The sequence below is a fragment of the Lutra lutra genome, chromosome 4 (genome assembly GCF_902655055.1).
Source record: "Lutra lutra chromosome 4, mLutLut1.2, whole genome shotgun sequence".
NCBI classification, from domain to species: Eukaryota; Metazoa; Chordata; class Mammalia; order Carnivora; family Mustelidae; genus Lutra; species Lutra lutra.
The window spans coordinates 168,383,857-168,517,935 of NC_062281.1; the positions used below are offsets into that span (position 1 = coordinate 168,383,857).

The 134,079-nt window shown below is 51.3% G+C and overlaps 1 protein-coding gene and 1 long non-coding RNA gene across 2 annotated transcripts; one reads left to right on the forward strand and one right to left on the reverse strand.

The window, feature by feature from the left end:
- Positions 1–50,471: 50,471 nt before the first annotated feature.
- Positions 50,472–115,854, reverse strand: LOC125098689 (uncharacterized). The gene is made up of 3 exons (XR_007126915.1): positions 115,340–115,854; positions 56,069–56,462; positions 50,472–51,187 (listed from the first exon to the last, which is right to left on the reverse strand). It is a non-coding gene; the product is annotated as an uncharacterized LOC125098689 (long non-coding RNA).
- A 332-nt stretch (positions 115,855–116,186) lies between these two features.
- POU3F1 (POU class 3 homeobox 1) lies at positions 116,187–119,106 on the forward strand. Its single transcript, XM_047728802.1, has one exon. It carries the CDS (start codon positions 116,223–116,225, stop codon positions 117,579–117,581), a length of 1,359 nt encoding a protein of 452 aa, XP_047584758.1. The 5' UTR covers positions 116,187–116,222; the 3' UTR covers positions 117,582–119,106.
- The last annotated feature ends 14,973 nt before the right edge of the window (positions 119,107–134,079 follow it).

Here is a 134,079-nt window from a genome sequence, read left to right on the forward strand (position 1 = left end):
TTTTCCTATTTATATGTATTATATATATTTCTATATGTATTTATATAAATATACCTATATGTATGTACACTATGGATAGATGCTTGAGTTAAGCATATAATAACCTGTGTGTGACTCTCATTCCAGAGCAGACTGTGCTGGTCTCAATTAATCCTGGGGTTGACTCTCTACATTACAACCCCCTTCAGATATTGTTTCTCATCACGTGTGTCCAGAGTGAACAGAGCAGGTAAGAGCTTTCATCCAGAACAGGACTTGAACCAGGGAGCATCCTGTCCAGACATACCATATATAATACCTGCTTTGGGGAGTGTGTATGAATTTGGGCAGGGATGGGCCTACAAGCCTGTAAGGGAGGTTATGAAGTCATGCAAGGATCTCTGTATGCCTCCCTCTGTGTGTGTGTGTGTGTGTGTGTGTACATGGGCACACATACATGTGCATGTGTGTGTTGTGTGTGCTTGTGTGTGTGTGTGCGTGTGTGTGAATACGCTGTGTTCTGCCAGCTGGAGAGGAGCACCTCATTTTCCTGGGTCGGCAGTTTCATGGCTCAGTGCCTCTGGGGGTCGGGCGCTCACTGCACGTCCTGGTGTTCCTTACAGCCGTTTTGCCTGCAGCAGTCAACAGTTGAAAAATCTGGGTCCGTGAGCCTGCTCAGAGACTCTGCAAAGGCAAACAAGTAGAATTCGTGGCCATTTTGCAATTCCTGCTCATTAGACATGTCTGGGGCCTTGCGAGTGAGCTCTGAGGATAAATAAGTATAAATATTATATTTGCCTCTAGGTTATCTTTAAAAATGTATTTCCCTCTCCCTCTACCTGCCCCCCAGCCCCCACCAACTGTCAGTACCTTCTGAAAACTCGTGGGTATCAGAAGGGCCATAGTAAGAGTCTAGGGTCTTCCTAAGCTGTTTGTTTCCCTGGGCTGGCCCCTGTCACCCAGTCCATAGGGTGGCCAGAGGCAGCAGGCCACCCTGTGAGCTTCTTAATGCTCCCCTAGCTGGGGAGGAAGGGTGGGAATGTCCCCTATGTGGGGAGAGTCTGAGCCACCAAGCAGCATCACACACAGAGTTTGTTTGGGTTTTCTTCCTCACCAGCTGTGCCTGGTCAATGTGCCCAGGGTCACAAAGGAATTAGGGGCAGAGCCAAGGCCTATGGGTGCCAACCTTCAGCTGGCACGATGCCATCCCCTAGAAGGGACTAAGGCCCCCACATCAGGACAGAGGAAGTCCAGGCATCTCCAATCTGCAGGTCATTTGGTTTTAAGAAAGCAAAACCTACTCTAATAATTCAAGGAAAAGGGGATTTGAAGGAAGCATATGGGGAGTCTATGCTCACCCCCTGAGAGCTCCTGAATCAGTAATCTTTTCGTAGGTGGGATTTGGGAAGGGATATTTTTAGAAAGCCGTCATGTGATTCTGGTGTTCAGCCAGAGTTGAAAGCCACTGGTGTGAAGTGAGAAGAAAACAGAGGGCAGAGCCCCGCTTGTCAAGCTTTGGATGACTGTGAGCATCAGAATCCGCATTGTGGCAGGGAGCCTTCTGTGGCTCCCTACCTCCTTTCCAGCAGTGCAGCAAAGTGTCCACTCTCTGCCCATGACAGCCTTTCAGTGGTCTAAAGAAAAGAAGAGTCCCCGGCATGGACCCTCTCCCAGCCGAGCTGCCTTAGTCCTGCCTCATGGGACAGCATTTCCGGTCATCCCCATGACCCCAGCTCCCAGACAGTGTCCTCCAAGTGAGCCCCATGTGCCACTGTCACCTAAAATATGAGACACCGTGGGGTCTGCTCAGGGTCCAGCCAGAATAGCCCGTCAGGGGCTGCTCCAGCCATCTTGGGAGACGGTCCTCCCTCCCTCCTGCCTGCCCTAGACTCAGGCAAAGAAATCTTCTTGGTCTCTGTATTTGGGAAGGGACTGCACCATCCTAACAATAGAGGAAAATGCCCTCACCCTCGCATAGCCATAACAGCTGTCATTGGTTTAATACTTCTTTTCTTTTTTTTTTTAAGATTTCATTTATTTATTTGACAGACAGAGATCACAAGTAGGCAGAGAGGCAGGCAGAGAGAGAGGAGGAAGCAGGCTCCCTGCTGAGCAGAGAGCTGGATATGGGGCTTGATCCCAGGAGCCTAAGGCAGAGGCTTTAACCCACTGAGCCACCCAGGCGCCCCTGTTTTAATACTTCTTGTGCGGCAAGTATTCAGTTGACTCCTTTACATGCCTGATCTTATTTAATTTCTACTATAACAAAGGTAGCATTACTATCATTTGAAGATGAGGAAACTGAGGCCCAAGGTGGTTGGATAACCATCCTAAGGTCACCTTGCAGGCAAGAAGTAAAGACAGGTTTTTAATCCAGATCCTTCTTCTGACCACAATTCTATATGACCCATAGAATCTTCCAAAACCATCAGTCAGGTGCTATGCGGACCCCATTAAGTGACACTGTGGGGATAGGAGCTTCAGATCTCTACTTGGAGCCCAGGGCTTCTCCAGGATCCTGGGAAGAGACAAAGCACCTCTACTTATAGTAACAGGACTGATCTACACCTTTTGCCTAAATCCAGGGTCATGTCATTTGACAATTTGGACATTGCTGGGCTTCCTAGGGTGTGACCAGAGGCTATAGGCTACACCAAGTCTAAGAAGAGAATTTGGGTAGTAAGATGAGAAGAAGGTCAATGAGGGAAGAGCCCTAGAAATCACCCAGACTTACAGAAGAGGCTTTTCAGGGCCACCAAGTCACTTAGAGGAGCAGTGGTGAAGGGTTTCATCTCATATACCAGCTCTTAGCAGGTGGCTGGCTTTGAGCATTGTGCCAAGAAGAATTCTGAAGCCATATCTGGATTCAGTGGGAACTGATGTTCTAGTTAACTGGCAGTGACCACAATGGTTTCCAAAAGAAGTTACGACAGCAAGTATGTCAGGTAACACCAGCCCTGTGTTAAAGCCATGATTAAGTCTCAGGTCTCCTGACTGCAAGTGCAACACCCATCAGGCACAAACAGGAAATTAGGAAACATTCTAGAAAATTGTGAAACAAGGTGTCTCAAAATGTCTCAGCAGTTGTCTTAGGCATAACACATTTGGGTTGCCAAAACTGGAAACATTCTCAAGTTAGCTTAAGTGAAGGAGAATTGGTTGTCAGGATATGACAGGAGATCTCATAAACCCTCAAGGACAAGAAACGGTGCATCCATCCCACAAGAGCCCCAGAAGTAGAACTATAACCTCAGGGAAAGAGACCATTCTCTTTGCTTCTTAAAGATACATATGGCAGAAACCAATCACTGCCCTATCCAAGAGTTATGCCCCCACCTTCTTCCTTGCCAGCAGAACACAGACCTCGTCCAAAAATCAGGTAGTATTGAATCCAGCCCAAGGAAAGTATCCTGACCAGTCTAAATCAGTCTTTTTTTTTTTCATTTATCTTTATTGTTGAAGTGTACGTGGCATATGATGTTGTATTAGTTTCAGGTGTTCAACATAGTGATTCAATAATCCTGCATGTTACTCAGTGCTCACCATGATAAGTGTGGTCACTGTCTGTCACACACAATATTATTACAATATTATTGACTATATTCCATATGCTGTACTTTTCATTTCTGTTATTTTATTTATTTTTAATTTTTTAATTTTTAATTGAATTATAGCTGATATATAATATTCAAATAGTTTCAGGCATACAGCATAGTGATTCAATAATTATGTACATTGCAAGGTGCTCACCACAATTATTGACTAAATTCTGTATGCTGTACTTCTTCGTTCCTGTGACTTATTTTATAACTACAGGTTTGTCCCTCTAATTCCCTTCACCCACTTCACCCATCCACCTGTTCCCCTCTCCTTCAGCACACACCAGTGTGTTCTCTGAGTTTATGAGTCTGTTTCTCTCTTTCATGGTGTTTCTGGATAACCCTATTCCCTCTTGCCAGTGGTTGGTTTATCTCAGTTCTGGGGAATAACATGGAAGTGTTCAGGGAGCTCAACGAAAAAAAAAAAGACACAAGGATAATCTTATCCTTTCCTTCCTACCTTAGATGTAGCCATGAGAGAATTGCCATATGATTGGTCCAGATTGGTCAGGTCTTTACTTCCGGTCCAATCATTGGTGAATAGGTGTTGACTGCTATAGCCACCTTGCCAACGCTAGAGGAGACATCAATTTCTAGCCAGCACAAATGGTTAGCCAATGAGTGCACCATCTTAGACATCCAGCCCAGCTGAGTTTTGAAATAATACCAGCCCTAGCCACACTCTGACTAGAATATCTTGAGAGACCCCCACAAATAGAATCACCTAGCCATGTATGGCAACCCACAAAACCATGACAGATAATCAATCACTTGTTTTAAGGCACTAAGTTTTGGGCTGCTCTCTTACATTGTGTAACTAAGACATTATTAATATAATTACAATATAATTATTATTCTCTCTTTCTATGTACTTCCTTGGAACTCCAACTTGCATGTGAAGGGAGTGTGTCCCAGGAACAAATGGACAAGCTGGAGTACCCATCTTTGGCCCGGACTCCACATGACTTTTTGGTTCTAGTGCTCAAGTAGTAGCATTTTACTGATTCATTCCCTGTGTCTGTGTCTTGGTTCCAAATGCCTAGGAGAAAGAATCTGATTGGTCAGGTTAAGTTAGGTATTCACCCCTTTTAAAAATCATTTCTGATTAAGAATAAAGGTCGCATGCTATATAATACTGCTGGGAGTAGAGTGCAGAATTCCCTAAGAGAGGTTGTAGGCATCTCTTGCAAAGTATCTTTCAGCAGACTTCTTCTATGTTACTTTTTTCCTCAAGGTCCACATGGTGCCAAGATGGCTGCAGCAGCTCCAGCCACTACATCCTCTTGAATTCAAGTGCAGTGAAAGAGAACCAGGCTCTTCTGATAGCTCCTCCAAAAGTCCTGAGCCAATTTACAACCAAGGGCAAGACATGCTTTAATTGTGTAGGCCTGGATCATAGACTCCATATGAAGAGTTTCCAAAACTGTTTCCAAAAGAATGGATATTGGGGTGTATGTGTGTGTGTGTGTGTGTGTGTGTTTGGAGGTTGGAGGGGATAAATAATAACTCTCCACTAAACTCACCAAATACCAGATTTGGAGATTCCCAGGAGACTCAAGAGGATGAGGGGGGTGTTCTGAGCAATGGATGGTGTGTGCTGGTCACTGGAAGGCACAGCCTGTTTCTAAACAAGAGTAAGTCACCTCCTTCATCTCTTAGGCAGTTTTCACCAGCTTCTCCAGGCTCTAAGTTCTGGCTGCTTCTATCCTCCCTCATGGATCTCTGTCACACCACACCATGATTGCTGGGTTGGCATCCTGCTCCTATAAGAGGCAACCACCAGCAGTACTGCCTGGATACCTCTTCAACACTAATTATGGCAACAATAATAACTTCTCTAGAAATCCACACTGTCCTGTCAGAGTCCCTGGGGTGGGCTGGAAGAGGAAAGGCCAGTCCCTCCTTCCCCAATACCTATCTTATCCTTGGTACTTCTGGCTATTTCTCGTCCCCACAAGATCCCCTTTCTATTTGACATTTCTATTGACAACTGGCTGTAACTGCCCCCCAGTGAGGGTCATTTAGAATACCTGACTTCTGAAGACTGGCAATTATGTTGCATGAAACAAACAGACATCCTCAGCCTGAGGATGGCTCTGGCTTGTGTGGGAAGTAGCCAGTCTGGAGGAAGTGAGGAGAAGTAGGCATCAGAAGCCCAAAATCCTGTATTGGCTTCAGAGCCATTCATCAGAGGCTGATATTTCCTTCATTGCTGGCCCAGGGCCAGGGGAGTGAGTGGCTCATTTCTGTTGCATTTCGATTTGAGTCCACATGCAAACCAGAGGGCTGTGTCTATAAATAAGATATTATAGTTAAATCAATATTGATTATTAGGAGTTAGTGTTATATTTAAGGCCATAAAACTGAATAAATATTATGGTAAAAGTGTCCTAAATCTCATGGGCAAAACCAATGAGACACAGGCCTTGGACTATTGGAGCCATGACCCCATTCCCCCACTCCCTGAAAGGAACTTGCCAAGCAGGTAGCTATCCCTGATGGGGGGCAAGGGAAAGTCAAAGTATGGGACAATGGTCATGTCCTCCAATGCATTTCTCAGCCATCTTCTTAACTTTATTCAGACCTTGCTACATGTCACTCACTATATGCTCAGCTGATTCTCATGACCGGTAGTAAAAAGGTAGCTTGTTCACAATAATCACAATTGTACTCACCAACTTTATTTTTCTAAAAAAAGCATTTTTCTGACTTAAATAGTATTTTGTGTTTATTATAGAAATCATAGGAAAGGCAAGATAAGCAAAAAGAAGATATTAAAATATCTTACCAGAATCTTATTCTCCAGAGATAATCACTATTAACATTTTTGGTCCTTCCAGTCATTTTTCTCTGCATGTGTGCATGCATGTGTGTACATTTTGTAATAGGGTAGGAATATGCAGGCTATTTTGCAATCCGGACAGATTACCTTGTATTGTGTATACTAAAATTTATTTACTGAGCCCCTTATTACTGTATATTTAGATTGTTTCCAATACTAATTAAATTACTTTTCAGTTTTGTTCATTTGTTTATAAGTAGAACTAAAAACTCCTTAACTTTGAGAAAATAAGCCTTTGTTTTTCCAGATGGCTAAGAGGAATGAAGCCTGAGACAAGAACAAAATGCTGTGTCCTGCAGAACACAGGAAGTCACTGTGACCCTGCTCGTCGCCTGGAGCAGAGGCAGAAGCACTCAGTGACTGGCTCTAGTGGACACTGACATCAGTAAGGCCACCCCAGTCAGTCTCTGCCATGCATCGCCTCTCCCGGCAGAACCTGGAGTCCTCTAGAGGGCTTGATCTGCCCCATCACAGAACTGCTCAGCCTGAAGAATTTGGGGCTGTCTTCCTCCCAGTGAGCACGGGTTGGAAATAGTCATTATTGCATACAGTCATGACAGAAGGTAACTGCCCATGTCCACTGCCCACTGCTCTTCACTAGCTAAGCACGTAAAGACCATCATACCCTTCATCCATCATCCACGGAGGAGATGTGACCTAAAGTCTGCCAGTAGTCACTGTCTCTCAGGACACTCGATCTCAAGCAATTGCCACAAGGATCATAGGGCCCTTTGGAGGTGAATTCCAGCAGTATCAGAAAAAAACATGTCACCAGAAGTCCTTTCCTCTCCCACCTGCTTTAGCTGAGGACCAGTTTCTCAGCTCCCAGCTTCCAGAATCCCAGGCTTCCAGAGCCTCCCTGGTTCCTGCCTTTCCCAGGCCTGGTCTCCCAGCTCCCTGTTGGTTAGTTATGCTGAGTTAATTCTGCTGCTTGCACACAAGAATCCTAACCTACCTCATCCCCACTCACTCATCCTTCCAGAGTCAGGTCAGATGTCATCGCCTCACTGAAGTCTTCCCAGGTGCTCTAAACATAATCAATAGTATATTTCTGCTTTACTCTCACACCCACAGCTTATAACTTCTACACCTGGTATTTACCTATATTATAGGTAATTTTTAACAGACACAGAGCCAGGTCATGTCTTCCACCATGATCATGGGCGCTTGTTGAATGAATAAATATATAACAAACATGCATTTCAGTGAGACTGGGAATAACATATTTTGTGTTCAACCATCAACTGATTAACCAATGTTAACAGAGACACTCGCTGTTGTTCAGTATTTAATTCAAATGAAAAGTCACAAGTGTTTCTATCATCTGCAGCTGTGAACAGTGAAGTAGTCCTGGTCAGTTGGGAAAATATGGACATTAAATTGTAGGTATTTCCTAGTGCTTTTATACTTGCATTCAGCATTAGTTGGTGCACCTGGCTATTATTAGACCCAAGTATGCCTCAGGTGCCTCTGTGATTCTATATCAAGCATCATGAACTGGCCATCCACAGGCCAAATGCCTCCCAAAAGCCTCCAAAAGCTGCCTGTAGCTTTGTTGGGTCCACACTGGTATTTTTTTAATTGATTAGTTACCAACATTTAAAAATCAGATTATATATACACACACACACACACACAATCCAGATTTCTGACTTTTCTTGAGAACGTAGAGGATCTGGCAACACCAATTTCCATTCCCTGCATGTCAACCATCTGCTGGAGCTAAGCCTGGCTACCCACCCCCAACCCGGACTCAAGCCTTTTATGGAACATAAATTCTCCCCCACAAAGCCAACTTCACACATCCCCTGCCTGGCCCGTGAACACATTGCTACTCTTGGTCTCTGCTCACTGTGGCTTTACGGATGGAAAGATGGCTGGATGGGGGTATTACAGAAGGGCAATGTCCTCCTACTGAGTAGAAGTTTCCAGAGTATCATAGTCAGTCATAGGAAAAGGCATATACAGATTTTCTCCTTTCCATCCCTACCTTCCACATTGGAGAATTCACCTGCTTCTGTGAAACTAAAACCAAGGGGCACATGGGTGGCTCAGTCAGTTAAGCATCTGACTCTTGATTTTGACTCACCTCATGACCTCAGTGTCATGAGACTGAGCCCCATGTTGAGCTCTACACTCAGCATGGAGTCTGCTTGTTATTGTCCCTCTCCATCTCCCTCTGCCCCTCCACCATGTGCTCCCTCTCTCACTCTCTCTCTTTCTCCCTCCCTCTCTCTCTTTCAAATAAATAAGTAAAATCTTTTAAAAATAACAAAATAAAATCAAGCTCTTCTTTTCTCTGTTAGCTTCCAGAGGCACAGGTCTGTCCTTCCCAATAGGCCAGGGAGGGGTATTCTGACACCAAGAGTCTCCAAAGTCTAAATAGAACCAGTTCAGGACAGACCTTCCCATTCTGCCTCATAGTGATGTAAACCACAGCCCAGTGGGCACCACTGGACTCTTCAGCCTTAAGGTCATGTAAGGAACACCTCCTATCACTTGTCTGGATAAGACAGGGCAACAGGGATGAGGGCTGATGGCTTTCCAGCCTGCTTACTCTCAGGACAAAGCACAGTTTGAGGGGGCAGTGGAAGTATGGGAAAAAGACCAGCTGGGTCCCACCCCTCTCCATGGCTCAGTCATGATGAGTTCACCCAGTTGGCTCAACCCTAGGCCAGGCTGCCTCCACACAAAACAAGTTTGATCCTCAGCCCCTCTCTGAGCTGACATTGTCAGGCCCAGGAAGGAGAGGGGTTGGTAGTCAGAACTCTGGGGTGACCCTGAGTGGAATAGGAAGAGGACCTAGGATGCAACCCCAAGCAACTCAAAATCTAACAAAGCAGACAAAGCAGAAGTGGTGAAGGACCCTGAGAAGGAGTGTCTGAAGAGACAGGGGAAGAGCTGGGAGAGTGTTGCTAGGAAGAAATATGTCAAGGAGAAGAGAGTGGTCAACAGTTTCAAAGGCAAGAGAAAGCCTCAAGATACAGAGTGGGAATACTGCCCTTGTAATTTGAGGTTTATTGGGGGCCCCCTTAGAGTAGTGGTGGGCTCTGGATCACACCAGACTAGAGTGTGTTGAAGAGTGATTAAGAGGGAAATATCAGGGACACTTGGGTGGCTCAGTTGGTTAAGCGACAGCCTTCAGCTCAGGTCATTATCCTGGAGTCCCAGGATTGAGTCCCACATCAGACTCCCTGCTCAGCAGGGAGTCTCCTTCTTCCTCTGACCTTCCCCCCACCCCCTCATTCTCTCTCTCTCTCTCTCATTCTTTCTCAAATAAGTAAATAAAATCTTTAAAAAAAAAAAAAGGGAAATAATCCAGAGACAATGATGGAGTAGAAATTCTTCCAATCAATCTGGCTTCAAATAGAAGGTCAAAGATACAGTAATAACCAGGGAAGACAAAGGTCAAAGAATGACTTTTAATTGGAGGGCACCTGGGTGGCTCAGTCATTGGGTATCCAACTCTTGATCTCAGTTCAGATCTTGATCTCAGGGTCATGAGCTCAAGCCCCATGTTGAACATGGAGACTACTTAAAAAAAAAACAAAAAAGGAATGACTTTTTATTGGAAAAGACTGGCATAAATGTGGCCCAACCTTTGATTGTATATGACTCTATAACATGGCTTAAGTTCTTTCCCAAATTCTAGGTACCAAGTTCCTCCACCAACATGGGAGAGTAAAAGGAGAAAATGACTGTGAAAAAGAAGTGTTGAGTGATGTTGTAGATAACATAACCTCTTGGAGGGGTGGAGGGTGGGTGCTGCATGCTCCAGGGCTCTGCTGTAATGGTCTTTGAGTTTCCCTCCCTGGCTCTGATAAACAGAAGATGAGCATAACAATGTAATAATAATAATAAGACATGACAACTGTTATTCAGAATCTACTTCCGGCTTTATCACCAACTACATGACTCCACTTCAGGCCTCGGTTTCTCCGTCTGAACTTTAAGGACATTGACCTAGAACTTTTCTGAGACTCCACCCCCTTTGACACTCTTTCTGAAGTTAGTCTGCCTGGATTTAACCCCAGCCCTGCTATCTTCTACTTGTGTGACTTGGCTGAGTTATTTAAATTTTCTGTGCCTTGCGGCGCTTGGGTGGCTCAGTCTTGGGCATCTGCCTTCAGCTCAGGTCAGGATCCCAGGGTCCTGGGATTGAGCCCCACATCAGGCTCACTGCTCAACAGGAAGCCTGCTTCTTCCTCTCCCACTCCCCCTGGTTGTGTGCCCTCTCTCACTGTGTCTCTCTCTGTCAAATAAATATAATCTTTTAAAAAAGAATTTCTGTGCCTTATTTCCTCATTATTAAAACAGGGCTAATAATTGTCCTACCTCCTGGGTTTGTTGTGAGAATGAAATGAAGATTAACACATATAACATCCTTTGGATAGTATCCAGGACCTAAAAGAACACTGTACAGGCATTGACTAATGTTACCATTATGGTAGCCACTTGGCCCAAGAAAGACACCCAATGAATAAATGAAGTATTCTGGTCTCATTTAAAAGGGCAAGAGAATTTGCAATGGTATAGATAGAGCCAGAGAGTATAATGCTAAGTGATATGAGTGAGTCAGAGAAAGACAAATACTGCATGATCTCATTCATAGGTGGAATTTAAGAAACAAAATAAATGAGCAAAGGAAAAAAGAGAGAGAGAAACAAACCAAGTAACAGACTCTTAACTATAGAGAACAAGCTGATGGTTACCAGAGGGGAAATGAGTGGGGGGCATGGGTGAAATAGGTGACAGGGATTAAGGAGTGCACTTGTGATGAGCACAGCATGATTAAAGTAAAACCTCAAAGGGGGGGGGGGGAGACAGGAGAAAGGAGAATCTAAAACAGGGGTGGACAAACTTTCTGTAAAGGACCAGATGGTAAGTATTTCAAGTTTTGTGGGGTATCTGGTCTATTGCTACAACTCAACTCTACTGTTATGGTAGAAAATAGCTACACACATGTTAACAAATAGGTATGACTATCTTCTAATAAAACTTTATTTATAAAAATAAGCAGTGGGCCCAATTTGCAGACCCCTATTCTCAAACAATGGACCCTGGGAAGAAAGATGGTGAGTTTTTCCTCTATGGTGAGAAAATTTCAGGCCTCCAAACCCAGACCAGAGGTCTGACCACTCCTGGCTATAAACTCACTAAGAAAGTAAAGCTCCCAACTCACAGAACAAGCAAATAATAAACGAGTTTTGAAAATAATTAAGATTGAAAATTGATTGTCTAGGCCAGAGCAGATTTATGCAAAGGGCCCCTGCTCCATGGGGAGTGAAAGAAGGGTTTCTAAGCTCTGTGTTGAACAAGCTAAGCATTTTTTCAGATTATTCCCAGCATAATATGCCAAAGGGAATAGGCTCCATTTATTATTTCCTTAAAAAAAATCAATGGACTGAAACATTCCCTCTAGACCTATAATATTTATTTCAATGTTCTGTCAATAAATATAACAAGGTTAGCTTTCTATCAGTTTAGTTGGAAGAATCATTTGAGGGAAGTTCTATTTGTTAAGCTCGATTACAGAAAGCAATCAATAGGGGAAAATTCCCTGGTCACTATAGGCAAGAAATATAGAGCTCAGAGGAGCCATCCCAGAAAGGAGATTGATGCCACTGCCCCATAATCTCTCCTCCTTCCCCCAGAAGTAGGAGATGTGGGTGCAACATTGAGTTATGGAGTGTCAGCCTAGAGCAGTCCCATTTGGCACTGATAAGGAAACTGAGACCCAGAGAGAGAAAAGAAATACTCAGAGTCACCGAGTAATAAAACCTAAACTAAAATCTAGATATTCTGATCTCAGATTTCTCCCAGATCTTGAGTCGTTCAGTTTACTTGGGTTGAACAGTGGGATACAGAGACCCATAGAGAGAGAAAGTTTTTCCCTTTCATTTGAATTTGGCTTCACTGAATAGAACTTTCCAAACACAGTAAAGGTAGAAGGTTTCAGAAGGGTATTGAAAGGACAAAGGAGGGGTGCCTGGGTGGTGCAATCAGTTAAGCATCTGTCTCTTGGTTTCAGCTCAGGTCATGATCTCAGGGTCATAGGATTGACCCCCATGTAGGGCTCTGCACTAGTGTGGAGTCTGCTTAAGATTCTCTTCTTCCTCTCCCTCTGCTCATGCTCGTTCTCTCTCTTAAATAAATAAATAAGAAAGGACAGAGGAGAAATATGCCCTCTGTGAGGTGGGGATTTCTGGAGATGTAGAGATTTAGGGGAGATGTTTCACCATTTTACCCTCGCCCTCTAATGCACACCCACACACACATAGGCACACACATATATGCACTCCTGGTTGGGTCAGGCAGTATGTCCTCTCTCCTAGAACTTGAGTCTTACCTTTAGGCATTATTGCAGGAATGTGCTGGATGAACTCACTCAACTATACCTAAGCCTTTCATAAAATGAGTCATGAGGTACATGGGATTTGGGATCAGAAGACTTGACAAGATGGCTCAACTGCACCATATTCTTGGTTAGGTGAAGTCATTCACCTCTCTAAGATTCTCTGTCCAATGTGTAAAGTGGGAATAACAATGATGACATCTTACTCATAAGGTAGAAGGAGTATAAGGAATATATGATATTGCTGGACAGATTAAAATAATTATGAGTATGACTGATTGTTTATTATTAATAGAATTTACTGAATGTTTTCTGTGTACCACACATTGAGCTGATGCATGTTTTATCACATTTAATTTTTACAACAACATGATAAAGAAGATGACATGAATATCTCCATGCTACAAGTATGGGAAATAAGGTTTGGAAGTTAAATAACTTTCCCAAGGTCACAAAGCTAGGAAATGGGGGAGTGATGTGAACCCAAGTTAACCAACTCCAAACCTATCCTATAACCACTACAATTAGGACTATAGTAGGTCCTGATCCAGAGGAGGAAGTTGCCTTTTTTATCCTTCCCCTACCTTTTTTATCCTTCCCCACAGACACCACCTCATTCAGAAGAGCTGTGTCCTGCAAAAGCAGTCTTGAGAGGAAAGTATATAGAGATACAAGCCTTTCTCAAGAAATAAAAAAGGTCTCAAGTACACAACCTAACCCTACACCAAAAGGAGCTGGAGAAAGAACAGCAAAGAAAGCCTAAACCCAGGAGGAGAAGAGAAATAATAAAGATCAGAGCAGAAATCAATGAAATAGAAACCAAAAGAACAGTAGAACAAATCAACTAAACTAGGAGCTGGTTCTTTGAAAGAATTAAGATTGATAAACCCCTGGCCAGACTTATCAAAAAGAAAAGAGAAAGGACCCAAATTAATAAAATCATGAATGAAAGAGGAGAGATCACAACCAACACCAAAGAAATACAAACAATTATAAGAACATATTATGAGCAACTATACGCCAGCAAAGTTGACAATCTGGAAGAAATAGATGCATTCCTAGAATCATATAAACTACCAAAGCTGAACCAGGAAGAAATAGAAAACCTGAACAGACCCATAACCAGTAAGGAGATTGAAGCAGTCATCAAAAATCTCCCAACAAATAAGAGCCCAGGGCCAGATGGCTTCCCAGGGGAATTCTACCAAACCTTTAAAGAATTAATACCTATTCTGAAACTGTTCCAAAAAACAGAAATGGAAGGAAAAAAATCCAAACTCATTTTATGAGGCCAGCACTACCTTGTTCCCAAAACCAGACAAAGACCCTATCAAAAAGGAGAATTACAGACCAATATCCTTGAAGAACACAGATGCAAAAATTGTCACCAAAATACTAGCCAATACAATCCAACAGTACATTAAAAGGATTATTCACCACGACCAAATGGGATTTATTCCAGGGCTGCAAGGTTGGTTCAACATTCACAAATCAATCAATGTAGTACAATACATTAATAAAAGAAAGAACAAGAACCATATGATACTCTCATTAGATGCTGAAAAAGCATTTGACAAAGTACAGCATCCTTTCTTGATCAAAACTCTTCAAAGTGTAGGGATAGAGGGTACATACCTCAATATCATCAAAGCCATCTATGAAAAACCCACAGCAAATATCATTCTCAATGGGGGAAAACGGAGAGCTTTTCTTCCAAGGTCAGGAACAGAGCAGGGATGTCCACTATCACCACTGCTATTCAACACAGTACTAGAAGTCCTAGCCTCAGCAATCAGACAACAAAAAGAAATAAAAAGCATCCAAATCGGCAAAGAAGAAGTCAAACTCTCACTCTTTGCAGATGATATGATACTTTATGTGGAAACCCAAAAGACTCCACCCCAAAACTGCTAGAACTCATACAGGAAGTCAGTCAAGTGTCAGGATATAAAACAATGCACAGAAATCAGGTGCATTTCTATATACCAACAGCAAGACAGAAGAAAGAGAAATTAAGGAGTCGATTCCACTTACAATTGCACCCAAAACCACAAAATACCTAGGAATAAACCTAACCTAGGAGGCAAAGAATCTGTATTCAGAAAACTATAAAGTACTCATGAAAGAAATTGAGGAAGGCACAAAGGAATGGAAAAATGTTCCATGCTCATGTATTGGAAGAACAAATATTGTGAAAATGTCTATGCTACATAAAGCAATCTACACATTTAATGCAATCCCTATCAAAATACCATCAATTTTTTTCAAAGAAAGGGAACAAATAATCCTAAAATTTATATGGAACCAGAAAAGACCCCGAATAGCCAGAGGAATGATGAAAAAGAAAGCCAAAGTTGGTGGCATCACAATTCCAGACTTCAAGCTCTATTACAAAGCTGTCGTCATCAAGACAGTATGGTACTGGCATAAAAACAGACACATAGATCAATGGAACAAAATAGAGAGCCCAGAAATAGACTTTCAATCCTATGATCAACTAATCTTCGACAAAGCAGGAAAGAATGTCCAATGGAAAAAAGACAGTCTCTTCAACAAATGGTGCTGGGAAAATTGGACAGCCACATGCAGAAAAATAAAACTGGACCATTTCCTTACACCACACACAAAAATAGACTCAAAATGGATGAAAGACCTCAATATGAGACAAGAATCCATCAAAATCCTTGAGGAGAACACAGGCAGCAACCTCTTCAACCTCAACAGCCGCTATTTCTTCCTAGAAACATTGCCAAAGGCAAGGGAAGCAAGGGCAAAAATGAACTATTGGGACTTCATCAAGATCAAAAGCTTTTGCACAGCAAAGGAAACAGTCAACAAAACCAAAAGACAACTGACAGAAGGGGAGAAGATATTTGCAAATGACATATCAGATAAAGGGCTAGTATCCAAAATCTATAAAGAACTTATCAAACTCAACATCCAAAGAACAAATAATCCAGTCACAATAGGGCAGAACGTGAACAGACATTTCTGCAAAAAAGACATCCAGATGGCCAACAGACACTTGAAAAAGTGCTCCACATCACTCAGCATCAGGGAAATATAAATCAAAACCACAATGAAATACCACTTCACACCAGTCAGAATGGCTAAAATTAACAAGTTAGGAAACAACAGATGTTGGTGAGGATGCAGAGAAAGGGGAACCCTCCTACACTGTTGGTGGGAATGCAAGCTGGTGCCGCCACTCTGGAAAACAGCATGGAGGTTCCTTTAAAGGTTGAAAATTGAGCTACCCTATGACCCAGTAATCATGCTACTGGGTATTTACCCTAAAGACAAAAATGTGGTGATCTGAAGGGGCATGTGCACCCAAATGTTTATAGCAGCAATGTCCACAATAGCCAAACTATGGAAAGATCCTAGATGTCTATCAACAGATGAATGGATAAGGAAGATGAATGGATAAAGAAGAAGATATAGATAGATATAGATATAGATATAGATATAGATATAGATATAGATATAGATATAGATATAGATAGATATAGATATAACGGAATACTATGCAGCCATCCAAAGAAATGAAATCTTGCTATTGGCAATGATGTGGATGGAACTAGAGGGTATTATGCTGAGCAAAATAAGTCAATCTGAGAAAGACAGTTATCATATGATGGCTCTGATATGAGGAATTTGTGAGGCAGGGCGGGAGGTTGTGAGGGGTAGGGAAGGAAAAAAATGAAATAAGGTGGGATCAGGAGGGAGACAAACCATAAGAGACTCTTAATCTCCCAAAACAAACTGAAGGTTCCTGGGGGATGGGGGTAGGGATAGGGTAGTTGGGTTATGGACATTGGGGAGAGTATGTGCTATGGTGAGTACTGTGAAATGTGTAAGCCTGATGATTCACAAACCTGTACCCCTGAGGCAAATAATATAATAGAAATAATTTTTTAAAAAAGAAGAAGAGAAGTTGTGTCCTAGATACATGTGGGTCTTCATTTCCTACCTCTAGGTCATCTCCATGGCCTTGAATATCCAATAAGGCTTTAGTGAGTCAATTGCTCTGTGGACACTGTCTAAAGCCATACCCCTTCTGTAGGAGACTTAGCATTTTAGCTAACCAGTCCTTCACCTAGAGACTAAATGGTCCCAAACAGAAAGTAACAATGACTGTCCTGATTATCACTGAGGTTGGGTGTTGCTGTTGGAATTTGGGGGAAAGGTAGACAATAGAAATACAAATACACCCAACAGACTGCTAACATTACTACTTTGGTGTTCCTCCAAATATCTAAAACTAAATTGAATGTCCCACCAAGCAGTCACCCAAGCCAGAAACCTGGGAATCATCAGACTACCTCTCAGCAGGTCTAGCATACACTTCTTCCCCTTGGTACAAATACAGTCACCCTACTTTGTTAACTTGAACCCCTCAGCTGACTGATAGCAAGAAATCTGGTCTTGTGAAGAGTTGTCTTCCACTCTACTTCCTTGTACTTCCCCTACCAAGTATTTCCAGGAATCTTAAGGGCTGCCATCATCTTCCCACAAATCTGTCCTGACTCCTGTTCATTGCAGTGATAATCAGCTAAATACCACCACCTTGGGAGTTTTGCAGAGCCATTTGAACAGAACTAGAACTCAGAGCCTTTGTACCACTAAAGAGAACAGTCTGTGTTAGGTTGAGCTAGAAGGTCCCACCACAGAGTTCTTCTTGAGCATCACATTGCTAATACTCAATGACAAATGTCTTTGACTTACACATGCAGCCTTTTCCTCCCAGAAGATAACTGCCAAAAAGATCTCAGCAGGACTTGTCCTACAGCCACTGGCCAGCCTTAGAGAGAACAAGGAGTACACAGACAAGCATGTGCATGCACTAAGACTAACAAAGTGATCTGAAACAAATAATAGAACATTTCCTGTCCTATTGATTCTTTTCCCTAAATATCTCAAGTCCATCTACTGATCTCTCCATCTCCACCACCACCATCATATGAGTTCAAACCACCACCATCTCTTTTGGGACTCTCAAAATTGCCTCCTAACTAGATTTCCCAGTCCACTCTGGCCCCTCCAATCCATTCTCTGGGCAGCCACCAGAGTCATCTTTGTAAAATGCAAATCTGATTATGTACTATCCTTGCTTAAAACTCTGCAATGGATTTCATTGCACTTAGGACAAAATTTAAAATCCTACTGTCTTGGGGTGCCAGGGTGGCTCAGTCAGTTAAATGTCTGCCTTGGCTCAGGTCATGATCCCAGGGTCCTGGGATCAAGTCCTGAATCAGGCTCCCTATTTAGCTGGGCATCTGCTTTTTCATCTCCCTCTGCCTGTTATTCCCCCTGCTTGTGCTCTCTCTATCTCTTTTTCTCTCACTCTTTGACAAATAAATAAAATCTTTTTTATAAAATAAAATAATAAGATAAAATAAAATCCTACTGTATTATTCTGTTCCCCCAAAAGCAGACCGTGAGACATAGATGTGGGTGCAGAAGACAGTCTCAAGAAGCACAAGTAAAGTAGGGAATGAGGACAATTCATAGGAAGTAGAAGTTTTAGACTTGTTCCCTGTTGACTCCATTATGTAGCAGCAATCCTAGCTCCTTTCCTCATAGGCTGGTCTACCACCTATGGTAGGTGAGGAATCCAAAACATGAGGAATCCAAAACAACTAGCTAGAAATCTTTGTTCTAGGTTCAGTGAAACCCTTACTATTTTCCGTGGTGGAGGTAATTCACCCTGAGGGACCAGAACCTCTAGTCCCACAGAGCCTTAAGATCCTAGAACAGAAAGCACAAGTTTCCCCAGGTTGGGCCCTGGTGAGAGGGCCCAATCCCACTTTCACCCCTTAATTTTCAAATCCATATATTTTAGCTATTGGAACACAACACCCCTTAATAGCCATTGGTGTAATGTATATGCTGCATCCTGGAAGACAATGCCAGGGTACCACTTCTCAAGATGCCCCCTTACTGGGTTTTAAGAGTCCATTACAGCATTCTATCAGGCTGACAGATTCCTGGTGATATGATAGGACCAGTGAATTCCAATTTCATGTGTCCATTGTCATACCTCCTTTGTTGAAAGGGTGTTCCTTGACATGGTGTGGAATCCCATGTCAGTAAGCCGAACACTGTAAGCCTTTGGATAGTGGTGCTAGAATAAATAGTTCAGGCAGGGAAGACATATCCATATCTAGAGTGTCATTCTCAGTAAGGACAAAATGCTGCCCCTTGCAAGGGCACTTGCCACCAAGTAAGCAGTCATCCTCCACAAGGATCAGTATTATACTGAGAGTTCAGTGTTAGTTTCTGGGGCTGACAGGTCATACATAGAGCAGCCACAATAGCTGGAGACACCTTGGGGAGAGGCAGCCCATGCTATTGGGCTTATGTACGGGCTCCACGCCTACCTTGATTCTACTCTTTACATGGGCCCATAATGTATGTATGGAATGGCTGAGGACAGAGACTGACTGACACCCAATGGAGAAGTCTCCTTGTCCCCAAGTTATCTAATGCCTTTTCTACACTGGATACTCTCTGGTGAGCATTAATGTGAGATACAAAAATCTGAAAATCTTGTGTCCATTCCTATAGGGCCATCCACACCTCTTATCTCCAAGACTTCTAATCTCTGAATATTCAATCTTGCTTCTTGTCCTTGATCAATTAGCCAGCCAATTCACCTTTGCCCAGTACTCTGTGTATATGGTCACCTGAGACCACAGGATCCTTCAAAAAAGTTAACAACCAAATATACTACCTGAAGCTTTACCCAGTTGAAGATTTCCGCTCAGCACTGTCCTTTAGGGCCACCAACATATAGTTGACTTACCTGTGAACTAACCCAGGATTTCCCCTTCTCCAACACCTAGTCATGGAAGGTGATAGATATGAGCTGAGAGGAAGGTGTTGGTTCAGCAAAGATGGATGACATAGGAGGCTAAGCCACCTGACCTGTTCTTACTTGTGCCCTCCTGACTTGTTCAGATCTGACTCTATCATATAATGGATTACTGATGCATCTACCCTACATTATGACTCAGATTTGATAATACCTAGCTCATGATATGCAGCTCTGGCTGTAGAGTTACTTGATAGTCCATGATCAGGTGCTCTGTCTCTGCTAGGATGCAGTAACAACCCAGGAGTTGGAGTAGTTTTCTACAACAGGAGGCATAGCCTAGCTCCCTTAATCTAGTGCTCCTCCTAATTGGGCTTGCCAGAATCCACCATAGATACCTCTAACACTAGTTCCCAGGTCACATGAACCAAGTACTGGGACAGTTTACACTGCAGCACAGACTTGTTATTGAACCCTCTTTTGATCTAGGACCCATTCAAAACTGGCAATCTCCTGACCCCGTGAATAAATGGATTATAATACTATTTCCAAGTGTGGCATGCACTGCCCCAAAACTCTGAAGAGTCCCACCAAGCACTATGTGTCTTTCTTAGTGGCAGAACATTCAAGGAACAACACCTCTGTAAGATTTACCAATGTGTCAAGCTATAAATCTTCTTAGGACTTATCTCCCACCTCCTGACATGCTTTTCTCTTAGTAGGCTATCCCGAGTACTTGCCACTTCCTATTCATTGTGTTCGATGAAAACAATGCCACCAACATAGTGGATTCACATGGTGGTTTTGGACTATCAAGACAATTAGGGTCCCTTTAGACTATACTATGGCAGAAAGCAAGAAAACGAACATAGCCTTGGGGGAAGACGGTGACTACATATTGCGGTCCTTCCCATATGAATACAAACTGCTTCTACTCCTTCTTCCTGATGTGAATTGAAAAGATCAAATGTTGCATATTAAATGATGGAGGCTATGTTGATCTGTTCTAGTAAAGATACCATATTCAGCATAGCAGCTACAACTGGGGTCCATTTGATTTAGCAGTCCACTGTAACCATCCATGAGCAATCTGTATTTTTCAGAGGCCATACCAATGAATTGAGTGGGAATCTGATGGGGAAAATTAACCCTGAATCCTTAAGTGTTTGTTACTGATACTAATTTCTACAATGCCACCTAAGATATGGAATTGCTTCAGATTTAACATCTTGGCCAAGAAGCAAGAACATTTTTAAAGGCCTCCTCTTGGGCTTCTTGCCATAATGGTTAGGGAACCAATGTAAAGGTTTTGGCAACTACTAAGTGTACCTATTCTAATTATATACTCAGAAACCAGGAAATGAACAGAGTCTATGTGGGTTTAAGAGTCTAAGCTAGGGCTCTCAATATCCCCTGACTAAAAAATGGGAGCCATTGAGGCATTTGGGTTCCCAGCTCAGACCTTAAATTCCATGACCCTCAAAAGAGCTTCAAGTTCTTCTTTCCCCTAATATTACTCTAAAGCATAGCCATAGGTTCCTTTGGAGGAAGATTGGGGAAATGTTTATTGCATATACTTGAAGGGATATTGCAGTGTCCTTTCTCAAGGGGACTTGGTCTCTTCTTAAATCAATGGGCTCCGTTTGAAAACTGGCTCTGATCTAAAAACTGAGTAAAGATTAATTATTTTCTATTGCAGAGGTTGCCATAAGCCTTTTACTCATCCGCAAGCCAAGCAATACCCTTGTTGGCTGCCAATATATCTAGCCCTTAAGAACATGATCTATTAGCTATCATCAAGATCCCTTTGGGTCAAAGCCCCTAGCAGCTACTGCAACCTTCACGGCTTAATGTGATATTGACCCTTTCCACTGCTAGTTACCTGCTAGCACCTGACCTCTGCAATTCCAAAATTCTATCCTGCTCATTGTAATCAGGGAGCCCAGTCCCATGGTAGCATCTCTTACCATCAACCCTCACCTTCAGAAGATAGCCACCACTGAGCCCCTCAGTGATGCCATATGCTCTAAACTGCACATTCCTTGTTGCCTTAGTGAAGGGAATATCCTCTGAACCCTTTCAGAGAACACAGTCAGCGGGTCTTATAATCTCATACCACATATCTGAATCCTCTGACCATTTCCTTAATACTCCACCAGCACATCCCAGAATCTCCAATTTACTGCTGTCAACCTTTATGTCCAAGCTTCACAGAGACAATCTGTCAGTATATTAGCACTGACTCTAATGCCTTTGCCAGACATGAAATTCTGATTCCCAGGAAAGCATTCTTACATTAATAAACACTCCCTGATCTAGATATAGTCCCACTCTCCCCGACCCTATTCCAAAACCTTCACGATCTACCTCTGTGTGTATTCCCCTGGAACATACTGAGAGTTCACGCAGCTCTTCTGATAAATAAGCTATTTCCTTCTAGCTCAGAATCTGTACTCCCCTACTCAAGCTATGCTGAGAGCTGACCCCAGTTAGTTTTTCTACTTCCATGGTGACCTTGGGAGTCACATATTAAAGATGGGGGAGCCATAAGTTGGAAGGAGCCTGGGCTCCTAACTGCCACTTGGTAGAAAGTCACCAGTGAGCAGAAACACCTATTTTGGAAGCAAGAAATAATCTTTTATTCTGTTAAGATACTGAGATCTTAAGATTTATCTGTTATAGCAGCTGGATAAAACTAATATAAGATTAGTTACCTTGGCTTATATAACCTTAACTCTAGTTACCCCACCCCCCATGCTTTAAAACCCAGAACAAACTGACTCAAGGCTCCAAAGATAGAAGGAAATTTTTCCTCAAAGCTAAATTCTACTTTAGACCTCTTCATTTTTTTGCTCCAGGATTAGCCTCCTCACAGGATAATTGAAATTGGGAATGTCAGCCCCTTCCAAAAGAAATCTCACCTTACACACACACACACACCCACAAAGATACGATCAGGCCTTAAGCCCCAACTATATAATTGAATAATAAACTAACAATATATTTCCCAAAATCTGAGCTTTCAGTTTTAATATGGGTCATCACTGGCCCACAAGTCGGGCTAGGCTGTGCTCACCCAGTTTCTTGTTATTCTCCCATCGTTTCAAAAAGTCTTACTGTGCTCCTCTTATTTTAAAAAAAAAAAATTTTTTTTTAATCAAAAGAAAAGGAGGGGCGCCTGCATGGCTCAGTGGGTTAAAGCCTCTGCCTTTGGCTCAGGTCATAATCCCAGGGTCCTGGGATCAAGACCCACATCGGCTCTCTGCTCAGCAGGGAACCTGCTTCCTCCTCTCTCTCTGCCTGTTTCTCTGTCTACTTGTGATCTCTGTCTGTCAAATAAATAAATAAAATCTTTAAAAAAATAAAAATTAAAAAAAAAGATTTTTGATCAAAAGAAAAGGAAGGAAGAAGAAAAAGATGAAAAGGAAAAAAGGAGGAGAGCTAAGGGAATGTTTGTAAAGGATGCTACTGCACCCTCTCCATCCCACAAATTACCCACACTGGACACTTCAGAAGGCATCTCTTGTTTTGTCATAGTCAGGCCTGAGAGGTAGTGTCATGGTTGAGAAAGGTCTCAATATCCGGAGTCCACAGGACGAATTCTGGACCTGAATCAGCTGCTTGCTGGCTCTTCATTTTGTCAACTCACTGGGTTTTGGGTTTCACATCTGGAGTTAATTCTTATTTCCCAGGCCACACAAGCCAGAGGTAAAAATTAGATCAAATAATAACCCAAAAGATACAGAAATGGATGTGCCATCACCTATGCCAATGTCCCTGCCATTATTGCTGTCATGGAACCACTGTCAACACTCTTCAGTCATTCATGCAGTAAGCATATATACATGTGCAGGGGTACAAGAATAACAAGGAACTCACAGCCTTTGCTCTAGTGGAAGAAACAAGTTCTCGTCAGATAATCAAATAAATTAGTGCATAATTACAAACTGATGTAAATATTCTGAAGGAAAGCAAAACCATTCTATGAGAGCAAATAAAGAATAAGTTGGTTTAAATGCTTCTCTGAGGACCTAACACTTGAACTGACATCTGAAGCATGAGGAGGAGCTAACTAGGCAAGAGAGAGGGGGTGGAGGAAGAACACCCCAAGCAGATGGTATAACAGGTGCCCGGGCTCTGCAGTGGAGGGACAGGGACATGCAGTGGAGGGACAGGGACATAAAAGGCCAGCATGGAGAGATCACAGAGGCCAAGGGAAAGACAGCCATGAAATGAGGCTGGGAGGCAGGCAACGGCCAGGTCCTGCGGACCTTAAAACCCATTAAAGAGTTCGGTCTTCCTGGTAAAACCAATGAGAGGACCGTGAAGGATTTAGACAGGGGGAAGTAACATGACCAGATTGCTATTTGGAAAGGATCACTTTGGCTTGCAGTGTAGACAATGGATTGGAAGCAGCAGGAATAGAATCAGAGGTAAGTGAGGAGCCCTTCATAGTAATCCAGGCAAGAGATGATGAAGGCTTAGACCATGGGTATAAAATCAACAGGACCTGGGCAGTGGGTGGATAATGGGTGAAGAGCAGCTGCTGCTGACATCTTGTGCTCTCAGCGTCTCATGAAATTTTCAAGGTTCTTTTGGTTTTGAACAATGGAATCTCATTTTACATCGGGGTGAGATTTTTAAGTCTGTGCCTACGACAAGAATTGCATATAGTCAAAAGTATCATTGAAAAACTCTTAAACCACTCATAAAGTCCCATATCCATGGGTTCATTTACACAGCCATGAAGAGGAATTTTTAGGCATGCTAAAGGTAGAGAGGCATTGAACTAGAATAAAGAAAGCCACAGAAGGAAAGCCCATATGCAAATGTCTGCGCATTCATTTCTCTCTGTGCTTAAGACAACTATTCAAATCCCTAGCAGTGAATGGTGGGATGGGGGGAAAGGTTGGTTGGGGCTATGGTTGGGGGAGTAATTAATATATAGGGAGAAAGGGTAGGAATCTTTAAAATGCTCCTACTTCCCTGAATATTTATTTCATCCAGTTTTAATAGCAAGCCTTTATAACTCTAACACATACTAACAGACTAGTTTCTTATACTAGGGGCCTGTGTGTAGGACTTCCACCTCAATCCACTCCGCACTATACTCCTCCTTCCCCAAAGGTGAGTTCTTTCCCAAGAGCCCTGTCCCTATCCCACTCCAGATCTACCTGAATGCTAAGATGAACTCAGCTTGGGTCAAGCCAGGACCCTGGTATCAGTCAGGATACAAAGTCATGCTACTCTAACAAACGACACCTGAATCTTAGTAGTTTCAGACAAAAAGATGGTTTCTTATTCAAGCCATTTGCATTTCATGGGTTGGTTGGGGCTCTGTTCTATGTCTCCTCACTCAACTAATGAAGCAGACATCATTTCCAATATTTCCAATCACCAAGGCAGAGAGAAGGAGCTCTGGAGAGGCCTTAACACAGCAATTAAATATCCAGACATGGCACGAGTCACTTCCACTTACAACTCATTGGCCAGAATTAATAACCAGGCTTCACCCAACCACAAGAGGGCCAAGAAGTACAATTCTTCCATGTGTTCAGCAGGTGCATAGCCAGAAATATTTGACAAACAACACTAATGACTTCCACATGCTCTAAATGTACAATAACAAGAGAGAGGAAATACGAGCTTTAATTATTAAGTCTGTGTTTGGATCCCAGGCCCTGTGCAACCATGTGGCTGAATAAAATGTGCCCCACTCATGCCCCAGGGGGTGGAGTCTATGCCCAGAAATAGACTTCCAAACAGCATTTGAATCATCTATCTTGGAAATTAAAGAGATGTTCCAATAGAGGCAGCTGACAGCCTGGGGCTTGGCTGCACTACCTCTCTACCCCCTCCCCAGACTCTATGGGGAGCAACCCAGCATGAGATTTATTGGGGCTGGAGCTCACTCTGTCACCAAAAATCTCTGACAGCTCTTGGAAGTGCCTGGGCTTAGGGGCAATGGATATGCAGTTGAATCCCTGCCCTTGAGGAGCTCCCAACATAATGACTGTTATGTACTATGGTAGATAGTTTCCAAATATGGTCATCAACCACTCCCTTTCATTCCCAGACACAAATGATGCTCTTCCCTTCAACAGGTGGAGCATATTTCCCCTCTCCTTGAGTCTGGCAGGCCTGGTGACTTGCTTTGACCAATGGAATGCAACAGAAGTGAGGTTCCAAACTTTATAAACCCAAGACTTAAAAGGAATGGCCATTTCCAGTTCTTCCCCCCTTGAAACCCAGCCACCATACTGGAAGGAGGCCAAAGCTAGACTACTGAATGATTGGAAGCCGGAGGAGAGAGTTCATTTGGACAGTCTAGTCACAGCAGGGCTCCCAGCTGAATACAGCCAGACAGGTGACCTCTTCTACACCAGATGGGGCAGAACTGTCCAGTTGAGGATGAACAACTCATAAACTCATAAGCAAAAGTCAATCATTACTTATAAACACTAAAGTTTTGTGAAGGTTTGTTTCATAACAGCAGATAAGTGCAAAACATACAATTACCAGATGCATATGCACAGTTCTGGGGGATCCCAGAGAAAGAGGATTTTAAGAGGTGTTTTAGATTGGGTTCTTTGGAAACAGACGTTGAAAAAGAGTTGCACAAGATTTATTGGGTCATGCAGGTCGCCCTGGAGAAATATACTTATAGAAGTGAGGAAATTAGAATTGGATTACCAATGTGGTTGCATCTGAGGCCTCAGCCAATCCTCTCAGATGCCCTAGAGGTGGAAAGAAATCAGAGTTGTCCCAAATTCAGGCAAAGGGGGCTGGGTCTTGTATCCCCTCCTCAGCGAGCACCCACTGTGGGCTGGCTCTGGCAAGGAGGCATAACCTTAGTCAAGACATCTCTCTGCAGCTGAGAACAGTCCCAATGAAGGGAAGCAACTGTCAGCCCTAAGAGCCAGTATTCTCAGTAGCTGAGGATAGAGGTGCTAGCCCGCAAGAGGAGAGCTGGGAGGATAACACAGTTTCTTCCATGAGGAGTGGTTCTGTGGCAGTCAAAAGGGGACAGGGAAGTGCCTGGTGAAATGAGGGAGGGGAGCAAGTTTGCAGGTAAAGGAAACAGCAAAAATGAAGGCTCAGATGTGGGAATATGCATGGCGAGTACAAAGAGAAGAATCTATAGAATAGAGAGTAAGGGATGAAGCAACACCAAGCACAAAAATGTGGACTTTGTCCAGGGGCAGGTTTTGTTGTTGGGTTGCCAGAAGGCGAGGGGGAGTAGACCCTGGAGACTTGGTTGGGGGTGGCTCGGCCATGATGTGATGATGCAGGGCACCTTGCGAGGCAGAAGATTCTACCTTACCTTCAAGCATGGGGAACACATGGGATACCCTGTTGCCTGAGAGGGCTCCGTGTGACCTGGAATTTCAAGGCATTCAAGTGCATCAACCCAACTGTTAGATCCCCACTCCTTCCCAATCAAGGCCCTGACCAATTAAGGCATAACCTTGCTATGTTAAGAATTCCATTTTCTCTGGAAATCTGCAGCTCTTATAATTAATTCCTGGGCCAAACCTTAGTTTTTTTCTGCCCTCCAGCTGCAGAAGAAAGTCTCTTTATCTGATGGCAAGGAAGCCCTCTGGCTTTCACACTGCACCTTAAACTGGTGATTAATCACCCTCCGACTTTAGTTGTCTTTTTCTAATGCACCGACAGCCCCCAGAAACAACCGTCTGATTCCATAGTCTTTATAATTATTACTTCCTCTGAGCCTCTTAGATGCCTGTGATAATACTCCCACCCATATTTTCTCATCCCAGTTCACCACTGGTAAAAAGTTTTAACAATTGTGCTGCTAGAGCATGTCAGGGGCCATTAGTACGTCCGCCCACCCCCAGTGAGAGAGTTCCCATTACCAACTGGCCAGTGGGCAATACAATTCCATCCCATTTGAGAGTCTGTTTCCTAGGAACCATTCCCAACTCCAACTGTAGTAAGTCAGGTTCTCTAGAAACAGATGGAAGATGGAGATTGGCACGCAAAGGGCTTATTGGGATCTCGGTAACAATATCTGTGGAAGAGGGAGGACAGCAGGACTGGGCAGAGGGGGAAGTTGAACTCTTATGCATTTGCAAACAGAAATCTGTCCTATGGAAATCTCTAGAACAAGTATGGCCCTTTAGAGATGTCCCCAAAATGAAGGGAGAATAATTCATTCAGTCATTGAATTTGAACTGCCTCTAGAGAGGGACATAACCTTGGGAGGGGACATTCCCTTTGGCCAAAGATCATTCTTAAGGAGAGGTCAGCTGAACACTGTTGGCCACCAGTGCTCCCATCAGCTGGAAGAATGAGTATGTCAATCCCAAGAGAGGAAATTGAAGGCATATACCACAGCATCCACTATACCCAGAAAGTGATCTTAGACAACACAAGATGGACAGTGGTGGTCAGTATCAGTTATTGAGGTCAAGTAAGTGTCCACTGGATTTGACCACAGGGAGGTCCCTGGAGACCAGGAAGCACGCTTATTCAGGGGAACAAGGAGGGAGAATCCAAGCAGAAGGCACAGAGTAAACAGAAGTGGGGAAGGGGAGATGACTCTTAACCTCTTTAGACCCCGCTAATGACTACCTTCCTACATGGACCCAATGCCTAGAATAAGTTATCATTTAGGATGTGTGGCTCTGAGTATAGACTGCATGATCTCCATACAAACGTACGCAGATGCATGTCCACACCCAGGTACGCGTTGAGACTTCCTGAGGTGGGGATTTCAGCCATCAGCTTGTGAGCAAGTCTCTATCTTCATTAGCGCTGCACATCAGACTTGCAGAAGCAGAGCTCACCTTTCCTGAACACCTGGAAGGTCAAGGTACCCCAGCTAGTGTCCCAGCTTTGTCGTTAAGCCTGGTCCGAATCCTGGCAGCAACCCAAAGCAAGCAGACCCTGAGACACTGAACAGCACCAACAACAGTAATGTTTAGTGATTACCAGCTTTGCCCGGTACCTGCTAAGTACTTTAGAAGCATTAGCTCATCTCACCCTCTCCAAACCCTGTGAGGTGGGTATTTCTAGTATTCCATCTTACAGATGAAGAAGCAAAGGCTCCCAGAAGTAAGACAACTTGCCCAGGGTTGCAGAACAGGGGATTTGATTCCAAAAGAGCCTGCTTACCTTGAGACAAGCAGGACATTGAGGATGGACGGGCTCATTCACTCATTCAGCAAATATTTAGGGCCAAAACTGTTGTAGTTTAGGAAATATCAGGGAGCTATGCCCACAGAGAACCCTTCCCTCCTGGGGCTCATTTTCTAGCAGGAGAGACAACCATAAGCAGAATACTGTAACATCTACTCATTTACATATGTTAAAAGGTTCTGTGTGTGCTTTAAATGTCTCCCAGTTTCCCCACTGAGGCACTCACTCCCCAGCTGCTAGGAGTGCTGGTTGCCCACAGCAGTCAGCTGAGTGTCTCTCCTTCAGAACTGACTTCGGAGAAGACAGCTGTCCCACACAAGACCCTTCCCCTCCCTGGGGAGCCCATGGCCAATGTCTGGTCCAAAGGGGGTCAAAAAAACCCCAGTGCTCCCTCCTGGGTGTGGAAAAGTCATCCCATCCCTAATCCTTCCCTCTGCTTGGTTCTGCTTCCTCCACTCCCATGGGTCTTGGTCTGAGAGCCTTCCCCAGCAACCTTCCTGCAAGCAAGGCTAAATCAGAGTCTGTTTCCTGTGCACCCAACCCTTGACAGAAGGTCTACATTCTGTGGGGAAAAAAGAAAAAAAAACCAGAGCCCAGCAAGGGGCCTTGGGAGAGTGGGGGCTGAAGGCGCAGCAGATTGTAGAGTTCAGTGAAATAGTTAAGGTGATGGCATGAAGAAGTAATAATCAGGCAAAGACTTGAAGAAGGAAAGGGAGTGAGGTCCTCAACTCTTTCCCTGAAAGGAGCAGAGAGCTGACATGACCGGACTTGATACTTCCTGGGGCTGCTACATAGAAAGGGCTGGAAGCAGGCGGGCCAATTGGGAGGTCCTTTCAGTAAAACAGGGAGAAGGGTTAAGTGGATTTAGAGAGGGCGGTGGCTGCTGAGGCAGTGAGAATCGCTCAGAGTAGGGATGTACCTCTCAAATCCAGCCAGCTTAATCTGCCGATGGACTGGAGGTAGGAAGTGAGACACAGAGAAGAATGGAGAACGATGCCAAGGGGTTTAAGATATTGCGATTTATAATAAGAAATATATATTTGGTCTCGTACACATTCTTGGCACAGAACTCCTAAAACCCTTGGCATTTCCTAAGTGTTGACAGCGATTAAGCTGTCCTTTATTATGTCAATGAGGTGACTTTTGGAAAGCCCCTAGGTAACCCCGGGATGGGGGCTGGTTGCCAGGGGACCCAACCGCAGGATTAGAAGATGGAACTTTCAATTCCATTCCCTACCCCCACCCCCTGGGAGGGGAGAGAGGCTAGAGATTAAATTCAATCACCAATGGCCAATGATTTCATCAATCGGTCCTAGGTAATGAAGCCTCCATTAAAAAAAAAAAAAGATGAGGTTCAGAGAGCTTCTGAGTTGGTGAACAGGTGGGATGCAGGGAGAGAGGGTGTGGAAGTTCCCCATCCTTTCCCCATACCTTTGCCCTCTGCATCTCTTCCATCTGGCTGTTGCTGAATTATACCCTTTTATAATAAACTGGTGATCTAGTAAATAAATCCATTTCCCAAGTTCTGGGAGCTGCTCTAGTAAATTAATCAAAGGAGCCTAGTGGGGTGGGAACCTCTGATTTGTAGCTGATGGCTCAGAAGACAGGTGACAGCCTGGGCTAGCAATGGGAATCTGAAATGGGGGACTGGGCCCTTAACCTGTAGGATCTGGCGCTATCTCCAGGTAGATTGTGTTGGAAATGGGTTGAACTGTAGGACAGCAGCTAGTATCAGAGACTTGCTTGGTGGGGCGGAGAAAACACGAGTTGTAATTGGTATGAGAATGACAGTATGTCCTGAGCAACAAACAGAAGGAAAGACTTGCCAAGTGCCGACATGGGAAAGACTGCAGGTGAGGCAGGTCTCGGGAGACCAGAAGGTCCACTCTGGACAAGTTGACTCTAAGATTTGTAGAGTACCAACCCCGGACCAAGTAGCCAGCTGAGCTCCGTGACACAGTCCAGTCCCATTGGGTCTAACAGGTGGTGTTCAGGGACAGAGCAGGAGTGGACAACATGGAGGGCTCCATGGCACGGGGCCTGACTCTGTAATCCTGTCACCTGCTATTTCACAATCCATTCCAAGCTATGATGGCAGCCTGATTCTGGGGGTGCCAGACAGAAACCCTGACAAGAAGTCTCCGAGTGACAAAGAGTCAGAGGGCACCTGCGTGGGACTGAGTGGAGAGTATATCTGGAGGTAAGAGACGGGGTCTGAGCAAATAATGCATCCCTGTATATGGAGTGATGATTGTGAGTATGTGTAAGTGCTTGTGTGTGTGCTTTTGTGTGTGTGCATGCTTCTATGGTCTGTGTATATGTGTCTCTATACGCATGCTTCTAGGAGCGTGTGGCATGTGACAGAGCAGTCCAGGGGCTGGACACACCCTGGAGTGTGCAAGTTTGTATGTGAAAGTCACACACGGATATGGGCAAGCAAACATTGCCAGCTCCAGGCCTGGCACATCGTAGACACAGAGAGTTGTGGAACAGCTTCTATCAGCATTCAGAACAGAGCACCTGGGTCACCCAGATGGTGGGGGTGGAAGGCCCCTTAGCCACCTTGTGCCATCGGGGTCCCCTCAAAGTTCCTGCAGTTACCCCATTCTGTGCCCTCCTGCTCCCCTATGCTGCGATCGGCTGGGCTGGGAAAACTGCGGCACAGCTCGGGGGAGGGAGGGTGGTTAACTCTCCAATTGCCATTAAACATAATCAGGAAGAAATCTGTGCAGAGCCCACTGCTCTGGCCGATAAGTGATTCCCCAGAACAACAGATAAAAGCCTGGCACTAAAGTGCAGCCAGAAACGATGTGTAATTGGGATGAAAGAACCCTTAAATCTGCATGCTGCTTTTAACTTAGGAGGTTTAAATTACAATTAATAGTTCCCTTGAAGAAGGCAGGAGGGAAAACAGAGGAATTCCAAGGCTGTGAGCTCAGAGCCCTGGTCTCCATCCTCGCTCTTGCTCTTCTGTGTCTGGGGGGTGCTAGAAGGGTTCAGAAGGAAGGAGAAAGGGGGAGATTTTCAGGGTCTCGGGCCCCCTGATGGGTTGCATCCTTTACAATTCCCAAACTTGCCAGTTCCCAAAGAAGCTCATCCAAACCCCTGGTCATTTGTCCGTCCCCCCTCACAGCATTCCTTGGATAATGCCAATGGCAAAAATTATCATCCCCATTCCACAGAGGGGAAAACCATGCAGAAACGCCTGTCCTAGAGGTCTGAGGTACAGATAATTCACCTGCATCTCCAAAACTGGGAGGGGTCTGAAAGCTCATCCCTCCTTACAATTCCCTGGGGTACAGAGACCCAGAGATGAGAAGGTATTTGTCCCACATCACACAAGGCAACCATATGGAGTCAGCACTAGAACCCAGGCCTCCTGACTCCAGCAGCCCTTCCCTCCTATGTAGCTCTGACCAATGAACTCCGTGTTCTCCGAGGAGAGCACAGTTCTCTGCACCAACCACGCAGACCCTTCCTTCCCCCACCTGCTCCCAAGAGGTAGTGATGGAGCCCTGACTGTACTGACCTGAGGAAGGTTGGCAGTCCCCCCTGCCCCCCTCCATCTTTGCCAGCCATGGTCTGGGCTATCCCCCTTCACTCCAGCACACAAACTTGCCAAGTTTCCCTCTGCCCGGGACTTCCTGCTTTCTGCTCCCATGTCACGCCCTGGGCTCTTCCTCTGGGTTCTGGCCCTAAGGGCAAACAGTGGGCAATAGCGCTGCAGACAGGTGTTCAGGTGGGTGACACCAGGGCATAAATCAGAATCATGAAGCCGGCTGGCTACTCTCCAGGAACGAGACTTTGGGTCCTTAGACGACACCACTGGAGAGTCAGAGAGAGCCCCAAGAGCTGCCTGGGCACTCACAGTGCTGGCTGAGGGGCTGCCCCTGGCCCTCAGCTGGGCGCACAGACTCCTGTCTTGGTGGGAATTCAAAAGCTCCCTCCCATGAGCCCATGAGAGGCTGGGTGCCTAACACCACAGTCCATGGCTTCGGAATGTGTTCTCTGGGCTAGCCTTCTTCAGTCCCCCCATCTCGCCGTAGCAAGTGCTGCTTGCTGCCTGCTCTTGGCCCTTCAAAGTCAGGCAAATTCCAAAAGAGCTTTTTTCTAAGACTGCCAAATTGTGTAAGCACATACATGCACGTGTGAGAGAGAGAGAGGGAGAGCAAGCACCATGCATAGGGGCATCTGTGCTTATGGGACACCTGTCTGTGCATGAGTGGGCATATGTGTGCATATATGTGTGCATGTGTGTACTGTGTGCGTGCGTGTGTGTTTTCTGTGCATGAGTCCTTTTAAAAGAACACAGTGGGATCCGCTTGGGGCCCTGTGTAGCTGAGCCTTATTTATAGCTCTCCTCTGTCTGGTTCGTTTCCTCTAACTTCCCTGCAGAATGATATGAATGAAAATGACACTATTGACTATCTTGGTAACCATAAAAGACCTTATAGAAATAAGATTTTTATAGTTGGTGGACTGGGAGAATCAAAAGACTAAGAGTTATGGACCCGGAGGATCGGGGAGAAGCAAGCGGAGACGGTAGGAGAGGTCCCCACGGTGGGTCGTCTGCGGGTTTTTTAAAACAAACTCATATAAATAAAGTGATTGTCTTGAAAGAGTTATGAGAGCCCTGAAGCTAGTGGGCAATATCTCCGTGGCCTCTGCGAAGGCGGGAGGGCGGGAGGGCGGGCGAGCGGGCTGCCTGAAAGGAAGCCCCCTCTCAGCTGAGCTTCTACTCCCGGCCTCCCAGAGGCGAGAAGGATGCCCGGCAGGACCAGCGCCACCCTTGTTTTTCCCAGGGGAGAATATAAACCCCCACATGGGAACAGGCGCCTGCAGTGTCCGGCTGGGCAGCCCCTCCAGGCTGGAATGGGAAGACCACGCCCCTTCCAACGAAGGCTGAACGTGTAAGCCCCGCCCAGCGGCCCTCCCCCCACACTGTTTGCGGCGTGCCTCCGCAGCGTCCCAGGCTGAGCCCGCCCTCCTCCACTGTGGCAAAATTCAAAGCCACTGGCACCACGTTTTACTGGGGCCCGTTTTACATTTGTCCTTCAGAGATGAGCAAGACTCCATCCGACCCTCAAGGAGCTCCCCCTCTCGGATTGGGAGCAGGGAGAGGGGAAAGGTAGGCAGGAAGAGGCAGACCGGAAGTTTAGGAGGCAAGTGAAGTGCTCACACAGGCACACAGGTGCACACGCATACAGGTAGGTACACACGCACACGGGTACGCACGCACACGGGTGCACACACACGGCTATACAGGTTCACGCACGGGTACACACGCACATAGATACACATGCACACAGGGACACAGGAATGCAACTACAGACAGCAGTGTTGAAACTTGGCAATGAAACTTCTGCTGTTGTTCATCCCAACAAACCAGGTGCTGGGCCCTGGGCACACTGAGCGGTATTAAACCCAGCCCCCTTCCCAGAGGAGACGCACACGCCCAGTGGGGAAGAGAGCGTGATGGGCACACAGCCACAGCACAAATGGGAAGGGCTGAATGGCACAAATTGCCCAGGGAGCAAGGACTACCTCTGCCTGGGGGATCAAATGTCAAAAGACATTTCTGCGGATGGGAGGGGCAAGGGAGGTCCCTAAGAAGAGAAGGAAAGGCATGTCTGGCCGGGGGGATGGTGAATACAAGGGCCTGGACATGAGCAAGTACAAAGCAGCTTGGGAAATGGCTCAGGTTTCCAGAAAGATCACCAACAGGAGGCTTCGGGCCGGCGGGAGGGGGCGTTTGGAGGGAATATAGGGGCTGGGTCTTGATTGTTTACCATAGATCTTTTTCTGGGGAAAGTAGGGCCACGTGGAATCACCTTGTGGGGAGCGGGGGTGGGAGGGATGTTATGGTCACAGTCATGTCTTGGAAAGGTCACAGTGGACACAGGGACGTCAGAGAGAAGGGGTGACCTGGCCCAGGCACTCAGGCAGTGGCAGTGACATTGGAGAGAGTCACGTCAGAGGTAGAAAGTCAAGGAAAGGTGGGAAGGGCTCCTCCCAGCTTTGCATCGGAGGACTGCTCCAATCTGGCTAATGGATTTTCAGACAAAGAGCAGGACTACGCACTTAGCTGTCAAGCAGTCCGCTGCCCAGCTCCCCTGGTGCTTCTCCTTCACTCTCCTCTCTCCCTCCGGTCCCTCCACCCCGCCCCCACTTGTTCCCAGCCCTCTGGAGCAACACCATGTCCCTGCCCTCTTCCACTTTTCAATTCTGAAAACCAGACAGAAGCCCCTCCATCTGGTCGGGGGGGCCTTGGAAATAACAACCTGGCCCAAGAGGCCACCTTGCCTCTGCATTCCTCTCCCTAGGGACCTGGGGACATGGGGTAAAGGCCAAGGAGTGTCCGTGGCATTGCCAACACCCTGACTCCTTGTCTGCCGGCATCGATCGCTCTGTTTCCTGACCTTTCAGGAGAGGTGCCCTGAATTCCGTGCCAGAACAGAGCCTAGAGCCGGTGGTGATGACTCCAGGAGTCCAGCCCCCTTGCCGCAGCCCCTCCGGGATGGGGTGCATTTGGGGGAGCAGTCTGGCCGCTGTCAGCCGGCCTGAGCATGTCTGAATCGAGGCTAGAGGAGCGGGGCTCGATTCACACCGACTCAAGCCGTAGGCGAGTTTATGGTTCTTGATTACACCCAGCAGGGAGGCCTTCTTAGTGATGAGAGAGAAAATATTCCACAACCTGTCTTTGCAATGTGCTGATCTCTTGGAGAGAGGGAGAGCGGGAGGGAGTGGGGGAGGGGTTGAGAGAGAGAGATTTATGAAATATGAGTGAGGAGATGAGTTTTTTTTAATTCAGGGTTCCCCAAAACCGCCTCAACATTTCTTTCCCATCATTTGTTTTTGCCTCCATGTAACTTGGAGGCAAAATGACCCCTATGGGCCTCCAGAGGCAGGTGGAAATCTTTGAAGTATGGCAGGGGGGCCATTCTCAGGGCTCCAAGCTGCTTCAGAGGGGACCAGAGCAGCACTGCCTCTCCCGAAGGCCCCTTCTCTCCCCCACGGGTTCCTCACATTCTGCTTTATACTCAAACTGCCCCCGCTGCACACACTCAGTGCCCAAACACGGTGCCTGGCTAAGGAACACAGTCCCAGCTAAGCCACGGACAAAGGGAAGAATGGCTGTGTATCTGCTCTCCCTCCCTGGGCGGAGACCTCCTGTGTCTCCCACAGCCCAGGGCCAGTGCCTTGTACGAAGTCAGCCCGGATTATGTGTTCTGAAGAAATGAGGAAGCCCAGGAGAGAGTCCACACCCTGTCCGGCTTCCTCGTGCTGGCTAAGCTGTCCTTCACTCTGCATGCTATTTCTGAAGTTCATTCTGGTTTTCAGTGATGTATCATATGCCCCCAAAAAACTGGGATACCAGGGGAAGAGAGGGGGCTCTGTGCTTTTGTTTCTTAAGAATTCGTGGGAACTATAATTTTAAATCATTGGATCTGAAAGCACTTCCCAGGGGATGGCCATGGTGGGGTGATCCCTCAGCGTCTGCAAGAATGCCGAGGTCTTCCCTCCCAAGCCATCAGAAAGGAGTCTGGGGGCTGATGCTGTGCCCTTTCCTCTTTTCTTACCTGTCAATCCCAGCCAGCTCCCCTACGGCCCATTAAAGACCCCTGCCACTTCCCTCTGCCTGGTTCAGCTTGCTGGAGGGATGGAGGGGGCCCGCTCAGAAGGAAACATAAACAACAGAACTGGAACCTCCAAGACAAGACCCAGGATCCTCTCTGAGGGGACAGAGAGCCCCCTGCGAAGGGTGGGTAGATGGCACACTGGCCACAATGTCAAGAGGGGAGGCTCTCCCCAGGACCAACACTTCAAGGAAACTACAAGACCTTCAAAGCTTCCAAGTTCAGTGTCTGCTGGGAACGTTAGGCATTGGGCATCTGGTGGACCCCGAAGCGCCCTGGGTCAGTAATCAGGGCTCTCCACAGCTGCCAGCATCCCCAGCCGGGCCAGTGCCCACCTGCCGCCTTCTGCCCTGGGCTGCGCCCCGACGCTGCCAAGGACCCGCGTCAGCCAGCCCCTCGCCTCTGGTTCTGTAAACCGTGGGACCCACCGAAGGGGGGGCAGCGCCACGGGGACGGTGCCCCAGCTCCGAAACTTTACACTGAAAGTTAATCCACTGAAGCGTAGCCCAAAATAAGCGCTCTGCCTAATGTGCCGGGAACTGGCGGTCGCAAGGCCAGGCTGGAGCGGATGTCTGTGCATCTCCGCCCGGAGCCTGCATTTAACGCCAGCGAGGGAGTCTGGGCTGGAGCGCTGCTTTCACACCGACTCGAGCCGTGAGTTTATGGATCTTGATTGCACCCAGCAGGGAATCCTTTTTAGTGATGAGAGAAAAAATATTCAACAACCTGTCTTTGCATTGGGTGTGTTGGACACACTTCCCTGCTTCGGAATCAGACATATGCCCGTGGTGGGAGTAAAACGGCTGTCAGCAGGCCAGAAACACTCCTCTCCTCTCCCGTCCCGTCCCCGCGGTGGGGGCTGCGGCCGGCCCAGCTCCTTGGGGAGGGGAGAGGCAACCCCCCCCACCCAGCGCGGCCCTCCCCACCCCGCCTGGGCCGCCGCCCCCCCCCCTCCGGGCCTCGGGGAGCGTGCCTGGGCAGTCCTCAGAGAGCCGGCTCCCGCGTGGGGCCCGCTGACAGCGAGCCCGGTAGAATATTGTATTAGTTGGTTGTGAGCTGTGTTCTCGTCAGGGTATCTGAGTTTCACAGAACAGACGGGGTGAGAGTTTTTGTGCTATATCCAGATTGGCTTAAAATAATGCCGTTTTTGTAGCTTATTAAACCACAGAAACTACACCAAAGTCATCTACGCTGCTGCCAGCAAACTCTCGGAGTTGGGGTTGGGGTAAGAGCTGCTGAGCTCAGCCTGGGGCTCAGGCCCTGCTGCCCAATTGGGGGACCTGGGGGTGCAGAGGGGAGGAGAAGGGAAGTGGCCATCTTTTCCTGACACTTCCTTTGGAAGCCAGGTTGGGGGGGGCTGGTCTGTGGCAACACTGGGGCAGAACCCCAGAACCCCTCTGGGACATCTGAGAGAGCATGGGGGTGGGGGCCTGTAGGCACAGGGGCCCCTGGGGGCTGAGACACTGCGCTGAGACAAGAGAAGGTAGATGGAGGAATGGCAGGTCCCAGACCCTATCTGGGCAGGGTGATTGGCACCTGAGTTTCAGCCTCTGTCCCAGGACTGCAGGAGACAGGTGGGACCTGGGACACCAGGAAGGGGAAGGGTAAAGCCAAGCAGTAAATGTTCATCAGCACCCCTCCTTGGCCAGGAAGACCTCCCCTTTCTTGTCCCCTCTCCCAGTCCCCAAAGAAAGCTGTATCCTCTCCCTATGGAGAAGGTGGAAATAAGGGGGGAAAGGGGTCCTACAAGAAATGCCAAAATAGCCTTGTTCTAGATCATCCTGCCCCAATCTGGGCAATCATAACCAGGACTTAACTACTGTGAGCTTCACAACAAGCCTATAAGATATATGTCGTCATCATCCTTGATCCTCAGAAGAGGAAACTAAGGCTCAGAGAGGTGGAGTGATTTGCCCACAAACACACAGCTACAGAGTGGTCCCATCACAACTTGAATCCCCGAACGACCGCGGAAGGAGAGCTCTAACCACTGTGCCCCAGTCCCTGAGCACTTGAGACTTAAAGATGAATCAAGATCAGCTCTAGTTCTTGTACACTCCCATGTGACATGTTTAGAAACGAGCACACCTAAAGACAATGAGAAGTATTTGAGGTGAAACCAATACTCCCCATTTCCCGATGGATGTGTCTGCTGGCCATGCCTCTGACCTCCTGGCTCCCCAGCCTAAAGTGTCAGTTAGGAGAGAAAACGGGGCCCACCTGTATCTCTCCAGGGCCCAGTGATGCCCTGGCTACTTCTAACAGGCACCTTGTCTCGGACCCCTGGGCCACAGGCTTCCCTGCCCTCCGGAGGGGACCCATGGGTGTGGCAGGGGCTGCTCTCCTCCCATGCTCTCCCCCATCCCAGATGCCTGCAAACCTTTGAGCCGATTCTCAGCAACTCCCCGCCCTCCCCGACCAGATAGCCAGGCTACCACCAGATAGGACAGCTTTGACCTCCCAGAGTGCATCCCCTTGACGACCCCCCGCCCACCCTATCCCGGCCTAGGCCTCACCGCCCTTTTAGTGGATGGTCACCCCCACTCAGCTCACCGGCGCCCCCCCCGCCCGGCTCCAGTCTCTCTCTCTTCTACGTGGTTGCCAGCGTGAGCCATGTAACCACACTGCCCTCCCAACATAATGCCCTTCTTGAGGGCTCCCACACCCACGCTAGAGGCCGGAGGTCTTACCCCTCAGCCTGGCCTGCCGAGACCCTTCACAAACCACACTACTCACCCCTGTACCTCAGTCCTGTGCACCCCCTACACCAACCATGCAGAGTAACCAGCCCCCCAAACCCGAGCTCCTTTGACACCTCCCTACTGTGGCTCAGTTACAACCCCCTGCCTGATACTCAGGCTTTATAGGGTTAACTTCGTATCCACCCCCACCCCCAAAAAAGTCCTGCAAAGAACAAGGAACCTGACACAGAGATAGAGAATCAAAATAGCGGTCCAGAGGCTCCCCGTGTGAATCAGAGGCCACACCCTCCAAGTCCAGCAGGCAGTGCCTCTCAGGGGTTCAGATTTGGACGCAAATCCCAGCCCTAGTATTTGGGCATATCATTTTTTTAAAGTGCCTCAGTTTCCCTATCTGTAAAATGGGGAGGATAATAATACCTAACTCCTCAATTGCTTGTGAAGATTAAAATAGGTGATCTATATAAAGGGCTTGAAACAGGCTTCGCATACAGTAAGCTTTATGGAAGTGTAGGCTGCCATGATTATTATTATTATTCCCATCATCATCATCACCATCACCTCACATGGCCTATCCAAGCCCCGCTCCTTTTGACTTTGATCTCTGATGACCCTAACAAATTCTCCCTCCCTCTCCTCTCCTCTTCCCTCTCTCTCCCTCCCTCTCCATCTCTCTCACATGCCCACCTTCACACATGTATGTACCCAGATTCATATATTCAGATGCGCACGGGCACACACATGCATGCGTAGAAGCACCCACATGCTCACACACCACCTCCTCACCCTTCGAACTCATCTTGCACGTTGAGGTCCTCTGCAGCCCCAGCCTCAGGGCCCTGGGCTCTACCTCTCTACGCCTTTGCCACATCTGAATCCAAAGTCAGGAGCTCCCCAAGAGCCCTGCCCAGGCTCTCACTGTGACCCAGAGAATTAGGCACAGCCTATCCCCGACCAGAACCCAGCTAGCTGCACTGCTCAGCAGCTGGGGTGCAGGTGCCTGGTGGACAGGGGAGTGGGGCTGGGGCAGCATGATCAGCAGGCACGTGGGCAGAGGGGATCCCCAGGGGAATGTGGTTGCCTCCTTTTTCAGCTCCTGCTCCGGCACATCCCAGCCAGTCCTGCACGTCAAACCCTGGGGCAGGAGGTCCCACTGGAATCAGAAGTGTCTGTTTCCTGGGCAGTTCACTGTGGTCTGCTCTACAAAGTGCTAAGGGCTTTGGAGGCCTTCATTCATTAGTGGTAGGCAGGACTTCCCTCCCGACCTCACAGCAGCTTCTAGACGAGGTCCTTTCCCACCAGGAACCTTTCATCACACCCAGCTAAGGCTCACTTTTATGCATCTAAGCCTCTCTTTTGGGGTAAAGGGCGGGGGATGGAGGACTTGGAGTGGGGCAGAACTGAGTTCAAACCATAACCTCCCTACTGTGTGATTTCCAGGACATCACTCCATCTCTCTGAGCCTGTTTCCTCCTGGAGACAAGAATCTGTACGAGGTCTGTTGTGGGGAGTGACAAGGAAAATGAGTAAGAACGTGCCAGAGAATTCTGAAGCACCAGACCATAAAGGTTGTTTACCGTCACCTTGGGCGCTGCACTCGCATCCTCCGTTTGCTCCCGGCACGCAGATCCGTCTTCTGCCCTGCTCTGCGCCCCAGGAGCCTCACCAATATGAACGGTGTCACCCAGGATCCCCACCCACTGGCTTCCAGTCCAGACCAGCTAATATTCAGCACCAGCAGGAGATGGGAGGGTAGGAAAAGAGAGAGATAGGGAATGCATCTCTGTTTCTCCCCGGTCTCTCCGTATCCCGGCACTGGCTATGATGGTCCATGGCCACGGCTCTGTCAAGTGGTCCCTCTCTCTGTCCCTCCTTCTCTTGCCTCACCCCTAAAGGTAGCCACAGCTTCCTCTCCCAATTACTAATATGCAGATGGTTCACTATCTTTTGTTCTTTCTCTTATACCTGCTCTCCCTCTCAAATCAAGCCATCCTCCGCTAAGCCACTTGGTGTGCCAATTGTCCCATACTGCTCCCAGTGCTGATTGTAACTGGACCTACCAGCATCTTCCTTGCTCACTCCAGCTGTTCTATGTCTTAAAGACACCCTGGGCTCACAGTTCTGCCATCCCTGCTTGCTGAGTCTCTGTGGCTTTGGGTCACTGAGGACTCACAGGATAGAGTTAGAGAAGACAGGAAGGGACTGGAAAAATTCTAGGGTGGCCCCCCCACTATTCTCTGCAGGGGAAGGAGCTTCCACCATGCCCTTGCTGCCAATGCTGCCTCCAGGCAGAGTGGACAGCCTCTCTGGGTGAAGACCTGCCCAGACCCTGCAGCTCAAGGACAGCCTCTGGGAGACCTGTCCAGGAGAGGCCTTTGTCCCCAACACCTGGAGCTAAGCGTCTGCTTTGCCTGTGCAGGGGAAGCTCTGGTTTAATTAAGGATCTTAGGAGAGAATTCTTTCTTGTTATTTTCTGAATAAATTAAGGAAGTAACTTTGATGCAATATCATTTTCATCTAATCAGGAACATTCCGAAATTACCATATTGTTTTCCATTAGAAACCCCATCAGCCCCCAAATCAGATAACCAGCCTGGAGGTTGCCAAGGCCCCTCTGTCCTGGGGCTGTTGAGTGCTGTGGGGACAAAACGGGACTCGCAGCTCCTGACATAAGCCCTTGCTGGGAGTCTGAGACTGCTCAGGGCTCCTGGCAAGGCTGCTCAGCCCCAGCCAGGGCTGGGGAGGGGTCCGCCAGGACGAGGGCAAAGGGGGAGGGGCCTGGGAGCCCTGCAGAGCAGGTTGAGTTGGATCAGAATCTGCCTCTGAGCTTCCTGGCAGTTGGGCTGGGAAGGAGAAGAGGTCAGGCTGCTAATCTCGGGCCCCCAGTCTCAGCCTGGGCAGCCTCACAGGGACGAGAGGAAGGGAACTTACTGAGTCCCAGCTGGCTGGCACCAAGGGCCAAGAGAAGGGGGACCTGGGATACAACTGCTAAGAAAAGACTGAAGACCGCCCACATGAGGTGGGGCCAGAGGCTGCTGGGGATTTGCGAAATCTCCCCTGCAAAGCTGATTTCCCATCTCTGACATAGCTTCCTGAAGGCTCAAGCTGAGGGTGTTGAGACCACAGCCAGCCAGGGGCCCATGGAGGGGAGATGGGAAGGTCCCAGGCTGGACTGCTGTCCACAGAGCCTTTGCCCTTCACAGCAGGGTGGCAGCTGAGGCCGGCAGGAATCCGGGGCTGACCCCACCCACCTTTCAGAAGCTCCATGCGGTGTGGACAACATCCCAGCATGCACCGAGAAAGACCCAAGTCCACCCTTAAGAGAAGAGGGTGGTTTTGTTAGACGTGCCTGGTGACCAGGTCAGAATCTCTTTCTGTTGGTCTGTTCCTACCTGTGGCTCTTCTCAGTCTCTGTGACTTTCTTGAACTCCTGCGTGTCTCTCCCTCCTCTCTCCCTTCCCCTCCCTTCTGTCCCTCTCCCCTCTCTCATTCTTTCCTGTGTCCCTTCCCGTGGTGCCCTGGGCCTCCCAGAAGCCAAGAGCCTTACCCAGAATGCAGTGGGGACACCCCACCGTCTCCCCCATCCCACCCCTGCGACCGGCCCGCGGGTTCTGCCTGGCTCTTCATCGCCCCGGGGCATTTTCCAAAGCTGGAAAGCGAAGGAGGGGAGAAGCTAGGGAGAGATGGGAGCCTCTCCACAACCCTCCTGATGCTGCCCCAGAACCAAAAAATGATGTCATGCCAGTGTGAAGGAGGAAGACAAGGGGGTGCTAGAGAATGACAGGGAGGAGGAGGGTGGCTGTCATGTGGCGGAGAAAAGTGTGTGTGAGGGCAGATGGGGGTGAACAGGTTGGGGAGGGTCCGGGGAGGATGTAACCCTGGGGCAGACTGGGAGCCCTCCTGAGGGTCTGGCTAAGCCCCAGATGCTCTTTGAAAGTGGTGAGCTATTCTCCTTGCCTCTGGGCCCCGGAGCTCAGCAGAGGGCCAGGCACATGGAAAGCCCAGGAAACACTTGCTGAGATGAATCAGTAATTCAGAGAATAATACGAACTGCAACACACCATCCCTCATCAGCACATGGAGGAAGGGGGCTCTGGACTCTGGACGGCAGCTCTCATCCACGAGGCTGGGGAAGGCAGCCACCAGGAGGCACTGTGGGGAGCAAGGTTGTGGCCTTTGGCGCAGGGACAACCATGGTCTGCCCTGCTGGGTTTGGGACTCCGAGCCCTCAAAACCCAGCATGCCCAGAAAAGGCTAGCCCCTAACAGGTGGATCCATTCATTCGTTGTGCAAAGCTATCTCAAGGTGGCTGTTTGTGCAATGCTCTTGGGTGAGGTCCGCTTGCCTCCCTGTGAGTGTGGGCGTGGGTTTGGGGTGTGCATGGAGGTAGTGGGCACAAGTGTAGGTCAGTCGGGAGTGGGTATGGCTGTAGACCAAGTGGGACGAGTAGCATGTGTGGGAAGGACCTGCATGGGAAGGCTTAAATGGAAATAGCCAAGGGACAGGACAGAGCGGGGACAGTGGAAGGGGTCTGAGGGCAGCCCGCAGCCCCACGACTCAGGGCCAGTTCCCACGGCTGCTGTTTGGCTCACTTTCTGCTTTAGGCCTTCAGAGGTGGGGGCATTTTCTCCTAGAGACCCCCACCAAGGATCTTGCTTGGCCCCCACCGCTCCTGGCGGGGAGGGGCCCCTCCCATCCGAGCCCACAGTTAACCACTTGGCACAAACTGCCCGCCTTACCACATGGCCTCCATCCAGAGTTACCAAGAGGTGTTTTAATACATCTGGTTCTGTGAATACTTCCCACAGTCTCTTCTGGGCTTCTTCGGCTTTGATTTCCAAATCAGCTCCCGCTAGCCAGCTGCCCGGCTGTCCCGCACTGCCAGGAACCATCTTCCTGTTCTTTACCTCCTGCCCAGAGTTGAGCCAGGTCTCTAAGCATCTGGGCCCCTGGGTAGTAACAACCTTCCTTCTTTCTTGACCGCACTCCCCAGCCTCAAGCCTCCCTCCCTGCTTCTCCAAATGCCCCAGCCCCAGGGAGCCGAAGAAGGTCCCCGGATCCCCTAAGAGACCACAGCGTTGGCCCCCAGACAGCCTAGAGGAAGTGCCCAGAGAGGTACCTGGCCTGAGTCCTGGCTGGGACCCAGCCCGGTGCGTAGGGACGCCCTTGCTGTGGCTGGCTGAAGCTTGTTGGCGAAGCCGGCCTGGGGGTGCCTGGGAGCGGGCGGGGAGGGTGGCCTGACAAGGCTCAGAGAGCGGGCACACCCTGGGTGAGGTCATGCCTGCCTCACACCTCTGGTATTCTGGCTGATCACTATCTCCTCCCCCAGCCCTCAGGGTTACTCTGCTGCCTCTGCCTAGATGGGGCTCCGAAGAGGTGCTGATAGGGCAGAGCCCCACTGGAAGCCAGGGGGAGCCGCCACAAGCCCTGGCTGCTGGTCTGTGGTTCCCACCGCCACCCCCGCCATTCCTCCCGCCCCGGCAGATGGACAGAGTCAGGGCTGCCAGCCCGTGGGAGAGATGTCTGCTCCCCAGCACACCACCTCCACTAGGGTAAACCCCGTCCCCTGGCTGGCTGTTCTCCCTCCCACCGCTCCCCTGAAGCCAGGCTGGGAGGAGGGAGCTCCGGGGGCCAGGTTGCAGAGGGCTTCCCCCTTGGGAACACACCTAGTCACCTCCCACCCCGCCCTTGAGGCCCCGCTCACCTCTACCTCAACCAAACTGGAGCCATTCCAACAGCCTTTATCAATAGGGGAACCGTACGGTTTATCACGTAAACTCTGGAGAGTGAGAGGGTGAGAATCACCCGCTGAGATCACACGCTGAGCTCAGTCCCAGGCAAACTAGGTCTGACCCACTGTGGGCCAGAGCCCCAAGAAGATATGTGGGCATTCCAGTGAGCTTTGGCTCCAAGCAAACCTGACTCTTTGGCCTGGGGTTCTCGGGAACAAAAACATGTCCAGCTCTGGATCCTTTTTCTTTTAAATTCTTTTATTTTTCTTAAAAATTTTTTTTTAAGTATTCCCTATACCCAACATGGGGCTCAAATTCATGACTCTGAGGGGAAGAATTGCAGGTTCTACCGACTAAATCATCCAGGTGCCCCTTCTTAATTATTTCTTTTTCAGCCCTGGGCCCTTTTTCTTAACAGAATGGTGGGGTCGGGAGGGGCCTCCTTAGGGAACAGAAAGGGAGGACAAATGCCAGCCGCTCTCAGGAAACTCGCTTATGTTTCCTGTTCTCTTTACGTTCCTCATCCCTGGACTCATCCCTGAACCAGGGAAACTGAGGACGTAAAATGAAGGCAGACCACATTTTTTCAGGGGGACATGATCCTCCTGGGTGACTGATGACTTCCCCCTTCCTTCCCATCCTCATACCCCCAACACACACACCCCTCTACTCAGTCTCCTCCTATCTGCCTCCCTCATACACAACGGGGAAGCCAATGGGTCTCCAAGTGTGGTTCCCGATCAGTTGCGTTTGCATCGCCTGGGAACTCCCTAGAAAACCAGATTCTTGGGCCCCACCCAGACCTTCTAAGTCAGAAGCCTTTCATTCTGCATCAGTTGAGAAGCTCTGCTCTATTCCTCTCAAACTTTAATGGATGTACAGATCACCTGCGGATCCCACTATACTAGAGATTCTGGAGCGGAGGCAGAATGTGGCTCAGAAGGTCTGGGAGGGACCCAATATTCTGCATTTCTTAGAAACTCCCGGGTGAGGCAGGTGTTAGCCCACAGATCCCCCCCCCCCCCACCTCACCTCATCCCGGCTTGGAATAGTAAAGTTCTGGACACCCTAATTCTCAACCCTGGCTGCACTTTCAAACCACCTGGGGCGCCTTTAAAACTTCCGCTGCCTGAGCCTTGTCTCCAGAGATTCTGGTTTAATTGATCTGAGGTGAGACTGGGGCACGGGTAAGTCTTTAAATCTCCACAGGTGATTCTAGTACAATCCGAAGTTCTTAGCCAAGGGTGGTAAGAAGTACTCAGCGCACAGACACCCCCCCACCCACCCACCGCCCTCCCCCTCTGGGTTCCTCCTTCTCTCTTCGGTCTTCTGGATCCCCTTCCACCTCTGCCTGCCCATGTCTGGCAGACATTGGACACACAGAAGCATGAGCACGTGGACACACAGAGGGGTGTGAGGACAGACAGACTCTGCAGCAGAAGCAGCAGGCAGGAGAAGGCTGCAGGCACGAGTCTGCACACGCAAGCACCGCAGACACAGGTAATCCATCTGTACGGTCTATGTGTTGTAAACCCCTGCAGGTGTGTAGAGAGAGACAGACACACACAGGCGAGCACACACCAGCCGCAGGAGAGTCAGAGACCTCCTCCGTCTGTCTCCAGTGCTGTGACTCTTGGTCCTGTCATTGCTCCAGAGGAGGGGGCCTGGGTCTGTCCCTAACTATCAGCAAACAGGGAGCCCAGGCTTAGGCCTCCTCCTCTCTCTCGATACCACGGAAGTACTGTGGCGCCACCAGAGGCCTCCCAGGGAACCCGTTAGCGGCCAGCTGACTCAGCCTCAGGATCTCCTAGGGGGCTCAGGGGGGCTGATGCATCCTAGAGGACGTGGGTGCCCTCCGCCCCTCAGCCCAGTGCAGTGCTGCTGTGTTGAGGCCTCCTTTGAGTTTCCAGTCGTGCGTCCTGCCCCCCGCCCTGTGTGCTGGGGGCCCCCCGCAGACAGGCCTGATTGATGACTCAGGGGGACTGTGGCTGCCGCAGGCCTATTTTATGATGTCATTAGGCAGCTCCGGCCGAGGGAAGGAATCCCTCCTGACATCATAAAGGACTTGATATTTCGCTAATGTTATCTTGGCGGCGTGTCGCCCTGACATTTTCTCTCTGCAGCGCTCCCCCCAGGACCGGGACTTGTCTAACTACAGCCTGGAAAAAATGCAAAACAGACAAATGCACCCTCGGGGGACAGCGGGAGAAAGCTAATAGACCAGTCCCCGGCTCCCCACCCACGGAGGTGGTTTAGGTGGGAAGCATGATGTGTTTGTCAAGGGGGACCCGAGGCTACCTTCCTACAGCGGCGCTCCCGCCTTGGGCCCTGCCTGCTCAGCAGCCGGCGGAAGGCAGGTGCCAGTAGTGCTCCAGGACCATCTCGGTGGCCCAGAGGCTGTAGGACTTGGGCTAAGCTCTCACCCTCCTGCACTGCAGTGACCCCTTTCAAACCACAGGGGCTTGACCATTTCAGACCATCTTAGAAGGCTCTGGGGAGGGCAGCAGTGCCACACAGTTACGGAAGGACGATGCCCTAGGCTCTGAGCTGAAACACTAGACACCTGCGGAGAGGCTGGATGGTTTGGTTTGCAAGCTCCCCCCACCCCCGGGAATAGCAAGAGGTTTGGGGAACAGACTCAATAGAAAGTGCCATCTTCTCCTTCCCAGGGTGGCACAGGTGGGTCAGGGCTTGGAAAAGGAGAAAGATCCAACAGCCACAGGTACACTACCTAGATCTACCTCCAAAAGGACCCCAGGCTAAATCAACCAAAAATCTTCTCCTACCTGAGCAGCAATCGCCCACAGCACCCAGAATCCCCGGCAGATGGGCCTCCAGCTGACCATCCCTGGGGGCAGGGAGCTCATTCCTTTCCCCAGGCAGCCCAGCCATCTCCCTCCCTGTGGCTTCCCCCAAAAGGGTCCAGGTTCTGTTTTGTGGGCATGGTGGGAGAGGGCTGCTCCCTCCATCTCAGGACAGCCCACCAAGACAGGCACAAACACCGTGCCCTGGCCCCACCCTCCAAGCGTGCCGGAGGAGAAGCCTGGCTTTGTGCTCTTTTCAAAGATTGGAGTATCTTCAAAGAGCATAACCGACCATTTTAACCTGGGGTCCAGGGTTGGGACTGCAGTTCAATGGAATGAGTTTCCTCTGTAATCCTGTGTATCTTTTGTGTTTAAAACACTGTTTGAGAAGGTTCTACAGGCTCCACCAGACTGCTAAAGAAGTCCATGGCATTTGGGGGGGGGGGATGTTAAGTCTGTTCCAGACTGCAGACAAAGCCACTTTTAGCCATGAATGCGTTCTTTGGAGAGCTCGCTCTGGCCTGGGTGTGTGTCTCACCTCTGGAGAAGCCCCCCCACCACCACCCATCTTTGAAGAAACTACTTTAAAGTAAAGATGGATAAGACCAAGACCCACTTCCAGGTGTGACCTTGACGATGGTGCTTTTTCTGTGCCCTGGGGTGATTATGCACCGCCAGATTCCTAGGCTCCTGGATCTAAGCAGGAATCGATGGCACCACTGAGCACTGTTCAAGACAGGCAGGCAAAGAGGGACTGGACCCAATCCCAGCTTCAGAAAGTTCCCACCGGGTAAGTAGGCTTACTCCAGCCGCACCCCACTGCCCACCCTTCCCTAGCACACCAAAGGCTCCCTGCATGCTCAGCTCTGCGTGCGCTGCCGTTCTCTGAGCCTGAGTGCCCATCCCATGCCCTTCTAGTAGCTAACCCTCCCTCAGCCTCCCAGTGCCTGGCTGGATTACTCACTTGAGCCTGAGTGCCCATGTCCCAGGGAGAGACCCAGCTGAGCGTGAGCCTCCAAGAAGGACCACCTTGGCCTTGGATGCACTTGTAGCTGTGGTGCATGGAGATAGAAGATAGCCAATGCCAGTGTTGACTCACCCATATCCAGATGAGGCTGCCTGGGAATGGACTGCGGCAACTGGGCAGGGAGGTCCAGTCAGGGAAGCCTGGAATCCAAACCCAAATGGGTGGGGGTGGGGGAGGGCTGGGTCAGGAATCAGCACTTGGGCACTTCCTCCTGAGCTGGTGGCCCCCAAACAGGACTGCTGCGGGGCAGAGGAGAGGGGCTTTTCCTCCCAAGGGCCCCACTGCCTTGCTAAGGGAGTCATTCTGAAGCCATACCCTTCCAGAGCCGCCAAACAAGGATAACCCCTAATTGCCCAAGCCAGTAGATGGCCACTCGACACTCTCCAAAATGATGAGCAGTTCATTCATTCAGCAAAAATTTATTGAGTGCCCATTATTTGCCAGATGATGGAAATGAAGACAAAAATTCCTGCTCTCAAAGAGTTTACATTCTCAGGGTGCCTGGGAAGTCCATCAGTTAAGCATCGACTCTTGATTTTGGCTCAGGTCATGATCTCAGGGTCTGTGTTCAGTGGGGAATCAGCTTGAGATTCTCTCTCTCCCTCTCCCCCCAACTTACATGCTCTCTCTCAAATAAATAAATCTTAAAAAAAAAAAAAAAGCTTACATTCTCTTGGGAAGACAAGCAACATGGAAAATAAATAGGTAAAAAGTATAGTATGGTATTCCTAGAATGTTATAAGAGCTGTAAATAAAACTAAAAGAGGGACGCCTGGGTGGCTCAGTTGGTTGGACGACTGCCTTCGGCTCAGGTCATGATCCTGGAGTCCTGGGATCGAGTCCCACATCGGGCTCCCAGCTCCAGGGGAGTCTGCTTCTCACTCTGACCTTCTCCTCGCTCATGCTCTCTCTCACTGTCTCTCTCTCAAATAAATAAAATAAAAATCTTTAAAAAAATAAAAAATAAAACTAAAAGAGCAGGGTGTTTGTCACAGAGAAGGTAACATTTGAATAAAGACCTAAACAGGGTGACAGAGGGAGCCAGGAAGAGATCTGGGGGAAGAGCATTCCAGCAAAGGACACAGCGCATACAAAGGTCCTGAGGCAGGGACATGGCTGGCACATTTGGGGAACAGGGATGGTAAAGCAGTTAGAGAGAAGTGAAAGGGAGGAAACAGAGACCCTCACACGTAGGGAGATTGAGCATGTGGGGCTGAAAAAGCTACTGTGATGACTTTGACTTTCCTCCACAGGAGGTAGGAAGGAGTGAAGGTCCTGAGCAGGCAAGTGATGTGCTAGGACTTGAATGTTAACAGGATCAGCATGGCTGCTGTGTAGGGACCAGACCACTGAGGAGCAGGGAGGATACTGAGGCAGCCTTCTGCTGGGACAGTGGCAGTGGAGGTGGTGGCTGGGTTCTGGGCGTGTTCTAAAGGGGGAATACTGAATGCAGGCACTGCTGATGGCTCTGGCGTTATTTCCGCACAACCGACCTATGAAGCAGGTCATTTGTCCCCATCATAGAAAAGGACAGAAAAGGAAACTCGGGTCCAGAAAGGTCACACAGCCAGTGAGTGAGTCAACATGGTCTTATCCCAGTCTGAAGCCCGAGTTCTTCACACTCCGCTTTGGCGCCTGCCTGGGCAGGCTTCCAGCAAGGAGGACATCTAGCCAAAAGACCCCAAGAGAGGGGAACAAAGTCAGGATACTTACCAGCAGAGAAGTGTCCCTAAAATGTCATCTTACCCGGCTTTCTCTATACATTAAAGCTCAAATGATACTTATTGGTCTTAAGCGCTTTTATTTTCACTTACACAGTTTCCAACTTTTAATCAATCTTTTTTATTTTAAATTCCATCCAAAACCATCGGTGAAGGGAGAGGACTGTAAGGGGAGGGGAGGCATTTGATGACGGCAAGATAAGAGCTGAGGCACCGGAATGATCCATCACACTCCTGTTCCAGCACAGCTGTGAGCTGGGGCTTGGGAGCCTGGGGCAGGTAGGGAAGACAGTCCCTGTCCCTGCAGGGCAGCCACACGTGCAGGGAACCATATCCAGGTGAGGCTGCCTGGGAATGGACTGAGGCAACTGGGCAGGGAGGTCTAGTCGGGGAAGCCTGGAATCCAAACCCAGACAGGGGTCAGGGAGCCCCAATTCACATCCCAGAAGAGTTCCAGTGATGGCAGAGGGACCAACAGCAAACAGTTGAGCTGGGGCACACGTGCTCCAAAGTCCAAGCCAACAGATCTTCCAGCAGGTGGTCAGGTCTCCCTTTAGCAGGAAGGAGGGCTGGGAGGGACGCCGAAAAGGAAAGGAGAAAAAGTCATCTGATCTCGCTCTCACTGCTGCTGGGGGTGAGGATTAATATGCAGTGGGCGAGATGATAACTTTAAAAGGCCAGGAGCTTGTGTGGCTCTGGGGCTGAGTCCACATGGGAGATGGACGTAGGGAGCCCCTCTCCAGAGGCTGAAGTGGGCTTCCAAGTCTCATCTGTTATCGCCACAGCAGCCTGGGCCAGATCTACAAGAGGGAGCTGCACGAAGGGAAGGAGAGAGGAAAGGAGAGAAAAGTGGAGAAAGGGAGCTATGGCAGCTACATCCAAGAGTCCATCCTGCTCACCTTGATGCAGCCATGCCTGCATTCAGAAGTAGATACCAACACCCTCACAGGTAGATGTCCATACCCAGAAATGCACCAGCCGAGGGGCACGGCCAAGGAAGCACTCACTAATGCATGCACAGGGCAGACTTCTAGATACTGACGATGCACACAGAAGTACATGGGTCCCGGAGAGGACACACATGCTGAACAGCGATGCTTACATTGATACCAACAGAAAGGTGTGGAGTCATGTCCACAGATACTGGCAGGGGGGGCAGCCATGCATCAGGACGGACGCACTGGCATGCGCACAGCTGCACATGCAGTGAAAGATGCATACACACGGACACCCGTTCATGCAAGTGGATATGTGTAGACACACATACACAGAAACTGACAGATGTGTACATGCAAACTGTTCACGTACACACAGATGTGCAGACACACACACACCCAGACACACAGATGTGCACAAACCTAGATCTATCTATTCTTATATTGATATGTGATGCATATATGCACATTATTAAGAACACATGTTCCCGGATGTACTCTGGGCTGCGTGCGCACACACAAAGGCACGCACGAGGACATAGTCAATATGCAGGCACATGCATACAGCTCAGCATCCCTGAGCTGACCAGCTTCGAACCAGGTGCTCCCCTGACCCACCCCTGCCAGCCGCCAAGCCCTGGTTGGCTCCCCCAGGTACTCAGGCCCTGCCACATCTCCTGTCCGCCTGCTGGCCCCCGGCCAGGCCCCAGGCTCCTGGAAGGCAATTGCCCCACTCTCCCAGGTGCCGACTCAGCCGCATTTCACACCCAGCTGTGGAGCCAGGCCAGTGAAGCTTGCTGGAGCCTGCTTGGGGCAGCAGCGCGGGGGTGGCGGGAGGGAGCCAAGATCCTGTAGTGGCAGAGAGAAGAGCAGCCTCAGCTTCCGTGCAGGCCTGCCTGGCAAGGCTTGCTCCCTCAACTCCAAGTCATCCACCCTCTGTAGGCCTCGGCCTCCCCACCTCTGAAATGGGACAATGTGCCTGTCCTGCTGACGGTGTCAAGTGTCCATATCACGTCCCGGATGAAAGAGAGGTTTTGCCTCACCTTCTCTTGTCTTTGTCTTAAAGTAACTTGGAGACACAGGGCGAACTGCCCCTGTGTTACACTAGGGAGCAGAGCCCTGGAAGGGGAACTGCAGGGAGCAGACAGGACGGTAACCCCGGTGCCTGCTGCAAACTCCAGGTCATTCCCAGTCAGGAAATACGCATCACAGAAGCTGCAGGTCCCTTCACTTGCCCACAGCAGACATCATTAATCGATCACAGTCTCTTCGGGGGAACCCAGACTTGGCCTGGACATCCTTCTCCATGCACCGCTCCAGGCAGACATTCATAATTGGCCAGAGTTGGCAGCTAGGATGACACTTGCTGCCATGCTGTCACTACCTCTAATTCATCTAATGCCGAGGGCGGATGGGGCAACTGAACGCTTTGGAAGAACATGGGCGGTGTGCCTATCAGAGGCATTTTAGCACTATTTCCAAAGGCTATTGACATCCTAGGTTCCCCCCACCCCCACAATCTCATGACCTACACTGGGGTGCAGGTTTAGGGACAGGTCCCTGCCATTGCTCTGTTTCACAGAGGGAGACACTGAAGTTCCAGCGAGTGCATCCAGGGTCACACAGCTAAGAGCCAGAGTGGGAGTGGGATTCAAGCCTCGACTCCTGTCTCAGTGCTCTTGGACCATCCCTGGCCCCCTGCCAGCCAGGCCAGGCCAGAGTGTGTGGGCCTGAGGGAGCCAGCGAAGCAGTGGGGGCAAGAGGGGCCAGTCTCCTCCCACCAGAGAGGAATCGACCCTCCAACTAATTGGTTCAGAGTGCTTCTTTTGACCCTAATTAGCTATTTGTCATGTCCCCATTTGCATACCAGAAAAGATGCAAATTTGCATATTTGTAAATGAGGCTGAGCCTGGATGTGGGTTCTGGAAGAGCTCCGCGGTTGCTGGCAGGCAGGGAGGCAGCTGGCTCTTGCCACTGAAGCATGGGCCGTGGAATGAGGAGATCTGGAAGACAGCTCCTTGGCTTGGGGCTGCAAGGTGCTCTCAGAGGAGGTCAGACAAGATGGCCCGCTTCGCTCCCTCCCCTGGGGCCAAGTGGTGGGCAGGGAGAATGGGTGAGCCCAACGCTGCTATTTTGATTAGATGAAGCAAGGAGGGGGGAATATAAAGTAATTTCAGGACGCTCTGTGCTGGGAAGCCTTCTGTTCCCGTCCTTGGATAGAATCTGTAACACTTGCAAAGAGGGGGATGTCTCCCTCCACCTCGCTAGAGAGGATGAGGTTTAGAAGGGAATGGAGGTCAGGGGGAATCACACCCTTTCTCTCTCTCTCTCTCTCTCTCTCTCACACACACACACACACATACACACACACACTCTCCCACACTCTCAGAGGCACACATACACTTGTACACACATCTACAATTCACTTGGACATGCAAGCACACACACCACACCCACAGGCCTCTGACCTCCAGGAGCACCCTTACACACAACACCCCAGACCCACAGAGATACACACACAACTCTAACTAGAGAGGCACATTCGCACATGCAGACATTCCCAGACTTCCCGCCACATACACATTCACGCCCTTACACATACAGACACACACTCAAACACTTGAACATAGATGTAGGCATACAGACTCACTTAAGCTGTGCATAAATATTTACATACACACACACACACACACACACACACACACACACACACACACACAAGATATACACGAGAACATCCTTGCTAAGACCAAATTCCCTGGCAAATTCTGGAAATTCGGAGCCCTTTGCCAGAGTTTCTGGTGCCTCGATGGGAGGAGACCAGAGAAGTGAGATGGACATCCTTCCTAGAAAGGGAGCAGGTGTAGCCCCAGGGAATCAGACCCCGAGGAGTGACTGGTTCTTTCTCTAGGAAAGCAATGACTAGCAAACACCCTGGTGCCTTCTGGGTTTTTGTCTAGGGCTCAGAGCAGGGTCTGGGTGGGCCTTGACAAGCAAGAGAGCATGGCAGGGGACTCGGGGGGAGCAATGCTACAGTGTTGGGGCCTGCCGTGCTTTGAGAAGGAAAGGATCATGCTTCCTCTGATTTCCATGCTGACCTCAGCGGCCAGTGCGGAACAAGGCGGCACAGAGCTGCCACCCTTTCGGGCACGTGGGCACCAAGAGGCCAAGCTCGAAGGGAGCCTCAGACCCATAAGGCTTCCCAGGATTTGGGGCCCGGGTGCTGGACACAGGGACCCAGAAGCCCAGGGTCAGGTACGGAAGGCTTCCACCACTGCTCCTGTCCCCAGCATCTCCTCCCCAGTGCCCGCACCCCAAAAGGCAAGCTAAATAGCTCCGTATTTGTAAATTAAATATAGCTGTACTCCAGCTTTCCGAAGAGCTGGGAAGGAGAGAAGGAGAAAGAAAGAGAGAGAGAGGAAGAGAAGAGAAGCTGCCGCCCTCAGGAAAGTCTGGCTGGTACAGATTGCCTGAGTCATGAATATTCATCTGGCGAATGAGGAGAGCGGGAGTCTGCATAACAGCTCCACCCACCCAACTGAAAGAAATGTCACCGCCTTTGCCAATAAAGTGCCAAAGGAAGCCGGTGGAGGCTGCCAGCCAGACGGTGCCAAACTGCTGACTTCCACTCCCAGGCGTGGAGAAAGCACATTGTTTCCGGCCCAAGGAGCCGCCACTCGGGGCTGGGGGAACGGAGCTGGCTGCTCCGAGAGAACCAGGAAGAAAAGTGACACCCGCCACCCACGGGAAGCCTGGTGGGCAGCGCGCCTGGGACCCGGCCCTCCCCAGCGCCCCTCCAAAGAGAGGCTCGAGCCAACCGTTCAAGGGTGACCACTCTGGCCGACCACCAAGGACCCAGCTCCCAGCCGAGAGCTCCGGGAAGGAATCTCAAGAGGGTCTCCTGGATGGTGACCAGAGCCCAGAGGCTGGGGGACAAAATGGGTGTCACTTTGGGGCCTAGAAGTCCACGGTCACCTTGGCCCCATTTTGCAGAAGGGCACACCCCAAATGCAGGTGACTCTCCCCTCTTGGGGTCAATCCTATTGTCTCTTCTTTCAGGAGCTCTTCTCTGACCCCTTTCTCTAGGACAGAGTCTGGCTCTCCGTCTCCACCCTCCCCCCGTCCTGAAAGCTTGCCTGGATGCCAGTCCTTTGCCTGCCCAGGGTTGCTTCCCCGCGTCCCTCCCCAGGGCTGTGAGCTTGGGGGTCCAGGCCGTGGCTGACGAGACAGGCCAGTGTTCCAACCCAGCACAAGATTCAGAGATGGCCTCTTGAGCAGTTTGGCCAACAGAGGCATTTTCCTCCATCCATTCCCCTCCCAGGCCTTTTCCATGTCTTTGGGTCCTTTCTGTTGCCCCGACCTTGCTCATCAAGTCCCCAGGAGGTCAGGCCTCCTGTTCCAGCAGCTCAGTCTGGGCCCACTAGGATGGGGACAGGTGCTGAGTGGCTGGCCTCCTATCCCTAGGCCCCGCTCCCCATGAAGAGAGCAGAGATGTTTCAGCCCCCTCGGCACCCCATCCTCATGTAGGCACCCACTCCGTGGTGTTACAAACCGGCCTCACCTGCCCACCAGTTGGCCACAGCTGGCTCCGTCCCGTAATTGCCTAAATGAATGGAATAAACGGAGCTGGAGAGAGGACGTTCTCTTTGTACAGAAAAGCAATTAGGGTTGTGGGCGTCTCCAGCTGCTGCTCCGATTATGTAAAGTTTGGGATGTGTATTTGGGACTTAATGAGAATATTTATGTGTTCGCTTCTTACCTTTACAGAACTGCTCATTTTAAGCACCACAAGTACTCTCGGGCTGAGTATGTAGCAAAACGAGCCAGGGGACAGGCTCCAAGGGAGCAGCACCACCTCTGGGGAGCCGCGCTCTTGGGGTTCGCGGACCCCCAGAAATCAACGAGGACACCCATCTGGAGCCTGGCTCCCTTCTACAGCTTTCCTTGGCAAGTCCGTGTTCTGCTCAAGGTCTCCGGGGACTGAAACTCCTTTTTCGCCTCCTTCATGGTTAAAGCATCAGCAACTGTTGGAAAGTTCTTCCTGGAACTGAACCAAAATCTGCCTCTTCGCCACATGCCTGAATTGGCCCAAACCTCGTCTCTGGGAGTGCGCAGGACAGGTCACTCCATCTGTCCCAGGTCAGCCATGAGTCCTGCAAAAGGTAAATGGGTGTTGAATTGAAAAAATTGCTGTGGTTAAGTAAGTTTGGGGAAATTCTACATCAGTTCCTTTGCTGCAGGACTTCTCTGAGCCATGGGGCACCAGGGGTGCCTGGGCATCTGCCTTGGGCTCAGGTCACGATCCCAGGGTTCTAGGATCGAGCCCCGCTTCGGGCTCCCTGCTCGTCAGGGAGTCTGTTTCTCCTTCTGCCCCATCCCCCTGTTTGTGCTCCCCCCTGCCTCTCTCTCTCAAATAAATAAATAAAATATTTTTTTTAAAAAGGACATGCCTGAGCCTTTACTGTGCTCACACTCATGAAGCTGAGGGTTAATGTCTTTGCTCACAGAAGCCTTTTCTGCAGAACAACCTCATCTAAAAAGCACATTTTAGGAAACATGGCTTCAGCACGTTAAGAGCAAACATTTAATTCCTTGGCCTGAGCTCCTTCAACATTTCTCCTCCACTGGGCATAATGCCTGGGCCTCTCCCCACTCTGGTCCCCCGCTACAAGTGAGCTCTGCCATGTGCCCGCGTCCCTCCACAACTCCAGACAAGCTCTGGCCACCAACCATCCAGAAGAGCCTTTACCTTCACTATCGAAGATTCCGTTTTCCCACTGATGTGATCAAAACACCACTGGGAGGATAGGCCGCTGAATCCCACTGAGCGTCTCCCCTGAAAGTCCCCCCACAAGCCACAATTGAACCTCAATTCCTTATTCTGCTCTCGGACCCTGCTCTCAGACTCCCTCTATCCCAGCTGTTCCTGCCATGCCTTCCCTGGACAGCAAGATGGTAAGTCATGGTGTGCCCCCAAAATATCTGGGCACCAACTAGTAATTCCCACGCAGTCGGGCTTTTTCACAGCATCACCCAAAGAATACACTTGTCCCAGCATCTAGTCCCCACAGACCCACAGACAGAGCACCCCAGTCATGCTGGGCTCCAGACCCGGAAGTCTTGCAGGGCCCAGGCCATAGCCCACACCTGCACCAGGGGACCCTGGCTCCACCAGGCCTCCCCTATCCTGTACCTTTAATCACTCCCTCCGTGCCTGCCTTCTCATCATCCCTCAAGTATGTGTTCAAGCCCAGGCATGGAGAAGAGGCTCATCTTATTAGCCCAGTCCAATAGATTCTAGAGGTTCCCTGGCCTGGCTCTTGGGAAAAAGGCATCGTCGAAACTTCCTCAGGTTCTATAGGCTGGTTAGTGATGCCCGTTAGGGTTGGGGAACGGGCACGGCGGCGCCCACGCCGGTTCGTGTCATTCCCCCAACAAAGCTCAGTCCCTTTCCCTCCAATCTACTTTCCCCAGCTATCACGCTCCTTTCTCCCATAACAAACACCCACACATAATACACTCACGCATGGCCCCATTCCCCCACCCAAAGTGCTCCCTCCAAGGTCACCAACAGACTCCTTTTTGTCAAGTCCTGTACTATTGCCCTGTTGCCAAGTGCCTCCACAGCATTAGCTATGGTGGACCTTTCTCTGGAAATTCACACCCCACCCCGCCCGCCCCATGGAATTCCAAGGCAATCTGTGTCCCGGGTGGTTCCTCACCTTCCCGACCATTCATACGGCTCTTCTCCCATCTCATCAATGCGGCCATGTTCTGGGGCCCGATTTTCCAGCCTTCTTCTGCTCCTACCGAGGCACGCCCTCCCTCTGAGATCTCATCCACAGCTTGGTCCTTGGTAAAAGCCCCCTGGGCCCCTCACATGTCCTCCTAGGATCAGTCCTGCTGCCTACAGGCAACCGCCAAGAGCCAAAGGTCTGAAAACCCAGCACCTTCTCTCTCCTCCGGAATGGGCTCCCACGCTGGGGTGTCCACAATGCATAATCGGGCTCAAGGATTACATTCCTGGCCTGCGTCTTGACTCCTTATCTGCATCCACAAAAACACCACGTACCAAGTCCTCTTATTTAACATTTATCTAATTTCCAAAATAAAAACATAGCTTTATTATTTATTCTGACTGAAGAACATGATATATCATCAGTATATAAAAAAAAAAAATCAAACCAATACTTAAAAGTATGAAAAAGAAAGTAAAAATCACTCAAAATCCTACCACCCAGATATAACCACTCCAGCATTTTGGTGAACAGCCTTCCAGACATATCTCTATGCATATATACACACAGAGATCTATGTATATAATTTATAGATGAGGGATTGTATTATACATACTGTTCTCACTGACACCTGCTTTTCTCTCTCAACAATATGTCATAGACATCTTTCTATGTCAATAAATAGAGCTCTACAAAATTATTTTAATTACTTCATAGTATTCCATTGTATGTATGTATCAGACTTTATTTAGCTGGGTCTCTATTGATCCTTTAGAATGTTGTCAAGACTTTATTGTCATAAACAATATTGTGGTAAATATCCATGTGCTTATCTCTTTGCTTATCTTGTGCAATTACCTCCTTAGGATAAAGTCCTACAAATGAAATTGCTGCGATAAGAGTATGCTATTTCCAGGGTTCCTGGCTGGCTGTTGTTGAGCATCTGCCTTCAGCTCAGGTCATGATCCCAGGGTCCTGGAATCGAGTCCTACATCAGGCTCCCTGCTCAGTGGGAAGCCTGCTTTTCCCTCTCCCACTCTCCCTGCTTATGTTCCTCTCTTAATGTATCTCTGTCAAATAATTTTTTTTTTTTAAAGAGTATGCTATTTCCAATTGTGCCGCTCTGCCCTTTCGGCAAATGTACAACAATGTACTTCTCGTTAACACCAGCATGTCTGCCCACACCCTCTCCAGCCCCGGGTTTCAATGTTTGGCCAAATCAGACAGCAAAAGACACTCATTCTTACTGTCTTACCTTAAATTTTTAGTGAAAGTAAATGAGTATCTTTTCATGGGTTTGGTTTTTTGTTTTTTGTTTTTTTTGGTAATTTGTAATTATTTTCTTTGTGAATTGCCTGTTCGTGTCTTTTGCCCATTTTTCTAATTAGATAGTTATCTTTTTCTTAATGAGTGGTAAGAGTTCTTCACATATTTGAGATCAGATTAAACAATTATCTCTTATATAGGCTTTCCCTTTCTTCACTTTTCTTTTAATAGTCTTTCTGGCACTTAAATTTTTAATCTTCATATATTCAAATTTATCAATCTTTTCTTTTATGATTTCTGAGTATCCCAGCATGTTTAGAAGGAAAGTCCCTAACTTAAGATGACCAAAATAGTCATTCGTATTTATTCATTTGTATTCATGAAAACTCAGTAGTCTTCATTGCTTGGTCTTATTGGAGTAAGACAGAAAACCAGCTTGCGTTGTAATGGCTGGCCCATGCCAACACCATTTATAAAATAGCCTATATTAGGGATGCCTGGGCGGCTTCGCTGGTTAAAATAGCCCATATTTTCCCAACTCAATAGAAATACCATTTTATCATTCACAAAATTCCCTTAAATACTTGTATCCTTTCCAAGCTCTGTATTCTGTCCCAGTGATCTGTCTATGCTTACATAAGAAGTTTAATTATTGTCCCTTTATAAAACATTTTAATACCTGAAAGGGTAAATATTCATCATTTTTCTTTTCAAGAATTTCCCTTAACTACTCTACTTTTTTACTCTTTCAGGTTAGCTTTATATTATTTTTGCTAAATTTTAAAAAATCCTGTTGGAGTATTGATTGGATTATCTTAATTTTGTACATTCACTTAAGGAGCATGGACAGACTTACAGCATTAAATCTTTTCACCCAAGAACTAGGGATAATTATCCAAGTCTCTTTTCTATACGTCAGGAGATCTTTCTGCTTTTCCTCATGCAAATTCTACATGTTTTTTATAAAGTTTATTTCCAGACATTTTGTGTTATTATTTTCTTCTTCACGGTATGGACAAGGCCTTTTATTTTACCTTCTAGTCATTCTGTAAATAGAAAAGCTATTAGTTTTTGTATATTGTTTTGTTACTGGCCATTTTACTAAACTTTATTTTTTCTGTCTATTTTCAGGAAATTGTCTTGGGTTTTCCAGATAAATAATCATCTTATCTGCAAACTAGAATTATTTTCTCTCCTCTTCCAATATGTATCTTTTTTGTTTCTTGTCTAATTATAATGCCTAGCAGTTTAGGGAAAGTGTTTTTTAAAATACTGATAACAACAGCTGCTATGGTCTAGTTTCTAACTTTAATAAGAATATATCTAGGGTGGGGTGCCTGGGTGGCTCGGTGGGTTAAAGCCTCTGCCTTCAGCTCAGGTCATGATCCCAGGGTCCTGGGATAGAGCCCCACATCAGGCTCTCTGCTCAGCAGGGAGCCTGTTTCCTACTCTCTTGCTCTGCCTGCTTCTCTGCCTACTTCTGATCTCTGTCTGTCAAATAAATAAATAAAATCTTTAAAAAAAAAAAAAGAATACATCTAGGGTTTCACCAACCTAATGTCTCCTGTAATCCTTTCTACTCCTGTGACCACTATCCTGGTCCAGCCCGTATTAATTTGTCATCTGTGTCATCACAAACAGGATGAACAAGGGTACAGGCTTTGAAGTCAGATGACCTGGGTTCAGGTCCTGACTGTCATTTAGCAACCAGACAGTCTTGTTAAGTTATTCAAGATCATTGAAATTCCAAAAAAAGGAGGGGGGGCGGTTGTAAGGACTAAGTGAGAGAATCCACACGCTATGTGCAATATCTGTAAATGATGATGTTTTTAGGTCTTAGCCCCCAACTCCTCCTTCCAATCCTACCCTTATTCCATTCTTAGGTTGGCCTGCCCCAATACCACTGAGCTCACAGCACTCTACCACACCCTCCCCTGCTCACAAGACTGCAATTATCCCTCACTGCCTACAGAATGAAGGCCCAAATTCTAAACTTGTGTCTGAGATCTTCCATTATTCAACTCCAACTTTCTTCCAGCCTGACTTCCTATAGCCCCATACCACCCCCTCATCACACATCCCTCCCAAACCTTTACTCCAGCCTAGATGTTCTCCTCACTAACGGCTGCCTGATACCACACAGGTCCTCACTCTACACTCAGATCCCTATATCAGCATTTATATGTATCACAAGTAATACAAAATTAAAATCTAAATGGGTTTAATAAAGTAGATTTAGCAGCTCACTTAATAGAATCGTCCAGATGCAACAGCCTTCAGGCACAGTTTGATCAGGGCTGGAGCAACATTTTTCTGTGATGTTTCAGGCTCTTCCCACCTCCATATGTTTATAATAGTCTCCTGTTGTGTTCCCAGTCACCAGATGCCTGCCAGGAATTAGATCCACAAGCTACCTCATTCAAATCCAGATAGAGAGATTGGATGTCTTTCTCTAGTCATCTAACAAAAATTCTGGCCTTTGTCTCACTGGGCCAATATAAACCAATCCTTGTGACTGTGTGTTGACTGGTGTAGAACCAACCTGTGTGCCAAAAATGGGTCTGGGGGAGAAGGATTATCTTGATTGCCACCCAGGACTCCCCTCCAGAGCCACACAACCATTGGAGATGGGTCAAGGGTCAAGGACCTCAACTGCATTACAACCTCTTCTGCCTCACTCTCCTGGGACTCAGGCTTCCTTTAAAGCCCCAGAGTTCTGATAATGTGCCCACTCCCTTTTAGTTCCCAGACTCTCTGCTCAACACATGGTAAGCACGGCCATCTAGTATTTATTTAGTCATTTGTCTGTTCCTCCCAATTAGTAATCACAGAACTGATTAATAAAGTCTACGAAACACTTTATACAAAGTAGCCCTTTCGACCTTCACAACAATCCTCTGAGACTCAGAGAGGTTAAGTGACTTGCCCTGTGTCACACAGCCAGAGCTGATGTTGCCCCAAACGCAACTGCAGTGAGCTTGCGCTCCCTCTCTCTCTCACAGACATGCACCCCACACACTCCGTCCTCCAACCACCCACTCAGGCCCGACCCAAAGATGCAAAAACCCACCCCCCCAGCACCACCTCCTTTTTCCCACTTCACCTCAATTTCTAGAGCTCTTAGACTTCCTCCAAAAAGTACAAAGAAAGTTTTCTTGCCAGACAGCAGTTTCGAAGATTTGTGTGACAAGGCCGGGTACAATTCAAATGACTCTGGGTGATTTAATCTGCTTGGGGCTGGGGTGGTAAATCAGTGCAGCCCAGGCTGCCACAGCCGTCCCAGAAACCCACGAGCCGAGCTGCTGGTAGGCGTTTATCTGCAGATCTGCAGGTGAGGGGCCTGGAAGCGTGAACTGCAGCCCAGGGAGTTCCCCTCTGCTGCACTCGGAATACCTCTGGAGGGTCCTACAACCCACAGCCTCTTCCCGGCCTACATGTTCCACCAGGAAATAGCTTTCCCAAGGATGCGGCCCCAACTCCTCTTCTCACCTCCCCGCCGCTCCCCTCCCCCCGCTGTCAGAACAGCCCCCCCCCCGGCACCCCCGGGTCCAAGCTCCCACTGGGCTTCTCAGGGAAGGAGAGCAGCGTCGTAGGTCAAGCTCCCACTGAAACTGCAGCCTGGCTGCCAGGTCCTCGCGCCCCCACACACACCCATTACCTCATTTCATCTCCACAACAACTTAATGAGCGAGGCATGTCCGTCCTCAGTTTACAGGTGACTTAATTGGGGTTCAGGGCGATTAAATAACTCGCCCAGGGTTATTACACACCGGGTAAGGGGGCAGAGCCAAGATTCAAATCCAGATGCCTCAGACTCCCAAATCCTCCTCCTGGGGCAGGCCAAGGGGAAAGGAGACAGCAGTGTTCCCTGGAACCGTGTCCTTTGAGAAAAGAGGGGACAGTCCCCGACTGAAGGGGAGTTTTTTCTTGGAGTGAATGAAACGAGAGTTTTTCCCATACACGAGAGATGTCAAAGGAGAAGGTAGGCACACTTAAGAGGCTCCTGCTGTATGCTGAGCAAGTGTGACCACATGGGAGCCCTGTGCCAGGCGCTCAACACCCAGCATCTTCCCCAGGAGTCCGGCAGCTGTAGGAGACTGATAAACATTCTCCAACCCACAGGCTGGAAGACACAAAGAGTCCCCGTTTGTAGCATTTGCCCACTTCTGGGATGTAAGTACTCCCTCCATGGCCAGCTTGGAGCCACCCATGGGACGTCCCTGACCACAATGCTGAGAAGAGATCCCTTTGGTCGGTTCTGGAGCCAGCAGGAATGCACACCAGCACACCACTGCTGTAAGTGAGGTTTATTAAACCTGCTCAACAGATGAGACCCTACAAAAAGGCACTCGGGCCTGAAATCCATTTCTTGGCAACTTTCTAAACCCACGTCTGTCCACAGCCTCATGCTCCCTGAACCAGGGGCAGCACAAAGGGCAGAAGGAGACCAGAGGGCCGAAGTCCAGCAGACTGAGGTTCAGCATCAGGAAGAACTTCCTGAATCACCCTCCAGGCTGCCATGCCCCCACCATTCCTGGCACGCACTGAATGCTCCAGAAAGAATGAATGAAGAAATGAGTAATCGAATAAATGACAAAGCCATTACATTGACGCTTCAAACTCACCAAATCCAAAACTGAATTCATTCATTTTCTTTCCCCAGAAACCTAATCCCCTCCTCCCCCAGTGTTTCCTGTCTCGGTGAGGACCACCAAGCCAGAAACCCTGGGGGCCCTTGACTCTCCTTCTTCCTTGCTCCTTACACGTAAGCAATCAACAAATCCTATCTCCTCCATGTCCTGGTTCCTCCTGAACAGATACTGTCCGTAACATATCCGCTCTGTCCCATGATTCAGACTGTTACCATCTCTCTCTGAGCAAACGCAGTATGCCCTAACTGCCCTCCTGGCACTCCCCCAGGCCTGTACCCACTCCCAGCCCTTGTCAATTGCATCATCAAAGTTGTCCATGTGATCTGTCAAAGTTGGCCCTCTGAGCATGTCCCCCCCAACCCTTCCATGGCTCCTCATTACCCAGAGCATGGAATGGAAGTCCCTGGTCCTCCAAGGTCTGACCTCATCTCCCACTCCCATCTGATCCCTTTCCTCTTTGTCTACTACATATTGATGCTGATTCTGGAACAACACCAGACTACACAGTGTCCTCTACATATCCTTCTAGCCCTGTTCATTTTACACTCCCTCCCCCTCCCACCTCCTTTCTCTTCACCTCGAAAACTCCTTTAAGACTGAAATAAGATGATCTCGAAAATGATTCCTGGGGGCCTTTCAGACTAATATTTCATGATGACTCTAATGCCAAGTCCTCACAGTCAAAGCCTTCCGGATTTTACAGTCACCACCTCTCTTCATGGGACCCTAGAAGTGTCTTTAGGGGACTTCTAGTTCAAGTCCATCATTTTATAGAAAGAAAATCTCAGGCCCAGAGAGGGAAAGGCATTTGCCCAAGACCACACAGCAAGTCAGCAGTGGCAGAGCCAGGGCAAGGAGCAGGCACCTGCATTTCAGCTCAGGACTCTTTCAGCAACACACTCTCCACCCTGATCCTCTGATTCCAGCACAACCGTCCTGACTGCCCCACCCCGACTCACCTCTGCACACCCAAACTAGATTAGCATCTTTCCTGCCTCTGCTCACACAGCAACAAGGCCATTTCCTCACCTCCATTCAGCTCCCAGGGCATTCCACCTCCAGGAAGCCCACCCTGGTTATCAAGCCAAACCCATCGACCTCCCACATCCTTCCCCAAGCCCCCAGTATTGGTCAGAACCCAGCAACTACAGTTTGATTCACTCAACAGTGGTGAGTATCTTGCTCCATCTTGCCAGGTAGGACACACCAATGTCTCATCTTCTTATTTTCCTTCTCCTCCTTCTCCTTCTACATCCTCCAGCTGATTCCCAACTGTTCAAGGTAACAGAGGATAGTGAAAAGAACATCTGAGGTCAGGCCCATGCAGGGTCAGATCCCAGTTTGGTAGATCCCTGACTGCTCAATCTTTATCCATCTGTGCCTCGACCTTCCTTATCTCTAAAATGGGTCCTACCTCCCAGGGTTGCTCTGCGGACTGAATGACGTCACCCATGTTACAGGCCTAGTACTCAGTGGGCTCTCAATAAATGACAGCTCCCTTCCCCACTGCCTTGCTCAGTGAATCCCCAAGACACCTGGAGAGAAAAGATCCTCTGGGCTGGGAGGTGGGCAGACTTGTGGACATTTTCTCTCCCTCCCATTTCCAACAGGCGATGAGCAGCCTGTGTGCAGAAACGTGGGGCGTATCCAACCCCCTTCCCCACCCCCAACAATCTGCTTTAACCCTCCTATCTCAAATGCCTTGTTTATTTTAATAGCACCCGTTTCACTTTTTTGTGCATGCAAAAAAAGAAAAAAAAAAACCTTATAAAAACAGATTTAAGAGGAAAAGAAGTATTTCATGTCTGCAGCCCTGTTTCTTTCTCAGGAAAAAGTGGCTGTGATTCTGGCAGGAGAGAGGGAAGCTCAACAGCTTCACTTCACCGCAGCTGCCAGAAGAAATGCATTTCAGAGTGGAACAGAACCTCCAAGTTAAACAGTATGTCTCCCAGCCAGGCGCTTCCTGCGCCCGATTCAGCTTGGCAGGTGACACCCCAGCTCGAGCAGGGATCCAGCCCCAACATGAGCAACTCGCGAGGCTCTCTGTTCCTGCCCACCTCCAGCGCAGAAGATCTGGCCCGGCCCGGCCCTGGCAGAATGCTGACCTCCAGGATGAGGCTCCAAGAGGGGAAGGAGACAGCTGGAAAGGGAGTGGACATGCCTGGCCAGTGGCCAAGGGGACCAGGACCCCTCCCAGTCCCTGAACATTCAGGGACCGGCCCTTTTCTCCCCCCAGATGAGGGAGGTTTAGCATAAAGATCAGACCCAAGTTCAGGAAATCTGCGGCTATTTCCCCTCCTTCAAAGCTGTCATTTCAGAGGGCTACTCTGGATGGAATCCAAGGGTCAAACTCCAGAAGGGCTCTGCTCCACCCCCCACAAACTCCCCCTCAAAAAGATGAAGAACTGAGAAAGCAGAAAATAGCACTCGACCTTCAAATATGCACAATAGAGACTGCTCCAGGGCAGAAAGCTGGCTGGGCCAGGACAGTGGTCCCCCTCCCTTGTCCCAAACCCCATACCTTTATTAACGTAGCCTAGCGATTCATACTGAACTTACTGTCCTTTGAACTCCTAAATTGCTTTCTCATTTTTTTCCAGTAGACAAGATGGGCCCCACATTTATCCCTATGACATTTCATCATGCTAAATTCGCCTTATCACTCTCCATTGTTGAGATCTTCCAGGATCCTGTCTGTGCTCTCTGAGTTTTGCTCTGTCCTTTTTCTCTGTTCTGTCACCTCCTGCTGTTACAGGTCTACACCCTTTTTATCTCCTTCTGGGTCCTTGGCCTATACTGGTCAGAACAGGGTGATGGCAGAGCCCCACAGCTGCCTCTAAAGGCCTTCACAGACTGACCCAGTGCTCCCTCTCTAAACATCCCCGGGCCGCCATTCAGCCAGATGGGAGCCCCCTCCATGCCCTTACAGCTATCCACTGTGTCCTCAAGAGCTGGAGAGACCCTACCTAGCATCTCAGGAGGCAATGCAATGCTACAGAAAGATCCAGGCTGGAATTGCAGCCCAGTCAGTCTTGGGAAAGTCATTTAACTTCCTGGATGCTCCATGTCTCAACTGTACAATGGAGACCATCACCTCTAGCACAGGACTTGTGAGATAAAGATCATGTATGACAAGTATCCAGCTCACAAAAGGTGCTCAATAAATAACCTGTCCCTCTCCACTCCACACGAGCTCGTTTCCTCACCCACCAGTCATGCAGCTGTCAAGAACCTGAAAGATTTGCCCGGTCTTAGTGAACCCAAGCTGGCTCTAGCCTTCTTCTGGCTCTGGCCTTCTTCTCTAAGCATCACAGATGCCACCATTCATACAAGGCCCTCATGCTAATCTGAGATCAGCCAAAGCCCTGGATCTGTTTTACGTGAACTCCTATCAAGGCAGGCTTCCCTTCCTGGACCTGTGTAATTGTTTATTCTTTTTAAAGATTTGTTTATTTGAGAAAGAGAGTTCAAGGGTGCACCCACGATCAGGGGGAGGGGCAGAGCGAGAGGAACACAGAGACTCTCAAGCAGACTCCCCATCCAGCACGGAGCCCCATGCTGGGCTTGATCTTACAACCCTGAGATCGTGATCTGAGCCAAAATCAAGAGTCAGACACATAACTGACTGAGCCACCCTGGAGCCCCTGTGCCATGGTTAAAATAAACCAGTAACAGTACTGATAACAGTCTAATCCTTCCAATCCCACTATGAAATAAAAAGGATCTCCATCTTAAGGTGCAGAGACCTTCGAAAGATCATGCAGCAGGCAAGTGTGAAAGCTAAGCCCAGCTCTGTTTGACCCCAAACACCATCCTCTCAATATTAGATCATTTTTCCTAAATGCCAGCCTAAGGGGGTGGGGGGCAGACTTTGTCTCTAACCCTCTTGCATTTGTCTTTTTTGGCCTTGGCCCTGAGTTGGTTGAGCACCTTTGGGTCCTGATATCGTCAGCCACAGGGGTGGGCACGCGTCATCCCCACCTCCCGGCAGCTCTGTGCCCACCACTTTCACATAATAAAAGGGACTGGACTGAGGCACCAAGCCTATTGCTCCCTGAGACAGGGACCAGTGGGTTCCTTGTCTTGCCCACTGGAGCTGATCTCCACATGTACATCCTAAGCACCTTGACTCCTTGCCCTTAACTCCCCTACAGCCTAAGTACGGAGCCAGGCTGGCCCCTCTTCCCCAGCCCTTCACCAGGACCCAACCACCTGCTGCCCAGCCCTGACATCTCTGAACTGACCACTGAACCCTCAGCGGCCAGCATTCCCTCTGTCCAAGAGGCACCCCAAGGCCCCTCTTCCAAGCCATGTGTCCACACTAGCCTTCACCCCCTGACTCCTCCTAGCCCAGGGGACAGACTCGTTGCAGGGCGAGGGAATTCCCTGTTTGGGGCCCGGTATGCCTATGGGAAAAGGAGGGAATGGACCCAGGAAGCTGCTAGGGCTGGGGCTCAAGCCTATGGCCACCAAAAGGGCAACCAGTCAAGGAAAGGACTCCTGGAGATCCCAGGGGAAACTCTAGTGGGTTTGTGGGCAGACCCTTGATCATGTCCGGTCTGGATGCCCAGAATCTGGAGCCTCTATCAGAAAACTGCCCGACAGTCCTCAGAGGATGGAGCTTTGGAGCAAACCCACCTGCCTCCCAAACACAGTCACCCCACAGTCAAAAACGCAGCCCTTCTTCACGCACATCCCGCAAACACTTGTTTTACAAACCCATTCACAAAATACACTGTGAAAATCCACTCAAACAGAAGCCCATCAAGTCATTGAGTACACAGGGACCAAGCACATGCCGCCTGCCAGGCACTGTACTGGGCATGGGGGACACATCAGTAGCCAAACCAGACAAAGGTCCTACCCTTTGAGAGGTCTCTCATTCTCACCAGGACACCAACAGTAAAAAATAAACTTAAATAAGTAAATCACATAGTGTACTGGAAGGTGACAAGGACAGGAGAGAAATTAAAACCAGGCAAGGGGAAAACGGGGGGCCCCGGAGAGGGCAGACAGCAGTTTTAAGTAGGGTGGTCAGGGCCTCATTACGAAAGGGACACCTGAGAGTTCTTAGCCACGTCTGCACGGCCCGAGGCTTCTGGGTCGACAGCACAGTTCTAGACATTTCCATTCACGTTACCTCCCACAGTCAGGTAGATGTCCCCAGCCACAAACACCAGAAACCCTACTTAGGGAACCAAACACCACAAACCTGGGCCACTCCCGGCAAGAAGGTTGATAAACGCCACCAAGTCCGTGGGGACGACCACAAGACCCACCTCTTCCAGCTCATGTCTTCTCTTTCTTCATCTGCCTAAACCCACTGTCTTCACCTCGTCTTCTCCATCTCCCTCCCGGACACCCTGAAGTCTGTTCCTCCGTCCTCGGAGCTCCCTCAAAACCGCTCCTGGAAAGGGAGGCAATGCTCTCTTTCCTAAGAAGTACCCTCCCCTCCTGCCTGGCTTTCCACACTTGATCTGCTCCTTGCTGATGGCACCTGCTACTGGCCCATGCATGGGACTTTATGATTAACAGCATTTTCAGACAAGGAAAGAAAGGGACACATAGGAGAACGCTTGAAGGAGACGATAGAGTCATTCATTCATTTGTGCATTTGTTGCACGAGTATGTATTGAACATTCACAAGGTCACCTGCGCCAGAGATGGTTCTAATGGGGTGGGGGGATGGAGACACCTGTGAGCAGAGGAGCTGAACGTCCTGCCCTCGTAGAGATTATGCTCTGGCAGGGAGAGAGAAACCGTCAACAAAATAAACACATAAACAAAGAGTGACGTTCAATGGTGATCAGCATTATGGAGAAGATTCAAGTGGAAAAGGGTAGGGAGGGGGTGCAATTTAAAATAAGGATGTCCTCTGATCCCAGGGTCCTAGCATCGGGATCTCTGCTCAGCAGGGAGCCTGATTCCCTTCCTCTCTCTGCCTGCCTCTCTGCCTACTTGTGACCCCTGTCTGTCAAATGAATAAATAAAATCTTAAAAATAAGTAAATAAATAAAATAAAATAAGGATGTCTTCACTCTCGCGAACACTTCCATTAAGCAAAACATACCCACAGATCACTTCTCAAACTCACTGTCTCTCTCTCTCACACACACACACACGGACGCACACACACAAACACACATATAACACACCTCCCCCTGAACATACACACCAACACACTCAGCACGCACACACAACCCCAAGCCCAGTTTACTCAGAAACACACCCTCAAGGTCACACAGAGACTAGAAAGTCAGAACAGGACCCTCGGTGGCCTGAAGGAAAGGCAGGCCAGAGAGAGACACCTACTTGCCCAGGGCTAGCAGCGGGCCAGTGACAGGCCAGGTATGACTCCGGCTCCAAGTTCTTTCCAATGCACCACACTCTCCCTTGTCCATTGGTCACCACCCTCAGCATGCGACAGAGGTTCCCACACTTGTCAAGACCCACAGGGAGTCACACAGGCTTGCATGGGGACACACGCATGCGCACTGACATGCACATTCACACCCAAAAGCAAGCCTCATCCTCCTCTTCCAGGCAACAAGGTGGGGCAAGATTTGGACAGCTTCTCACAGTCTTAGCTCATCCCCTTCACGCTCAGCCTCTCCCACTGACCCCGCACATGCCAAATGTCCCAGCCACCACTGCATTTTCCTCCAGCCCGAACCCAAGGCCTTGGGTGCCCCAGATGGCATGTGTGTCATACAAAGGCATCATATGTGAACGTGTACATGTGTGGTTTGCCAATGCAGTGGACACATTTTTTTTTAATTTTTTTTTATTTTTTCAGCATAACAGTATTCATTATTTTTGCACCACACCCAGTGCTCCATGCAATCTGTGCCCTCTACAATACCCACCACCTGGTGCCCCCAACCTCCCACCCCCCACCCCTTCAAAATTCTCAGATCGTTTTTCAGAGTCCATAGTCTCTCATGTTTCACCTCCCCTTCCAATTTCCCTCAACTCCCTTCTCTCCATCTCCCCTTGTCCTCCATGCTATTTGTTATGCTTGCAGTGGACACATTTGTAACTATACATGCACCGGGGTGGGGGGAGGTTGCAATGTGTGAGCATTGTATACGTATGTATATGTGTGTGCAGGTGCACGTCTGTGCACGTGTGGGCACGCTCTCAGGAAGACAGAGAAATTTATCATCTAAGTCTTGCTTCTCCGGGGGATGAAAGCGAAGCAAAGTTCGGGTTTAAATCACACCACTACGGGCAGGAGGGGTTCCCTTGCCTTACATGATTATCTGCATGCAGTGTGCAGCGGAATGGGCTGGCAGGCAGGAGGCAGCGAGCGACCCGTCAGCAGGGAGTCATTTGTTGTCTCCAGGCCCTTGGGACCTGCCGTGGCTGCTCCAGGAGCGGGAGACCCAGAGTGCAGTGGCAAGGAGCCCCTGCCTGTCCCAGGTGCAGGGAGATGGGATAGGAAGGGGCTGACATCCAACTTGGGCTTCCCTGTGCTACAGAAAAGCAGAGACCAGGAAAGAACCTCCAGGCCAGAGAGAAGCCCAGGTGCTTCTTGGCCTAGAAGGAGAAGGGGTCCCGGCAAAGGGTAGACCGGGCCCCAGGGAAGCCCTCACTCCAGCCAACCTCTCTAGGAAGTCAGATCCAGAGGCGGTTTACCTGACTTGCCTCCCTGGGTCGACACCTCTGCCCCATCTCTATCTCCATCCCTCTTTGTCTTGGTGGGATTGCTCTTTGTCTCTCCCTATCTCTCAGTCTCTGGGATTCTTTTATCTCCTTGTGTCTGACCGGCCAGGCTTCTCCCTCCATCTGCCTGGCTGGCCCACTTCAAGTTCCTCCATCAGCTCTAACTTCAAGGCTTCCTCCTGTTGACCCCTGTCCCCTGTGGTCATGCTGGAGACACATCACACATCTCCCAGAGCATGTCATCCCCCTCGAGCCTCTCATCATTTGGGGAGACAGGCTGAGAGAGCCAGGACTAGAAATCCCATTGTACAGATGAGGAAACTGAGCCCCCCAAAACTAGGAAGCTTGCCCAACACCACGCAGAAGGCATGGAATTAAAAATCCAAGTGTGTTTCCTGGGCACCCAGCCTCCCCCAACTCCACACTGCCTGGAAGCATGAGCAGGTCTCCCCAGTACCCCCGCCCCTAAAATGAAGAGAATTTAAGAACTTGGTGCCAAAACAAAACCAAGACCAAAAACAAAAACAAAAACAACTCATCGCCAGACCAAGCCTTGAAACTGCCTCCAACTCACTGGAAATTGTAGAAAACATAAGTGCCGAGATGGGAGGCACGGGGTGTCTGCCTGTCCTTCCACAGACACCGCATCACCACCTGGCTCTACCCCCGAGTCCAAAGTGTCCGTATGTCCCATATTCCCTGGGCCCACCTGGAACAGATGGGCTTCCCGCTTCTTGAGAAGGTGCCTCCCGAGGTCTCAGTGTCCCCATCTGTACAATGGGAACCGTGGGTCTTGCTCTCACTGCTGAGCCAGGACCCTGCACCTGAAACACAGCAGCTCCTCTTCCTCTCCGGGACCCTGGTCCCTAAAAGACCTCTGACTTCAGCCACCTCCGAAGGATCCCTGTGCTCCCGGGGGCTCACACGGGCTTTGACCACGCGTGGCAGCCCAGCAGCGACCGCGAGGCTACGGGCCCGGAAACCGAGCCCCATCTGCCGCAAGGTCCACCAGCCTCCCGAAGCCTCCACCGCCGCCTCCAGCCCCCACCCGAGAGGCGTCAGCACCAACGACCCGCCAGGGCCTGCCCATTTTCCTTTCTTTTCATTGCTGGCTCCGCACACAGTTATAGAAGCAGGTCTCCACAGAGTAATTTACTGGCAGAATCTCTCCCAGAATCCAGCTTGAAACCAAGCTGTAAAAACAGCTTCGAGTGTAAATAATTCATGCAGACAATATGACTTTTTTATGTAAATTCGGTGCATTAACCCTCTATTATAATGATGGACGACAGATAGGGGCGACGTTGCCTTGGTAAGAGCTAATGGATGGCCGCCATAAATTCACAGCACATTTTATTGTGTTGCTGGAAATTGTGCCTTCAGGCAATGCTGTTTACTTTTATGTAAAACTCTAGGTTCCCTAAATATTACAAATATTTTACATCTAGCTCCTCAGCATTTGGGCTCTGCCCACAAATCAAGCTTTCTCCATGTGAGTTGTAATTAAAGGTTTGTTGTTTTTTTTTTCCTGGGACAATTATCTCCAACTATAAAGAGAAATATTTTTCCCCTTTAGATGTTCCGTCATTGACTTATTAACAAATCCTTTGAAGAAGGAGGTGGGAAGCCACTCGCTGTGGTACTTGGCACGAGTGGATCGGCACAAGGAGGGGCGCTGGTGGGTCCAAGAGCTTGGTGGCTGGCTTTTATGTCTGCCTGCCACTCTGGTTTATTTACACATATGATATTCTGGGCCTTCCTCCCACCCCCCCCCTTTCCTTTCTATAATTCATGACCACTTTAGCAGGGTAATTCCTCCAGCCACCTTTGCAAGAGATTGGCCCCTTGCAGGCCCCCTGCCCACGCTCCTCTGAGGGTGTAGACGGCGGGACCTCACACCTGTAAGGGTCAAAAGCAGAGTCTTCACAGTTGGCTGCCTGTACACAAGCTGATTCACCCCTTTCTTGCCCCATCCCCACCCCGACCCGTCACAGGGCCCAGAGCGACTGGGACGGAAGCTCGGGTTGCCTGCCTTGATTCTCGTCCAGTCCAAAGTGCTGGAGATACCTTTTTGGCTCAGTCCCTGCCCAGGCAGAAGTCATGAGGATGCCCTGGAGTCTTGCAGAGGTCTGAGAAGAGGAAGGCCGAGAACCTCAGGAGCTTCCTAATGAAGGGAGGCAACAGCTGGAGCAGCAGCCCTCTTAAAAAATCACCCTCACCCCTGTTTGTTATCGTCATCAATATTAATAGCCACTCTGTTAATATTCATATAGCCACATTAACATCATCCAGAAGCTCCTGGGATCTCGAAGCCCTTCTAATGGCACGTGGATTCTGCCTCCAGGGCCCCCACCCTCTCTGCCCATCCCTCCCCACGGTCGTAACACCCATCCAACACCCATCCCAAATCACCCTCCTCTCTGAGTAGCACCTGCCTTCGGAAAGCCAGAGCCACGCGGGATTTGGAGTGATCTCAAAGTCCCAGGGGCTCTGCTCTCCCAGGGGGCACAGGAAGGTTCTGACAAAGGTGGCTCAAGAAAGAAAGATAGTTCATTTCCTCCTAAGGGCTCATTTCCTGCAGAGTCAAAAAAAAAAAAGAGACACGTTGGTTAAAAACAAAGATGAGATATCATTTTTCATCCATTAGATTGGCAAAGGATAATTATAATAATAATGGAAACAGCAGTGACCAGCTTGCTTCTTGTACATGGGCGCTGTGCTTAACCCTCCGTGCCTGCTCTTAACTGAATCTCGTCACACCTTTACCGACAGCAGGATGTAGTGTGAGATGAAACGGAGACTCTGCTTGCCCTCTGACCAGCAAGTCGTTTTAGGAATCACCTGCGTGTTCACAGTTGAAACCACCACTCCCTCTAAGCGAAACCCTCTTGCCGTTCTCTTCCGCGTCCTTCCCCTCTTTCTCCCCTGACCCTGTCTCTTGCCCATTCATCTTTGGACCTCATTGTCACCGCCTCAGAGAAGCCCTCCCTGACTCCCGAGTCTAGGTTACCTTCTCTTGTTTTTGTACTCCATATCACGTGCTTATTGGATCATGATTTGTGTGTAAGCGCTCAAGCCATAAGCTCATTGCACAAAACCACTGTCTCCCCTGCCGGCAGGGGCTGGATGTCCCGTCTCCTCACTACATCACAAACTCTGTAAAAGCAAGGACTGACTGTGTTGTTTTACTCACCCTTTCGATCCCTAGCCTGGCACTGGGTTGGCATGTAGGATGCACTGGATAACATCTGTGGTGTGAATGAACGAACAAATGAATGAGTGAATGAATGAATGAACGAATGAATGAGTGATTGAATGAGTGAATGAATGAATGAATGAATGAGTGATTGAACGAGTGAATGAAATTCACAAAGATACATGCACATGGAAGTTCATTGCAGGGATATTTGTAAAAGTCAAACAATTGGAGGAACACACACCACTATTAGCTGGGGACTGGTCAGTAAAGTGAGGTCCCTCCATGCATACACGCAGGCATTCAAACTGAGAGGTGGGTCTCCGTGTATTGATATGAACGGTGTCCATGACATATTGCTGAGTGGGGGAAAAAAAAACAGGTGACAGAACAGCATGTGTCGTCTGATCTCACTCGGGGTAGAGCTGCATACGTAGAATCTATTTGTGTATATTTATGCACAGAGAGAAGTCTGGAAGGACGTTCACCAAAATGTTATGTGGTTATCTCTGGATGGTGAAATCTGAGGTGATTTTTACATTTTTCTTTGAACTTTTCCATATTGTCTGAATTTTTTGCAAGGAGCATATGTATCCTTTTTTACCAAATGATAAAGCTGCTTTCAAAAGAAAAAGTATAGGTACATTGGGCAAGGATGGGGGGGTGCCCTGGGAGGGGCTCCATCGGAGGCCGGGGGGACCAGAGAGAAGCCGGGGCGAGGGGCTGTCTGCCCTCTGGCATGGGCTGGACACACACCCCACCCCCGAGGCCCCAACGGGGGTGTGGGGGGAGACATTTCAGGCCAGAGCCCACCCCCACCACCCCAGCCCTTCTCCAGGCACACCATGCCTGTCCAGAGCGGAGTTTCTAAATAGGGATTTCCACATTTGATTCTTCTGACATGCTTTACCGCCTCAGAGCTGTTTTGCAAAATTCATAGCGGTTTTCACAGGCTCCGAGCTTCCTGGGACCAATTCCATTTTGAACAATAGCAGAGTGTCTGCTTACGGGCGGGGTTGGCCCACCCCAGAGCAGCCTCCCAGCCTCTGTGAGCTGGGACTATGGGGCTGAGTGTCGAGGCCACGGCATGAAAATACATGAGCTTGCCCTTGTCCTCGTCCTCACCCTCCTCCTGTGGAGGAGAGAGAAGGAGGAAAGCAGCTGCCCCCCTCCCTGCCCTCTGGTGCCGGAGGGGACTCTCCCCCCAGGAGGTGAACGGAACAAAGCCCTTCCCAGCATCCCTCCCTTCTTACGTGGATCACCTCCTGTGGGGGTTTCTTGACCTAAGAACCACCTAAAGCCCTCAGAAGCTAATTGACTTGGCCAAGTCAAGGTCACAGGGCAAGAAAATGGCAGGGTGCAGGACGGAAACCAGAGCTCCTGCTGTTTGCCCAGTGCATGCATGCCTTAATTTTGAAAAGGCTTGGTGCCCCATTCCTAAGATCAATCCATGAGGTATAGCAGCATAGTCATTACCCCCAAACGAAGCCATAAAAGACCCATTACTGGGCTTCCTGTCCTTAGCCCTGCCTTCCCTCACTCAGTACCCAGGATGATTTCTACACAATGTACTCACCAGCTATTCCTCTGCTTAAAAGGTTTCTATGGCTTCACACTGCCTATTGGTGGTGGTGGAGCGGGGGGCTCCTAAGTTTCTTAGCCTGACGCTTAAAGTCTTTTGTGATATGGCCCCAATAGCACTGCAACCACACCCATCCCCACTCCTCCCCCTGCACCCTTCTGCTCCGAATGACTTCAAATTCCCCCAGCCTTCCCTGCTGTCCTACCTCCACACCTTAGCCGGTGTTGCTCCCTCCCTGCTTCCCCCAGAAAACTCCTACTCATCCTCTAGGACCTGGGAGTCACCTCATCTGGGAAGTCTTCCCTAATTCACTCCTGCTCCCAAGCAGATCCCATCCATCTGTGCCTCCTTCGGCTCCCCAGCCCCCTGTTACTATTCATTCAATTGAGACTTCATTCAACAAGATTTATTGACTACCTATTATGCACTGGCCCTTCTCACGGCATCCACTACACATAGTGTGTGTTTCTGGAAGTTTCTTAAGGGCAAGAACGCATTACCAAGGTCCAGCCCCGTCCTATTTCCTACTATGTGGCAAAGGCACAGAGCATCAGTCCCATTTCACAAATCCAAAAATCAGGGATCCCTTGGCAGGCCACAGGCATGGGCAAGAAAAGAAAGGGTTTTCTAAAATGCAAACCTCACATGGCAACCCCCCACTGTCAGTGACCCCCCGCTCCACTGCTATCCCCAAACATGTCACCTGCTCAGCCCACCTCCAGGCCCCTGTAAGGGCAGGCCTGGCTCTCTCCCCTCTCCTACATTCTCCCACCTTCCTAAGCTTTTCCTCATTCTACCCAGACTCCCCCTCTCTTCCCACTGGGCCTCTGCACCTGATTTTATCCCCATCTACGACAATCTTCCGCCTTGCTCATCTTGGTCTCTCAAATGCTTGATACATATAGTGAATGCGTGAATAAATGAATTAATGAATGATATCTTATACGTGTTGCAGCCTCAAGATGTCTAAAACTCACCATCTTCCCTCCAAAGAGAACACCTTCCTTCCTCCTTCTGTGTCCACAACCGTCCAATAACTGGGGCCACAGATCCGGTGGCACCCCAGATCTTCCCCTCCCCCCACCCATTATCTAATCAATTTCTGCCTACTATTGATGCTGATTCAGCAATTGTCTCTGAACCTCTCTCCTCCCCTTCATTCCCACTGCCTGGGCTCAGGGTTATCCCCCAGCAGCCCAGCCCCCATGTTTCCCTTCCAGAACTGCCTCCCACTCTAGTTCCCCCTCTCTGCAGAAGCTACAGCCACGCTCCACCCTGCCCCTCTCCTTAAAGGCCTTCACTGGCTCCCTATTGCCCTAGGATGTGCCCCCCGGGTGATCTGCTCCAGGTACCCCAACTCCTGCCAGCTCACTCCTGCGGGATCTCCCACCCATCAGAATGGACCAGACTACTTCGTGTCTGCCCTCCCTCAGCCTGGCTCCTCCTCTGGGCATCAGCTAACCCCTCCTCATCTTCCAACATGTGCTCAACGATTGTCTCCCCAGAGCAGCTTTTCCTAACCCCACCTCCGACCCCACAGCATCTCCTTCTCAGGGCTGAGGGCCCTCCTCTGCGGCCCCCATGAGCCATCGCCTATTCATGGGCTCATCTCCCCCCCCGTGCTGGGAGCTCCCCATGGGCGGGACATCTAGTGCCCGGGGGACATGGATCATTGTGGTTTGGGGCACGGGAGGTTTCGTTTCCCAGCTGACAGACGAGGAACTAGAGGGGCACAGTTGGCACCACTTTCCCAGGGCCTCAGAGCTGGCCAGCGGTGGTGTCCCAGCTTGACCCCAGCCGTCACTGTTTGCAGTGGGCTGTTCTTTCCACTGCATTTCAACTCCCTCTCTGAGCTGCCCTAGCAAATCACACATGCACACGTGCTCACACACACCTGTGCGCGCACACACACACGTCTACGTGTATAGGCATGCACACGGGCACATCCAAACACACACAGATAGCAAACCCGACGGGCACGCCTGAAGACCCGCACACGGGCGCCTACGTGCAAGCGCCCCCTGATGTCTGCATATGGACGTGAACATACAGATGTGTGCACACAGTACGTGCATGCAGAACCCCCACAGAAGCACCCGGACACACACACAGACACGCACACCTGCCCGCTCACAAACACTGAAATGCCTGCAGGCACAGCCTGCGGAGATGCATACACGCGCGCGTTCAGAGGTGCACGTGTATAAACCCACCAGCCTGAGACCGGCACCCCGGCACACACAGACATGGAGACGCCCTCACTTACCCCAAGTGGGCCTTCGTCCGCGCACAGGCCACACGTGCACACGCACGCACACACAAGGACAGATAGGCATACCCACGGGCCCCCTGACAAGGCGGCACGCACAAGGGCTGGCGTGCACAAACAGCGGTTAGTGAACGCTAGTGAACGCTAGTGAAGGGCACGGGTCAGTGGAGCTGTCTGCCAGGGGCGGGGGGCCTGTCTGAGGTACCTTGGGGCGCTCTCATTTTTGCAACTCAGGAAGGCAGCTGACATACCAGCCCGGCTGTGATGGTATTTTGCATAAATGCTAATGTATTAATTACCATGTACAGTACACAGAGCTGCCATTTAAAAGAAAAAGTTAAGACTTTTTAATTCAAAAGCCCCATGCGGGGTGGTGGGGGTGGGGGGCCTGCCCCACATGGTGAGTGGAAACAGGCAGGGCAGCCTAGCCCACCCCCACTGTCCCTGCACTCAGGTCCCCACCTGGGGGCTTCTCGCCAGACCTCTGCCTCAGGGGCCTTGGTGCTCTTGGGGGGGGCACAACGGTGCCCCTGGAGCCCAGGGTCTGGAAGAGGGGTGGGGGGTGTGGAGGGCAGGTAATGCCTGAGCTGGCAGAGGTGTGGTCCTGGGGGGGAGGCTATTTCCTCCATTCAGTTCATTCTCTGCAAGATAACTGGAGGAACCTTTTAAGCCAATGCAACAGTTTATGTCTTGGCCAGGCTTTAATCCTTTCAAAGGCTTCCCCTGGTTCCTGGAGTCAAGTTCACACTCCCTAGAAGGGACCGTTTCTCTCCTACCTCCTGAGCCCACTGCCACCACACCCCTCCTTCCTCCCCAGACACCTAAGCCGCCAGCTCCCCCCATCAGCACCCCCAGGCTTCCCTCTTGGGCCACCATCCTGGGGATGCCCCTGGACCACCCCCCCCCCCCAGGAGCCCCCTCTCTTCAGTCACTCTCCTTACATCACTAGGGATTCTTGGGACCCGCTTTGTTGGTTTTCCTTGCTCAGCACTACCCAGTGCCCCCACCGCAGAGGGAGTCCTGGGAAGCTGGGTCTCGGCTGTGCTCCCCTCATCTCTATACTGCAGCCCCTTGGACAGGGGTTGGCACTTGGTAGATGTTCCATTAACCACTTGTTAAATGAGGGAAGGAGCTGGAAGGAGAGGGCTGCCCTTTTCAGCCAGCCCCCCTTGAGATGAGAGCTCAGGCAGGAGTATTGTCTCCACCTGCCTGGCAGGACAGTCCTGGCTCTTCCACCTCCCACAGTGGGCTCATGTCCCAGAGCGGCAGGCATGTCCAGCATCCTGTGACACCTTGGACACCAGGGTCGAGGCCCCTCGACAGTCCCGTGAAGGGAGCCTTGAGTGGTACTTTAAGCAGCGACAATAAGTCGCTCCTCAGCCTCTCCCTCTCCCTTCATAGCCACCGTCTCTCATGAGCCCTGCCAGGGAGGCACCGTTTCCCCAATTTCGAAAGAAATTCGGGCTCCGAGATGTAGGCGATTCACCCAGAGTCCCACAGCTGGCCGAAGGAGGCAGAACTGAAATCCACGTTCGACGCCCAGCGTGGGGTTCCTCCACTATACCGCTGACCTCTTCCCCTGCACCCTGCGGCCTCCTGGCAGCTGGGGCACAACAGCGACAGAAGACCCTAAACAGTCCCCACACACACCACGCCTCCTCCCCACTGGAGCAGGGGGGCCAAAGTGGTCCTGCCAGGCAGGCCAGGAAGGTACCTGGGACCAAGCCGGCTCCCCGGCCAACACAGATTGGAGCCCTCCTTCCCATACCCACTCAGCTGCCAGGATAGCAGCACACTAGCTGCTCCCTCCCTCCCAACCTGACCTCTCTCCCCTCCATCCATCATCTCTCATTTATACTTCCATGATAGCCTCCGATCCAGACCCTCAGATCTGTCCACCGCCCAAAGCCATCTTCCCTCAGTTCAACTCCTATTTCCCTCTCCGATGACTTCCCCACTCACCACACCAGCTCCCCCAGTCACTGCCCTTAAAGCGGTTTATAAATGTGCATCATTGTTTAAGAATGCACACTGGCTCTGCCATGTCCTAGCTGTGCCACCTTGAGTGAGTCACCCAACCTCTCTGTGCCTCAACTACCTGATCAAAACAATGGACATGATCATCATCTTGTCCTCAGAGGGCTGTTGTAAGGCTAAATGAGTTAAAATGTATAGAGCACCAAAAGCAGTGCCTAGAATCTGAAAAACACAGATGTAAGAGTTTGTTGTTATTTATAATTGGTTTTCATGGTATCTGGATTCCCGTCTTTCCCCTCCGTGAAATTATAAACTCCATGAGGGTGGGGCGGCTGTGCAGAATCTTCTTGGAAGCAACTCCAGCCCCTCGCTGCCTGCGGCCTTTGTGCTACTCTCCCCCTTCTGGCTGGGTGTGGGCCCAGGGGAAGAAGAGGAGCATGCCCTCAGCAGGAAATGCTGTCAGCCTCAAGTTCCAGCCCTGATGGAAATGACAGGCGGCAGCCAGAGAGGATGGCTCCCCGTGGAGGGCTGCGTGGAGGACTGCATAGGGGCTATACCCTGCAGAGCCCCAAGTTCCCGGGGAGCCCCCACAGGGCCCCAGCTCCCTTTGTCCGGAGGTCAGGAGCAGCTGGCCAGCTGCGGGGGAGTTCCGCTGCCCTACTCCAGCCAGCGGCCCAGATGTGCGTGTTTGCACAGCCGAGTCCGGGCTCTGAAGGAGCCTTGTTGGGCATCATGAAAGGGGGTTTGTGTGAGGCAGACGGCCTCCGCACCCCAGCCTGCCTGCCTCCAAGACAGCGAGCAGGAATGCAGCCCTCAGGAAGCCCTTCCTACCAGGCGTGCCAAGTGCCTTTCTCATGCCTGAGAGGTCAGGGCCACAGCCAGGATCGGGTGTAAGGATCGGGTGCCAAGTGCAGACTAGATGCCTGGGTTCCTGTCCTTCCTCAGTTTCCTCTCCTGTAACCTCTTCTTCCACTCAGGGGCGGTGGGGGATAGAGGGAGCATATGGGGAGGATGGGAAGCCTACGGCCTTATAGGCAGAATAGCAGCGTGACTAAGAGCTCTGGAGTCAGGAAGTCCGGCAAAGAATTTTCCCATCCGTGAACGTCGGTTTTTCACCTGTAAATGAGGATCATAGCTACTACCTCCCCAGTGTTGTCCTGGGGATGAAATGACATAACAGGAAGGGAGGACGGAGCATGTGCTGATGCATAATAGGTCCTCAATAGCTCTGTGTTCTCGCTCCTTCTCTCTTCACTGGGCTCCAAAAGGGGGGATTTGAGGTTGTTGAGCGCACTGAGGATGTGGGCTCCTTCCTCCCACTGTTCCAGAAGAAAAGCCGTGGCCGGAGGCCCCCACACCAGGCATGGTGCCCAGCATCTGGGCAGACTGTATGCCAGGCGTAGGACTATTTCCAGGTAGAAAAGTTTCTGCTCCCTAGAGTAGTCCCTGGACACAGGGAGTCCTGGATGCCCAGATACAGCCCATCCTTGTGGCCAGTCCAGCCTTGGGCAGGGCCAGTCCCGTGTTCAGCTGGTTTGCCGGGCAGTGCTGTCCTTGAACACAGTTGGTCACTGGGCAGTATTAGTCTCTGGACATAGATGGCCCCTGGAAAAAGTCTTTGAGCACAGTCAGACGACATACAGTCAGTCCCTGGGCACAGACGTTCTCTGGTATAGTCAGTGCCCGGGTATCAGTGGCTCATAGGTCCAGCCAGCCCTCAGGAAGGCAGGGAAGACAGAGTCCCAGGGCAAAGATGAGCTGCAGGCACTGTAAATCTTCCAAGGGTCTCTGAGAGCAGTCGTTCCCCTGAGAACAGTTGTTTCTGGAACAACTGTTCCAGAACATTTGTTTCAGTTGGTCCTTGGGCATGGTGGGTCCCTATGCCTCATCATTCCATAGGCACGGTCAGTCCCTGGAGATGGCTGCTTCCTGGGCCCAGTCGCCCCCCCACCCCACCGCAGGGCACAGCAATCACTAGGCATGGGCAGTGGTCAGTCTCTGGACACCATTGCTTCTGGGTTCAGTTGGTCGGAGACAGGCTTTGACCTTAGGACAAACTGGATCCCAACACAGTCCCTTGAGATCCTCCCCCTTGATTAACATGCTTAGACCCACCACCCCTCTCCTTTGGGGCCCAATCCCTCTTCTGAGGGCCTGAAGAACTGAGACCCACCGTGGGGAGAGGAAGGATCCTCTGGGGTCCCAAGAGCCCTGGCATGGTCTGCCTCATGGCAGGTGGAGGTGGCAGGATAGGAGAGTGGTGGAAAGAGAACCAGGCTGGGAGAAGCAGAGAACTAGATCTCTCAAGCAGTTTGCCTCAATGCAGGGGAGGGGATAGAACACATGGTAGAAAAGGCCCTGGCCTGGAGCTGGAAACCCTCCTTCTCTCTACCCTGCCCTCTCTGTGTTCTCTAGACATACAGGATGGATCCCACAGGCCTATGGAAGGAGCACGGTGGACTGCTACTGGATGTCGGCCTGCCCTTGGGGACAGGTGCTGGACAAGTTCCTTCTAGTTCTGAGGAATTCATTCCCAACCAGGTGGCCATCGCTGTTCAGTCCCCAGCATCTTCACAGCCTTGGGCATGGTACAGAAGGGGAGCGGGAGGTGGCCAGACCTGGGTACTGTCAGCTCTGGGCAACTGCCCGTTCTAGCTTTCTGACTCTTCCTGGGTCTGATCAGTCCCGCAGCTCCATCACTACCCACTCCGGCTGGGAACAGAGCAGCAAGCTCCCGGGGTGGGGCTCTAGCCCACATGGAGGCCCTGTCCCCAGGCCTGTGTGGTCCTCTTTCCCTTCAGCCCCCATTATTCTCTGAAGGGGGCATGGTTTCTGCACAATGATAATGTGATGTGGCATCCCATTAGCCAGCACCTGCCTCTTTCTGCCCACCTTCCTCCCCCAGCCCCCACGCACATCAATGTTTAATTGAATTGCCAGCATAGTGGTGCAAGTCACATCTGTTTCGGGGTCAGGGAATAGAGTGAATGACACTTGCCAGTCCCCCATTACGGGGGGGGCAGCACCCCCACACACGAACCCTGCCATCCCAGACAAGCCAGTGCTCGGGGACCATTCTAGATCAGCACACTGGGATCCCAGGGGTTTGCACCCTCAACAAGGAACTGAAGGCAAAGCTGACCTCTAGTACAGGAATGGGCGAGGGAAGAGCACGTGGCAAGGGGATTCTATGCCAACGGAGAAGGGAAATTGACGACAGGTTGCTCTGGGGGAGTTGGCCCAGCCAGACCTCCCCAGGAGGTCTTCCTGCTGCAGACCCCCAGGGGTGCAAGGGCTGGCCTCTGTAAGGTTAATAATAATCTACTTACACTTTCTCTCTCCCTGGCATCCCAACCAAAGCCATTTGACCAGGAGTCCGGGAGAAGAACCTCCACCAAGAGCCAAAACTCTAAGGCTGAAGAGACAAACAGACCTAAACTAGGTCAATCCAGTTCAGGCTGGTCCCAACTAACTGCAACTAGCTCTGACTGATCCAAGCTGGCTCAAGTCAAACCAGACCTGTCGGGGCCAATTCCAAACGCATGGAGCTGGCCAAGACTCGATGAAGTTGAATCAAACTGGTTGTGACCTGCTTGCACCACCTGGAGCCATGGGAAGACCGGCGATTCAACACCCACTTCTTTTGTGCTGTCTTCTGCATCCTAGAGTTTTACGTGTCCCTTCCTCGGAAAACCACTTGAATCCTTCTGTGTTTGGTATGATTTGTTTTTATTTTAATTCCAGTATCGCTAACATACAGTGCTGTAATGAATGTTTTAATCCAAGCATCGCATCACAGTCGGAGGATGTAACACGTTTATCTTCCCTGCTATTAAGGTGATTACTTGGTTAAATGCAAGAGTTGTCCACAACTTGGGTTGAAGTCCCCACTGCAGTTCCCCAGTGGGGAGATCTTGAGCAAGTTACCTACTCCTGCTTACTCGGTCTCTCATGTAAAAAACTCAGCTCATTATAGGACTTGCCTCAGAGAGGACAGTTTTGAAAATTAAGATTATATATAGGGACGCTGTGCCTGGCATGTAATAACCAGTCAATACATAGAAGTTATTCGTATCTTATTATTCCTTGGCTCTGACCTCACACGGCACAGCCTCGGATGACCATGATTCAGAGTCCTACATGGCCACTGCCTCAGTATGTGAACTTGAATAATTCACTTGAGTTCTCTAAAGCCTCAGTTCCTCAGCTGAAAATGAGAGCACTGGGGCACCTGGGTGGCTCAGTGGGTTAAAGCCTCCGCCTTCAGCCCAGGTCATGATCTCAGGGTCCTAGGATCGAGCCCCACATCAGGCTCTCTGCTCACCAGGGACCCTGCTTCCCCCTCTCTCTCTGCCTGCCTCTCTGCCTACTTGTGATCTCTCTGTCAAATAAATAAATAAAATCTTAAAAAAAAAAAAAAGAAAAGAAAATGAGAGCACTAACACCTGCCCCCCAAGGGTCATTTTGAGAATTAAATAAAATGAACAAAGCACTTAGCACCGTGTCTGGGACATGGTAAACACAGTACTCCATATATATTAGCTATTACTATATGAATGAGCAACACTTAAATAATGTTAATTCCACACTAAATGTTCTATGTATGTTCATTCGATTAATCCTTAGAACAACCCTAAGAGGTAGGAACAATATGATCCCCAATTTCAGCAGAGGAAGCTAAGGCTCAAAACATATCACCATGCCTCATGACTCTGAAATATTTTAGGAAGGAGAGGAAATTGTGCATTTGTCAAGGTGGAGGGCAGTGAGAGATTGAGCAGAGGACAAGTACAAGTCTTGGGAGTCAGACGGTGATCAAAAAGCAGGCAGGCTTTGAAGTCACATCTTCAGCTCAGATAGTTTCTAGGCTCCTCATCTCTCCATGGGAATAATAATCCTTATCGCAGAGAATCATGAGAATCAAATTAGATACCATTCATAGCTTGCACAGAGTAGGTGCTCTTCTTTCCTTCCACAACAACATTGGGCATTCAAAATGGTGTGCGTGTGCACAGTGACATTTGTCTGGGGTGACCCCTAGCTAGCACACCATCTTCACAGGACATCTGCCCATGTAAGCTACCCATCTCTAAGGTGGCATCTGACCCAAGCTGCCTGTGTCTTACAGCAATAGCATCTGGAACACATGGCACCCAAGTCACCATGGCAAGGAAAAAGAGCTGGAATGTTACTCACCAGCTCTCCAGTGTTTCCTTCCAGAATGTCACATATAACTTCAGCTCACAGACCACTGACCAGATCAGTCACATGGTTCTGCCGGGACACGAGGAAGCTGGGAAATATGAGGATCACATGAATTCAATAAGAAGTACATGTCTCTGCCATAGGATGAAGCTATCCATCCCAGCTGGGCTGCACCATTAAAGGTCTAATATCCAACCTGAAGGAGCTGATGGTTCTGAGAGTTCTACCAGTCTTAAGCCATATCTAGAGTGCTATATCCAGTTCTAGGTATTGACTTTTCAGAGACTCCCACATGCATGAGATTCCCCCCAAAAAAGAGGATACCAAATCAAAGATGGGCCTTGAAATCTAGCCTTGTGAAGAAGAGTTGGGAAGATGCTTGGCCTGGAAGAGAAGAGGCCTCAGATATCTAGTTTCAGATTCTTTAAAAAGCTGTCATGGAATATAAAGGAATGAAACTACTCCATGGGTCTCCATAGGGCAGAGCCCAGACCAGTGGAAGTTACATATACATGTCCATGAGGGAAAGTCAGGGCTGAGCACTTTTAAAAGATTAGCACAGAAGAGAGTGAATTCCCTGCCCCAAGAACATGCATAATATGCAAACAGAGACCAGAAACCATTTGGTTTGGATGCTATGGAAGAATTCAGGTATCTGAAGGAGTTGGAATAGACATCCTGTAAGAGTCTTTACAGATAGACTTTAGATGGCAGGGGTAGGGATCACAGTTCATTCAGACTCTAAGCTTAGTCTCACAAGGAACCAGGAAGGATGCCAGACCTCAGAGCCCCTGTTAGTTTAGGCTAGGCTTTGCTACAGGAACAGCACCAAAAACAAAAAACAAAAGTTCTGTGGTTTAACAAATACAGGTTCATTTCTCTGGGGCAGGATGGACTGTCCAGATGCATTGTCCCTGGACTCTTCTCCCATGCCTCTCTGGTGAGAAGCCCTGACGTCTGGGTGCCTCCCACTCTCAGGGACACTTATGAAGGACACCCAACGTGAAAACAAATAAAAGTAAATCACCCCATCAGAGCTATAAGTAATAATCAATAATTCAAAGCCTTGATAAAGTCTTGCTGGAGAGCGCTTCAGAGAGAAGGCACGGGCTGAGTTTCATGGTTAATTCAATGTCAATTAGCTGATTGCTAACTTCCCTCCAGCGAAATCGCATGCAGTGCAGGGGAGAGAAATCAAACGTGCTCTCGCTTTAACAAGCCTGGTGTTTGAATCATTCATCTCTGACCGCGGGCTCAGAACCAATGCCAACAGACGTTCCTTCACAGTTTTATCAACCATTTCTGTGTGTCACTGTGTTTTCAGCTGCCCTTAATTGTCCCAGGACCATCTCTGGGAACCAGGGCTTCTTGAAATCCAAAGTCAGGAGAGGAGCTTTCTGCTTTCTGGAAGGTGTGGGACCCCACAACTCCCGAAACTCACTTTCCCCAAGATAATCTCTTCCTCCGAGGGATACTGGGATCAGTCCGTGTGACAATACAGGCAAAGTAAAGAGCAGACAGACTGCACATAATAGGTGCTCAGTTAGGGTAGTTTTCGTCTGCACTGACAAATCCTGGCGTGGGTACTTCGCTCACCTCCATACCTCCAAGCCCTTGTAGAGGCCGTGGCCGCCTTCAGCACCATGGCCAGAGTCTCTGTCCAGAGGCTGGAGAAGAGAGGGGAGAAGCAGGATGAGAAGATGCTGCCTGGCTCAGAGCTGGAGGACCAGGGTAAAAATCAGTGTGATGGGATCCTGGGAATCACTGAGGCATACTGCTTCCCTTTGCATAGGAGAAAACAGGCCAGAGAGGGTGAGGAACTCGCCCAGGTCTCCTGGCTCAGCATTTCCACATCTCATGCTGTCCTACAGATGGAAAGGTCAGGATTCTGAGTCCCCTTCTCCTTCCTAGAAATCCCTAGACAGTAGAACCCAGGAGGAGAGTTATTGATGTACAGGGAGACCTAGGAAAGGGCTGCCTGGGGAACAGATGGCTGCAGGAGACCTGGGCTCTCCCCGGGGGTTCTGCCCTGGTCTGGAATTCCTGGAAAGTGCCCTTTGCTTATCTCTTCTCCCCACAGTTCTGAGCTGGAGATTTAATTGGTCATTCCCATGCCTAGCACTGTGCACAACACTGCAAAGTGGGTAGGAAGGCTCCTGACACACAGTCAGCACCTTCTCTTGGAAGGCAGACATAGATCTCTCACAAGTGTATAGCATGCTGTGATGGTTAGTTTTATGTGTCAACTTGACTGGGCTAAGGGATGCCCAGATAGCTGGTGAGATATTATTTCTAGATGTGTCTCCCAGAAGAGATTAGCATTTGAATTGACAGAGTAGAGAAGATCATCCTCACCTAGAAGGGGGCGGGGGGGGGAGACATCACCCAACCCACTGAGGGCCTGAATAGAACAAAAAGGCAGAAGAAGGGCAAATTTGCTCTCTGGTGAGCTCAGATATCCATCTTCTCCCGCCCTCGGACATCCGTGCTTCTGACTCTCAGGCCTTCAGACTTGGACTGGGACTTGGCTCTCCCGCTTCTCAGGCCTCTAGGTTTGGACCACAACTACTCCACCAGCTTTCCTGGGCCTCCAGTCTCCGGACTGCAGGCAGGGCATTGGACTCAGCCTCCATAACTGCATGAGCCAACCCTCCTAATGAATCTCTTTCTGTACATCTATATCTATCAACCTATCTATCTATCTATCCTACTGTTCAGTATCTCCAAAGACCCCGACCAGTACACATGTCCAGACCTTGTGGACTGTGCCCAAGTGTGTAACGACTACAGATATTTTGTCCTGGACAAGACTGAAATGTTCCTTCTGTGACACACAGGTCCTCGGGACCCCCGTCCTTCCCCAAGGGGTGCAGGAAGGCCACCCTCCCCAATCTCCTCTCTCCCAGGCTGCCCTTGGGTTTGGATCCTAGCTCCACCATGTACTTGCTGAAGGATGCTGAAAAGCTACGGAATCTTTCAGAGTTCCAGATTCTTCATGTAAAAAGTGCGGATCGTGACAGTACCAAAATCATCAGTTGTTGAGGGGATTAAATGAGATAACTCATGCAACATGCTTACCACGGTGCCCAGTAGAGAATATGTGTTTCATAAATAGTAGTGGCCTTTTTTTAAATGAAAGTTTCTCTTGGAAAAATTCCAAGCCTTCAGCATATCCCAGGAGTCTGTCCACAGCAAAATTAGTGTGAAAACACTCAAGGGGCCCCTGGGTCCCTGTACCCACAGGTTAGTACTGGGCCATGTTCAGGGGTTAGTGCTGGGCCTAACCTGCACTGTTAGGCTGAACCTGCTGGGCCAGGTTCAGGGCCAGTCCGGGCCTGGGCTAGGGCTCCATGTGAGGTCAGAGTTCAGGCTCAGTCGGGGCCTAATCAGGAGTCCACCGCTGACTCATAACACAGCCTTGGGAAAGTGTCTTCCCTATTGGCCTCGGTTCCCTTGCCGATAAAATGGAACAACGATCCCGGCCCAGCGTGCCTCACGGAGGTGTCAGGAGGGTGCCGTCAGATCACGCATGCGAAGCTTCACGTGCCCTCCGAGATCAGCTTCACTGCTCCGCGTTACCTGTATTTCTCTGGACCCCAGACCTGCCGGGCAGGAGAGTGCGCTCCTTGTCTCCATGCATCCCTGGTGGAAGCCATTCCCAGGATCAGAGCGAGAAGGCAGAGGACTGGGGTGCAGGGCGGGGAGGCCCCCCAAGGCTCTGCTGCTCTTCCCGGGAGCTGGGAACAGAAGGCTTAGAATTCACTGCACACATATTTGCTGACTTCTCTGCACTCTGCCAGCTTCAGGCATTCACTTCCCAGAAGTTTATTTGAGGAGACGCAGATGAGCCGGATTTGGGCTCAGCAGACCTGCCCAGACAAACAGACTGAGCCCTTTCTCACTCCCTCTCTCACACATATTATGCCTGGCTCAGTTTCTCTTTGTCTGTCTGTCCCTCCATGACGACCTGATCCGCCGTCTCTCTTGCTCCTGCCGCTCTTCATTCTCCATTTGATCCCCTGCTCCAGAGTCAATCCCTGCCCTTCCCAGCCCCGCGTTGTGCCCTGGGAGGCTGACCCCGGCAGACTGCGTGGCCCGGGTGCCCCTTGGTGGGGTTCAGCTAGCGGGAGGCACTGGCAGAGATTACCGGGAGGGGGAGGAGGTCAGGGATTCCGTCCCCACCCCCTCTCTCCGGAGCAACGTTTCTAGCAGTAGCTACATTTCTCCATGACTACACTCTGCACGAGGCGTCTGTCCTCCACAGCACCCCCCCTTGTTGGGCTGTGATAGTGCCCTCTCCCCCACCTCATCCCATCAGTCCTAAAGGTGGCTAGGGATTCCCACTATTGCCAGCCTCTGGGGCCTCAGCTGCTCCCTAAACTCCGTCCACGCCTAGTCAATAACCCATCTATTAGTCTCTACATGTGAACCATTTGAGGTGAAATCTGCTTCCTGCCAGGACCCTAACCAAACACCCTTCAACCCCATCCACAGTCTTCAGCACCCTCAATATTCCTTGCCTTATCTCCGCTCAAGTTCTCCTGAACCCAGGGTGGGAAATATTAAGATTGCTTCTGTCACATGCCTTAGTGGAGGCCACTCCAGGGTGGTCCCTGCCTTAACGAACCTGCGCACGCACACACACACACAAACACACAGAACCAAGAGCCCCTTCTCTTCTTCCCAGCAGGTCAGGGAGAACTAAGGACAGCTTGGAACTCAGAGTCAGAAGTATTGAGCTCTAGCACCCCCTTTGCCATGAACCAGCTAAAGTATTTAATAACCTCCATCTCCGCCCATAGAACATAAAGAAACGCACACTTCTCAAGCTGTTCAAAGATCTGGTAGGCTGATGAATGTGTATGTGGTTTGCAAACTGTAACCATGACACAGCAATGAGAAATTATTACCGAGTCACCACAAGGAGCCAACAGGACCACGGCTTCAGGAAGTGGGGCAAAGGATGGCAGACCTACAGGACAGCCACCACCTGGGGACCATGGCTGCTCCCCACCCTAAGGGTAAAAAGGAACCACGGCTCTCCCAAGGCTAGCGATCTTGGGGTTAAGGTTTGAGCTGGACTAAGCTGAAATGGGGGGTGAGGTTGTGCTTGAAATTCAGGCTGGGATCAGATTTAGGATGGGGCTGAGGTCTGGTTAGTGAGGCTGAGGTCAGGGCTGGATGTGTATTCTAACTGGGGCTGAGATCTGAGTTGGAGCTGGGTTAAGGGCTGTAGCTGGGACTGGACATTGAGCCAAGTCTGGGGATGAAGCAGCTGAGACCGGCACTGAGCTGGGGCCTGGGCACAAGCTGCCGGAACCCTCCCTACCCATGCAGACCTCCACTGGGCTGTGGGATTCTAACTGACCTGCACAGTGGAGATGTTGGAATACCGACAGCTCCTCCTTCCCCACCCTGGGGTGACTACTTCATTCATTTATTATTTCATTCATCCATTCAATGAAAAATGTATTATTTGTCACCCATTACATGCCAAGTACTGTACCAGATGCTGGAAATGCACCGGTAAAGCCAAGCAGACATGGCCACTACCCTCGGAGAGCTTACATTTTAAAAAGGAAGAAAGAAGAAAGACAATAACCTGACAACCACAGAACCAGATGTGTAATTACAGGTGAGCAAAGGGCTATGAAGCAAAAGCCCAGGGATCCATGTGTGAGATCACAGCAGAAGAACAACCATGGAAGGCCACTGAATATTGATACGCCCAACATCTTTCAAAGTTCATACAGGGGAACAGATGACAGAGGGATTGACTCCACTGGTATCTAAGGAAGGCTTCCTGGAAGAGGCAGCATTGTGTTGGGTTCTCCACAGTCTCCTCCATCCATGAAGTTAGGAGGTGTTGGATGCAGTGTCTCTGTAGTCAGTAACCCTGGGCTCAAAGCCAGACTATCTAGGTACAAACCAGTTGAGCTGGGGAGCCTTCGACAAGGAACTTGCCCTCTCTGAGCCTCCATCCTATCCCCTACGGTGGAGACAGTAGTTCCCACTTTGTGGGCTTGTGTGAGGATTCAAGATGATATGTGTGAAGTTCCCAGCACATATGAGTTGCTCAGTTAATGTTACCTCCTTCCCCCTTTCCAAGGCTAAGAGGCTAGCAGGAGCTCAGTGCAAGCAGCAGACCCCCCATAGGCAACCACAAGGGGTCCAGATCTTCAGGCTCCAGCCATCACCCCGACAGGCCCAGGCATGATTTCTCTCCAGAGTTCATGCTCCCCAGAGTGCAGGCATGATTTACACAGCCATCAGGACAACTCCAAATTGGACTAAAACCTAATGACTGGAAACGAGACGAGTAATGAAATTCTACGCAGAAAATTTACAGGGGAGATTTATTAGGTAGGTTTTATTTACGATGCTGAGCACTTAGGGCTCAGGGTGGGGTGTTGCATCAGAAGAATAAATCCAGTCCACCTATCCCCAGCCTGCATCACCTCTGCTCAGCTGTCCTAGACTCTTGATAGGTAGGAGACCTCACAGCATCCCCTGTACCTACTGAATTCACAACCTCCCCTTGCTGGCCAGGTTCTTTCCTGCTTTACTGCCTCATCTCTGTCCTGCCAGTCTCCCCAGACCCCAGAATTCTCACTATCTTTGGGAAGACACCTGTATCGTTCTGGGGCAGGCTGGACCTCAGAAGCATAGAGGGGAGTGGCTGGAAGGCAGAGTTTCAGTGCTTAGTCCCTAATGAGCCTGATCTTGGAACAAGTCCTTCCTGAGGGGCGAGGGGGCAGGCAGAGCAGGCAGCAGAAACCCAAGGAGAAGAATGGTGCCCTTCCAGACTGGCAGTGGGCAGGGCTTTCTTATGGTCGGGATGGGGGAAGAGCTTGTAGGAGTCTAGAGGGGAAACAGGCAATTCTGGGCTGCATCTGGGTCTACAAGTTGCCAAAACACCCAGTCAAGACTGCAAGACTGTTTTTAGCTACAGAAAGTAGAGTCCTCTCCTGCTGCCTCCCCTCACATCTGTCCCTCTCCTAAGTAGAGGGCAAAGTCACTGCCCCTCTTCACCCTCTCTGTGCCTTCTCCTCAAAAACTCCCACCAGCCTTTTCTTTCTCCCACCTGCTTCTCCAGGGTCCAATAACTCTAACCTATTTTCCCCTCCATTCACCTTACTCCAAGCACAGTGGCCTCCTTGTTGCTCAAACATGCCCAGTAAAGTTCCTGCCTCAGGACCTTTGCACTGCCCAGAATGCTCTCACTTCTTTCCCAAGAAACAACGTAGCTTGCTCCCTCATTTCCCTAAACATCACTTTCTCAGAGAAGGCTGACAGGCTCTTGACTTATCAAAATTTCAACCTCCTCCTGGACACTCCCCATCCTCCTTCCCTGCTTTATTTTTTTCTCCTTAAGACGTATCACTAAATGCTTTATATTTCTTTATCTTGTTCACTGTATGCCTCCCCCACGAGAACACAAGCTCCAAAAGGACAAAGATTTTTGTCTGTTGTGCTTGCCACCGTCGTCATCCGCAGCTCCTAATGCAGAGCAGGGCTTATGGAAGGCACCGGTACAAACTTTGCTCGCTGATCACGCCTTGCCTCTAACAACAGTAAGTGCCCCTTAGGGAGTATACCAACGAGTCTGTGGTGTGCTAAGCACGGTGCCAAGGGGTGCCTGTGACAACTTCCATGAGTGGCTGCTCCAGGGCCGGTACTGGGGGCACCAGATGAATCAGACCCAGGCACGGTGTCCATGGAGTTCCTAGTCTGGGTGGGAGCAGTAGAAACCCAGACTGGAGAACACCACTTCCACGTGCTTAAAGCCCAGCCCCTGGGAGACAACAGCAGAAGCACAGAGCCAGGGAGGGGGGTCAGCTCTGCCATCTGCCAGCCGTGGGACTTCAGAGGCCCCTCCACCTTTCTGTAGCTCATCTGTAAAATGGAAATAATACAGGCCAATCGTTGCATGGCTGTGAAGATAAATGGAGGGAGGAAAGCTCTTTGAACAGACCTAGAACATAGGAAGTGCACAATAAATACTAGCCATCATTATTACTACTTTTATTATTGTTAATAAAAATGGACAAAGTGGAAGAGAAAAGAGTTCTAGGGAGCAACGTGGGCAGAGGTTAAAGGCAGAAGTACAGGCACGTTCAAGGTGAGAAGAGCCCTTCCATGCCAGCCTCAGGACTGCACTGGTCAAAGTCTACCCATGCACTTGGGGGGTGGCGGGGGGACCTGATTGGCAACAGGGGTCCATTACTGTGGGGTAAATACTCCCACCAAGACCATTTTCAAACTACCAAATGTCATCATGGAACAGGAAGTTAGGAAGAGATGCACAGTGGGACCCTGCAGGCCCACACAGTGACCTCAGCCTGCAGGAGGCTCAGAATGACAGCCTCCGTCCACCCCACCCCACGCCGATCCCTGACAGGGCCAGCACCATCTGTACCCGGCCCTTGGCCCTCGAGTTAGGCTCTAGAAGGGAAAATGATGAGGCTCTGGGGTGGGGGTTGGGGAGAGACCAGCTTGGATGCAGCTTGAGGTCCATGTGTGGCCGGACCTGAGAGGGCCCTGCTCCAGGGAATCTTGGGAACCAGTACCTGCGTGTGTGTGTGTGCGCGCGCGCGCGCGCGCACGCGCGCCCACGTGCATGTCCTCTCTCTGGGTCACACACACGCATGCGCACACCACCCCTGAAGCCTCAGCCCTGAGCCCCATGCCACCTGGATATGAGCACATCTGCCTCGGGGGAGGCCCAGGCCACAGGAGCCCTTGGAATCCTAGAGGAATCAGGGAGGGGTCTTCCCAGAGGCCCACCTCCCACACAAATTCCCCGCAGAGAGCCCTAGTCTCCCCCTGTGGGCTCAGATGGGGGAAGCTCTGGAAAGCAACTTCAGAGGCTTGGGCTGGGCCAGCCCCCGCAGAGCAGCTCTACTGACTGGGGAGGGGCCCTGGAGCTCCGGCTTTGCCACCTTGCTCCCTCCCTCCCACCCACCCTCCCCAGCAGGTTATCAGCGTGAAAACAGGAAGGCTGGCAGTGCTATTAATAATACATGAAGCCAGCTCTGCCCCCGATTAGGCGGGCAGGCAGAGGCGGGAGGCAGCTCCACAGCCCCCAGGGAGGGAGAGTGCCAGGCTGCTGGGGGCCTGCCTGGCTGGGCCCCAGGGGGCAGGGGTGGGAAGGGGCCGGGGTAGGGGGAGCTGCTCTCTTCCTTCCCCCATTTGCTTTGTGCCTGTCCAACACCCAAGACCAGGCAGGGGCGCTCCCTCCATTTTATTGACTGTCATTTCCCCTCCTCAGAAACACTGCCTGGGTCCTGCGGAAGCTGAGAATAGTGGGGAAAATCTTTCGGCCTGGGATACAGGAGAGGGTCAGAGGAATAACACAAGATTTGGTGTCAAACTGATCAGGATCTGAATCTTGGCCCAAGCCCACCTACTGTGTGACTTCAGAGAAATACTTCTCTGAACCCTGGATTCTTCATCTACAAAACCAGAGACTACTAAGAAACTGATGAGAATAAACAAAAGGATAAGTGTAAAACCACAGTCTCCTGGTAGTTTTTCAGTACGTGGCAGATGGGAAGTATTATTTCTGCGACCATGAACTTGGGCAAGTTTCTTTCTTCCCTGAGCCGAGCTCTTCACATCTATAAAATGAGGAGGCTGAACCAGGTGATCTCCAAGAGCCCTCCAAGTGCCGGTGGTATTTCCATGACTATAGGGTGAGAAAACCCTGGCCAGAGATGGGGTTCAGAAGCCCCAGAGACACCACAGCCCTCTGGTAGCTCCCTCTCTGAAAATGCTACCCCCGCCCCAGAATGCATCTGCACTAAGACTCAGGATGTCTGGTGTCTGGTCCACTCTGGCCTCCGTTTCCCTAGCTGTGATATAGGGACAGCAATCCTGTCTCAGCTCCCTGAGGAAGGGGTGAGCAGAGGGCAGATCCAGGAGGGGAGAGGAAAGAGCCAGAGTGTCCTGGGAAGACTGAGGCAGCCTTGATTCTGAGTCATCCGCAGAGAATCACGGTGAGCTCAGGGCTTAGGGGATCACCAACCCTTTCCACCAGAACTCGCTCATTCATTCCCCAAATACTTCCGGGGCCCCTGAAGGTTTTGGTAGCAGCTCTCTGCCCTGATTCTGCCTCTACCTTCTGTTTACTCTGTGAGACTCCTTCACAAGCTCCCTTTCCTCTAACAGCCCTTTAAAGGAAGGGGTCCCCCGAGTTCTGTTCTTGACCCTTTCCTCTTCCATGCCCACTCTCACCAGACCTTCCTCTTCCCCCACAGGTTCATCTCCCCCAACAACTCAGACCTCTTTCCCCAGAGTGGATTTCCCTCCAGCTCCAGACCCGTGGAAGCAACGGCCCCAGGGACTTTCCATGCTCATACTTGACCGGCATCTCAAACTGGGCAAGACCTGAGTCCAGCTCACCCTCGGCCCCAGCCCCTCCCTAATCTGGTCTCTGGGACCATTCCTCCCGCACCTGCTCTGAGCCCTACATACACCTTGGGCTTCAGCCTGAGGACTCCCTTCTGCGCCACCCAGCTCCCCGCAGCTGCCTGCAGACTCACCCGAAATACTGCCCAGAGAGAAGCAAAGGTCATTTCCGCCCTTGGTCCCGTAACACCAAGGGAACCCAGGCCTTGGAATCAGAAGATAAAGGTTCCAGCCCCAGCTGTGTGCTTACTAGCACCTCCCCCCCAGAGAGCCTCGAAGAGCCTCCACTTCTGCACATAGGGTGACAACACGCCTGCCTTGTGCTGTGGGGTTCTCGTGAGGATTAAGGGATCAGCTGCGGAGGATGCATTTAGCGCACCCCAAAAACACATCAACAAGCATCAGGTCTGATGATGATGGCGGGGGGGAGTTGGAGTCTACTCACGACCAAGCCTCAGGCTGGAAACAAAGAAGTAAACGCAGACCTAGCCCTTAAGGAGCCTGCAGCCAAGCAGGAGAGGTTGTCATACAAAATAATAATAACTATAAAGCAAGTAATGAATGCTTACACTTACCTGTTGGAACAATGAGCCATATGGTTGCTCAGAGGAGGGTGGGACTAACTCTGCCTGAGAGTCAGGGGCTCTGTACTGGGAGAGGGCATTTGAGCTGGGATCGCAGGGATAAGGTAAGAGTTCCGCAAGCAGAGAAAAGGCAGACCAGCATCCCGGACTCCAAAGTCCCACTTATTCTGAACAAGGTGTCCCTTCTAAGGAATACAGAGGATAGAGAAACTAGTCAGAGCCCAGAGAGCACTCTTACCCCCACCCGATGTGGTGGGCAGGCGGGTGGGCAGGTGGGCATAGCCTGACCTTCCCCAGGTGCCAAAGTAGCAGAGACCCTTACAGGTGGCTCAGGCAGCAGAGGATTCTGCAATTTGCTCCAAACCCATGTCAAGTTTCTAGGGTTCCTCTCTCCCTTCTGCTGTATTCCCAAATCCAAGGTCTGTCATGGCCACGACCTGCTCCCTGTGCCACTTGCTCAGCCCCAGGCACCATGTGAGTGGTGTCCTAGCCTAGCAGCACCATGCTCCTGCCTGAGCCCTAGGAAGACCACCCCTCCTTCCCCTCCAGTCTCATCTCCCCCTGCCCCCATCCCAGGGTTTCCTAGGGGCCTGAGAGTCTGGATGCACAGGGGAGGTAACAACCAACGGACAGCGAGTCCCTGTGCATGGAACTCTCGAGCACTCAGAAAATCAGATGCCTGTGCTGCCTCCCCACAGCCAGGCCCCCTCTCCCCAACCTGACAACTACATTTCCTGTGACCTTGGGCACAGTTTTATCTTTCTGAATCTCAGTGGTGTCATCGGTAACTCAGTCACTCGACCAAGATTCGTTGACCATCTATTCTATTCTGGGTCTAATTCTAGGAACAGGGACTATTTTGGTGAGTAAGACAGACCAAGTTCCAGATTCATAAGGCTTACATTCTTTTTTTTTTTCTTTTTTTCTTTTTTTCTTTTTTTCTTTTTTTTTTTAACAGGCAGAGGGAAAAGGAGAAGCAGGTTCCCAGCTGAGCAGGAACCCTAAAGTGGGACCCAATCCCAAGACCCCAGGATCACGACCTGAGCCCAAGGCAGAAGCTTAACCAACTGAGCCACCCAGGTGCCCTGACAAGGCTTACATTCTAACTGGGAAAACAAACAATCAAAATGTAACCAATTGAATAGGTAATATAATATTACATGAAGGTAAATGCTCTGCCCAGGGGATTAGAGAGGAACTGGGAGGCATGTGTTTTCGCCAGGGTGGACAGAAAAGGTCCCCCTGAGAAGGAGACACTAGAGAAGAAATCTGAATCAAATGAGGGAGTGAACATGTGAAGAGCTGGGGAAATCACTCTTGGCAGAGGGGATAGCAAGTGCAAAGGCCCTGAGGTAGGAATGAGCTTAGCCAGTTTAAGGAGTTCCAGGGTGGCCAGTGGGGCAGGAACAAGGGAACAAGGGAGAGGACAGTACGAATGAAGATCTGCAGGGAAGCAAGAGATGGCTCATCCAGGGCCCCGAAAGCCACGGCAAGCACTTACATTTCACATTGTGAGATGGGAGCATTCAAAGGTTGCAAGCAGAGGGAGAACATCACCCACCCAAGATTTTAAAGGATCCTTCTGACTATTTTTTCTTTTTAAGATTTTATTTATTTATTTGACAGAGAGAGACACAGCAAGAGAGGAAACACAAGCAGGGGGAGTGGGAGAAGGAGAAGCAGGTTCCCTGCTCATGTGGGGCTCAATCCCAGGACCCCGGGACCATGACCTGAGCCAAAGGCAGATGCTTAACAACTGAGCCCTCCAGGCGCCCCAGGATCTTTCCGGCAATTATGGCAACAACAGACCCTGGGGCAGCATTGTCCAATGGAAATACTATGCAAGCACACATGTAATTTATAATTTTCTAACTGCCACTAACCAAAAAAAAAAAAAAAAGAAGAAGAAGAAGAAGAAAGAAAGAAAGAAACAAGTGAAATTAATCTCAATAATATATTTTATTTTATCCAAAATATTATCATCTTAATATATCACCTATATTAAAAAATTATTAGAGATATTTTAAATTCTTCTTTTTCCTACCAAGTGTCTGACATCCAGTGAGTACTTTGTACTTGCAGCATATCTCCATTTGGACTAGTCACATTCCAAATCACACCAGCGACATGGGGACACTATGAGGGACAGCGGAGTTCTAGAGGGTCAGGAGTGAAAACAGGATGGCCAGGTAAAAGGCAACTGCCAGGTGCAGAAAGACGGGGCTTAGAACTGAGCACCAACAGGGGAAGGAGCTAGATTCCTGGGTTCAGAGCCAGGGGCTCCTCCTTAGAACCTCATTGACCTCTCCTCTGATCTCTTTGAGACCCAAAGAGGCTAGCCCTGGCCCCCAACGACAAGACTGGGGTCAAGGGTATGATCTTGGAGCAGATGTCACCTCTGATATAGTCCCACCCTGAGCGAGCACAGCCCCATTGGCTGCAGATGCCACCAAGACAGCTGGGACCTGTCTGATCCCCTGGCCCTGGCCCCCAAGATGGGGGAGAAAAGAGACTTGAGCTCAGCCGAGGAACTGGACACCAGAGCCTAGGGACTCCCTCAGCGTAGAAGCACTGTGTGGCTGTGGGCACCCCCCCCCCTTGGCCTTGTCTGCAAAGTGAGGGGCTTGCCCAGCGCGAGGCATACAGGGCAACACATGAGACCCCTTGCCAACCCAAGGAAGTAAAGGCTCGCCTCATGTGTGTTCACCTCTTAGATGCGGGCCGTGCCATCTCACCAACCTGCAGGGGCAAGTGTTCTTCTATGGATAACAAAGTAATACTTAACAACAGCGAACATTCACAGGCTACCGAGTGTCAAACAGCCTTTCCAAACCCGCTGAGCTCCTCCCCTGCGGCACGCTGGGGCCCCAGCCCTTTTGAGCTTACCCTCAAGAAACAGGTTCCCCGTGAGTGCTCTCCTGGGGTGGGGAGTGTTTCTGCCTGGGATGGAAGTGGCTGGACGGACAGCCCCTCCTGTTCCTTCTTCTCCCAGATCTACACGGACACCCATGTGCAGAATCCAGCCCAGTCGGAGGGCGATGAAGGGTCAGATGAAAACAAGGCTGTTGGGGAGTGGGGCTGAGCGGCGCCCGGGCTGGGGCCCAATGGTTAGACTTAGTGCCACCACTGAGAGTCCCTGGAAATGCTCAGAGACTGTGAGCTTTGCACGAAGGAGATTTACTGTCCCACACTCTTGGGAACAACAGTAAGACAGGGAAGCAACACTAGGCAAAGGAAGAAATGCCCATGCAATGCACTCACACCCCAGGACCCGGGCTCATGGGCAGCTCTAGACCTGCGACAGCCCTTCCCAAGTGTCCCAGGCTGAAGCCAAAGGACCTGACCTTTGCATACCCCTCACCAACTGACCAGCTGCTCAATGCAGGCTGCCCCCGGGAGAGGACATAAGTCTGGGTGATGTGCCCCCTTCCACCAAGTCACCAAAAGCAATTCTTGGAGACAGCAGTCAACAGCTCACATGACTACAGTCAGGCAGCCTGGGGACAGGAGACAGAGGAAAAGAGAGAAGCCTCCCGATCTGGATGGTGTCCTGCTTCTTAGACGAGGAGCCCTAATGTCATGGCAGCAGGAGCCTCAAGCATCAGCCGGCCAAGCCCATAAACGGCCACTGAGCACACCAGGAAAGCCTCTGTCCCCAGAGGGACGCAGGCCCAGCCATCCCAGCCGGGAGCTCTGTCTCTAAGTCACTCACCACCACCCCCAGCCCACGGGGCCCCTCGTGCAGGTCCCAGCCCTGATCCCAGCTTTGCAGCTCCCCTCCCCCACTGCTCCCCACAACAGAACGCGTCCCTGCCCCCATCCAAGTCCGTCTCAGCAGGCTATTGTGGGGCTTGAATGAGCTTAAGCAAGTGGAAAAGTTTTGTTCCTTGTCGGCCGCTGCTATCCACATGGGAGGGGCCGTTATTAAGCTCCACACTTCCTGCCTTTGGAAGAGCAGCTCTCCCAGGGCCCACAGCTTTCCTTCTTTGCCCTGGCCGTCCTCTCCACCCTTCAAATCTTCCTTCTCCCACCTGATTCTGTCTGTGTCTTTCTGACTCTCTCTGCATCTCAATCACTATATCCCTCTGCCTCTCCGCGTCACACTGTCCTCCTTCGGATCTTTGTATGTGGCCCCTCCTGCCCCCGTTTCACCTCCAACCACAGCAGCTCAGAGCCAGCCCCAGATGTCTGCACGGGTCTGGCAGGATTGGGGGTGAGGGGATTGGCCTCAACTCCTGGTTCCACAGCAGCTCCCCAGCTTACAGCTCAGCGGGCCACCTCTCCTGTGTCCCTGCTGCCCCTCTCGGCTCCTGCTCTGCCCCTGGTTTCCCAGCCTGTTTGTTTAACTACAGTAGTGTGGAGAGGCTCCACAGCGACACAACTTTCCCACTCCCAACGCTTCAGGGGCTGGCAAGGGGCCAGCAGCTCCTGCAGCAGCCCAGGCAGGCTGCCAAGCAGCAAGACCCCGCCCTGGAGCAGTGCAGCCTCCTCTAGGCGGGGCCACAGCGAGGGTCCCAAGACTGGCCCCGGCAGGGCAGGGGTAGGAGCAGCTTGCGAGATCCCCCTTCCCCGGGGCCCCAGGGTGCCCACACCTGGCAGCTGCTGACAACCCCACCACCAAGACAGAGCATTTCCTTTGTGGCTCAATAGAAATGGGAGCCCCACTTCTCAAGGAGCTTTTCTAAGAACCTGGTGGGGAGCGGAATTAACATAAACAGAAGGGTCACGAATGTATAAACACTGAAAAGCTCTCCAACAACATGCACTCAATAAGCATAGCTGAACTAGTGACTATGATAGGCATTCGGTCGGCAGTGTGCCAGGTAGATGGGGAGGGATGGGCGGATGGGTGGGTGGATGAGGGGACGGATGGGAGGATGGGTGGATGGGTGGATGGATGGATGGGTGGGTGGATGGGTGGGTAGATGAATGGGTAAGTGCCTGGGTAGGTGGATGGATGGAGATAGGTAAGTGGGTGGGTGAGTGGGTGGGTGGATGGATGGATGGATGGATGGACAGGTGGATGGGTGGATGGACAGACGGATGAGTGAATGGGGGAATAGGTGGGTGGGTGGGTGGATGGATGGATGGATGGATGGACGGACAGGTGGGTGGGTGGATGGATGGATGGACAGGTGGGTGGGTGGATGGATGGATGAACAGACAAATGGGTGAATGGGGGAATAGGTGGATGGATGGATGGATGGATGGTTTTGTGGATGGGTGGATGGATGGATGGATGGATGGGTAGGTGCCTAGGTAGGTGGACAGATGGATAGGTGGGTGGGTGGGTGGGTGGATGGATGGACAGACAGTTGGGTGAATGGGGGAATAGGTGGTTGGATGGATGGGTGGGTGGGTGGGTAGATAGATGGATGGGTAGGTGCCTGGGTAGGTGGATGGGTGGGTGGGCGGGTAGATAGTGGATAGGTAAATGGTTTGCCGGTTAGCAAGCCAATCAGTATCAGACCTCCCTTTTCCTTCGACCCACCCAGAAAACCCCCTTTGCCAGATTTCTTTATTCACTATTCACCAAAGACTGATTAAAGCACCAGACTCCCCCCCTTGGCCTCTGAATTTCAAGCAAATTTTCTAATTCCTCTTCTCTGTCCCTTTTCCAATGGGAGAGAGTGAGGAGCCCAGATCACAGACACGGGGGTGGGGGGTGGTCAGGAACTAAGAGGCCCACAACAGCCGAGGCCTGTACTGTACCCTGACTATCTTAAGGAAAGGACAGAGGGAGCCACGTAGGGTAAGCACCACCCATGCTGCCTCCAGCAGAGTTAGCAAAGCACAGGGAGTGTTTTGGGACAGGGCCATCAGACAGCAGGAATGAAACCTTGTCTTCTCCCTGCCAGGAGGCTCACCCCAAGCTGAGACTGGGCTTACTGAGCAGAGCCCAGAGGATGGGGTTTGAGCTATGCAGGGGGCTGGAGGGCACCAGGACTGAGCAGTGGAGGCTTGAGAAGGGGGGCAGTGTACCAGGAAGGTGTGGCTGAGAGTCCCAGGGAGAGGAAATTCTGAGGCAGGCCAGGCTGGATGGGATTAACAAAGGCACCTCACCCTCTCTAGCTGCGGTCTGCTGGGAACCTTCCAGAAAGCTCAGGGCCTGACCCTGAGCAAGACCCAACCAGAACCCAAAATAACTGTGGAGCAGAGATGTTCTCAGGACCACCCTACCTCACCCATTGTGGGGATCCTGGTCTTTCTGGGTGGCAGAGGCTAGGGGCCCCCATATGGCTGGGAGATGGGAAGAGACTAGAGGAATCAAATGGAGCCCAACTCTCTCCCAGGCTTCCTCACCACCACCACCACCCCCCGTGTTTTGCAGAGATTTTAAAAAGTAAAATACGGAAAATGCTTAGGAACAGGGTCTTCACCCAGTAAGTGTTCAGCCATCAGTACCTAACTAAGGATGGTACCTGGCACAGCGCAAGCACTAAATATTTGTTGACTTAATGTATAAATGAATGTAGACCTGGAGGGCATTATGCTAAATAAAATAAATCAGACAGGGAAAAAATATATATATGGTTTTGCTTATACATGCAATCTAAAAAACAAAGCAAACGGGAGTGCCTGGGTGGCTCAGTCGGTTAAGTGTCTGCCTTCAGTTCAGGTCATGATCCCAGGGTCCTGGGATTGAGCCCCGCATTGGGCTCCCTGCTCAGTGGGGAGTCTGCTTCTCTTTCTCCCTCTGCCTGCCTCTCTGCCTACTTGTGATCTCTGTCTGTCAAATAAATAAATAAAATCTTTAAGGGGGCGCCTGAGTGGCTCAGTGGGTTAAAGCCTCAGCCTTCGGCTCAGGTCATGATCCCAGGGTCCGGGATCAAGCCCCGCATCAGGCTCTCTGCTCAGCAGGCAGCCTGCTCCCCCCTCTCTCTCTGCCTGCCTCTCTGCCTACTTGTGATCTCTGTCAAATAAATAAATAAAATCTTTAAAAAAATAAATAAATAAAATAAAATATTTAAGAATAACTAATTAATTAATTTAAAAATGGAAAACAAAGCAAATGAACAAACAAAACTCAAACACAGAGAACAAAATAGCGGTTGCCGGGGGTGGCAGGGTGGGGGGCAGATGAGGTGGGTGACAGGGGTCAAGAGGTATAAGCTCCCAGCTGTAAAATAAGTAAGTCACGGGGATGTCATGTACAGCAGGATGACTACAGTCGATAATATTGGAGTGCATATTTCTACGTTGCCAAGAGAGTAAAAGTTCTCATCACGAGAAAAAAAAATTGTGACTTTGCATGATAAAGAATGTTAACTGGCTTATTGTGGTGATCATGGCCCAGTGTATGCAAATATTGAATCATTATGCTCTCTGAAATTAATATGATCTATTTAAATTATGTCTCAATAAAATATCTCTATATTATATATAGATACAGATATATAGAAATATGTAAAGGAAATTTTCTACACTATCCCCCCAAAAAGTATGAATGAATCAGTAAATCTTGCTCCCACTTAGCTACTCTACTTCAAATATTAGAAGATACAAATCAATATTGTCTCTATAGCTAGCAAGGAAGATGTATACATTAAGCTCATTCCAACCCCAGGGCCTTTGCACTTGTTGTGCCTTCTGCCAGCAGTGATTTCCCTCACATCTTTACAGGATTCATGCCCTCACTTGACTCCAGTCTCTGCTGCTGGAAATGAGAAAGGGCCTTTATCACTGTCTGCTCATGGAACTCCCCCTCTCCCCAAAGTTATCTCTCCTTCCCCAAGGACTCTCACCAAGCACAAGCGCGCACGTGCACATGCGTGCGCTTGCGCGTGCGCGCACACGTGCACACACACACACAGATTTAGGCAATCCTTACTAGACAGTTTCAGTGCCCTTACCCTATCCAGAGCTAGAACTTGAGCCAAAAGAGGTCTGGCCTGGCAGATGATCCCTCCTGTGAGCTGGTGACCATTTGTGTCTATTCATGACAAGGGCTCACCCAACCCACAGAGGAGGTCACACTCTGTCCTCAATCATTCCTCCCTTCCCAATTAGGCTTGGCAAAAACCATGGTAGCATGCAAACAGCAGGTCCAATGGATCAGGATTTAAGAATCCTTGCTCTACCACTTAAGGAGAAAAAGTATTTTAGTGAGCACTTACTGTGAGCCCGCCTCTGTGCTAATCTCCCTACACACTTGAGCTCATTTAACCCCCATAACAATTAGGCAAGATAACTGTTATCTTTATTTTACACCTGGCTGAGGCAAAAAAAAACTGGCGAAGTGCAGTGGCTCTGGAATGAGGCGGAGCTGGGTTCAAATCTGTACTCCTCCACTTACTTGCTGTGTGGCCTTGGGCAAGTCGCTGCAGCTCTCTGAGTCTCTGCTTCCTCCTCTGTAATGAGGAGATAAGATAGTCACTGCCTTTGATCCTGCTGAGGATCAAAGGAGATAATGGATGAAAGCACCGCACAGTGCCAGGCAGGCAGCCTTCCATCAAGCTCGGGGCCTGCCCTTCCCTCCTTATCTCGCCAGCTCCCCTGCCAGCATTTGCAGGCTAGGACTGGTCTTCCCCAGGGTGCCAGGCACAGGGCTGGGCACAGCCAGCACACAGACTATTCTTGCTGATTGGCAGATTTTCCCAAGGCCTTGATTGCAGAGACCACGGCCTCTCCAGAGTACCCCATTCGGGGACTCTTGCCCTGGGCAGCACCAGCGGGAGGGACTCTGGAGGGAGGCCCCCTCCTACCTCAGACCCTCTGCCTTGTTTGGAAGCCCTTCACCACCATGCATCCTATCCTGAACCCCGGATCCTGCCCTAGTTCCCCGGGGTCTGAGTTCCTACCTAGACAGCTTGGCTGGCAGCTTGGCTGGCAGCTTGGCTTCTCCAAGACAGTGGACCTACAGGCTCACCGGTCACTCACCCCAGGGCTTGGAGCTCCGACCCTGTCTCAGCCCCTCAGCAGGACCCTACCCTATGCGGAGAGACACCCCCACTTCTATCAGCTGTCCAAATCACCCACGCCAGAACCCTGGGCTCTCGTCTGCCTACCACTCAACCCTCTGGCCGCCACCCACCTACCCACAGCTGTCATTTTCATCCCACCCATGAGCCCACACGTGCATACCCCGAGCCCACAGCCAGCCCCCAGTAGCCATGCCCTCGCCAGGACCTGGAAGCCCAGAAGAAAAATCACTGAGGCACTTTGAGATGCATCAAAGGCGCTCATAAATAAATATGTGTAAATTGCATGCAAACCAAGGTGGAAATTTACATCTTTCATTGCTGGGTCAGCATCTCCCAGTACCAGTGAGGCTGCCTGAGGCTCAGGGGCTTTGGAACAAGAGCCCTTGCATCTAGGGGTCCACAGAACAATCCCAGATTCTCGAACTTCCAAGTCAAGAGCCTCAACCACCATTGGCTGAGTGCCTACTGCAGGCATTCCTCCAGACCCGAGCTCCCGCAGACACCCACCCAGCCTGTGAAGCGTTTTAGAGTCACCCTGGGGGCCCAGAGAGCACCTGCCGCATTTGGATGACCATCACTAATCCCACCTAGGAGCCTTCGTTTCTTCTGAGTGATTTGGTGAGGCTGCAGTGTATGAACCCAGGTAGGAGCACTTAGCACAGTTCCTGCCCATAGCGAATACTTGGTAAATCTTCACTATTATTAAATAGAGTGTGTCTATGCAAACATATTCTGGAAAGACATAGCCAGGAGGAGTAGTTACGAGGGGCGAGGCAGAGAGATGAACAGAGGGCTTCCACTTCCTGTTTCAAGTATTTTCGAGGTAAAGGGTTTTTGCAAAGAAGCCTGTATTGCCTTTATCATCAGCAAAAACTATAAAGATGTTCCAATTTGGTGGAATAAAACACTACCAAGGCACAGACCCTGTCCTGGGAACATTCACTTCTCAGCCACCTCCCCACCATTCTGCACCTCTCCCTACTCTCCTGGGAATCCACAGCTCTCTGAACCTGGCGGGGGCCGGCTAGGTTCGACCAGGGGGAGCAGTTTGCTCTGGACACGACATTTATATTCATAACACGTCACATGACATCCCCTGTCTGGCAGGACAAGCGAACCTCGGAACCGTAGAACTTTTCTGAACACCAGCTCAGCCAGGCCTTTGTTCTCCCACCTGCCATCAAGGACTGGGCCCCGGGCAGAGGAGTCCTTGCTGGGATTCAGTCCCAGCCCCACAGTCCATAGAGAGGCTGTGACGTCTGGATTCACCTTTGCTGCTCTTGCCCACTCCCATTGGCAGCCACTGTGTGGGACCTTTGGATCCCATATAACTTCACCCTGGTCACGGATAGAGAACGTTGGGCAGGATCAGGCCCTTGTCCGGGGTGCCCTGGGCCTAGTACCCAGCACCCTCTAGCTTGAGTCAGCTCACAGGGACGAATAAGAAGATACACCCTCTTCTCTGAAGCCCACTTCTTCTAAAACTGAAAGCTAGTCTCTACTTCCTCCTGACACTAAAAGCCCGTATCCGCCATTTCCAAGTCCCCCTCCCCCCAATTTACAAAGAGAAAGAAATGAGATCACAGTGGCACAACCACATGCTCATTCAGCAGACATTCTTAACTGGTACCACTACAGACCAGCCACTGGGCTGGGTGCTGGAGAGACAGATGAAACAGAGCCAGCTGCCCCCAGGAGCTCCCAGGCCCATAGGAGAGACAGACGCACAGAGAGGAATGACACAGTGCAGGCCCAGAAATGCTCCCACCGAGGTGGTCTGTGCAATACGGTGTGGGAGCAAGGCCAAGGTCATGATTTCATGTAGAATGAGAGCAAGAAGACTTCCCAGAGCATGGGACCCTTGAACTGGGACTTGAAGAATGTGGGGAGGGGGCATTCCACAGAGAGGGAACTGCGCATGCAAAGCTAGGACGCCCTTAAGACCCCGTATTTTTGTGGGAACAGAAACTCCGTGCTGCTGAATTCAGAGGGTAGGCAGAAGTAAGACCCCTGGGGATATACACAGTAAAGAGCAATGGAGGCTTTCTGGGAGGCAAGCAACATGTCCAAGTTGTGTCTTGGGGGAGCACTCTGACTTGACTCAACACAAGGCCTGGAGAAACGGAGACTTATCCTAGACGTCCTCGGCCAGTCACCAGACTTTATGACTTACTCACTCCCCTTACACATTCTTTCAACCTCACTCTCCTGGAACCACCGGGGTATAGGCTTTGGCTCTCCCTTGAGGCACCCAGAGCCAACAGGCCAATGGGCCTACAAATGGAGGTAAACCGAGGCACTCTACCGAAGGGTCCTCACCTGGTCAAAAGGAGAGCAGGGCCGTGAGTCTGACATACGCTCTTTTCTCAGCCACAGACCAAAGTTGAGACTGGAGGGTGATTTTATCTGCGATGACAAGTCCAGCCCCGGGCTCAGACAGGTATTGTTCCGGGCTCGGCAGACATCCCCAAGTCAGACAGATGTCCAGGGCTCAAACAGACATTGCCCCCAGGCCAGGAAGATGTTGCGCCAGGCCCGGGCAGATGCTGTGCCAGGTTCAGACACATGTCCTGGGCCCAGACAGAAGCTGTCCCGGGGCCAGATAATGTGTTGGGCTGAGCCAGGTGTCCCAGCCTCAAACAGATGTTGTCTCTAGCCCAGGCAGATGCTACCCTAAGCTCAGACAGATGTCTGCCACCAGACATACATAAAGATGCTAAGAGGTCCCTGGGAAAATATAATTCCTAAATCCTCCTTTGCCACTTCCACCCTCCACCTGCTACCCTCAAGAAAGCAGAGGACAGCCAGCACCGAGCCCAACCAACTCTCTCTCCGGAGGCCCCAACTTGTAACAGCCAAGGAACCCTCATGTCCCTCCCTCAGACTCCAGGCGAGTCTACTACGCAGAGGGGAGGAAGGCACATAGAGCAGGGCAATGAGTGGGGCACACACGCAGGAGTCCAGGGTATCTGTGCGAGCCTCGGCAAGTGTGCCCAGGCTCCCTGAGCTGACTACAGGCAGAGGGGGCTGGGGGACTAAAGGAAGGAGCGGGTGGATGTGAGGACCAGGCCCACTCAGTCTTACCTCTAACCCACACTCTGAGCCTGGCTAGAGGGAAAAGGTCCTGTGACCTCATCCCCATACTCCTATCTCTGCCCAATACCCTAAGGAGGTCATTACTTGCTCATTTGAGGGTAATGAATTCCTTCTCCAGAGCTGGGCAGCATGAGGCTAGGGAGAGGGGAACAGGAGGCTGGCCCAGGGTGGACAGAAAATGAGAGACAGGCCCATTCACCAGCTTGGTCTTCCAGCTTTGCTGGAAGAATCACCCTCCTTCTCCAAGAGCCTTTACAGGGGCACCCTGGAGACCTTTCTCCTCACGACCACACAGCTCCTGTCAGGAGCTATAGTTGTGCACACTTCAGCTGTGCGGAAGTTGGTGTTCAGGAACCATGGAGTGCTGGATGCTCCTGGTCCATGGGTTGGGCAGGCAGCCACTAGAGGTAGGATGGGAAAAGGTGTTTCAGTGAGAGCCTAAACGCCCCATCTGTCCTAGAAGGAGGGTCTGGGGGCAGGGGGGCTGGGGACTCCCTTCAGACTCAGTCACTCCAAGCAGAGCTGGGGACCAAGCGGTTCATGAACATGTAAATTAACCTTGAGCCAACCCCCAGCAGGTGAAGTTGGGACCTTCCTCCAGCTCTCTAGAGCTACCTGGAAGCTGAGAAGGGTGAGGGGTGATCTGTTTGATCTCTCAAACAGAAACGTGACACAATTACAAATGCTAATGCACACACATTAACACCAACCAAGCGCAGGGACCTTAACACAAGCACACCAATACTGCCATTAAATACGAACACACGAGTTCACAAAAGCCCACCAACATAGAGCCACCACACACAGAAACACACCAAGACCCCCCCATGATTGTAAACGCTGTACCACACACAAACACAAGGGAACCCCCTTCCTCCTCTGCACCCCGCCCAAGCTGCCCACTCCCCACCTTCAGTCAGGGCACAGAGTCAACATGGGGGCCCAGGAAGTCACCTCACTCTTCTGATGAAGATGACAAGGACTTCAATGACCATTCACTGCTCTCACCCCACCCGGCGGTGGTGAATTTTGCAGCCACCCCAGATGAAAAAGTGTGTTTAAAAAAAATTTTAAAAAGAAAGAAAGAAACTCAAACCCAGCCCCAGCCTTTCAGAGTGATTAATCCCCGCTAATGATTTACCGATTTGCAGAGAGCGTGTTCTGCATAACCAGATTGTGGGCATTAACACCAGCTCAGACGCTGCCATTCTGCTAAAAATGAAAGTAAATTTTAAGAGCAATTGACCACCCCTAATTTGAATATTCTACTGATGCACTGGGAGGATCCCACCCCCACCTACATGGCTTAGGGGCTTGGGGCGGTGGTGGCGGGACACAGAAGCAGCAAGGAAAGATTAGTCCCTAAGAGATATTTCACCTTCCATCCCTCTTTCCCTTAACCCAGACGGAGAAATAGGGAATCTTAGATTAAACTGAGGAGGCTGCTTCTTCTTCCTCTGCCACAGACAGCAGAACCCCTTCCACCCCTCCTCTCCTCTTCACCGTCTTGCCATCACAGGCAGGACGGAAGGACAGAAGGGGCAGGTAGGACACCTGGAGGGGTTGAGTACAGAGGGGAAGAGGTGAGGGCTTGACAGCTCAGAACAGTGATCCTATCCCATGTGGGAGAGCTTTCTGGATGGTGGCAGGCATTGTGAATCTGGCACAGAGGAAGCGGATGGACACAGTGACCCCAGCACTGCCCTGGGGTGGGGGTGGCACCTGTGACCCTAGGACCCTGCCAGACTCTTTCAGTCAAAAACATAATCCAGCCCAGGAAGAGCAGGGTGTGGGCGTAGGCACTCCCGACGCCGCTGAGCAAGAACGGGTTGGGGAAGCAGGCAGGTTCCACTCCTGCTCACACAGGCTCTTACTCACCCCAAGCAGCAGGGGAGAAAACACAGGCCCCACTTCCCAAATTCCCACCGGGGCAATGATCTCATCTCGCCTTCACAAGCAACCCACCAGGGACCGCCCTGCCCAGTTTACAGATGAGGACACTGAGGCTTGGACCGGTCCAATGTCATCCAGCAGGCCTGAGTTTGAGCCGAGATGGAACCCAGGACCCTTGACACTCTGAAAATGCAGGATCCAGGGCATGAGGAGAAGACTGCCGGAAGGGAAAGGAAGCAGCCTTGAGTGCCAGCCACATCCTCTTCCCCCCACTCCCAGCTGGGTCTGTCTCCTACTCCCAAAACCTCAAAGCCCATGCACACAGGAGGGTATCCTAGGACACCTGCTCCCCCAGGAGCCCACCCCGTGGGCCTAGATCTGCCTCTCCTTAGCTTTTCTTAGCACTCATGACTTACAGTAAAGAATCCAGGGGGAGGGTCCTAGAGCTTGTCTTCCCCCCCAAGCAGTGAAAGGCCTTGGGTCTCCAGATGCAACTGCTCTCAGCGTTTCCCAAACTCCAAGTGCCCACTGACCGGACTGACAAGACGCAGCACAGGGACTTAGAGGCCAAGGAGGGAAGCAGCCAGACCCAGCTGCCCCCTCTGCCTCCCTCCCTGTGCCATTGCATTGGCTCGCCCGACTGGGGCGTGTGTCTGGAATATTACAGAGCACAGGCGCTGGTGGGGAGTGTGCTTGTCTTCTAGAGGCCGCATCTGAATCTCTCAGGCAGGAGCGTGAATGTAGATCACAGAGTTAGTGTCTGTGACTCAGGCCTTTGCAGAGAGAACACGTGGGGCTGGAGTTCACCCCTGCAGAGCCTCCCTTGCCGTGTGCCCCTCCCGGCAGTGCGACCCCCTACAGGGAGGGCCCCATCTGCTGGAGGCTCGGTGACCTGTGTCAAATGAGCAGGCGCTTGGTCACACTCCAGAGCCCGGAGGAGGCTGCCCGGCTCTGGGAAAGCCCGGGCAGCTCCAGGGCTGGGGATGGGCTGAGCAGGGGCCCCGCTGGGGAGGGAGGACCACAAGCTTCTGAGACTGGCGGCAGCCTGGCTGGGAGCTGCCCTCCGCAGAGAAGAAAAGTGAAGAAGGAAAAAAAAAGGAAAGAAAGAAAGAAATACATATATATATATGTGTGTGTGTATATATCTATATATATGAAAAGAAAGGGCTTCCCTGCTTCCATGGGACCAGCACTGCTACTGTAAGGCAAGGGCCAAACTCTGAGCTGGGCATGGGCCCCCCTCTGCCTTCTGACCCCTTGTGCAGGATATATTAGTTCCATGGTGGGGGGGCGGGGAGATACTATCTGTGTGTCTCCATGACGCGCAGGGCTGGCCTCTTTGTATCTGAGCACTGGGGGAGACAGTGTGAGTGTGTCTGTGTGTTCACATTTGCGGGCACCAGGGTGTACCTGTGTGTGGGAACTGGCCTGCCAGGTGAGAGCTTCCATGCTTGTGACCCCTGGGCCAGCAGGTCTCCGATATTTCTGTGTCACTGAAGCAATGCCTACTCGAGCCTCCTGAAGCCCGTGTGCACATTCTGGGCATGTTTCCTTTGGGACGCACGTCTGTATTTATCGTTGTGTGTTGGTTTGTGTCACTCTGAATTCCAGCCTAATGGGATGACTCCATGTGTCCCTACTGTGAATCTGGGTGTTTGTCCCTAGGCTAAATTGCATGTCTATATCTGTGTGTTGTGTGTGTGAATGCATGGCCATCTGCATGCCTAAACCGTTCAGCGTCTACATGGGTCAGGTGGGAGTCTGAGTGCCATGCCCCAATTTCTCCCCGCCAGCTCTCGGGGGGGGGGGGTGTTCCCCTGGAGAGGGGCTGTTGAATTGTGGGCATCTCTGCCAATGGGCATGTAAGAGCCCCTGGGGTCCTACCCAAACCTCCAGAAGCAGAAGCAAGGAGGATGTCAAGACCTCTGGGGGGAGCCTAACTCTCAAATACAAGAAACTGTTAACTCCAGACTAAATCCATGCATTATAGAGGGTCTAAAACTTCCAAAACGGAGAAAGGAATGTTATCCTTAGCTAATCCACACAGCCAGCCCCGAAGGTGCTAACACTGGAGCTTCGGCGTCGTACTGAGAAGCGGGGATCACTGTCTTATTTTAAGATGACAAAGCTGAAGCTAAAACCAGTGAAGCAGAGGGGCCAAAGTCACAGATCTGCTGGGGGATGGGGATAGGGGGGAATTGGGAAGGAGTCTTGCTGCCTGACAAACTGGTCACCTAGGAGCCAGGCTTTGCTGCAGACATCCCTCAATTCAGTACACACCTGAGAACCTGGCTTCAGAAGTCCCAGCTGGCCCTGGCCTGCCCCCACAGAACTACCAGGGATGGGGCTGTGGGTTCTCTCCGCTGTGACCGCCAAAGCCAGTGCCCCCACTGGTGCCCGCCCCCATCCCACAGCAGTGGGAGCAGGCGTGATGACGAGTGGGACCTGCAGCCTCAGACAAGCCCAGTTTCTTAAATTTTTTTTTTGTTTATTTATTTGACAGAGATCACAAGTAGGCAGAGAGGCAGGCAGAGAGAGAGAGGAGGAAGCAGGCTCCCCGCCGAGCAGAGAGCCCGATGCAGGGCTCGATCCAAGGACCCTGGGATCATGACCCGAGCCAAAGGCAGAGGCTTAACCCACTGAGCCACCGAGGCGCCCCAACAAGCCCAGTTTCTTCATCTCCACCCCTTATTATAATAATCTCGGGCCCTTCTACAGGGCTGAGAGGTGGAGGTAAAATGTGAATAAATGCAGAAGCACTCGCTAAACCATCGTGCCCATGGGCCACTGTTCTTCAAGTCTCAGTGGCAGTTCAAAGGCTGGACATCGTACACCCGACCACTGTCCAGACACTTCCCTTCCTCTAACAGGAACTGAGAGATTCACAGAATCAGAAACAGCTACAAGAGCCTGAGAGCTCAGGCCAGCCAAAGCTCCACAACCCCACTCTACAGATAAAGAAACGGAGATTTGCAGGGCGCCTGGGTGGCTCAGTGGGTTAAACCCTCTGCCTTTGGCTCAGGTCATGATCCCAAGGTCCTGGGATCGAGCCCCACATCGGGCTCTCTGCTCAGCAGGGAGCCTGCTTCCTCCTCTCTCTCTGCCTGCCTCTCTGCCTACTTGCGATCTCTCTCTCTTCCTCTCTCTCTCCGTCAAATAAATAAATAAATCTAAAAAAAAAAAAGAAAGAAAGAAAAGAAACTAAGATTTGCTTAGAAAGAGGGGAGTAACATGCCCATTCACTGGGCGCTCACAATAGAAACAACCAGAGTAAAAGCCTTTTCTGAGAGCTTTTCACCCCCATTGTCTCAGACTACCCGCTGACTCCCCTCAGGAGACAGGTGGGCTGCCTACAGTACAGTTAGTCCCCATTTACAGGGAGGAAAACCCAGAGCCTCAGACACTGGACTAGAGCTATTCTTGCCCAGAAAGATGGTAGCAGGTCCACGTTGGAAGCCCAAGCTTCAGTGTCATGCAGGTCGTGTTAGGGCTGGCGTGAGAGGCGCCTTCAATACAGAACTCCCACCTTGGCCCTACCTCCTGGGCTTGGGGAGGGGCCAGGAAGACAAGTGCTTTATGGTCTTATGAAAGAAAGGTGACTCAAGGTGACCATGTCTTGGGCCAGAGTCCAGGAAAGCCAAGCATCCCTAGCTGGGTTCAGACACAGAGGGCCTAGAGGAGCAGTCTGTACCCAGTATGACCCTTGTCACTATGGACTCTGCCCCAGCCACCCTGAGGACCATTCCCACTGCAGCTGTTGTCTGAGCCCCCATTACCTTTATTCATTCACTGAGGCTCTATTTACAGTCCTAACTTGCCCAGTAGGGTCTAGCTGGGCCCCCAGCTCCGTTCTATGATCTGGGACCCCAGGGCCCTGGAAACTAGGGCTCCACTGGAGGTAAGACCAGACGGAGGAAAAGAGTGGGATGTCAGGTGGAAGCCTCCTGGGAACCCAAGCCTCAGTGCAGGAAAGTGGAGGCTACAACTCATTACACTCGGCCTCCAGTCCAGTGTGGGTCTTAGAGGCACAGAGTGGCTGCGTTGAGGTCCCAGTCCACTGAGGCTCTTTCAAGGAGCCCTCACACTGCTGGGGGGATGAGAAGATCCCAGAATTGCACACCCCACCTTCCTAACAAGGCTTCCTCCATCTCAATTCCCTTTTCAGCAGCCCCCAGCCAAGTCCGTTAAACTCCAGCACAGGGCTCCAGCGAGGCTGGACAGCTCCTGGCCTGCATGCAGGATTTCTGAAGTGCCAGCCGCCCTTTCCCAAGTCCACGCCACTCCTCACCTGGAGCAAGTTTCGCGTCCGGGCATGACCCGGTCATGACCTCGGCCAATGAGCCGGTAACGCAGAGGGAAGGAGCGAGAAGGCGGCAGCCGCGTGGGACAGATACCCGGGGGCCCAGTATATCCACCACCCCCGTCGGCGGCGTTTTCCCCAAGCCTCGGTCTCCACCTCGAGGTCCTCTCACTCGGAAAGCCCGGAACGCGGCCTGGTTACCGGAGCTCCCGTCTCCCCGCAGCATCGCAGCATCGCAGCGGTGCGGACCCCGAGCCGCCCGCGCAGTTCTCACCTGGTCCGCGTAGCCCGGAGGAAGGGGAACCTGTACGAGGCGGAAAGCCAGGGCCGGTCGGACTCGGCCCGCGCCGGACGCGCTCTCGGGGCCGCCGTAGGTTGGCGGAGTTGCGACGCTAGGTCTAGAAGGAGAAGAGGGAAAACGGGACGGGCCAGGGAGGCGTGCAGAGGAGAGCTCCGTGCCGGGTGGAAGCGCGGGAGGCGAGAAGGCCGAGGGGAACAACCGCGCCGGAACCGAGCCGGGACCCGCGCCGCCTCCCGCTCGCCGCCGCCGAGACCCGCGGGAATCCCGGCCCGCCGGCAGCGGCACTGCGGAGGGAGGAGAGCGGGGCTCCGCTGCTTCTCGGAGCCCTAGCGCCTCCCGGAGCCCGCAATCCCCGCCGCCGCCTCTTGGCCGCCCGGGCAGGAGACGGGCGGGAATTCAGTTCGCGTGGAGTGTGGGACCTGCCGGGCTCCGAGTCTCCTGCTCCGGGGGTAAGCGGGGCCCACGCAGCCAGGACGAGAGGGGGTGCGGTCCCAGTGCCACCCCCGCGCCACTCCCCACGTGGCGGCCGCGCCCCCGGGGCGTGAGTATGTACGCGGACGGTAGGGGGGCCGTGAATGAAGCCCCAGCGGCCAATCAGCACGGCGGGCGCGCGGGACCCCGGGAGCGAGGCCCAATGGCGAGCTCTGGGCGGCCCGGCCGGGCGGCGGGCGGACGCGGGGGGCGGGGGCCGTGGCCGGGGGGCGGGAGGCGGCTCCGCGGGCAGCCAATGGGCGGCGGGTGGGGTGGGGCTCCGGAGCGCCAAGCGGGTCCGGGCTTTAAGCCGGCGGAGCGCGGCGGCGGGGCCCGCAGACGGAGAGGAGCGGCGGCGGCGGCGCGGCGCAGGGCACGGGGCGGCATGGCCACCACCGCGCAGTACCTGCCGCGGGGCCCCGGCGGCGGAGCCGGGGGCACGGGGCCGCTTATGCACCCGGACGCCGCGGCGGCAGCGGCGGCGGCAGCGGCCGCCGAGCGGCTGCACGCGGGGGCCGCGTACCGCGAAGTGCAGAAGCTGATGCACCACGAGTGGCTGGGCGCGGGCGCGGGCCACCCCGTGGGCCTAGCGCACCCCCAGTGGCTACCCACGGGAGGCGGCGGCGGCGGCGACTGGGCCGGGGGCCCGCACCTGGAACACGGCAAGGCGGGCGGTGGCGGCACCGGCCGAGCCGACGACGGCGGCGGCGGAGGAGGAGGTTTCCACGCGCGCCTGGTGCACCAGGGGGCGGCCCACGCGGGCGCTGCATGGGCGCAGGGCGGCACGGCACACCACTTGGGCCCGGCCATGTCGCCGTCCCCAGGGGCCGGCGGGGGCCACCAGCCCCAGCCGCTCGGGCTGTACGCGCAGGCGGCCTACCCGGGGGGCGGTGGCGGCGGCCTGGCCGGGATGCTGGCGGCGGGTGGCGGCGGTGCGGGGCCCGGCCTGCACCACGCGCTGCACGAGGACGGCCACGAGGCACAGCTGGAGCCGTCGCCTCCGCCGCACCTGGGCGCCCACGGACACGCACACGGACATGCACACGCGGGCGGCCTGCACGCGGCGGCGGCGCACCTGCACCCGGGCGCGGGCGGCGGTGGTTCGTCGGTGGGCGAGCATTCGGACGAGGACGCGCCCAGCTCGGACGACCTGGAGCAGTTCGCCAAGCAGTTCAAGCAGCGGCGCATCAAGCTGGGCTTCACACAGGCCGACGTGGGGCTGGCGCTGGGAACGCTGTACGGTAACGTGTTCTCGCAGACCACCATCTGCCGCTTCGAGGCCCTGCAGCTGAGCTTCAAGAACATGTGCAAGCTCAAGCCGCTGCTCAACAAGTGGCTGGAGGAGACCGACTCGTCCAGCGGCAGCCCCACCAACCTGGACAAGATCGCGGCTCAGGGCCGCAAGCGAAAGAAGCGCACGTCCATCGAGGTGGGGGTGAAAGGCGCGCTCGAGAGCCACTTTCTCAAGTGCCCCAAGCCCTCGGCGCACGAGATCACTGGCCTGGCCGACAGCCTGCAGCTGGAGAAGGAGGTGGTGCGCGTCTGGTTCTGCAACCGGCGGCAGAAGGAGAAGCGCATGACCCCGGCGGCTGGCGCCGGCCACCCGCCCATGGACGACGTTTACGCACCAGGCGAGCTGGGGCCGGGCGGGGGCGGTGCATCGCCGCCCTCGGCGCCCCCGCCGCCCCCGCCGGCCGCGCTGCACCACCACCACCACCACACACTGCCCGGCTCCGTGCAGTGACCCCGCGGGCCGGGCCCCCGCCGGCGCGCAGCGAGGCGCCGCGCGGCCTGAACTCTTTTTGTTCTGTTGCTTTGGATTTTACAAAAAGCCCAGAAACTTTCGAACAAAACCAAACACCCGGACGACCCTCTCTGGCGAGCGGCGAAGACAGCCGATAGGCTGCGTCGCCCGAACCCCGGGAGAGAGGAGCGAAGATCCGGAACGCGCCAACTCACCCCGGGCATCCTGCCCGCCGCCTGCTCCCTGCCCCCATCCCCTCGACGACCCCCGCCCCTGCCCCACCCCGGGCTGTTCGGGGCCGGATCCCGGCAGCGGCCTCCCCACAGCGACAGGTAACGCGGTACGGGGTTAGGGATCCCCGGGAGAAAGGACGAAGAGAGGAGGGTTCCCTATCCCTCTCCCCGGCGCGGACTCCCAAGCCTGCGGGTCGAGGGTGGGGGACTGTCACTTAATTCGCTCCACGCCTCTTCTCTCCCACAAGGATGCGCCCCTCCCCTTACCCTTCCCCCGGGCTTGGTTTTTTACGGTTTTTATTTATTCATGGAGCCTCCCGGCTCCTGGGGTCCTTCTAACTCCGCCCGCGCCCTTAATTTAAATCGCTGTATACTGTATTTATCGGGGCCCCGGAGGGGAGGCCGCGAGAGCCGCGTCTGTGTATAAAAGCAGGAAATAGCCAAAGCTTTAATCTAGCCTAATTTATTTTTTTCCCTTACCTTCCCTTGCCCTACCCCCCAAAAAACGAAACAAAAACAACAACAAAAAAAAACTAACAAAAAAAAAATTCGAGTGTTCATTTTTCGTTTCGTTTTATCCGAGCTGCGATTCGGTTCCCGGCCACGCGGGAGGGGTCTGCGCTCCCACACACAGCCCACGGGAAGAGGCTTCTGCCCGGCTGCAGACTGACCGCTGCACAGCAGGGCCCCCGCTCCCCGCGGGGCCCTGCCCTCCTGGCCACCGACAAACGAAACTTGAAAAAGTTGGAGATATTTTTTAACCAGCTGTAGAAATAAGCCGTTCCCCTTAGAACCTTCTGCCTGATTCCCTGCAGCTTCCGCCTGCTCCCTTTCCAGCCCCACCTGGGATGCGGGATGCTGGGGCGGCCAGGAGAAAAAATTCCCCAAGTTTGGGGTGAGGTGGGAACCATGTAAATATGTGAGATATGTACACACATTTTGTGCTTGGTTTTTATTTTTGGTTTTTCCGGGCTGCCCTCCATCCCCATCCGAAAGGATTTTGTACACTGAATAATCCGAAAAAAAAAATATTTTAATATGATTTCCAGATTTCTGACCCATCTCTATTTATTTTCTGGATGTGTTTGGAGCTTCCCCCTTCTCCATTTCTTGTTCTGTTTGTTACCGTTTGGATTTAAATTTTGTTATTTTATTTTTCTTATCTCTCAGAACAATGTTTTGGTGCATTCTTTGTATCTTTATTGCAAAAAATAATAATGTAGACTGGGAAGTTCCCTTTATATTTATGTTATAGTAAATATTTTATTACTCACATAAACATGTACCCCAGGGCTGTGTCCTGTCCTTTTTACTACCAGGGTTGGGTCGGTGTGCGGGTGAAGTGTTGGGATACCCTGGCTAACCTCCCCTGAAGTTCTGGCCACACTATCTGGGACAAAGGTGACCACGCAGACCTTCTTTCAGGCCCCTACGAGGACTGCCTGCTACTTGGGCAACGAGTGAGCGTAGGGGAAGCTGTCTCGTGTCCCCTCCTGTAAACAGACTATCCTGAGACCAAACCAGGGCCTCCGACACTGCAGACACCACACTGAATCTGGGACAGACAGCCATTCCTCAGGTACAACTCAACTGCTGCTCAGCCAAGGAAGAAGCCTGCCTCACCTGGACCAGCAGCCTGGCACCTCTGAGTGCCCCCCCCACCCCCAAGACGTCAGGCCCTGGCTTCAGTTTCACTTTGTGCTCCACGTGTGGAGTCCAGGCCAGCTCTACCCTTCCAAGTCAGGGGGCTGTTGGAAGCGGGGTCAGGCCACGTCAGCCTGCCCCAGCTGGCTCTCCACCCACAAACACACGATGCCCAAACCTAACCTGGATCCACGGGGAGTCCTAACAGCTTCCACAGCGGCCGGCCCTGGAGGATATAAGTGGGCCTGGGAAGGGAGTCCTGCCTGCTTGCTTAGGCAAAAGCCGGTCCCCCTCCTCTGCAAACAAACCATCTGGCCCAACTTCCCTCTGTGGAGGAATGAGAGCACAGACAACTGTGCCCCCACAAAGCCCTCCCATCTCTCCAGGGAGGGATACCCAAGGAACCCCCCACCCCCAACACTCAGGGAGTGATGCGTATGCCAAAAGGAAGATTTGGCGGTTGTGCAGCCCTGACCTGGGGGCGGGGGGTGGGGAGACATAGTCTCAGACATCTCCCCCCTCCCCAGAATCCTGATATGTGGGGGTGGATCGGGGTTCCAGGGCCAAACCCCAAGATTTACCTGTGTCCCCATCAAGATCCTCTTTTTCCTTTAAAGCAACTTTTAAAGAGACGAATGAAATAGCTCTTTTTGCCACCTCACTAGACGCTGTTCCTTTCCCTTCTCAGGAGAAACCACATGAGGTTTCTTTCACTCTTCATGGACACAAAGCCTGAAGCAGCACAACTGCTTGATGGGGGTGGGAGGAGAAAGTTGTGTCCTTAATGAGTGTGTGTGTGTGTGTGTGGCCCCCTGCTTCCAGGGAAGCAGCCCAAGCCCAGGGCTGGAAGAGGCCTTGGCTCCAGCCGACGCATCCAGGCACCCAGACAGGTGTTCCCTGGCCGCCAGCTTGGTGGTCCCCAACCAAGCTGAGGCTTTGGGATGATGGTACCAGGCTGAGAGTTTCCAATGACTTTCTGGGCTCTGACCCTCAGTCTCAGGAGGAACTGTCTCTGCAAGTACAATGGCCGCTAAGATTTTCCAAGGCTCTACTCACCGCTGCTTTCTTTTTCCTCCCTCCTTCAGTCCAGCCTGATGGGCGCTGAGCCCTGTGATTGGCACCCATGTCCCAGCCATCGCCCACCCTGGCGGGCCAGTGAGCATCCTCAGGCTTACAGATGGGGCCGGGGATGTCACGGCCAGGTGACGGCATGGCCTCTATTTCCTGCTCCACTAAGTAAAGAACTTCAAATCAGTCCCGCACTCCCCCACACTGTCTCCTTATTTCTCCATTCCTGGATTTGTCCCAGCCTCGGGGCCCTGAAATGGAAGCAAGCGAAGCTCAGGGCTTCGGCTCCACCCTGAGCCTCAGCAGGTCTGGAGGTCGGGAAGGCGACAGGGAATACGGGGGCCTTTCACTGGCCTCTGCCTGCAGCTGACACCAATTGACTGATTGATTTCCTAATTGTCTGCTTAATCCCGTACAAGAGGGTGGATTTATTATTTAAGCAAGTCAACTCAAAAAACAGCAAAACAATGTGGCCTCCCAAGAACAAGCAGCAGCTGAGGAGAACAAAAAAATGGGAAGAAAAAAAAAAGTGGAAACAAGGACGGAAGAAAAGCTTCCACACTGTGAAGATTTTTACTTAATAAGACAGCAGCCTAGGACAGCTACCCAAGGACCAAGCCCTTGGTCACAGAAGTCCCCAGGGCTCCTTTCCCCAGTCTCCAGCCCGGGGTGACTATAGGACCCACAGCACATTTGACTGTGGAAGGAGAAACCAGAGGGAGAGAGAGATTTGGCCCTGGCGTCGTCTTCCCTCCCTGGCTCGAGTATGGGTACGGTTTAGGAAAGGTCTCGCCATGGATGCGGAGCCACCGCTCCCGAGAGCCTCCAACTTGCCCTCCTTCAAGGGAGGCAGACAGCCCTGGCATCAGCATGCAAGGAAACGCAAGTGTTCCCGAGCAGAAAGCGTCCTCTGAGCCCATGTCTCTTCCCTTCTCTCTTGAAGAAAAGTATTGTCTATGATCATGTGGCCACAGATTGTGTTCATTAAGAGAGCATCTCTCTCCCCATAGGAACCTCAGTGTGTTGGTGTGTGAACCACTGTGCCTACAAATCCAAGCCACTCCCAGAGACCACACTACGCCACGAATGCTTAGAGCTGAGAGAACACTGCTAGTGTGGGGGGTATGTGGGGGGTGGCTAAAACGGGAAGAAGGAAGGTGGCCACTGTGGTCACCTGTGCTCCCCAAGGCAAACGCAGAAGGTGCCTGGCCCTAAACCCCAAGGACGTCTGTATTCTCCCCACCACCTCCTGCCCCAGGAGGTTGTGCTGGCTTGTATGTGGCATGGCTCAGGTCCCATGCAATCATCCCTTGACTCCAGGACCCAACTGGGCACCCACAGGACTCGCTGACTCCCAACCACTGGTACCTACTCCCCAGAGCTGTTTGGAATCCAGTCTCCTATGATGAGGCTCTGCATGTGGGAGGGTCAAGATCCTAGTGATGACCCAGGTTCAGGCTTTTCCCAGTAAGGCTTGAGCTCCAGAAAGCTCCAGATATGAGACCCATCTGAGCAAGGGTAGGAGTGAGAGCAGTAGGCTGGTTATCTGGCCCAGCTGCTCCCCTAAGCTTAGCAAACAGGAGTCACCCAGGGCCTCCAGCTTAGTGACTGAAGTCAGAGGAGCTGACAGTCTCGTCCCTGGAGCTACTGTTTGGCCGGCACTTCCGGGGCTCCATGTGGGAGGACTGCCCTCTATTGGTCCCTGAGCTGGGACATGGCCACGGTCACCAGGGCCAAGCTCACAGCTAAACATCCTCCCAAAGTTCGGCTTCAAGTTGGCTACTCTATGGGGGGTCAGGTGCCAGATAGAGCAGAGGCAACTGTCACCTCCAAGAAGGCAAGCCTGAGTCACACACACACTCACACACAGGCTTGCCCACACCCTTCCTTCGCCCATCACCCCACCCATTCCCCCAGCCATTCTCAGGAATTCACCATCACACTGCCTCCTCTCTCTCTCCCACTCACACCCATCCCCAGCCCTCCTCCCCTCAGCCAACTAAAACCCCGAGCCCGCCCTTGTCAGCTTGCCCCCTCACACATATGCTCACACACTCGTGGTCACACCCGTACCACTGTAATGCTTCCCCGGGACCAACCCTGTGGTCTCCACCACCGAGCTCTCCAGAGCTACCTGGCACTTGTAAACATTCGATTGAACACACACAACCATGCTTTGCAGCATTGGACCAGGGCCTTTTCTCTCAGAATTTGCAAGCACTTACCCCACAAACTGCTTTCCAATCCCTGCCCATCATTGTCCCCGGCTCCTCCCAGATCTCTCCTGCTCCCTTCAGATAATTAAAGTTAGGCTGTGTGTTTGTATGTATGTGTGATCTTATTTTTTAAACACACACCCCCACACGTACATATGCGTGTATATATACAAACACACACAGCAATTAGATCTATCCTTTCCTGCCGTCGTCCCTCTTGTGCAGCAAAACCTCAGCAATGCACATGTCCCCACATCACCCGCGATGAACCATCCCCTGGTCCTAGGCTCCTGATGTCACTCACACACACACACACACACACATACACGCACACGCACACGCACTACTCTCACACAGTCGCACCCACCCCACAGCTCCCTGGTGTTTCTCCAGGGACACGACCCACCTCCCACCCACCTCCAGGGCATCTGAATGGGCTCCCTTCAGATGAGCTAAGTACCAGGAGGGCTCTGCTTCCACGCCCCCCAAGCACACAGCCAGTGGACATGTCTTTAGCTGAGCCTGACCAGGGTGGGTCTGGGTATTATTAGGCTGCACAGACAGCACGGAGGCATATGGTCTCGTACACAAGAAATAATGTTCATGTTAAATCAGACCTCATGCATAATGCATGGTGCCTGATCTCACATTATTTTGGGTGTTCGTCAAAATCAGTGTTCTTTCTTGTGAGGGCTCCTGAAAAGAAGGGGGAAAGACGTTTGCTAATTGCACCCACAGCCTGGACCCAGGGAGCCCAGAGTGCCCTGGGAGCGCCCCTCTGGCCCCACGTCACCCACCAGTGGGGCTCGTCCCTCTGTCCCCTCTGTCTTTCCCTGTAGAAGGACGGGCTGACTGGGTTTGTAGCAGGCGTGAGGCCCCGTGTTATTTTTATTTCTTTTCTCTCGGCTCTCTGTCCCCGGAGGGTTCTGGGGAATAGCGGTGGCTCCGTCGTTCTCACACCCGATTCATTTGCCGTTTTATGAACTCCCCGTTGATTCATCGCCTCCCTAAGTCAATGATTCACTCCTGATGGCTTTTCAGAAATCCTTCTTCAAAGGCTCCAGATTATTCAGCTCTGAACAGGAGCAGACCCAGACCCCGCGCGGCTACTGCTCACCCCGCGCGGTTACTGCTCTCCCTGTTTTGGGTGGGAAATTGTCACGGTCTTTGGCCTTTTCCTGGGGCTGGCCACCCTGAGGGGAGGGAGTGTTTCCTCCATGTGGAAGCTGCTAGAGTTGACCCCAGGGAGCTTGTGGGCAGACCTGGCTCTCCAGGAAGGTCCCCTCCAGCTGTTGTGAGTCACCTGCCTTCTCCCTTCGTCATTAAAGTGCCCAGGAAAGCTCTGCATCTTACATCTAATGGCAAGCAGACAGCAGAAGGGTGAAGCACAGGATCTGTAGCACCAGACAGATCGGGTACAAATCCTGGCTCTTCCTCTTTGCAGCTGTGTGACTTCAGGCCAGCTACTTATCCTTTCTGTGCCTTGGTTCCGTGATACGTTGACAAGGACAATTCCTACATCATAGAGCTATTTTGAGAATTAAGTGGGGTGACGCACAGAGAGTGCTTGACATCAGTAGGTGATGAATGAAAGCTGTTTTATTGTGGAGCCCATGCAGGGCCTTGTACAGAAACAAGTGAACTGGAAAGACAACCAAAATGTAATGAACTTTGACCATGGCCCCCACACTGCCCAAGGCTTTCTGACACAATACTTATCCAGCACTTACTTCGTACTTACTTTCATTATATCGCATTACTTACTCTTATTTTGCAGATGAGCAAACTGGGACCCAGAGAGTTTTAGTGACCTATCCAAGGCAGCATGAATAGTTAACGATCAAAGCTGCAATAAAACCTACTTTATCTGACACCTAGGTTCTATTTACATTCCCTGCTGGGGCAAAGAGCAGCAGCCAGTGCTTGGGGCATGTACCCAAAGCAGAGGAGCTTCCAGAACTCAAGACTGGGCCAGAGAGAGAAGCTTGGGGATGAAGCGTGTGGGAGCTAATGGACTAGGATCTGCTCCTGTTCTCCACCACCTTGCCATCAGGTAAGTCCCATGAGGCCCAGGGAAGTTGGATGCCTTGCCTGGGATCACCCAAGAGGTCAGGAAGCCCTCCCGATGCGTCCATTCGGAGAGCTGCATACTGAGCAACCACATATAGAGGCAAAGAAGGTGGGCCCGGTGTCTGCCCAGGCTTTCATTCTGGCTACACCACCTGCTGCCTATACTGTGGGACCTCAGGCAAGCTACTTATGCTCTCCATACCTCAGTTTCCTCATCTATCAAAAGGAAATGATAGTACCTGCCTGGCAGGACTGCTGAGAAATATACATAAACACTTCAAAGAGTGCCTGGCATGTTGTAAGTACACATTAAATGTCAGCTATAAAATTAATTTTATATGTACAATATATATTATTATATTATTGCTGGGCTGAATCAGTGTGGAAAAAATGATGCCTAGTGCTTCTCCCACCCCTAGAATTATTGCTCTTATTTCTCAAAACCGCTCTGGAAAGACAAGTTCAAGGTCTCCATCCCCACTCCACAGATGAGGAAATAGAGACCCAAGGACATTGAGGGACTTGCTGAAAAGGACCCAGAAAGTTAGTAGCAGGTGCACTCTCCCAACTTATCCCTTACTTCTGCCTCTTCATGGTAACCCCATGTCCCCAAGAATGTGCACTGAGCTCCTTCTAAGGCTCTGTGTAGGATCTGGGGAGATAGCTCCCACATGGTCAGAGAAAACCTCATAGATGGTACCACCAATTAAGCTGGGTCATGAAGAATGAATATGGGTTTGCCTTGGAGCTCTCTGTTCAGGGCTTGATCCCAAGGAGGCAAAACCACTCAGCCCCAGTGCCCTCAAGACCCCACTCATTGCCCCTTCCTGAACCTTATCCTTCTTGCCCCCCTACCCAGGACCCTTCCACTAATGGGCTCTTACCTCCTCATCCAATCTGAGCACAGAAGACTCAACTCGGGATTAAGGGTCCCCTTGACCCTGAGGAGCCACCTGCTATGAGACTAAGTCTGACTATAGATTCCTTCAGATCCCACCCTAAGAGGTTGACCACCAAACTATGCTACAGGGCATCCTTACATCAAAGATGGGGCCCAGGTACCTGAGTCCAGGCCTCACTCCATTGTCCATCTTCCATATAACCCAAGTTGGGTCATCCCTGGAGTTCAATATGTGAAGTGGGCATTCCCTCATTTATCCTTCCATCTAGCCAGCCAGCCAGCCAGCCAGCCATCCTACATCCATCCACTAGCTCATCCATTCATCAGTCCACCCATCACTCATCCATTCATCCATGAAACCCTCAACCACCTTCAACCAACCATCCATTCATCTACCCAACCATCCACCATCCATCCACTCATTCAATCATCCAGTTTAACAATCAGGCTCTATGTTGAGCACTGAGAACACAGAGATAAATCAGACCAAGCCCCCTGTCCTTAAAACACTCCTGGATTTGCTTCTTCTCCTCCCTACCTCTCAGTCATGTAATGTAGGCATGTGAGGGCCCAAGTGAGACCATTGTTTGGGAGGAAACAATGAGGCTATTGTTACATCTATGCATCTTGTGTGTCAAAGCACCAAGAACCTCCATGCTCCATTCATTTCTTCAGGGCCCCACCGAATATACAGTCAATATGGCTTCTGTATGGCCCTAGGAGGCCTTAGGCTCTGATTTCTCACTCTAGGGATATAAAGCGCTGACCTGAACTAGAGAGATTTCAAAGGAAGTAGAAGACAGGAACGCACTTATGAACATAACTTCTGCCAAGGCGAAAGAGTACCACTGAGACTCAGTTTTTCTACCAGAAATGGCAGCAGCATCTCAGCACCAGGGACATATGGAGAAATGTTCTGGTCCCAGGCCTGTCACCACCTAGCTGTGTGAATTTAAGTAGTCCCCGCCATTCTCCAGACCTCAATTTCCCCACCAGTGTAATGTGAGGGGTGGTCCTCTCAGCTCTGAGGTAGACCCTCTCAATCACTGCTTCCCTTCTAGCCTGGGTGGGCCTGCCCCTCTGACAATGGGGCCTCTCTGAGTGGCCCACACATGAGGAAGGGTAGGAGATGATGTGGTGGGTGTCCACAGCCCAGAGTCCTCTGACTATTCAATATCCGCCACCGCCCACCCCCCACCCCCCGCTGCGGGCACAAACAACCCTTAGTCGCCTCCCCCTCCCACCCCCCAGAATCTGGGCACAGCTGGGGCTTGCTATGCCCTGGCCACCCCATGAATCACCCCTCTATGGTCCCGCGGGGGAGTGGTCCAGGGAGCATCCTACGCCCCCCATGGGGTGAGAGCCAGAATCACAGCCCTCAAGTAGGCAGTGTCCACAGGAACAATGGGGGCCTGTGGCTCACAGCAGGAATGCAGCCATTGTCCTGCCCTGGCCCCCAACCCCAGGGCCTCAGGTCCCCAGGCCAGGCAGGCTGGCGTGGGTCGGTGCGTCAAGCACTCGTGTGCCAGGGCCAGGACACATGGCCTGCCGGTTCCTCTCTCTGGGCAGGCGGGTGGGTGGGCCCATGGGCCGGACCCCATCCCCACACCCAGCCTCACAAAGGATCCCGTGCACAGAGGGAAGAGAAGCAAGAGGGCCCAAAGAAGCTAAGCCAGCCTCCAACCCACCCATCCCTGGGGTACTTGGAGCAGACTCAGAGAAGGGGCCTGCAGCTCTGAGACCTAAGCTATACATCACAGTGGGGAGGGGCACCACATTAGAATAATGCAGGATTGGAGTGGGGTTGCTATAGCGACGTATTAGGGCAATACATCTAGGGAGCCCCGGCCCCTTGGTGATGTATGGCTCTGCTGAGCTGAGGGGAACAGGGGGAGGGGATCTATCCCGCCCCTCTGAGGGGAGCACAGACACCAAACATTCTCTTCACTGGGGGAGAACATCTGCCTTGGACTCCAAAAATAGGCTTCTCAGAATCCTGTCAAGACTGAAAGAGATGCTCTGCCAACCCAACCTCCAACAACCCCACCTTCGTCCGTGCTCTACTCGGCCTCAACTGCAGATCCTGGCCTCAGCCTCAGCCCCAGCCTCAACCCCGCTGTGCCCCATGCCAACCTCAGCCCCACCCTCCATCCCAGCCCCCTCCAAGCTCTGTCCTTTCTGCTTCAGTGCGAAGGACCACTCCTGCACGATCTCCCCAGCATCCAGTGGGATTAACAGAACTATATTGGGGGGAGGGGAGGCAAAAAAGGGAATAGAGAAGGAGGTGGAAATGTCCAGAAATGCTCCTCAGCCAAACCACTCAAAGCTGTTAATTTGAGAGATGCCTAGAGAATAACTCTGAGGTCACGCATGCTGTCCCTTTCTCACCCACGGGCCTCCTCGTGCTAATATCTGGGCACCCATCCCCATCTGATCCCAGATCTGGACATTTAACTTCCCTCCACATAGTACCAGGGCCACCAAGGGGATGCAGGGTAGACTAGCCCTGAAGAAAAAAAGTTCTACGGGGCTCCCCACAAAGGAGAGCTCATTTAAAAATCTTTGCATAATGTTCATAATGTTATTTGGCAAAGTCAAGCCCTAGGCTCCCTTTCAAACTGCTGGGTCAAGTAATTCGTAGTGGCTTGCCCCAGCTCAGAAGCCCTGGCCCTCAACCCCCGGGAGACCTCAGGGAAAGACTCTCCTGGGAGAGCCCCCATTGGTACATCTGCCTGAGCATCTTGGTGAGGAAGAGGACAGATAACCCCACATAAGGATCGGAGGTATGATATGAGCACCCCTGCCTCTATTGGGACTCTCCCTGTGCATACCCTTGTCTGTGGTTAGCTTTTACTGTGTACGTGTATGTGTTGGTGCACACGTGTGTGCACGCACCTTGCCTCCTCACTGAAGAGTAATTTTTCCATTAACTTCATTGATCATGATAATTACAAAAGAAGTCTTTTTTCCTTTTGAGAGTGCCCACAGCCCTGTGCCAGAGAGGGCGCTATGGCTCCACAAGAGGTGGAAGATGCTCACCAGAGAAGTTGCCCCCTCTCCCACAGATGACACAGGTCACACGGTAAGCCCAGGGAGGGAGCGCTGATCTCCCCACAGACACACGTGTCCACTCTGCCCGAGAAGACACGTGCGTAGACACACACGCATGCCCACTTTGGCCCTATACTGGTGTCTCCACAGCAAAAACTAAGTTCATCCTTGATTGGAAAGAACCCACAAAGGGTGTTTCTTCTCTCACTGTCCTTCATCCTCGGGGTGCCTCCTTGCTCACGGTCGCACACACATGCTCACACACAGTACACACACACACACACACAAGTGGAGCAAAGAGAAGGACTGAAAGAAGGTAGGTGAAGACAGAGTGTGTGTGCCCAGAGGGCAGTGCCTCGGGCAGGGGTGGCAGGGTGCCCAGAGCACTGAGTGGGCAGGAGAGCTTCATGGCTTCCTCTCTTCCCTAGCCAGCGACCAAAGGTCAGCCCTGGCAGCTCAGCCACGTGCAGTCCATCCACCCCCATCAAGTCATGTGAGGCCAGAACCAAGTCCTCATCAACATGCCATTGTCCTACAGGGCCCAGCCTTGGGCTGAACTGGACCAGCCCCCTCCAGCCCAACTAGTCAGTGCCCCTCCAGAACTGATGGTCTCCACCCAATGGGACCCTCTGAGGGGGGTTCTTTCAGCCCCTACCTGGGTGATGGTCCCCAGAATCCTGGCCCTCTTTAGGGCTTTCCATCCCCTTCTGAGAAATGGGAAGAAGCCCGCTTTCCATTTGCACTGAGAGTGCCTGAGTAGGAGCCACAGAGTAGGGGGAGGAAGGGCCCTCTTCCCGTGTTCCCTCCGAGGGGCACATACACCATCCCATGTCACCCCTCCCTGCCCATTCCCCCAAATGCTCTGGAGGGGAGAGTGAAGCAGAGGGGGTTGAAAAGTTGCCCTGAAGGTCATCTTGAACGTCAGCACTGGGAGGGGCCTCAGAGCCCCTTGCGCCCTGGCTCCTAGCCTGGACCACAACACAGGCTCCATTGACTCCTGGGCACCCTTTTTCCCAAGATGCACGCAAAGCTGTGGGTTTGTGGTTCCTGCCCACGGGCCCCTGGGCCCACAGGGCTCCATGGAGCCTGGGCCCACAGGACCCACCCAGGGAAAGAAGCCAGAGCTGGCTGGATGGCTGGTCGTGGGTGGACCCAGCTCCCAAGGGGTTGGCCTTCTTCCGAAGGAGGAAGGGATGGATACGGCACCAGCGCAAGAATCTCTTGGATCTGGGCTGAAGGCCCTCATGGCCAACCTCCAGACCCTCCCCTGGCATGGAACCAAAGATACTGGGAACCTGGCTGGGACAGATTCTTCACCAGCACCACCTGTACCCACCCCGTATTCCTTGCAAAAATAGGGAACCCCTGCCCCCCCCCCCCCCACTGAGACTAAACCTGGGGTAAAGCCGCCCTGGCCCACCCTCTGTCTCCTAGAAGGGAAGTCCAGGAGAGAGAAGATGGTGTGTCTGGGGGAGGGGGCTTGGAGGAAAGCTGGGGCAGGAAGGGGAGGGCTGTCCCAGCAGGATGACAGAGAGATGATTAAACCCACAGAGAAGATTGATAAGAGAGCTGAACAGCTGCAGCTCTGCAAGGTGGGCTGGGGACAAATCTCATCTTGTCCTGGCAGCATTCAGAGCACTGGGGGGCTGGGACAGCCAGGATGAGCTCATGACCTCCACAAGCTCCCAGGGCAGGGATGGGGGACGGGGTTGCGGGGGGGGGGGGGGGGGGGCGCTCTCCCACCTTCTTCCTCTCAAAGGCCTCTGATGGTGGCTCCCAGAACCCAGCCCCCATTCCTGCCACCCTCCCCACTTAACACCCCGGTGCACCTGGGCAGTGTGCTCCTTCTCACCGGCGCCCCCTTCACCCACAGCCTCTCTGCCACAGCTCTCACTCTCGTTATTATTAGATGTGATTTACAGCGGAAACGCTGAGTCAGACAAACTGAGACTCCCCAGACGGAAGCAGTGGCAGAGGACAGTCCAGGGGAGGCAGCCCTCTCTGGACAACATCCTCAGAAGCCAGCGAGCAGGTGGGGCTCCAGGAGGAGCTGGAGGTTCACCTCTACCATTTCTCCTGTCTGCTCCAGGCCCAAGATCCTCAACTGTGTCTCCTGGGACGTCCAGATCCCCTTTCTGACCCCCACCCAGCCTCCTGGCCTATTCCTGTCCACCCAGATCTGCCTTGGCAAGTCCCAGAGAGCATCCCAGGGATCCCGAAGTCTTAAAATCTGGGTGGTTCTACTGAGCCGTTTCCTCAAACCAGGTCCCGTGGTTCAGAAGGTAGCCTCTGATTCCCAGAGATGGAGACAGGCAGGAAAAGTGCACTGTTGGGGTCCCAGCCCCCCACTCTGCAAGCAGCAAACACGGTCACGGTGCGTTCATGTGGGCGTCCAAAGGCATAAGAACGCGTGGGGAGCATGCACTCCTGCTTCCACCTTGCTCAGAAGAGCTCAGTAGGCAGGTCCATCTTCACTCCCTGGGTCTCTGACTCCCTGGCAGGGAGGAACTGGGCATTGTTGCCAAAAATAAACGTTCCCTCTCCCGCTCCCTGGCTCTCAGCTCCCGCTCATTAGGATGCGTGGCGTTTGGCTGCGGTCCCACACCTTGCAGCTCATTATAAATATGCAGTCGCTGCTGGCGCTACCCCAATCATCTCTGCAATCAGAGCTTTTAATTAGGTTAATTAAATTGTATCAAATCTCGCAGGGACGCAGTTCACTGATGCTGATGAGGCAGCCAAAACAGACCCCAGCTCCCCCGCTAATGAAGGCCGCTGCCTGCCTGCGCAGTGAGGGAGCCCGAGCGCATAATAAACGGGCGCGTCCTTTGGGAGGAGCCGCTGCCCAGGCCCAGCTCTGGGGACCTAGCAGGAGGTCTGCCTCAAGTCCACCAGGCTCCAGCTGCAGCAGACTCCCATCCTGGGGACCATCCCCTTCACTTGAGAGCTAACTGGGGCAGCTCTGGGAGCCCGGGCGGGTGGGCAGTGTCAGGGCCCCGAGCCACTTCTACACAAGAAACTGGGTGTGCCCCCAAGACCCAAATGATCTCATCTGAGGTTCCCTCTTTACCTCTCCCCCAGAATGACTCAACAAGGCCAGGACTCCCATCTCCTAAACACACACACACTTAGCCCTGTCACTTTCCCTCTCAATTGTCTTATTAGCCAGAGAGGCCAGGCTGAGACTGGAAAGCTCACCCAGCCATCGCTGGCCTAGTCTCCATCTGCCATGGAGGCCATCTGCCCCTGTTGGGGGTCAGGCAGGGAGGTGGTTTATAATACTACTAGCCAGTAACAGGAGGTGGCCCCCCAGTCTCCGTGTGCCAGATGGACCCTGCAGCTTCCCACCTACCACCCCACCTAAAGAGCCCTCTCTGAGGGAGGGCCTTGCCCTCAACCTCCTGGGATCAAATTAGCTAAAGATGTGAGATGGTTTCCTCCCTCAGCCCCTGCCACTCCTGAGCTGACCGGCCCCACCCCTTGGCAATACTACTGGTTCCAGAGCCAGAGGGCTCTGCAAAGGCTCTCCCCTGCCTTTAAGCAGGAAGGCAAATGCTGCCACCTCCAAAGGGGCTGTCCCCAATACTGTACTCACCCTAGTTCCAACCCCCACCTCTTAACCCCTCTGTCACTGGTCTCTGTGGCTGAGCAGATGAGGAGAGGGGACGGGGAAATTTCCAGTGCTCTTGGGACATGTTGTTTCTGCTGTAAAAGCTGGGGTTTTTTGTTTTGTTTTGGTTTTGGTTTGGAAAGGTTTTTTTTCCACTCAGTAATGTAAAAACATGAAACCTGAAACCAACCCCCCACATTTGTCACCTCAAAAGAGAAGCCTTTGGGGTAACTGGGAGAAAGCTAAAAATGAGTCAGGCTGATTCAGGGTGAGGGGGGGCGGGGGGCTGCCCAGCTGCCTCCAGGGCACCACAATTTCATTAACACTTATGATCTGAGCATGGCCATCAGGTGACAGATAACAGGAGGAATGGAAAGGGCTTCCTTCCCACCCTTAACCCCAAACACAGCAGTCCCCAGATAAACTCCTCTTGCCTAGAAATAGCCAGGTCCAGCTCTGTTCTGGCCCAATGTCTACTACCACCAAAGCAGAGGACTCAGGACTGTACCACAGGCCTGGCACCAAACACTGCGTTCCCCGACACGCGAGAGGAAAGGGCTCTCACCGTTATCAGAGCTATCAAGTGAAGCAGACAAGACTGGACAGAGACAACTAGGTAAACTTTGGTTACGAGAGATACAGAGGAGACAGAATTCTCCAAATGTAATGATGGTGGATCCAGGAATGAGGAACACAGAGATTCCATACAGAGTCTGAAGATGCAGGAGAGATTTTTTTTTTTCCTCTCCAACCGGAACAGTTTAGGAAAGAACAAGAAGCATGACCCGTGCGACCTCTTGAGCTTCCACACTCTACGGGGCGGACTTGGGAAAGCCGGCTCTGCCTCTCAGGCTTTCGAAGCTTCTCCCCAATCCTTCCATGCACTTTCTGCTGAGACAGACCCACAGAGCTGTGTGAAAGCCCCGCCAACAGGGAGGTCTGGTGACCGGCTCGGTGAGAGAACGCGCACCCTCTGACTCCCGGAGGCAGCCACCCAAGCCCAAGAAACCTGCCGGCTCAGCCCCAGTAGTACTCCGGGTCCACCCCCAGTTCCTCCACTCACCTGGGGCTTTGAGCCAAGACTCCCACCCAAGCTTTACACCCCCCTTGCCCAACACCCTGTGCATGAGGCTGTGAATGGCCGCGCTGGGAGAGCTCGAGAAAGGAGGCCGGCACCGCACACCCACTTGCCTCACCAGTGCCAAGTCTCAACAGGCCCTGGCCTCACCGGCTTCTACAGGCAGGCAGAGCAAGTCTGCGTCTACTGGCTGCCTTCCCTGCTGGAGGACGTGCAGCTCCAATTGTTCACTGCCCCACAGCCAGCAGCAGGGGGAGATCCAGACACAAACCCTCACAACTGCACATGGGGAGACCCCTACCATTTCCCGGTGGAACCACCCTCAATGTGGGACTCAACAATAAGCCTCCTCCGTAGGCCTCACTAGAAATGAGGGGAAAGCCCTTTCCTGCCCAGGCCTTGTCTTGGGGCCACACTAATCTCAAAGTGGTGGAGCAAGCGTGGAGAAAATCTTTTTTCCCAAGAGCTCTCCCCCATGGCATTAAATCCAATAAACAGGCACTGAGCACCAATGGAGCACGCGATGCTTCCAACAGAAGCCAAGAGTGCTAAGAGGGCAGACACCAGCACCCAGAGAAATAACCCCAGCAAAGGGGCAGCAGCTCCACCTACTGGGCCTTTCCCTAC

Coding starts and splice junctions, on each gene's coding strand:
- POU3F1 (XM_047728802.1), top strand. CDS start 116,223: ATGGCCACCACCGCGCAGTACCTGCCGCGGGGCCCCGGCGGCGGAGCC.